Genomic DNA, 144179 nt, shown 5'->3' on the forward strand with positions numbered 1-144179 from the left:
TGGTTGGTTGGCTGGCTGGGGGGAGGGTACCGAACAGCGTGGTCATCGGTCCCATTAGATCAGGAAAGGATGGGAAGGGAAGTAGGCCATGCCCTTTCAAAGGAACCATCCCAGCATTTGCCTGAAGCGATTTAGGGAAATTATGGAAAACCTAAATCAGGATGGCTGGACGTGGGTTTGAATCATCGTCCTCCCCAATGTGAGTCCAGTGTGCTAACCACTGCGTCACCTCACTCTGTCTACATGTTTCTTCTACCTGGGTGACATAGTACATTATGGCTGCTCTGAAGATGTGATCAATTTCATACATCACATCCAATCTTGTGAAAAACACCACACCTGACAGAAGGTTAATGGTGAAAATATTTTGGGCAGTGGCCAGTTTTCCTGTCTCTTGTTCCTTTAGGTCACATACAGAATTACAACTGTTATCAGTATTATTAATTCTGGTCAGATGCGCATGTTTCTGGATTTTTTTCAACATTTCTTAAAAGGTTGCAGTAATGAATCTTTACTTGTTTTGGCAATTATATCAACTTCTTTTTCTGTTCACAAGGGTTTTTAACTGCTTACGTTATCCTTCTTTTTACATATGTATTTGAATCTTGGAAAAATAGCTACTGAAATAAAATTGTAGCAATCAAATAACGCTTAAAGGTCATTTCTTCAGTCAAACTTTTAAACTGTTTAAGTCAATTTTTCTTCAAAAGGCAATCGCAGGAACTTGCTTCCATGTTCTGATGAAGACAAAAACTACTTGGTTCAATATTTTTTTGTTTGACTGTAACATATGAGGCAACTCCTTTTCTTATACTGACTCCACATGAAAACGATGCTAGCCCATAAATACTTATATTTACCTCATTTATCCATCTGATTACACAATGTTCAGGTAAGTTCATAACTCTACAATTCTTCTATGTATACAAGCAGATCATTTACCTTATTTTTCAATCCCCTAATATTCTGTTGTAACAAACCATACTTGCAAAAATATTACAATATCTGCTTACTAGCAACTGAATGCAACTAAGAAATAAAAATAAAATAAAATAAGTACAAAACTTCTTCCATTGTTTTCTAAGTTCCTGTCCAACCTGGCTTCTGAATGACACAATGAAGGATTTCAAACACTTCTTTTTACAAAAGTATCAAGCACCACACATCATATTTCAGCATACCTCAATGTTCAAGCTCGACATGAGGTATCCCACAGTGTACCTTGTCAGGTAGGTCCATCTGGTGTATTTAGAACTTAGAAGTGATGTCCAGACCACAGCAGGAGACTGAAATGACCTCTTTAGCACAATCAAGGACTCCATCAAGGCTCTGATAATCTTCACTTCAGTCTTGTGATGAACACTGTTACATCAGTCCTGCAAAAGCCACTACCATTGGCTCTCCTGTAAGTTGATGGTGTCATGTTGACCATGAGCAGCAATTTGATCTCCAAAAGAAATTCTGAATGTAGTGTGGCTGACTAATTCAATTTGGCCTGTGTTCAAAAAAACATGTAAGTGAATCAATTAGAGCCTGGGATTATCCACACTTACAACACAGATCTACCCAACGTGGCAGAATTCAAATATCTTGGTAACTGATGAGTGCCAACTCACTCATTAGCTCTAGGGACTGATGACTCTGGACTGGACACACATGAAGTGATAAATTATAACTCGCATTAACTGCATATGTTCGATAAACTATCATCTGAAACCCAAAATTGACAATGCTCCCATCCATCTTATCACACTCTATAGACCTAGATGTTGGAATAGCACTGCCAAGGCAAGTGATATGTTATGTTTAAGCCATGTGCAAGATTCCAAGGATACAGCAGTAAACTTTTGGGTGGCATGCCATTCAGACAACAATAACAGCAAAAATTTCATATATTCAATGTATATTTACTATGTGACTTTTTTAAGCAAAAGACTTGTGTGACTGAATCCGTCTCTCAGATCTGCTATAAGAAAGGGGGGGGGGGGGGGGGCGAGGAATCACCCCATTGTTTCATTTTTAAAATGCCTCTATCTTGGTGACTAATGGAGTTTTAAGAATGAGTCAGTTTTTGTTTCATGGGCCACGATCACTGCTTGTCTGTGTGAAAAGAGAATACAAATATCTTTAACACATCAAATTTGTTGAACGAGTTAGGCATCTCATCCTTTTTATCTTTGTTGGTTTTGAATTTATTTTTATGCCATTCAGTTTTCTTCCCACTTAATATAATCAACTACAATTCTCTTCAGAGTTCCTTTGGTGTGAAACAACAACTGCACTTATGGTACAAGTTCCTCCTCAAAATGACTTGTAATTTTTTCCACATTATTCATGTCTTGTGAATCAAGACAACTTGTATAAAATCATGTTGGTATAAAATTCATATATTCCCTCAGTTTTCATTTATTTCTTAGGCACATCTTTCTAGTCTTTTGACTTCCTGCAGCAACACTACCTGTACTGTTTACTATTGCAGACAGAATATACTGACATCACTCTTTTCTTCACTTTTTATGCATGTATAACTTTACATTTCCTATGTAACCATGTTTACTGTTCTTACTTTTGAGTTTTCCAAACATACAGGACTTTACCGCTCAAGTGTTTCATTACTGACATACATCACCTTTCTAAAACACATTCCTTTGGAATTGGATTACATATTTCATATATAATATTTCCAGTCTTCATTCCACAAATTCCTGAGACCTTATTTTTATACAAATATCTAACTGCTATCAACTTGTTATTGAGGTACTTGGACATGTGTTAACTGCTCTTAATAATAAGATTCATTTTCCTTGCTAGGTTTGCTTCAGTTTCTCCCTTCTGTTCCACACTGTTCTTTTGTATTCAGAGTTCAACTCACTAACAATAAAAATAAATATGTCATCACACACTGCATTAAGCATCTCCTCATAAAGGCCCTTGTATCCAAAACAACACACAGATAAATTGGTTAACATGATTCTAAACAAAGTTAAAATCTAATTCCAGTGTTCTTTTGTGCAATTGTTACACAGCCTTTTAATAACAAAAGATCTATTTTCCTATCTTTGATCCCACTGAAAAGTCTATAATCATGCAGAATGTATCATATTAAGAATCTTACTTATCTACAAGAAGAAATATATCTCAACATAATCTACCCTGGATCAACAACAGCTCTGACAGGCCACTTGCGACCAATGTGGTCATATTCAGTAGCATAATTCACAGAACTCATGATGCGTGGTGCAGCAATGTCACACTTGACTGGATACTGACTGCTTCTGCTGCAGACATTTGTTAGCCGACTGTACTGGTAATTCGTCTCAGACTGCACACCTCTGGAAAAAGAGAAAGCTATTATATTTTAACAGAAAGATAGAAATGTCAACAATATAATGCTCTATATTCAACAACAAGAAATCAAGCAAATGATCCAGATATTTGAGAGTAAAATTCTCATTCAGAAGTCTTTTAGATACATTGACAGAAACCACTTAAATGTCTGCTACAGAAGAAAACATCAAATATTTTGGGCATATCTAAATAAACACTATCAAATTGTGTGGGCAAGTATTAAAAAGGAGAATATACAGGCTTTTGTTATGCTGAAGGAAAGTCTTAAATGAAAAACAAACAATGATTACAGGGCTAGGTAACCACTAACACGCAAGAAGAAATGTTGGTTACTGGTCAGGCACGTAAGAAGTAGTGATTACTACTTTTTTAGTCAGTAGAATTTTCTCTGAACTGTTTATGAAGCAGTGACCTGTGTGTGACTGTCTGCTACTTGGCACGACATGATGGTGTGTGTGGTGGGTAGTCTTGATTGCAATTTAAATAATTAGTTACTTTTAAATACCATCAATTAAAAATCAGTTTCTTTAGTACTCTGCTCTTAATTATGTGCCTGTATGCTTAGATATCCTAGATAAATGAAATGCTGCAGGATGTAACATGCAAGATTCAATTGACGTCTATGTTTTTTGGTGCTGTAACTCACACACCTACTCTAGAAAAAGTATATTTACAAAATAGTATTTAATATCCTGCTGACAGCATGGTTAAGTAGCAGACTGACTACATTTTAGTAACTGAAACTATTTCATCATTAATTATCAAAGATTCGAAGACACTGTGACTGAAGAACGATTTAGATTTATTTGTCAAACTGTTCTCACTTTTGGCTGCTGATATACCTCATTATTCCAACTTCTCAGCTCAATGGCCTAGTTGTCCAAACAAGAAATTTACAATTCTTTCACTAAATTTTACCCCACGAGCAATAACCTCAACAGCACAGACAAACCACTTAAGTTATTTTAATGTGTATAAATTTAAGATCACAACTGCATGTAAAGCTACCTGTGTGTAAAGTTTTTGCAGGTATGCTCAGGTATTAGCAGTGTCTAATGTACTTATTTAGGTAATGAAAGTTATTGCTTTGGCAGAAAAATAAAAAGTTGAAAATAAACACAGAAATCAAATCCTGCTTAGAAAATAAGCTGCAATATTTGGCTCTCAGAAGTAGCCACACTTTGTTTCAAACATGTTGCCCTAAGTATGTGTGCAGAGTTTGGTAAAGAGTTGTCTCATCCACACACCTTCTCATAATGGTGCAGTGATGGGGCAAGCTGCAGCTGTGTTCACAGAGTGTGAGCATGTTCTGGGAGCACAAATTCTTGCCAGGCATGTTTTAGACAATGATATGAACATTCTGAATCATCATTTGTATGGAGTACATTTGTTGTGCTGGTTGGAGTGTAGCAAATGGATGATGATGATGATGATGATGATGATGATGATTGTGAATTTCAAGGGCCTTCACTACATGGTTACTAGTTCCTCTTATAGCATTTGAAGATGTAGGTACTAGAATTTTTTTCCCATAGTAATAAAGCTATCATATGTATTGCAGTTTGTACACGGATGGTAAATTAAAGTAATAAAATGTAACTGTCATTAAGGTAAAAGCTAAGATCATTATGTAAAAAAGATAAAACTGCAAAGTATGCCATGTGTATCTATTGTGATTGTAATTGATGCAGTGAAATGTAAAATCTATTAAAAATGTTGTTACACACTGAAGTAGTTAAGTCTTCTGTTTATCATATCCACTGTAACATGATTGCACAAAATATACATACATTTCTGCTGTTATTTAGTTGTATATGGCAAAAGTTGTGCTAAATTTTAGTTCTGTGTGGCAAAATTGATGCTAAATGAATACTTATTTTAACTATGACCACAACTGGTGACCCTAAAACCTAAACCAGAGTATGTAAAAATCAAAAACCTTTTTTTAATTTTACTGTGTTGATTTAAATACACAATTTCATGGCAAACCCACGATTAAACAATGGCGGCATCAAAATATCATGCACGACTGTGAAAATACCACCTCTCTGGTGGAAAAAGGTGAAAATACGGGTTTAAAAAGTGGAATCTCAATTTTTTATCACAAATATTTTTATCACAAATATTTTTATCACAAATATAAGCACTTAAGTGACAAATTGTCATTATATTTGGGATCGGAAAATTGTGGAGCTAATTTCAGATTTCATATGCAAACCATTACCAGCTTCCCCACATGCAGACTTCAAAACACGTCTTATCTCAGATTTTGAACAGTCAGAGTCCAATACAAAAATAAAAACAAAAAAATTACTAAGTGGATTAGAACTAGGAGCAAAAAATTATCTACAGCACTCAAGAAATATGTGTATTCTTGTTGGGACACAATTAACCAACAATTTTTTAAAAACTATAGTTCTACAATGATTACCAACCAATGCATGTTCTATACTAGCAGCTAAGCAATTATGTAAGCCTCAATACAATGGCTTCTGTGGCTGAAAAAAAATCTTAGACATCATGAACCCCAGCCAGTTCGCATACAGTGCTAAAACAGTTTCACCTCCATCTTAAGATGACTGACTTTCCACATCTGGAGAAGATGCTTTCAGAACTAATGAACCAGATTCTTAAGCTACAAACCTAGAAATGACTGAGAACCAGATTGAAATCATCGCAAACAAACAGCCGATAAGTTGGTATCATCATAAATTCAAGCAGAATGTGAAGAAATTTGTACTATCATGTTTATTTGTTTCTCAACAGTCCTCTGACACTCAAGACAGAAAACTAGAATGCTTTCTACTTGGTGCAGTGCAGTGTGAGGAGGCTAAATCATTTGCTGTCTGATCATAACTGATCAAGCACAAATCTTCAGTTTTTGATAGATTCTGCAGCAGATGTTTTTGTACTGCCAGCAACAATGCTACACTGCAAAAACATTCAGAAATGACTCTCTACACTACAAACACACATATACAGGGTGGTCCATTGATCGTGACTGGGCCAAATATCTCACGAAATAAGCGTCAGACGAAAAAACTACAAAGAACGAAACTTGTATAGCTTGAAGGGGGAAACCAGATGGCGCTATGGTTGGTCCACTAGATGGTGCTGCCATAGGTCAAATGGATATCAACTGCATTTTTTAAAATAGGAACCCCCATTTTTTATTACATATTCGTGTAGTACGTAAAGAAATATACAAGTTGTAGTTGGACCACTTTTTTCGCTTTGTGAAAGATGGCGCTGTAATAGTCACAAACATATGGCTCACAATTTTAGATAAACAGTTGGTAACAGGTAGGTTTTATAAATTAAAATACAGAATGTAGGTACATTTGAACATTTTATTTCGGTTGTTCCAATGTAATACATGTACCTTTGTGAACTTATCATTTCTGAGAACGCATGCTGTTACAGCGTGATTACCTGTAAATACCACATTAATGCAATAAATGCTCAAAATGATGTCTGTCAACTTCAGTGCATTTGGCAATATGTGTAATGACATTCCTCTCAACAGTGAGTAGTTCGCCTTCCGTAATGTTCGCACATGCATTGACAATGTGCTGATGCATGTTGTCAGGCGTTGTCGGTGGATCACGATAGCAAATATCCTTCAACTTTCCCCACAGAAAGAAATCCGGGGACATCAGATTTAGTGAACGTGTGGGCCATGGTATGGTGCTTCGATGACCAATCCACCTGTCATGAAATATGCTATTCAATACCGCTTCAACCGCACGCGAGCTATGTGCCAGACATTCATCATGTTGGAAGTACATCGCCATTCTGTCATGCAGTGAAACATCTTGTAGTAACATCGGTAGAACATTACGTAGGGAATCAGCATACATTGCACCATTTATATTGCCACTGATAAAATGGGGGCCAATTATCCTTCCTCCCATAATGCCGCACCATACATTAACCCGCCAAGGTCACTGACGTTCCACTTGTCGCAGCCATCGTGGATTTTCCGTTGCCCAATAGTTGCCAGTTTACATTACCGCTGTTGGTGAATGATGCTTTGTCGCTAAATAGAACGCGTGCAAAAAATCTGTCATCATCCTGTAATTTCTCTTGTGCCCAGTGGTATAACTGTACATGACTTTCCAAGTAGTTGCCATGCAATTCCTAGTGCATAGAAATATGGTACGGGTGCAATCGATGTTGATGTGGCATTCTCAAGACCGATGTTTTTGAGATTCCCGATTCTCACATGTACTTGGGCATCATCATTTGTTGCAGGTCGTGGTTGGCATTTCACATGTGGCTAAACACTTCCTGTTTCCTTAAATAGCGCAACTATCCAGAGAACGGTCCAGACACTTGGATGATGCCATCCAAGATACCGAGTAGCATACATAGCACACGCCCATTGGACATTTTGATCACAATGGCCACACATCAAAACGATATTGATCTTTTCCGCAATTGGTAAACGGTCCATTTTAATGAGGGTAATGTATCACAAAGCAAATACTGTCTGCACTTGCGGAATGTTACATGATACCAAGTACTTATACATTTGTTACTATTACAGTGCCATGTATCACAAAGTGAAAAAAGTGGTCCAACTAAAACATTCATATTTCTTTACGTACTACATGAATATGTAATTAAAAAATGGGGGTTCCTACTTAAAAAAAAAAAAAAAAAAAAAACGCAGTTGATATCCGTTTGGCCTATGGCAGCGCCATCTAGCGGGCCAACCATAGCACCATCTGGTTTTTCCCCTTCAAGCTAGACGAGTTTTGTTCTTTGTAGTTTTTTCATTTGACACTTATTTTGTGAGATATTTGGCCCGGTCACTATCAATGGACCACCCTGTATAGTCAGATGTCTGCCAGTAAATTATTAGTGACAATTTCTTGGGGTACTACGATCTGTTACTTGATGTTGCGTCCAAAATGTTGCTTTACCAACAAACATTAATCACTACTGACAGATTGGTGTTATTTATTGAGGCACAGCATAAATATTGAGACTTTCTAAACAGATAACATTCTCATGCATAAACCTAATTACAGTTTTCTCGAAATTAATGTGAACACATGATCACAACTACAGGACCTGCAGTGCATGCACGACCCAGACACTTGTCACCAGAAAAATTAATTCAAGCGCAACTTGAATTTCAAGAGATGAACAATATTGGCATATGTCATCTTTCTAAAAGTTGCTGATCTAGTCCTCTTCATCATGTTTCAAAGAAATATCGAACTTGGCATCCCTGTGGAGATTAAAGAGCTTTACATGCTCTCACAGTGCCATACCACTTTTCATACTTCATTTGTAATATTTCAACTTCCAACTCTCCAACAGAAAGATATTCTCTAAAACTAATTTTACCAAACCTCATTTCTGTTGCACCAGATGTGCCTAAAACAGCTGCTTTATGCCATTTGAACCTTAGAATTTCATTTCAGCAACTGAACAAAAACATTTCAATGATTTATTCACAGCATTTTGAATGTTGTTCTTTTTGTGTATTCTTCTTCAGATGATATTCTCAGTTTAGAGAGAGATATCACTCTTGGCTTATCGTTTGTCACAGCAAGGAATTTTGTCATTAGAAGAAAAAATGATGACAATCAAAGACTTTCCCCATACTACAAAAATAAGAGAACTACACCATTTTTTAGGTTATGTGAATTTCTAGAGATGATTGTAACCACATGCTGCAGAAATCTGGCAACCTTTGTTTATCTCGTACAAGAATATCAAGAGGAAGGACAATCACCCTATTAAATGGACTGACGGAGCACTCGAGTCACTCGAGAAGATACAAGAGCTACTACCTAATGGAACTCTGCTTGCTCATCTCTCAACAGGTCTTCATTTGGACTACATTATAGGTCCTTCTTTACTCCAACTCTGAGAAGGAACACCTGAACCACTGCCATTTTTCTCCAAGTCTCTCACCAACACACAACATAACTATAGTATCTATGATCGTGAATTGCTGACAGCATTATTCAGCAGTCTAACACTTTTATCGTCTGGAAGGCAGACAGTTCGCAGACCACAAGCCATGAACACTTGCCTTTAAACAGTAATCAGAAAAGCAACACCAAGGCAACTGTGCCATCTGGAATTTCTGTCAGTTCACAATGTGTAATAGAGACTGTCTTAGAAGACTGATACATGTTTCAGAGTTGAAGACATAATGCTGCCAACCAGCATTTTATATGAAGATATTGCTAAGGCACACAGTAATGATCCAGAACTGGCCAGACAGAAGAATTCAGACTCCTGTTCCTTAGCAGTTGTAACAGTATTGCTACAGGATGGATCACACCTTCTTTCTGATACTTCTACAGCTTAACTCTGGCCATATGTACTGCCATCCTAACAGCAAAAAGTATTCCATGCACTACATGACTTGGCTCAACCTGGCATCAAAGGCACAGTAGACTTGATCTGACAGCACTTCATTTGGTCTTTGCTGAAACAAGATGTAAAGCTGTGGGCAAAAACATGTATTCGCTGTTAACGACTGAAGTTGCAAAACATGCAACTAGTGCTTGTGGAACTATCAGTGAAGCTGGCAATCATTTTCCACATACCCCTGTTGATCTACTGAGAGCATTACCTTGATCTCAAGACTTTGCCGATCTCTTGACAATGATTGACAGGTTTACATGTTGGCCAGAGGCAGTTCCACTTTAAGACATCTCTGCTTGTTATGAATTGTATATTTTGCAGTTGCTAAAATCAGCACCACTGACAGAGGACAGTGGTTTGATTGTCACTTGTTCACTCACCTGAGACAGGCAGTAAGAGTACACACCATAACCACCACTTACCATCCAGTACCAAATGGCAAAGTTTAACAGTGGCATTGCAATATTTACATATCTTAAGAGCTAGACTTTCAGATTTCTGGATCAACAACTTACCAACAGTGTCAATATGTCTCCACGCCTATGTAATTCCATAATATAATGCCATCACTGCAGACATGACTTACAGCTTGATGACTAAACTTCCATTTGATTTTTTTTTATCCTATACCAGTGGAATGAAATGTTTTGACTTTCAGTTTCAACTTTAAGCAGCTCAATGCCTCAGTTAAACCAATAAAGTTTGACATTGTGCCACAACATCTGTCTCCATCCATCCTGAACTCACGAAGTCTTCACATCTATTCACAAGATACAATGCACAGAGGAAACCTCTCCAATCTATCTACAGTGGACCACCCCTGGTACATTCACACTCTGAAAAGTGCTTTGCCGTTTAAACACATCATGTTCAGGAGATCATCTCCATCGATAGACTCTAGCCGTCCTTCCCGCTGAAGACTGTTGATCCTGAGTCGCCCACTTCAAGTAAACAATCAGCTCCAGTCATAAAACCTCCAGAGTGTCAGTAAATAATCCAATAAACTATATATTCTCGTCGTATCAATGCACTTTCCAAAGAAACACCTGAACACTATCACTGGGGAGGGTGTAGTACGTGGCTGTAACTGATGCCATGAAATATAAACTCTGTAAAACATGCTGCTAAACATTGGAGTAGTTACTCTTTAGTTGTTCTGTTTATCATATCCACTGCAATGCAGCTGCAAAAAATATATCTGCATTCATTGTAATTCCATGTTGTTATGTAGTTCTGTGTAGCAAAAACTGTATTAAATAAATAGTTATTTTAACTAGAACTACACTACTATGTCAAAGAATAGATAAACAAAAGCATTTTATTTTATTTTTTAAGTCGTATTCAGGAATGAAGATTGGATTGGGTGGCAACTCAGGGTGTCACCATCTGTTTTCACTCTCTAAGTCAAAATCCAATGTTGCTCACTTTGTCATTAAATCTTGTCATAATAGCTACTCCTTCATAAGAAGTGTAGTACATGGCTTATAGCTGTTTCATCATCTGTTAGAATCTGTGATAGGTGCTTTCTAGTTCCAAATGACACTGTGTGTCTTGGGCAGCTGTACAATCTTCAAGAATGCACTGAACTGTTAGGACTGCTCCACAGATGCATTGATTTTTTTGTGCATGTGCATGTGTGTGAGAGGTGGAGGGCGAGGGGACTTGGGGGGGGGGGGGGGGGATGCCACAGTATAAATTCATGAGATACATTTGTACTTTAATTTGCAGATGGCATAAGACAATATGTTCTTTCCTTGATCTTCATAGTGAAGTCTGACAGACCTTGGTGATGGTTCTCATTATTTATAGTTTATTGAATATTGCAGTACTTTGTCATTCATGCTTCCTTGTGGCATTGCATATCCATTCTTACATCAGCAGTTGAAATGCCTACTTCTTGTGTTTCCATACCCACTGATTCTTTGGTTAGTTTTTCAACCACCTCATTACCTGGAATGCTGATGGACTGTGTGTCCCAAGGATGACAGTGGATGTCTCTATACTATGAAGGGAATATAGTCAATCATGGGTGGCAGAGACCAGTGGATGTCTTGTAACACTAATCTGTTGTTTTCAATGTACTCAAGTTGCTACTGCTTACTATGAAATTTTGTTGAGTAGTAATTGTTATGTTTTTAGGGCGCTATATGTAGCTGTCAATTCTGCCGTATAAACACTACATTCTTTTGGTAGAGAATATTGTTCTCAGTTCCATTCATGGACATATTGGATAGCCGACTTGCTCCTTATCTTTAAAATTGCCAGTGTAAAGAAGTCTAAAATGGGGATATTCTTGCAAGACAGAATAAAATGCACAGCAATAAAAATTAGGATCTACGATGTCTTTGTTGCCACAACAGAAGTTCATCCTTGCTGCTGGTCAATGAAGATGCAACGGAGGCAAGATTGTCTTGCAGGCAGTGCTTCCAACATGTCAACAATGGTTCCACAGTCAAAACAGAATAAAACCATGACTTTAAAAAAAATATTAGTAAAATCGTTTTACCTCTTCCCCAGGAAGTGATGCAGAGGAAAAAGCGTATTGTGTTTTTCATGTTTATCAGCTTGAGTTGTTGTACATGTGGTAGCCACTCAAGTTTAATACCTAAAAGGAACAATACTATTCCTGTACTTTCAGCAGTTGAGTTTCCATGCATAGTTCTGGATGAAGATGAGCAAGTTATATTCTACAAAAATGCACATGTGATTTAGTTGGCGGAAAGCTATTTCCACGGTTTTGCCCACATTTTTGTGTCTCTGTTCAGCTGTCTGGAGTTGGCATTCTGCTGTTTATAAACATTAAGGATATGGAAGTACAATATAAATGAAATCATTGATGTAAAATGCTGGTGCAACAAGGTCTTTCTGCATTAACTATGCTTCTCATTACAATCACAAAAAGAGTGTCACTCAAAACTGACCCATGTGGAATTCTGTTTTCTTGCAAGTATTGGTTATTGAGAACTGTTTCTATCTTGACTCAAAACAATGAAAGTGATAAGTTTAATACATGTGAGTGGTTGATAAACTGTTACATTGGCATGTTGTTTCATAAATCTCTTGTAAATAAAAAAAATACTGCTATCAACTCACAGTGGTGCAAAAACATATTTCCAATTGCAAACTCTAATCATATGAGATGATGGCAGTCTGGCCATATGAGATGATGGCAGTTTGGAATCTTCTGAATCCACATTGGAATCGGGGAAGGAGATTTCTATAATCCATACACCAAGCGATCCATTACCCATCCTTTCTAATAGTTTACTCAATCTACCCTTTCCATAATATTGTCAAATTAGTTGCTAGCTTGATTGGTCTGTAGCTGTTTACATGCAATGTGTCTTTGGTATACATATTACGATATTCTCTCTCCGTGAAAAGGGAACTGTGCCATCTTGCCATTAAACATTTTTTAGAGTGGAGTGTTTTACTACTGTCATAAGATGTTGAACCATTGTATTGTGTATGTTGTCTGGTCCAGGGGACGTATCTCCACATTGTTTTAAAGCATTATTTACTTCCCAGATTGAAAAGGGAGCATTATATGTAGTCCTTTTGAATTAAAAAATAGGACATTACATTCCATTAAGATGTGGTAGTGAATGGAATTAGGATGGTGTTTATCAGACACAGAAATTTCTGCATCGTATACTGCTAGCAACTCAGTGATATCTGAGCAATTGGTGTTAATTTCTCCTTATTGAAGATTCCTTGAATTCTATTTGTTTAATGATGGCCAGTAATACACTGTAATTTGGCCCATTCTTCGGAAGTCGGGGTAAGTGCTTTCACAGAAGAAACATACTCTTCCCAACTATCTTCCTTCTGTTTTTTAACTATGCATTGTGCCTTTACCCATGATCCTTTAAATAAAATTAAATTCTTAGTAGATGGGTGACACTCATCTCATCATGTTGCTCTTCGCCATGTTCTGACAGCGTCTGTGATCCCTTTGGACCACCACGTAACAGCCTTTCATGAAGAAAGGGCCTGATGAGAAGGGTATTGTAATGTTCACAGCTTGGATGAATGTTCCCATTGTGTCTTGTACTACTTCGTTGATTCTCTCCTCTGTATTTATTGTGATCTGCACTTTAGCAGTAAAAGTTTCCCAACTGGCCTCCATAGTGAGCAATGTGGTAGAAAAATGTTCTTTTGTGTGTTTGGAACCAATAAAATCCTCAGGCAGTGGTCACTAATAAAAAGATTGCCGTGAAAACTTCTCTCGATCATTAGTGCAAAGTTAGATCTGCAGATTCTCATGTCTGTTGCAGAACAGGAGTCACAGGCAGCCTGAAATATGTTGGGGCTCCTTAATTCATTAACAGAGGTCAAGGCCTGAAATAAATTTCTCTGCTAGTTGCCCTCTACAAATCGTAATCTTGCAGCCTCATATGCGATCATCAGCATTAAAATATTCTAATAAAATTAAAGATGGAGTAATTGCTTCAACAGTTATTCCACCTTTCCCTGTCAGGAAGATTATACATATTACAATTTGTGATCATCATGTTCAATTGGATTCTAATACCTATTGCTTTGAGTATAGTGTTCAGAAGTATTTCTTCACTGTCTGTCTGACTTGGCAAGTATGCAGAGACTTCCAGATGCCCACTCCGTATTTATCCTATTCTTGTATATACCTAATATTCTCTAATTGTAGGAAAATGTCTTCCTAAAACCATGATTCTTTTAGTGTAGGAATAATTTGCCAGTAGTTGTCCAGTTTCTTCCAGGTGGCGATGATGAACATGACAATTCCAACATAATATCACTAAAACAGTGGAGATGCAGTCAGCGCAGTGTAAGCTGATAAATGTTGATCTGCCAATTTCTCCCGGCTTTCCTCTTGAGGTTGAAGTAGTGTGTATATAATTTTCTTTTTCTCTTTTGCTGCTTTTTCTTCATGTAATTTTTCAGGTTGTAGTTCTGGATATGAAGACACTTGGACAGCTCTACAGTCCCACGTCCTAGCCTCTTTTACCAATTAGGTAATATCTGGCTGTGGATCTATTGTATTTCAGGATGATGATGCTATGGATTGGATCTTCTTCCTCTCTTGTGATGCTGGAAAGACATGAAGTGTCTCCTGGTGTATCAGCTCAGAAGTTCCTGCTCTCTAAGATAGAAAGTGAAGGGAGATGGAGATTTCTCTTGAGAATAATTTTTCCATATGGCTGCATGTCTGTGGCTTACATCATGTGGTGGAAACAATTTTGAAAATGTTGGAGTAGGTATGATTGGTAAAATTTCTCACCATTGCTACTGGATACAGGTTTTTATGGTTTTTTTTTTTTCTTGGCTTGGAATACAGCAGATGGGCAACGGCTTTCAATTCTTGTATTTTCTTTGATTTTGTATTTCCTGGGCAAAATGTTGAACACAGAGCATGGTGTTCTAGACAGTTTATACACACAGTTGGTTGTTCACAAAGTTGGTGGGCATGAATTGCTCTGCATTTTGGGTGTGCTGTGCAATGGGATGATGTGGCCAAACCATAAACATTGATAACACCTCATGAGTGGTGGGATGAAAGGTTTACCATCACATCTGTTCACCCTAAGTTCAACTTTTCCTGGGTGGACATTCCTTCAAAAGCTACAAAGAAAGTGCTTCTATCTGTTCATTTATCTTTTGAACCTTTTTGAAAACAATGAATGAAATGGGCTATTCACTGTTCCAGATTAGCTTGCAGCTCTTCATCTTTCTGGAGTGTAAATTCTCTGAGAGAGAATTTCCTATGCAGAGATTTATGTGGAGCAATATCCACTAGTACAGTCCACAGTTCTGAAATGCTCGAGACTGTGCAGTGGTGGATGGTTTCATCAGTGGTGAAGCATTTTGAATTTTTCCAATGCGGAAACTTCTCCAAATTTATCTCATATTTGCTCCACAAAAAATAACCACTTAGCAGCTGTAAAAGAAACTCCACAGTTCTAGTACACATCATGTACTGAATAAATTATTTCATCCCTTGTCTTCTGGCTTGTCCATCTACCCATATGGTAAACATGGTAGGAAAAGCTAATGTTCTGCATTAGAATTGTTCAGCCTGTTGTGACAGTCAGATTAGTACAGTCAATGTTGCTGATTTAATTTAATTGGTTCATCTATGAAATGCCTGCTGATGCCACATACTCAGATTCAATGGTTGTCACCACAGGTCATCCGGCCATTCTGGAAGTCCTAGTGTCCCAATACATGGGCAGCTACTACTTCACATGCAGAGGAAGTTAACAGCTCTGTCATCAGAAGTGCTATCCCTCTGTTTCCAGTGCACTTTAACAAGAGGGTACATGACAACCCCACCATGTCTGATTGTGTACATCAATAGCTTTTAAGTGCATTTTATGTCTATATACACTCCTGGAAATTGAAATAAGAACACCGTGAATTCATTGTCCCAGGAAGGGGAAACTTTATTGACACATTCCTGGGGTCAGATACATCACATGATCACACTGACAGAACCACAGGCACATAGACACAGGCAACAGAGCATGCACAATGTCGGCACTAGTACAGTGTATATCCACCTTTCGCAGCAATGCAGGCTGCTATTCTCCCATGGAGACGATCGTAGAGACGCTGGATGTAGTCCTGTGGAACGGCTTGCCATGCCATTTCCACCTGGCGCCTCAGTTGGACCAGCGTTCGTGCTGGACGTGCAGACTGCGTGAGACGGCGCTTCATCCAGTCCCAAACATGCTCAATGGGGGACAGATCCGGAGATCTTGCTGGCCAGGGTAGTTGACTTACACCTTCTAGAGCACGTTGGGTGGCACGGGATACATGCGGACGTGCATTGTCCTGTTGGAACAGCAAGTTCCCTTGCCGGTCTAGGAATGGTAGAACGATGGGTTCGATGACGGTTTGGATGTACCGTGCACTATTCAGTGTCCCCTCGACGATCACCAGTGGTGTACGGCCAGTGTAGGAGATCGCTCCCCACACCATGATGCCGGGTGTTGGCCCTGTGTGCCTCGGTCGTATGCAGTCCTGATTGTGGCGCTCACCTGCACGGCGCCAAACACGCATACGACCATCATTGGCACCAAGGCAGAAGCGACTCTCATCGCTGAAGACGACACGTCTCCATTCGTCCCTCCATTCACGCCTGTCGCGACACCACTGGAGGCGGGCTGCACGATGTTGGGGCGTGAGCGGTAGACGGCCTAACGGTGTGCGGGACCGTAGCCCAGCTTCATGGAGACGGTTGCGAATGGTCCTCGCAGATACCCCAGGAGCAACAGTGTCCCTAATTTGCTGGGAAGTGGCGGTGCTGTCCCCTACGGCACTGCGTAGGATCCTACGGTCTTGGCGTGCATCCGTGCGTCGCTGCGGTCCGGTCCCAGGTCGACGGGCACGTGCACCTTCCGCCGACCACTGGCGACAACATCGATGTACTGTGGAGATCTCACGCCCCACGTGTTGAGCAATTCGGCGGTACGTCCACCCGGCCTCCCACATGCCCACTATACGCCCTCGCTCAAAGTCCGTCAACTGCACATACGGTTCACAAACACGCTGTCGCGGCATGCTACCAGTGTTAAAGACTGCGATGGAGCTCCGTATGCCACGGCAAACTGGCTGACACTGACGGCGGCGATGCACAAATGCTGCGCAGCTAGCGCCATTCGACGGCCAACACCGCGGTTCCTGGTGTGTCCACTGTGCCGTGCGTGTGATCATTGCTTGTACAGCCCTCTCGCAGTGTCCGGAGCAAGTATGGTGGGTCTGACACACCGGTGTCAATGTGTTCTTTTTTCCATTTCCAGGAGTGTAGTTGTTCTGTGTATAAGATCTTTTACACTGCAAGTGGCACTCCCTAAGGCATCCTTCCCCAACTGGTCCATATTACAGGAAGAAATTTACGGAAAACGGGGGTGAAACTGGACCCAAAGTGAGATGCTTTCATTAGTTTCCACAAGGAAGCTCTGTCTACAAATGCATAGGTGATGCTTGTGACTGAACTGGAGTAGGTGGCGGTGGTAAGATGTATGGGACAGGTTTTGCATCTAGGTCTATTACAGGGATATGAGCCATGAGGCAAGGGGTTGGGAGAAGGAGTTGTGTGGGCAGGTTTAGTGGGCAGCAGAGTACCACTGCGGGAAAGATGAGAAGGATAGTGGGTAGGACATTCCTCATTTCAGGGCACGATGAGAGGTAGTTGAAATCCTGGCAGAGAATGTGATTGAGTTGCTCTAGTCCTAGGTGGTACTGAGTCATGAGGGTAAAACTCCTCTGTGGCCAGACGGTGGGACTTTGGGAGGTGGTAAGTGTCTGAAGAAATAAGGCATGGGAGATCTGTTTTTGTACAATGTTGGGAGGATAATTACAGTCTGTGAAGGACATAATGAGACCCTCATTGTATTTCGAGGGAGACCTGTTGTCACTACAGATGCAACAGCCACAGGTGGCTAGAGATTAGATTAGATTAGATTTACTTTCATTCCAATTGATCCATAGTGAGGAGGTCCTCCAGGATGTGGAACACGTCAGAAAAACAACAATACATACAAATATTTACAACTAAAACAAATAAACTAATGTACCATTCCACAGGTCCCAAGTGGAATGATCGTCATATTTTAATGAACACTATATGAAAGTCATTCTACAAATACTAATGCACTGAATTTAAAATAAAAAAGTTTTTTTTATTTATTTATAAGGTAATAAACATGTAATACAACTACTATAATACTTATTTACAATGAACACATTACTGCACTGAAATTGCGCAGAAGTTATATAGTACTTATATACACAAATCAGTTGGCTTTACTGAGAAATTCATCAATGGAGTAGAAGGAGTTGGCCACCAATAAATCCTTTAGGCTTCTCTTAAACTGAATTTCATTGGTTTTTAAGCTTTTTATGGCTGCTGGCAAGTTATTGAATATGTGTGTTCCTGAATAATGCACACCTTTTTGTACAAGACTAAGTGACTTTAAATCCTTGTGAAGATTATTCTTATTTCTAGTATTGATTCCATGAATTGAGCTGTTGGTTTGAAAAAGTGATATATTTTTAATGACAATTTTCATTAAGGAATAAATATATTGGGAAGCAGTAGTTCCCTAAACAGGCTTCTGCAGGATGTCCTTGAGTTCACACCACATATAACTCTTACTGCACGTTTTTGTGCCTGGAAAACTTTAGCTTGGCTCGATGAATTACCCCAAAAAATAATCCTATATGACATTATGGAATGAAAGTAAGCATAGTATGCCAGCTTTTTCATTTTTATATCCCCTATGTCTGACAAAACTCGCATTGCAAACAGAGATTTGTTAAGACGCTTCAGCAGTTCTGTGATGTGCTTCTCCCAGTTGAATTTCTTATCAAGCTGTAATCCCAAGAATTTAACACTGTCCACTTCTTCTATCTTCTTGTCATCGTATGTTAGACATATACTCATGGGACACCCCTTACAAATTCTGAACTGCATGTAGTGTGTTTTATCAAAGTTTAGTGACAAAGAATTGGCTAGGAACCAGTGATTAATGTCCACAAATATTTTATTAGCTGATCTTTCTAAGACTACGCTTGATTTGCTATTTATTGCAATGTTTGTATCATCGGCAAACAAAACGAACTTGGCATCTGGTAATGTTACTGATGAAAGGTCATTGATATACACAAGAAAAAGTAAAGGCCCCAAATTGGAACCTTGTGGGACCCCACATGTAATTAGTTCCCAGTTGGATGATTCCTGATAGCTTGATACATGTCTCTTTGCTAATAACACCCTTTGTTTTCTGCCAGAGATATAAGATTTGAACCATTTTGCAGCATTTCCTGTCACACTATAATACTCTAATTTACTTAAAAGAATATTGTGATTTACACAGTCAAATGCCTTTGAAAGATCACAAAATATACCAGTTGCCTGCAACTTTTTGTCTAATGAATTAAGCACATTTTCACTGTAAGTTTAGATAGCATTCTCAATATCAGAACCTTTTAGAAATCCAAACTGTGACTTTGACAGTATGTTATTTGAGATAAGATGGTTATAAAGCCGACTGTACATTACTTTTTCGAAAATTTTTGAGAATGCTGGCAACAGTGAAATTGGACAGAAATTTGATGCTATTTCTTTATCTCCCTTCTTAAACAGTGGCTTAACTTCAGCATATTTCAGCCATTCAGGAAATATTCCACTGATAAATGACTGGTTACACAGATAGCTTAATATATTACTTAGCTCAGAATCACATTCGTTAATTAACTTTGTTGATATTTCATCATACCCACTAGATGTTTTTGATTTTAAAGATTTTATGATGGACATTATTTCTGTTGGGGTAGTGAGGGTCAAATTCATATTATGGAAGTTACTTGAAATGTCTGGTCTGAGGTATTCCATAGCAGCATCTACCAAACCTGACAACCCTATCTTTTCAGCAACAGTTATAAAATGCTTGTTAAAAAGTTCTGCAACACTATACACATCTGTCACCAATGTATCATTTACTCTTAATGCTATTTGTTCCTCTTCATGTCTGGTTCTACCAGTCTCCTCCTTCACTATATCCCATATTGTCTTTATTTTGTTATTTGATATGACTAACTTTTCCTTGTAATATATTTGCTTTGACATCCATATTACAGTCTTTAATATTTTGCAGTATTTCTTGTAATGTGCTATAGCATCAACATCGAAACTGTTTCGGATTGACAGATACAGTTTTCTTTTTGTTTTACAAGATACCCCTATTCCTCGAGTAATCCATGGCTTTTTTGTAGACTTTGCTCTAACCTTGGTAAGTTTTGGGGGAAAACAGTGTTCGAATAAGGTAAACACTTTATTAGCAAAAGTGTTATATTTTTCATTCATGCCATGAGCACTGTAAACATCAGTCCAGTGAATGTCTCTGAGGAGTGTCCTAAAATAATCAATTTTTGGCTTATTGATTACCCTCTTGAGCTCAGATTTAACAGATTTTATATCCTGTTCAGTATTAACATTTAACAGAAGGAACTGCATGTCATGGTCTGAGAGGCCATTGACTATTGGTTTTGTAATATAATTTTGTTCATTCGACTTTTCTATAAAGATGTTATCAATGGCTGTTTGTGAGCAAGTGGCTACCCTAGTGGGGAACTTTACAGTGGGAATTAAGTTGAATGATAGTGTTATTAACTCAAATAAGTTCTTATTGGGAGAGTCTTTAAGGAAATCTACATTGAAATCACCAGCAACCACTATTTCTTTGTTTTTGGTTGTTAAATGGGCCAGTACAGCTTCAAGGTGGTTTACAAACAGATTAAAGTTACCTGCAGGTGCTCGATATACACTTAATATCATGAAGGATTTTTTGTGAAATTCTAATTCTGTTGCACATGCTTCCATACGCTGTTCTAGGCAAAATTTATGAATGTCTATGTTCTTAAATTTATGACAGTTCCTAATGAATGTGGCAACTCCTCCTTTCTCCATTTCTGATCTACAAAAGTGAGATGCTAACCTAAACCCTGTAACAGCTAGGTTTGAAGACTCTAATTCATCTATGCAGATAGTTAATTCATTAATTTTATTTCTCAGTCCTCGAATATTTTGATGCAATACAGATAGCTGACATTTCACATTGACTGAGTTAAAATTTGGTAGAGTTATAATATCTGCTGACTGTTGAAAATTCTTAACTAATAGCTGTTTATGCTGATGTAATAACCTGGAATTATGTTTTTTGATTTCTTTCTCAAACTTAAGGTTTGTCTCAGTTCTAACCTCTCTTAAAATTTGCTTTCTTTCTGTCCTCCCTACCCTAAAAAAGGGTCTTTTCTGAACCCTATAACCACTGGTATTTTACCACTCATGACAGTGCCTCCCCCCTTTAACTTTCCTGCTATTTCCCCAGCCAATTTACCCTTCCCCTTCCTGTTGAGTTGAAGGCCATGCCTAGTATAATCCCACCTACTGAGAGAATCAACAGGAACCACACCAATGTGTGACCCTGCACCCGACATAAGCAGCCGTTCCAGCTCCAAATTAACTCTCTTGACAGAAGAGTTCAAATGAGGTCGGTCATGGCGCCCAAGAACAGATACAAACTCAACATTAGTATGCTTCGACGCTGATACAATCTTCACTAGGTCACACTCTATACTGTACCCAGGATCTCTGTCAATACTGTTACCTGCCCCACCCACTATAACCACGGTGTCTTCCTTAGTGAAATCTTTGCAAAGTGATCCTAAATCCTCTGTCACCTGCTCCAGACCAGCACTAGGTTTAAAAAAATTGGTGACCTGGTATTCTGATCCTAGTTCATCCTGCAAAAGTTGGCCAACACCTCTTCCATGAGAACTACCTAACAACAACACTTTCTTTCTCTTTACTGATTTCCTTACATTCTTACTTTTCAATTTGCTGCTGAAAGTTTGTTGTGCCCTGTCTACACCTGAAATTGCTTGAGGCTGTATGGAAGGGGACTCTTGGAGTGGAATGGGTGGCAACTGTTGCAGTGGAGGTATTGCTGGTGGTTTGTATGTTCAATACAGATGGAGGTACTGGTGTAGCCACCTTTGAGGTGGAGGTCAACATGGAGGAAGGTGGCTTGCTGGATTGTGTAGGACCAGGTGAAGTAAATGGGGAAGAAAGTGTTGAGGTTCTGGAGGAATGTGGATAGTGTGTCCTCCCCCTCGATCCAGATCATGAAGATGCCATCAGTGAATCTGAACAAGGGGAAGGGTTTGGGGTTCAGGGTGTTTAGGAAGGATTCCTCTAAGTGGTCCATGAATAGTTGGCATAGAATGGTGAAATGTGAATGCCCACAGCCGTCCACTGGATTTGCTTGTTGGTAATGCTTTCAAAGGGGAAGTAATTGTGGGTGAGGAGAGGATAAAGTTGGTCCTAGTGATTAGGAAGGAGGTTGTAGGTGCATTGGAAAAGGCATTAGGCAGGTGGCATCAATAGTGATGAGCAGGGCATCATATGATAGAGGAACAGGAACTGAAGAGTTGGTAGAGAAAATGGTTGGTATCTTTTATATAGGAGGGATGGTTGTGGGTAATAAACTGAAAGTGTTGGTCTACGAGAGCAGACATTCTCTCAGTGGGAGCACTCTAACTGACCACAATGGGTAGTCCTGGGTGCATGGGTTTATGAACTTTAGGAAGCATGTAGAAGGTAGGAGTGTGGGTGAAACCCTTGCCTCCAGGAACTAGAGCAACATGCACATCAACTCTCCACCTTATTCAGTTCCTATTGCACCTTAGACTACCACTCTCTACAACAACCTCCAAACCTCCCTCATGCCCCCTAATAGCTGACAAACCCTGCCTCACAGACCTACTACATTTATCTCACTCTCAAAAACTCCCTCACACCGCAATACAGAATCCAGGACCTAAACAGACCTCAAACACAGTCAGGGACCTTTCCTCCAAAAGCCTTAGCTCCACTGAAGTAGCAGTCCTTTCCAAAGGCCTCACCTTTTGCTCCACTCACAAATTCAATCACACAGGACTTGTTCAAGATCTTCTCTTTCTCCCGATCCCTACAGTGGACACACTTTTTCACCACCAACCCTACCAATCAGACTCAACCAAAGACCAATGTTGAATCCTGCCTGACTCAATTCACTCCTCCATCCAACGGTGATCCACCCCCACTGCCTGCAAATCACCCCCTGCTAACTTACCAGAATTTCTTAACCTCAAATCTTGCCTCACCATCATTTCACAAATCCCTCAAGATGCAAACTAACCTGAAATCCACAGAAAGAACCACAATCCACCACCTACAAACTGATCCCAACCTTGTAATCCCACCTGTTGACAAAGGTTCCACCACTGTTGTTTTGAACTGCAAGGATTACCTGGTGGAAGGACTCTGCCAGCTGTCAGATTTGTCCACCTACAAACTATGCCCTAGTGACTCCATTCCAGAAATCTAGCAGTATCTCCAGTCTCTCCTCAAATCCTTAGGCCCATCCCAGAACCTCTCCCTGGGGTCGGTCTCTATCTCCTCACTCCTACCATTTTCCGCACTCCTACCTTTTACACGCTTCCTAAAGTCCATAAACCCAGGCACGCTGGACTCCCCATTGTGGCCGTTTACTGTGTCCCCACAGAGACAACCTCTGCTCTCATAGACTAACACTTTCAGCTTATCACCTGCAACCTGCCCTGCTACATAAAAGATACCATCCATTACCTCCAACAACTCTTCACAATTCCTTTTCCTTTACCACATGGTGCCCTGCTTATCACTACTGATACCACCTCCATTTACACTAACATCTCTAATGCCCATGGCCTTATTGCTATTGAACAGTACCTTTCCAAATACCCGGCAAATTCCAAACCTACAACCTCCTTTCAAAGTGCCATGACCAACTATATTCTCACCCACAATAAGTTTTCCTTTGAAGGCATTACCTACAAACAAATCCGGGTTATGGATATGGGAACTCACATGGCACCACCCTATGCCCACCAATTTATGGGACATTTAGACAAATCCTTCCTAAACACCCAGAATCAGAAACCCTCACCATGTTCAGATTCAGTGACGACACCTTCATGATCTGGGTCGAGTGGGAGAATGCCCTATCCACATTCCTCCAGAACCTTGACACCTGCTCTCCCATTTGCTTCACTTCGTCCTATCCAACCCAACAAACCACCTTCCTCAATGTTGACCTCCACTTCAGAGACGGCTACATCAGTACCTTCATGCATATCAAATCTACCAACCACCAGCAATACCTCGACTTCGACAGCTGCCACTCCCTCCATTCCAAGAAGTCCCTTCCATACAACTTAGCCACCTGTGGCTGTCACATCCGTACTGACATGTGGTCTCTCTCAAAATACACTGAGGGTATCACTGAGGTCTGTAATCACAGACCTCTTACACAAAAAGATCTCCCGTGCCTTGTCTCTCCAGTCAACCACCACCTCCCGAAGTCCCACCGTCTGGCCACAGAGGAGATTTCCCCCTCATGACTCAGTACCACCCGGGACTGGAGCATCTGAATCATATTCTCAGCCAGGATGTCGACTATATCTAGTCATGCCCTACCCAGTATCCTTCACCCCCCACCCCAGAGGTATTCCACCGCCAACCGAACCTACACAATATCCTCATCCATATCTACACTAACCCAGCTCCCAACCCTTGCCTCATGGCTCATATCCTTGTAATAGACCTATATGCAAGACCTGTCCCGTACATCCTCCCACCAACACCTACTCCAGTTCGGTCAGAAGCATCACCTATCCCATCAAAGGCAGAGCTGCCTGTGAAACCAGTCATGTGATCTACAAGCTACGATGCAACTGCTGTGCTGTATTCTATGTGGATAACAAGCTGCCTGTCCACATGAATGGCCACCAAGAAACTGTGTCCATGAAACAGTTGAACCACCCCATTGCTGAGCATGCTGCCCTACACAACGTTCTTCATTTTAATGAGTGCTTCACAGCCTATGCCATCTGCACCCTTCCCACACAGGTGGAAAGTCTTCCTGCAGTATATCCTACGAGGTGTGATTGGAAAGTTTTAAGAATGGGCTTGTAATTGTACAATGGTGGTACTTACATGCTACTGTAATGCATCTCCTTCAAAATAGTCGCCTTCTGACTGAACACACCGAATCCAACGGTGTTTCCAAATTTGTAAACATTCCTGGAAATTATTTTGCTGAAGTGTGTTCAGGATGCTCTCCGTATTTGCCTTTAGGACTTCAACCGAGTCGAATCACTTCCCTTTCAGTGAAAATTTCAGTTTGGGAAACAGGTAGAAGTTCGAAAGGGCCAAATACCAGTAGAATCGAAAAAAATCACCAACATTGTCTTCACCTTCGACCGACTTTGCAGAGCTTTCTTCGGTCATGGTGAACCTGGAGTCTTCCACTGCGAAGACTGCACTTTGGTTTCAGGATCATATTCATATACCCATGATTCATTACCTGTAATTACCCTATTTAACAAATTTGGGTCATTTTTAGTCTGATTAATCAGTTCCTGGCATACTTCAAGTCTGTATTGTCTCTGGTCACTTGACAACACTTTTGGAATGAATTTTATGGACACTCGACGCATGTTCAGATCTTCAGTTAAAATTGCCTGAACTGCATAGAAACTTAAATTAAGTCCATCAGCCATCTCGTTAACTGTAAGTCTATGATCATAGCACACTAAGTCGTAAACTTTCACAACATTTTCATTTGTTTTTGAGGTGGAAGGACGGCCGGACTGTGGTTCATCTTCAAATGATTTGCAGCCATTTTTAAATCTCCTGAACCAGACAAAAACATTTGACTGGCTCATACAATTATCTCCAAAAGCTGTTTTTAATAGTTCATAAGTCTCGGAAGCTGATTTCCCGGTTTTAAAACTGAACTCATTGCTCCATTTATACGTCCATTTTCACGCAGACAGAATCTGGCAACATTCACGCAGACAGAATCTGTCAACAAGCCCTAACAGACCTGTACTCAACCAGCTTCCACAATGAACTGAATAAAGGAAACGCAGTTTCCTATCAGAGGGTGTTCAAGGAAAAGGCAATGACTCACTCCCCACCCTCCGTGCACCTGCCTGCCAAACCAGTAAGCAGTAGCGGATCCATTCTTAAGACTTTCCAATCACACCTCATACATTCCCATGACCCTTCTGGCAACATCCTTCATTAGTGTTTGTCCTTACCCTCAAGCCCCTTCCCTGCTCCAATTCTGGTACTACACAGCCCTCTATTTCACCAATGAACCCACAGTCTTTGTACCTTCCACCTTTTCAGCTAACCCTCTGCTTCTATATCATTGCATGGGTAAAATACTGATTTTGTTCATGATCTCCTCATGCGTAATACATGGCTGGAACAGATGTGGTACCTCTACCATTTTGGTAACTGTCAGTGATACTTTGTTTTTACACTTGATGTATGTTTTCATAGTAGTGGAAATTGAAAGTACAGTGAGGTAAATTGTAATAAAACAATTTTTCATTAAACATATGCAACGAAACGTTGACACAAACAATGTACACCATCTTGTCAAACTTCCTGTCAATCGAAGTTTCTCACAAAAACTGTCAAACACGATCTATGGTTGACAAACACGTCAAACTGCACCATTCACAGTCACATATTTGGCAGGCATAGTTAAGTTTGACAAAATGTTCAATTGTTTACGGGGGCCTTTAAGTGATGGGGTGTATTTCGTGTAAGGGGTGTTAAGCAATGTGGCACATTTCACACAAGTGGTATATTTCGCGTGCTTTTTCCTCTATCATTCGTGAAACTCTCCCTAAGTGGTGATACTTATGTTACTGTACTCTTCTGGCGAGACATTTGCAAACTTATTCCAAGGGTGGATAGAATAGCCAATGGCAGAAACTGTTATAACTTCAAGTTGAACAAATATATTTCAAGGACGATGCGATACATGAAAGTCACAGATCAAGTAAACAGAGTAAGACGTGTGTCACTTTAACAGTCAAATCATAACTGAGTCCGAGTCTAGCGGCCGCTGGCTGGCTGGCCGCTTAGGTAGCGCTGGTGCTGCATGGCTGGCAGACAGCACCGCATGTAGAGGACGTGCGTAACTGCGTGGCGGCAATTTGAAAGATCAGTAAGTCACAACACTTTTCCCCCCTTTGAAGTTTTTGCACAGGTCTTGATGGAGGTGGCCTGTAGATTGCTAATGTCCATAGATGTTTGACTGGCTGTAAAGTCTTGAGGAGGAGGCTTCCTGTGTGAACAGAAGTGTCCCCGATGATAACAGGTCGAGATGACAGGAGAGGTGGGGGTCGAATCTGCTGGGGCCCCATGAACCAATCTGTCCGTTGTGGCAAGTCCAGTTGTAATAACAGGAGACATGGGCAATGTGTCCGCATCTGTAGGAGAAGGAGGCGAGAAGAGTAGCTCCGACAGATGGTGGTCATCCGGTTCATGCATGGGCACGTCTCCTGTTGGCGTCAGTTCTTGTGCAGGCATCAATATGATGGTGAGAGGACTGCGTTGTGAGTAATGAGAGATTCCAGGATCCCGAGCGTCAGGTAGAGCCGAAGGTGGTGTAACGGCATCTGGAACAGGCGTTGCCGGCACACGAGACCAAAGCTGGTCTGAATGACGCACCGCAACACCCGTGTCCGTCTGGATTTCATACAGGCATCGGCCACAGTGTCGTAAGATGTGGCCAGGACTCCATTTCGGCCGCCTGCCATATACCCGTACCCATACAAGGTCGCCAGCGGTGAACCGGCCAAGCGAAGGCACCCGCGGCCGTGAGGTGGAAGGCCACAGAAGATGAAGTAGCGTGTGGGGCTGTCGACCATGTAAGAGCTCAGCCGGGCTGTGGTCGCCCAAGGGGGTGAAACGGTAAGAAGCCAGAAATTGGAGAAGCACATCATCAGCAGCAAAAGAATTCAGGAGTTTCCTCATCTGAGCCTTAAATGTGCAGACCAGTCGTTCAGCCTCACCGTTTGACTGTGGATGGAACGGAGGGGCCGTGACATGCATGACGCTGTGACGGGCACAAAAATCCGCAAAATCGGAAGAGGCAAATTGTGGACCATTATCAATAACAAGAGTAGAGGTAAGGCCTTCAAGACCAAGGTGACAAAGATGACTTCGGGGTGGCGGCCTGTGACGCACAAGGGCCGCATGCAGCGACCATGTGCGCAATTTCAGAGTCGATGACGGGCCAGTACACATGACGGCACACCAGAGATTTTGTGCAAGAGACACCCCAGGGCCCTTGGTGAAGGAGGTGCAAGACCGAAGCATGCAAAGACGCAGGTACCACATGCGGCGAAGTATTTTCGGTGGAAAGGAGGATAACACCATCCCTAGCCGTGAGGCGGTAATGCAAAGCGTAGTAGTTCCGCAACGGATCAGAAGTCTTAGCGGACGGACGATCTGGCCAACCCATCTGAATACAGCGTAAAACCCAGGAGAGGGTAGGGTCAGAATCCGTGGCAGCCACCAGCCGGTCCCCGGTGATGGGGAACCCGTCCACAACCCACTGCTCGGCAACATCCAGGTGGAAGCACAAAAGTTCATCCCTATCGAATGCCAGATCAGGACCCATGGGAAGGCGAGACAGAGTATCAGCATTCGCATGTTGAGCCGTCAGCCGGAAATGAATCTCATAATTGAAATGAGACAAGTAAAGAGCCCAATGCTGGAGGTGGTGTGCAGCCTTGTCGGGAAGTGACGTTGATGGATGAAACAAGGAAACAAGTGGTTTGTCATCCATAACAAGATGAAATTTGGATCCATAGAGAAAAACACCAAACTTATGAAGAGCATAAATAATGGCCAAAGCTTCTTTTTCGATTTGAGAATACTTTTGTTGGGCATCCGTGAGCGTTTTGGAGGCATAAGCAATGGGTTGTTTAGAACTGTCAGAAAAACGGTGTGCAAGGACTGCACCAACCCCGTATTGAGAGGCGTCCATGGCAAGAACAAGATGTTGGCCAGGTCAATAAGTAGCCAGGCATGGGGCCTGTTTCAGCATAGTCTTCAATTTCTGGAAAGCCGCATCGCATGATGCGGACCAATGAAAAGGCACGTTTTTATGCAACAGGCGATGCAACGGCTGAGCCACCGAAGCAGCAGACAGTAGAAACATGTGATAGTATGCTATTTTCCCCAAGGAGGCCTGCAGTTCCTTGGCAGATGTAGGGCAAGGAAAGGCATCGATCGCAGTGACAGTTTGCTGAAGCGGATGAATACCATCCCGAGAGAGTTGAAACACCAAGTACGTGATAGATGCCTGAAAAAATTTGGATTTCTGAAGATTACACTTAAGACCGGAAGACTGTAAGACATGAAAAAGTGTGCGGAGATTTTGAAGATGTTCGTCAGTGGTGGAGCCAGTGACAACAATGTCATACTGGTAATTTATACACCCAGGGACAGTGAGCAATAATTGTTCCAAGAATCGCTGAAAGAGAGCAGGGGCGCTTGCAACCCCGAATGGCAATCGTTGGTATTGATTGAGGCCGAAAGGCGTGTTAAGGACCAGAAACTGCCGGGAAGCAGCATCAAGAGGAAGTTGATGATATGCTTCTGACAGGTCAAGTTTAGAAAAATACTGGCCTCCAGCAAGTTTAGTGAAAAATTCTTCAGGTTGAGGCATAGGGTAAGTGTCGATAAGGCACTAAGCATTTACAGTGGCCTTGAAATCACCACAGAGACGAATAGCGCCATTTGGCTTAGCAACGACGACAGGAGAGGACCACTCACTGGAAGTGACAGAAAGCGACCCCTGAAGCAGTGAGATGATCCAGCTCCCATTTGACCTGATCACGAACGGTCACAGGAATGGGTCAAGCCCGAAAAAACTTAGGCCGAGCAGTGGGTTTGAGCGTGATATGAGCTTCAAAGTCATTTGCACAGCCTAACCCAGGAGAAAAAAGGGACGAAAATGTTGTTGACAAAGAATCCAATTCAGCATAAGGAATAGCATCAGAGACGATATTGACAGAGTCATCTATGTAGAATCCAAAAACGTGAAAGGCATCGAAACCAAAAAGATTCCACGCAATACTATGGTCGACCACAAATATGGGAACAGTGCGAATGACAGATTTGTAAGATACCTCAGCATCAAATCGTCACAAGAGAGAAATCTTCTGTTTATTGTAAGTCCGTAATTGCCTAGTGACAGGTGACACACTTGGACAATCCAACTGAAGATACGTCTGAGAATTGATGATAGTGGCAGCAGAACCAGTATCCTCCTGCATGCAAACGTCTCGACCAAGTATTTGGACAGTGAGGAATAGCTTCCCTGAAAGGGAAGAAGTACAATTGACAGACAACACAGAATCAGAATCAGCGCCATGTTCATGAACATCATGTATGCGGTCAGATTTGCAAATGGATGACACATGACCTCTTTTTTTTCTTTGCATTTGTGACACATTGTGGACAATCTTCTCGTGAATATTTCGTAAAACACCGCAGACATAAGGAAGTTGCCGTGGGTTTTGCTGCAGTTTCTTAGAGGTTTGTTTACTGTTAGGCCGAGGCTGCGCTTGGGAGCGTACTGCGGCCAAGTCGGCCGGCGGGGACATGTCACACACTTCGTCAACAGCACACAGAGGTTGTATTTCCGCGACGTTACCCCATGCCTCTATTTGTGCTCCAGCGGCACGCGAAATTTCAAAAGACTGAGAGATGGATAGGACTTCATCTAGTCAGATTTGGCAACTGAAGGGCACGTTGCCTAACTTCTTTGTCGTGCGCCGACCGGATAATAGCATCCCGTACCATGGCTTCTTTGTGAAATTCAGTAACAAATTGACACTTTCTAGTGAGGCCGTGAAGTTCAGCAGCCCAAGCACGATAGGATTGATTCGGTTGTTTTTGACAACAAGAAAAGGCAACACAAGAGGCTACCACATGCGTATGCTTTTGAAAATAAATGGACAGAAGTGAGCACATTTCAGCAAAGGACAAAGACGCGGGATCTTTCAAAGGAGCCAACTGCGACAACAACCAATACATTTGAGGTGAAAACCATGAAAGGAACAGAGACTTACATGTTTGGTCGTCCGCCACATGAAATGCCAAGAAGTGCTGTCAAAGACGTTTTTCGTAACCAGACCAGTCTTCCCCGTCTCGTCATAAGAAGGAAAAGGGAGGTAGAGACAACGACGATGCCGCGACGAAATCGCGAATCGTATTTTGTGAAAAGCGTTTGCTGTTCTATGAGACCTTGCAATAGTTGCTCTAAAGTAGCCATGGAAACATGTGGGTCAACGATGAAAAAGAAAAATTCACTACCTCGTCACCAATTGTTATAACTTCAAGTTGAACAAATAAATTTCAAGGACGAGGCAATACATGAAAGTCACAGATCAAGTAAACAGAGTAAGATGTGTGTCACTTTAACAGTCAAATCATAACTGAGTCCGAGTCTAGCAGCTGCTGACTGGCTGGCCGCTTAGGTGGTGCTGCTGCTGCATGGCTGGCAGACAGCGCCGCATGTAGAGGACACGCGTAACTGCGCGGCGGCACTTTGAAAAATCGGCGAGTCACAACAAAAACAAAAGAACTGTCAAAACAATAATACTAAATGTCGATTAAGGATGCATCAAAGCATAATAGAGAATGCAGCGACATGGATTCGATAGCGAAGTTTCAGCAACTCTGTTCATTTCTTTTTGGGCAGTGGAATGTGAAAATTGGGTGCAGGTTGGTAGGACACACTTGGCTCTAACAGCAGAACCTTCAGGAAGCCCGTAAGAGCTGTACCCCAAGGAAATTACGCCCTCTGCTACACAGAGATAAGCAGGATTTCAAGGCATAGCCTTAAGACTGGCTATTACGTGCTAAAATAAATCGCATGACATCACACATCAACAGTTCCAAAAATGTTAATTGGCATTATTTTAATTTGTGTGGGAAATATGCAACATGTTTTCTGATAATTTAAATGCTGCAATAGGTTACTGAGAAATTTATTTTAATATATACTCTGGGACGGCTCCATCTCAGAGTTTTTAATTACTAGCCACACCTGATCAGGATAAATGCCATGGAATGATGAGCTCTTGAAATTGTACTTTTTACTCAAACTAGTGAGCTCAGCAAACTAATTTTCTTTTCAGACTTTGTTAGCTATTCATTCCTACGTAATTTTATTACTGGATCATGAAATCCTCAGGTTTTCTTTTTGACCCTGAGTACCTAGCACCACACATTCTATATGAAATATTTTTCCTTGAAGTTTTCTTGATATAACATAAAAATATATCTATGTGCAGAAGAGTAAGATCAAGTGATATCTTGTCAAAATGTGGGTCACAAGATAACAGTAACTTCCAATACTGTTTTCCAAAATGCCCACTGATTACAGTAATACCACTTGTCTGTATTTGCTAGGCACAATTTTACCCTACTGTGTATTATTTAGGAATAAAAATCACTTACGTATTCCTGAGACTTCGAGGAGGTGCAACCCAGTTTCTGTAAGTCGGTTTGGAGCTAAGGATCGAACGATCATATACAGGCTGATGAAACTTACTTGAAACTTTAGGGTAACCTTCACGAGTAGGAAGTATGTGATCATCCTGTAGACAATTCATAATATCAAGATTTTATATCATACGACACTTTTAAAAATTTACTAGTGTGTACTATAATTCACATGGTGCGAAAAAACCTTACATCGCAGTGAGAAAATGCAATATCCAAAATCAGGGATCATTTTAACCCTTTGCATGCCAGTAAGCCTAACTTTTGTGTAGATAATTTTTATAAAAACACTCTCATCATCATCATCATCATCTCATCATGCTGCACACAATCTCTCAGAGAATATGTAATAAATTAAGGCTTGTCCATTGTTTAGTTGAATAAGAAAACCAAATACACTGCTCCGGAAAACTTAAGAATGAGATAGATGAAGCAATCTAACAACAACTCGGTGCAAACGAATGAAAGTGTGGGAGCATATCGCCAGAGATCTCCTAGTCATGTACAGAAAGCTGGACATCAAATGGTGTGAGGTCAGTGTGAGCTATAGCACAAAATGAGGCTGACCCCGCAACGTGAGGCAGTCAAAGAAATGGGGAAAGATAGTATGTATCAATCAGCAAGAGTTACAGTGCACTGTGGTAGTGTTCTTCACTACAACATGGCCTGGAGACATTTGGATGACTTCACAAGGGTAAGAACCATCGGGAAACTGAGAGCGAAGTGTCATGAGTGTAACACAGCGGTTTGGTATTGCTTACTGTATGGTTTCACATGCTTGGCAAGTGCTATGAACCACAGGAGCAGCAGTGGTTGACCACAGTCAACTACAGCAACAGGCAAGAAGGGACCCATGTGACAAAGCGGCTGCTTTTGCAACCATACAGGGTGTACATAAAGTCCGGGAAGACTCAATTATTTACTGCACAAGATCCAAACATTGTGCAGATATCATACATACGTCATTTTGAAGAGAAACCCTGAAAGTTTTTTTTTCCATGTATACTGCCACAGCATAGTTTGGTAATTTGTCAATAGTCAGTGCTAGTTGCAAACATGGCGAGTTCAGGTGTGGAGTGAGTTTTGTATGTGTTCCAGTTCGACAAAAAGTGTGCTACAGCTGTTCAACAGATGTTTAGAACCAAGTACGGTAAGAAGCCACCAACAAGGGAGGCCATTTACCACTGTCACAACAAATTCGTTACGACGGATTGCTTGAGCCTGGCAAAGAGAAGTGGACAGCCCAGTGTGAGTGAAGTGAATGTAGGGCGCATACGAGAGACATTCATAAGGAGTTCAAAGAAATCAGTGCATCGTGCATCCCGTGAACTCGAAATGGCTACAATGACAGTGTGGAAAGTCCTGCGACAGAAGCTGTCTATAAAACCATTCAAATTGGAGCTAGTGCAGAAGCTCAGTGATGACAACAAAGACAAACAATTTGAGTTTTATTCGCAGTAGCAACAACTGAATGAGGCTGGTATTGCTGATCGCTTAATTTTTAGCGACAAAGCCACTTTTCACACTAGTGAGAAAGTGAACAGGCACAATTGTTGAATCTGGGGTACAAAGCATCCACACGATCGCATTGAATTTGAGCGTGATTCCCCAGAGGTAAATGTTTTTTGTGCCTTGTCACATCGAAAACCGTACGGGCCATTCTTCTTCACTGAGAGCACTGTCACTGGATATTCCTACTTTGACATGTTGCAGCAGTGGCTGACACCTCAAATTTAATCAGACTCTCCATTCATCTTTCAGCAGGATGGGGCTCCACCCCATTTTCATCGTGAAGTTTGTGGGCACCTGAACACGGAGCTGCCGCATCAATGGATTGGCCGTGCTACAGAAGGGGACAGCTGTTTCATGAAATGGCCTCCCCAATCACCAGATTTCACTCCGTGTGACTTTTTTCTGTGGGGACACATTAAAGATCTGGTGTGTACATACACACTCTACCACGTGATGTAGCAGAGCTCTGGGAGAAAATACGTGAATCGACTGCCACAGTCGACGATGCCATGCTGGGACGGGTATGGCATGAATTTGATTACCGTATTGACATCCGCTGGGTCATTCATGGTTTGCATATTGAATGTTAGTAAAGAAACCATTTGGAGTTTCTCTTCAAAATGCAATATGTATGACATATGTACAATGATTAGTTCTTGTGCAACAAATAACTGAAAGTGTTCCTGGACTTTATGTTCATCCTGTATTTAATAGGACTGCAAGACATGCAACCTCATGGTTCCACAGTTGCACAGAGACTGCGTGGGGGTCATCACCTTGGCAGAAGACCAGTACGTTGTGTTCCATTGACACATGCACGTCAGGGGCACCTGCATGTCAGTGGCACTGTTTGCAATGGTGCCAAGAGCATAGGGAGTGGACAAATGATGAGAGGGGTCATGCGCTCTTCTAGGATGAGAGCAGATTCAGTCTGAGTAGTGATTCTGGATATACCCTCATATGCTTAGAGGTAGGAACATATAAAGCACTCACAAACATTGTCAAACATGATCATTTTGATGGTCCAGGTGTTATGATGTGGAAATGCATAATGTTGCATGGGAGTAATAACCTCCAAATCTTTGAACATCATACACTCACCAGTCAACATTATTGTGACACTGTACTCTTTCCCCACATACTTCTTTTCAGGGGGGCATTTGGCCCCGACCATTTTTATGGATGACATTGTGTGACTGCAGCGAACAGCACAGGTGAAAGAGCTTTCGGAATGAGAAGATATTCAGCAAATAAACTGGCCTGTCTGTTGTTCTGACTTAAATTCTATCAAGCATGAGTGGGATGCATTGGGGAGATGCACTGCAGCATGTTCACATGCACTAAAGACTGTCCAGCACTTGTCACCCACACTGGCAGAGGAATGTAGCGCCCTACCACAAGAACTCTTTGCTAATATTGTAACATGCAGCAAGCACTGCTGTTCACAGCAATCGTTCTTTCTATGTAGGGTCCAAATTTTATTGAGCAATGTTACGTGGTAGTGACACATTATGCAAAAGTTACATTCATCCATTAATTTTGTACACCAGTCTACATTTTTGGGACATCCACTTGGTACAGTTCTTTTTTTCTTTTTCTTGCAATGACATCTAGTACACACTTTTTACGTAAATCCTCCGTAGGAGTACATGCTGACTGATTTAGCTGTTTCTCTTCTGGAACCTATGTTTTTAATACTGACATAGCTTTCGTTGCTGAAGGTTTAAGGCAATATATCTATGTGCCAAAAAGTCATTCTTCAAATCCATACTATCCTCAGGATTCATCCAACAGAAAATTATCCTGCTACTGTTTACACATATGCACATAAAAAGGCACAAATTTAGTATTTTGTGCTCTTATGGTCACAATTTCAAATTGGACTTGAACATATCATTTTGTCCATGCAGCCCATAGGGTTACTATTATATGTTACTGTTGTGTACATAGCTCCGCGTAATCAGTGCGTACACAACATTCCCACTAGAGCGCGCCCCGCTAAGCACAACAGCGCAGGCGCAGTGCTCGTCCGTCTCCGCACTACGAGATGGTGCTGTCTTAGAGACGGATCAAATTCTGCTCCCGCCGATCCGCGTATTAATATGTAACGCAGCCAATGAGATTGCTGCTAACGTAGAACCTTTTCTACTCGTGGATCACACTCGCGCAGTGATACCTGAACGTGCGAGGTATTATAACGAGTGTACAGACCACCGATTAGTCAGTCTGCATTAGTCTGTACGAGTTTGCATTTGTCTGTACCAGTCTGCATTAGTCTGTACCAGTATATAGTCAAGTTTCAGCCTGCGCCTAATAAGATTACCATATTCCTGTACATAGCCATGAAGATAAATGAATAGACACTTTGTCAAGTATCAGAGATATGTGAGAATAAGATTAACGTACCAAGACCAAAGGAACTTCAGATTGTCAATTGTAAATAGCATCCAGAACCAAGTTAAGTAGTTTTTAGGCTTGTTATTATTTTAATAAAGGCGTGTGAACATTAACCAAGTTCTGTTTAAAGTTGGTCACCGTCAATCTGCTACTCTAAGTGTGCAAGTAGCCACGATAAGACCACGAGACATATTGCTGACACTCGCCTACTTCGTTAAAGCGACAAGTCAAATAATCTGATGGTGTGTGTACCGAAGGTCTTACAGTACGCACACCACAGTTACTTTTGATAGACATGAGATGCTTAGTTGAAGGCAAACTTCGGTCCTTTTTATAAACGATGATGTTTCATTACCGCCATAAAATTTTTGAAGGAAAACAGTATATTTTCTCTGTTCCAAAGCAGTGCTACTACATCACCTTGTGATAATATATCCTGAACTATTGTTCTTTCCAAAAGCTTCCCATGTGCAAAAATCAGTTCTACCTTTTCTCACAATTCGATGAACAAGACATCATGCAGGGAATTGTAAATCCCCAGATAGTTAATAGCAAACTAATAGTGTGTCCTATAATTTATCAAAATATTTGGACTCTAAGAAATATATTCTGGTTAACACTAACGTTTATATAAGACAGATTTTAATGTGAGTAGTAGTGTTCATCACAGATTTGTTTTCCAGTACAGTGAAATGGGAGTGCAAACAAACAAAGAAAAGATGCCCGTCCGATATGTGGATTATCATATTATAATAATGGCAGAGATTTCCAGAATCAGATGATTCCCGACAGTAGGAAATATGAAGCAACTAATCATCTTAGGGAGCATGGAACGTTTCATCCTGTTACTTGTGACTGTGGGAGGTCTAGATGAAAGATGACACAACAGGACATACACTTGATGATGACTTTTGTGTCAGTGTAAGTTATGTAGCCACAACAGCTTGGGAAGTGTTATATAACATTCTAGCTGTATCCATAACATTAACAGCATGTACAGACAGTGTCAGCAGCTGATTTTCCAGCACAGGTGCACTTCTCTTAATCAAGTACTAAAGTATGTGTCAAACCCTTATTTTAGTTCAACAGTGCTACTTGCAGATGAAGTATTGCTTCAACATGATAAGATTGTGAAATTTCACAATCGGCACATGCTGGCAGATGTTAATCCTCTTGTAACTGCTGAAGCACATCATCAATAAATATCTTTGGCCAATGTTGGTGACAGTACTGTTGATAACTGATTAAGACTTCATGTTCTTCCATCCTGACCAAACAGACAAAGTTATAATGCCTTCTTAGATAAGATGTTGATCACACAATGGAAAGAGTAAGTGATATATGCAATGTCACAAATGTGGCTGACAGAACACCTGAAATTGGCCAGCTGGAGCATAGAAACTAACAAATACATTTGCAGGATCACACGAATGAGTAAACAGCGCTGTAAATCGCCACTGAAGATGCTTCCCAAATAAAAGAAGCAAAACACATACGGCAATAAACAAACTGCCTTTAATGGAGGGTATTTCAAACATTTTTCAAATAAGAAAGTGTTACTTGTGAGATGCTGGTAAGTTCTGTTTCTGTGTGTTTCCCATGATGTTATACGGAGAGTTGTGGCAAATTGGTTGAAACACACAAACATAGCATTTTTGGACCAAAGACTATAACATTTTTCTTCAATTATGTGTGAGGGACATGTCCTTGAAAGTTTGCTCACACTTTCTCATAACAGCCAGTATATATGGAAAGTAATCTACAAGTAATTCCATTAATGACTAATGTGAGCAGATTAGCACTAGTCATAATTTGTTGTTTGCATACTTTACAGGAGTAGCCTGCAGTGGTTCCTCCTACCTGTCCACATCTATGAAGGCACATGTGTGAATCAATTAATGGATGAATGAATGAATGGATGGATGGAGGGATGGGTGGAAGGATGACAACCTTGTTCTTTCACGTAATGTTTGATTGGTACAGAAGGGAAAAAAACCTGTTGAACACTTCTTGGTACTACAAGTTTAAAGTCAGAGTTTTGACTACCACTTCACAAACGCATTCTCAGTACTAGGACTAATCTCACCTATATATATATCTCAAATTAAGAAACAACCATTTTCATTAGCTGTAGTCCACATTAGTAGCCAATTTTTATTAGTCTTAAGTTATGAAATATTTGAAATTTAAACATCCAAGAGTCTTTCCATAGCTCATCTACGGTTTGTTGTATCAAATATTGGAGAATTCTGTGAATGTAATTTCTACCTTTCAGGTCAGGTATTGGATTACTAAAGGCTAAAGAAAGTAATATATTTTAAGAAGGGGGTGCCCCATAACTCATAAATATTTAAAGAATGTCATAATTTGCTGTCAAGAGCTCCTGATAAAAATTTCTTTATTATATAGCCAATTTCAATCAACAGACTATCATCAAGTATCATAAAACATTTACAACACCTTACAAAGCAATATAAAATCAATGGCGTAAAATAATACAAAATCCTTGATTTGTCACTTTTGTCAGATAGTAATATAAATTACACCCTCGATAGTAAATAATATACCACACACTGCTCACCTCCATGTTATGTTAACAGTCAATTTACAATGTTATGAGTGGAGGCCCTGTGGAATGCAGTTTTACATTCTCTTCCTTTCTGAGGATTTAAGATACTTTTCTTGTTTTTTCCTATAATATATGCCTGATAGTCTGCTCAGAGGAGCATGTGCTTCCCTGTCATGTATAGTGTGATACAGACTGCAACCTCAAACTATCACAGCTGTGATCCACTGATTGAGGCACTATCACTACATGTTATAAGATGTCCCAGCTTCTCCACAAATGCATCTGCCATTGGTTCTTATATTGAACCTGTAAAGATAATTAGGATGAGGTCTGTGTACTGTCAGCATGTGGATCATCCCCTTCAAAGGAATTAGGTGACTCATTTTTTCCTGTTCATACATTCTCTTACATCTGGTAATATACACTCTTCTTCCTATACTGGTACTGTCCCAGATGGATTGCTATTCATCTGTCATCCATTTTTTTACCTCTTTCTTCACAATTCTTAATTTACCAGTTCTCTCTCTCTCTCTCTCTCTCTCTCTCTCTCTCTCTCTCTCTCTCTCTCTCCCCCCCTCTCCCCCTTCCTGTAGGTCAATGAGATACATTTCAAGTATCACACTGACAAGTAAGCATCATATATCCTTGTAAGGACATTGTGCTGCCATCTTTAGAGAATTTTAACACATCTCACTTGTTGAACTTTGAATGCCCACACGCTAGCACTGAAACTGACTACAGAGGGAAGTAATGGCCTCATGATAAAGTTTAATGAGTTGCAGTGATAACTCCTTTTTTAAATTTTTTACAGTAGCAGCTATTTTGTGCATGACCTTAGACACTTTTTCTGACCTCATAACTGTGGGCATTGTATGTCTCACCACGAACCACATACATTCTCTAACATTAGTTTACCACTTTCCTACTTATCAGAACACCAGCAATTCTAATATAAGGATTTCTAGTTGTTGACAGCTTTCCCTGCAGTAGCAGTCTTGTTCTCAGCAGTCTTCAATTTGTTTTGTTCATATTGCTGAATCATGGATAGAGTTGTGTCACACTTTTGCTCTGTCTGAGCTCTAGGCCTCCCATTAACCACTATGAGGATATCATTCACGCATGCAGCAGTGGCAGCAACTATTGCTAACTCCTCTACTATTCCCAACACAGATTCAATCATTAAATCCCAAATGACAGTGTTCCATATAGGCACCTGACAGCATACATTTGCTATTTCTCATTTGATTGTCCCATCAAGAGATGCCCATGCCACTACTCTATCACGACAGTAGTCTCTGAAAGAGTTACATCAAACATGTGGGTAATTTCAGCTGTCTAAACCTTGAAAACAATGACAGCCACCAAAGTACTGAACACTCCAATAATGTCTAACGTGATGGCTACAGCATATTTGTCACAACTACTGTCAACAACTGCAATCAGTGTCATCAGTTGACTTTCCCTTCCTGAAACCATATTTTGTTTGATTAAGACCTATCAGCTCTCTGTGTGTCCTTAGCATATCTTGTAATAGTCATTTCTCTATTTTGCTCATAGCACTCAGCAGACGAATAGTTACATATGATTTAGCACCTGTTGGGATCTCTATTGTCACCTTCCTTAATGAAAACTGCTCCAAGTTCGTATCTTGCCCTGAATCAAACACATTATTTAAAGGTAGGGCACCATTTGGTCTTTAACTTCATAACGCACTTCAAACTATAAATCATCAGGACTGGGAGCTTTTCCTTGCTTTTGTTACACTGTTGCCACACAAACTTCCTATTGATGAAATGGGAAAAACTACTCCATTGTTACTGTAGAGCACATTTACCTCTCTTCTTAATTGTCCCTTTAAAGAGTTACCTTCCTCCTGTTCATCTTCCGGCAGTAAAGAACCCAGCAGGTGGTTGGTCAAGTCATCCCATCCTGTTGTGTCATCTTATCTTAGTATACTTGACAGTGCAGAAGGTGAAGTGAGCGTTTCATCACACCCTTACATGGTATTCCCCATTCATTTCCATGTAGTAGCCGATTCATGTACCTGATTGAATCTAGACTACATTTTTCAAATCCTAGTAGGTCTGAAGGTATATTTTTTACTCTAAGACTCCAAGTGCTCTCTGATATGACCTTTCTGTTGCACAAATCTTCTGTCTTAATGTAGTGAACATCCTTTTTCAGTGAATCTTTCAAACTGCAAACTCTAATGGGAATAGACTTTTCCTGGGTGTCCTGAATAGCTTTCTGTACACCAAATGCTTTTTTGTATACATTGTAACTTGTACCTTCTAGCATTTGATTGTTGAAATTCACCCTGAATACACCTAACTCATTTTCCTGATGTCATGAATTGGTTTCTGTGGGAAGGTCTAACTCACTTCTGAACTGTCAACTTTCAGGAGAAATAGTAACAGGTCGTGGTCATTTGTTGACACAATATTAGTGATAGTCCACAAAGCCACATCACCACCACCACAACAGTTACATCAATGTTTATTTCTGTTTCTGTTCTGTTGTGGTATGTCAGCGTCTAACCTGGCTTGTTTAGCACTTGGAGTTTCAATTTGGCAATAATGACAATCAGTTAAATGCATATATCACTCGTTGCATGGCTCTGTCAGAGTACCGATTTGGCATTAGCATCTAACATAAAAATATTCCTTATGTTTCTTCCTGCACCAACAGCAACTTTCAGCCACTCCAGGTAGGAATGAATCTTGTGCCTATATTGAAAATAAATGTTTATTCGCACATATTTCCTTGGCATCACTGTGTTCATTACAGTTACTGAAAGCTTACTGCACAGTTGGATAACTTTTGTCCTGATGTCCTTGTGCAGGTCTACTGTGGCTGCCATTATGTTTTTTCCTGTTAATACCACCTGAGCCGTGGATGGACACTGTATGCTGCCTCCCTTTCTTGAGTATGGTTCCAGTATGGACAACATACCAATCACATAGAACACTATTCCAAATTTCTCTCATCACAAGAAAGCATCTCACGGCATTAATCTGTCTGTTTTTATACCGGGAGTTTTGTATAGAAACATTCAACGCAAAATAGAGATCAGCACACAACAGGCAAAAATCGAGAAAAAGCTGGGGAAGAAAGAACTGAACTTCGGAACAGCACTGTCAAAAAATATAATCTTTACATGGAGGGAAAGTACAGGAAACAATAAGTAATTAAAAAAATGGATTCCAAGAGATAAACCGCACTAAGTATGTAAGTATATTACCCATAACTCTTGAAAAACAATTTAATACTTACAACACAAAATTTGAGAAACTTTCTGATAATTTACTGGACCAATAAGTTATCAAATGCGTAAGCTCAACAATTTGTACATAGGATAACAAAACAGGCAGTAAAATCTTTAAAAAATAGATGGGCTTCAAACATTCCCACAGAATTATTAAAATTTTGTAATGATAAATTATATCAACTACTAACAAATATTTCTGAGAAATATTTAAAATGGAGATTGCACTACGTAAATGGAAAATAGCACAAATTTCAATAACCTGTACAAAAAGATGAAAATATGACTGTAAAAATTATAGGGATATAATAGTTACCAACATTGTAAGTAACTTTGTGGAAACATTATTTAACATTTTCTAGAACAAGAATACAAAGAAATGGAGGGTCTAACACAAATAATTGAGGAGAAAACAATATGAGAACAATCTCTTCATTTGGTGTTTGCAGATACAGGGAAAAGACCATTATAGTGTACTTTCAGCCAATCTGTGGAAATCTTTACAATTAAAGGACATAAATAGAAAATCATAAAGAGAATTCAAACATTATACAAAAATTCTATATAAAAAGACTGAAACTGACAAATACTAATTACCTAGGTTTCAAGTTATAAAATGATTACAGCAGTAATTTTACATGTTGCATTGCACCCACACTATATGATATACACCGATAAAATTCTACAGCATAAAATGAAATATATGATAACTGGTGGAATAAATTAACATTTGGTTTCGAAAGAAGTGATGGAAACACCACGACTTACTGATGAAAATAAATGCATACTGGTGAAAATTACAAATGATGGAAAACAAGACAAAGTAATCGGATCAAGTTAAATGTGACAAAGATGACTATTTATCTATGAAACGGGAATCTCTGTCATTTGCACATAAGAACTTATACTGAAACAAGAGTGTGGAAAACAATATTTAGGAGCATTATTACATACAATTCAGAAGTTTCCCCAGCAAAATGGCAATTAAATTCAAATTACTAGCTGCAGAGATGAATTTCTGGATACATTTGGCAATGATATGAAGAAAAGAAAAACTCAGAAATTAAGTAATCAGAGGCAGCGTGAATGTTTAAAATTCAGTTACTGATTTTATTCAACATATATGATTACAATAGCATGAAAATGTCAAAGGAATGCAAAAATAAATAAATAGGTAAATAAAAGAAAAATAAAAAAGGATCCCAAAGTGTATGATACACTGGGAGGAAAAACGATGACCATCTAATACTAAGAAAGTATACAACAAGCTCAGTGAAGTGTGACAGGACTGCTCTTTTTCTCTACACACTTGAATGATCTGTTGGACAGGGTGAACACTAATCTGCAGTTATCTGCTGATGGTGCTGTGGTATAGGGGACAGTATCATCATTGACTGACTGTAGGAGGATACAAGATACTTACACAAAAATTCTGGTTGGTATGATGATTGGCAGTTCACTCTAAATACAGAAAAAATGTAACTTAATGAAGATGAGTAGGAAAACCGATCCCATAATGTTCGAGTACAGCATTAATGATGGGTTGCTTTACACAATCACATCAATTAAATATCTAGGTATAATGCTGGAGAACGGTATGAAATGGAATGGGCACATAACAACCGTAGTAGGGAGGTAAATGGTTGACTTCAGTTTATTGGGAGAATTTTCGAAAAGCACAGCTCATCTATAAAGGAGACAGTATATAGAACATTGGTGTAGCCCATTCTTGAGTACTGTTTGAGTGTGTGGAATCCCCACCAGGCCAGATTAAAGGACGACATCAAAGCAATTCAAAGGTGTGCTGCTAGATTTAACCAACAATCAAATATTACGGATACATTTTGTGAACTCAAATGGGTCTCCATGGAGGGAAGACAATGTGCTTTTAATGAGGCAGTATTGAGAAAATTTAGAGAACTAGCATTTGAGGCTGACTGCAGAACACTTCTACTGCAGCCAATGTACATTTCTCTTAAGGATCATAGTGACATGAGAAACAGCACTTATATTGAGGCAAATAAACTTTCATTTTTCTCTCACTCCATTTGTGTGTGGAATAGGAAAGGAAATGGCTAGTAGTGGTACAAGGTACCCTCTGCCATGCAGAGAAACAGAGACAAATGTGAAGCAATATTACAGGCCGCAAATGGGGAAATCCACTGACATAAGCGACTTTGATGTAGGGCAGTGTGTTAGGGCCTGGCACTTGGGAATAAGCATTTCAAAAGCAGTGAAGCTGGTTGGCTATTTGTAAGCTACTGTCATGAGCACCAATGGAAAGTAGTTGGAGGATAGTGACAACACCAGTAGGCAAAAAGGTGTTGGATGTCCAAGCTTCATCCCAGAATGAATAGATCAGGGGTTTCTCCACTCTGGAAAATAGGATAGGCAGCAATCTGTGGCAGATCTGATGACTGAGTGCAAAGCCAGTACAAGCACAGGAGTTTTGGTTCAAATGGCTCTGAGCACTATGGGACTTAACATCTGTGGTCATCAGTCCCCTAGAACTTAGAACTACTTAAACCTGACTAACCTAAGGACATCACACACATCCATGCCCGAGGCAGGATTTGAACCTGCAACCGTAGCAGTCGCACGGTTCTGGACTGAGTGCCTAGAACCGCTAGACCACCTCGGCCGGCAGAGTTTTGGAGCACACAGTCCAGTGCATATTGTTGAATATGGGGCTCTGCAGCTGAGTAACGGCATGCATTTGCATGCTGACACTAACTATGACACTGTCAGTTATGACTGCATTGGGCATGGGGTCATTGGAGCTGGACCATGGATCAATGGAATCGGTTGGATGAATTACAAATCATGTCAACACCAGGTTGATGGTTGTTTCTGGCTACATTGTCATCCAGGTGAACAGCCGCTTGAAACATGCACCATACCATGGACGCAGGCCAGTGGAGGCAATATTATTCTATGGTGAGTATTCACCAGGGCTTCCCTGGGCTCTGTGGTAGTAATCAAAGGCACTGTGACAGTTGTGGACTATGTGAACATTATTGTGGAGTACCTGTATCCCTGTTACAAGGTCAGAATCATGCCAATAGGGTTTGAAGAACTTGATAGTAAACTTGTGTTGCTGTCTTGACCATCAAATCTGCCCGATATAAACCTGATGGAACAAATATGGAATACTACTGGACACCTGCTTCACACTCACAAACTCCCACCCACAATTTATGGAAATTGCATGATCCATGCGTGACGTCTTGTACCACGTACCTCCGGAAACCTACTGAGGAGTTGCTGAATCCACACCATGCAGAATCGTTGCTGTATTGGGTTCCAAATGTGCACCAAAATACTATTAAGCAGGTTATCATAATGTTTTGGGTATCTCGTGTATGTAAACATGGTTAATCCAGAAATATTCGCAAATTATAATGCTGTTAAGTCTCAAATGAAACTGGTCACTCTGGAACATCAAGTGGCACAATCAGTAACTGGACAATTTAGTGCCACTGAAGTTTTAAAACGTTATAATATTGTTGTATAGCCCATGATAAAAATCAACATCTTGCAGTTAATATTGTCAAATGTATTAATCTCTTCTTTATGACTTTCAGCTTACTGTCGTTTCATTTTAAACATTAAGTGCTGAAGTCATGTCTGACAATATAAGGCAGAGGAGCTTTGCCAAATGACTTCCACTTTCACTGGCACAGATTTCTTACTCCTGAGCACTTGGTAAGTCATTTAGTAACTAGCATAGTTTCTAACAGACAAAAGTCACTAAAAATCTTATTTACAGCTTCATAAAAGGAAAGGTAATTTTAAGCACATAACCAGGAAACTATTTTCCAACCAAGTAATCACAAGTAAGCAACAATTTCTTACCACCAAAACACTAAAAGATTCAAGTGGCAAGGCAATTCTTAGATTATACATGATACTGAGCACACACTTCATGGACAGTCACTAGTTACTATCACAAGTAGACCACCAGTATGCTACGTAGTGACAGCTGCTAAACAAAGTTTTAAAGAACACAAGGATTGTATTTTTTTAAATCATTAATGCCAAAAACTATTACATAATTTTGAGAAATACCTTCCACACTGGTGTAGAGTTTTCAATCATGAGACGGGACACACTTATGTATGGATCCATGTGCTTTACAATGCTACAGTGAAATGGATTTAATTCACTTCGTTGAATCGTATTGCCCTTAAAAACAGAAACTGAGATTTAAAACACACACAAGATGAAACAAACACAAATGATTATTTTTTTAACTACTAAAAATGATTATCTAAAATCTTGGGAAATTATTCATAATATTCCTTTGACATGAGTAACTTAGCTCTAAATGCTAAATGTCAGTTAAAAAAAATGTTTATTATGAGAAAGGCAAGCTGGTTACTTTACATGACAAAACAAGAGAAACGTAAGAACTCACTTTTTTTTATGTTCCATCTCTCTACAGGAAATAGTACTAGTCAAAACTAGGAAAACAGGTTCTATAAACTTATGTCTGGAAACCAATTCTCATTGAGATATGGGCCATCCTATCTTATGATAGCTATCTGTCTACTGACACAAGAGGAGGTGTTCAATGTGGTTAGCACTAACTCTTACGTGTCCTTCAGCCATTTTCAAAGCAACATGAACTTGTGGAAACACATCTGGCTACCCCTGGTTTTGGTCAAATGCATGGGACACACGTGTGCATGTTGTCGATGGGTGTGGAATACACCAATGGCTTTACATATCACCATTGCCAGAAACCTATTAGATTAAAGTTAAGTGAATGGGGAACCCAGGCTACAGAACCTCCTCAACAAAATATTCATTAAATGTTTAGGTTTGATACTGTTATACAAGGTGCTGCATCATACATAAAGCACATCTGTTATCTTTCTGCCAGGGTGACATCTTCTGACAGTGTGGATAATCTGTCATGCTGAAACTGGAGATAGACAACACCAGTTAATTTTTTTGGTAAAGTGTATGACCCTACAAATCTGTCATCCACAATTCCTACTTGTATATTGACACTAAGATGAATCTGATGTCCTGCTGCCATGATTGTTCAAGAATTTCAATCTGTCCATATGTGGTTGTTATGGTAACTTATTACCCCACTCTGAATTGTGCCTCATCCACAAACAAAACAAACAGTGAATCTGGTATCTTCAGAGCTCTGTCTTACAAAACACTTGCAGAATTGTTACCTGATATAGGGATCTTGTGGCCTCAGAGCTTCAACATAGTGTAAGTAATATGGAGAAAGTAATCGATCAAGCATAACTGAACACATGAGAGTGTAGTCTATGCCTTCAGCACGTCCAGTTCTTCATAAACTTGTTCCAAGATCATCTTTTACTCATTACAATAATCAGTCCTCCATACACATGTGGCATACATCTACATCTACATCTATACTCCGCGAGCCACCTTACGGTGTGTGGCGGAGGGTACTTATTGTACCACTATCTGATCCCCCCTTCCCTGTTCCATTCACGAATTGTGCGTGGGAAGAACGACTGCTTGTAAGTCTCCGTATTTGCTCTAATTTCTCGGATCTTTTCGTTGTGATCATTACGCGAGATATATGTGGGCGGTAGTAATATGTTGCCCATCTCTTCCCGGAATGTGCTCTCTCGTAATTTCGATAATAAACCTCTCCGTATTGTGTAACGCCTTTCTTGAAGTGTCCGCCACTGGAGCTTGTTCAGCATCTCCGTAACGCTCTCGCGCTGACTAAATGTCCCCATGACGAATCGCGCTGCTTTTCGCTGGATCATGTCTATCTCTTCTATTAATCCAACCTGGTAAGGGTCCCATACTGATGAGCAATACTCAAGAATCGGACGAACAAGCGTTTTGTAAGCTACTTCTTTCGTCGATGAGTCACATTTTCTTAGAATTCTTCCTATGAATCTCAACCTGGCGCCTGCTTTTCCCACTATTTGTTTTATGTGATCATTCCACTTCAGATCGCTCCGGATAGTAACTCCTAAGTATTTTACGGTCGTTACCGCTTCCAATGATTTACCACCTATGGCATAATCGTACTGGAATGGATTTCTGCCCCTATGTATGCGCATTATATTACATTTATCTACGTTTAGGGAAAGCTGCCAGCTGTCGCACAATGCATTAATCCTCTGCAGGTCCTCCTGGAGCACGTACGAGTCTTCTGATGTTGCTACTTTCTTGTAGACAACCGTGTCATCTGCAAATAGCCTCACGGAGCTACCGATGTTGTCAACTAAGTCATTTATGTATATTGTAAACAATAAAGGTCCTATCACGCTTCCCTGCGGTACTCCCGAAATTACCTCTACATCTGCAGATTTTGAACCGTTAAGAATGACATGTTGTGTTCTTTCTTCTAGGAAATCCTGAATCCAATCACAAACCTGGTCCGATATTCCGTAAGCTCGTATTTTTTTCACTAAACGTAAGTGCGGAACCGTATCAAATGCCTTCCTGAAGTCCAGGAATACGGCATCAATCTGCTTGCCAGTGTCTACGGCACTGTGAATTTCTTGGGCAAATAGGGCGAGCTGAGTTTCACATGATCTCTGTTTGCGGAATCCATGTTGGTTATGATGAAGGAGATTTGTATTATCTAAGAACGTCATAATACGAGAACACAAAACATGTTCCATTATTCTACAACAGATTGACGTAAGCGAAATAGGCCTATAATTATTCGCATCTGATTTATGACCCTTCTTGAAAATGGGAATGACCTGCGCTTTCTTCCAGTCGCTAGGTACTTTACGTTCTTCCAGCGATCTACGATAAATTGCTGATAGAAAGGGGGCAAGTTCTTTAGCATAATCACTGTAGAATCTTAAGGGTATCTCGTCTGGTCCGGATGCTTTTCCGCTACTAAGTGATAGCAGTTGTTTTTCAATTCCGATATCGTTTATTTCAATATTTTCCATTTTGGCGTCCGTGCGACGGCTGAAGTCAGGGACCGTGTTACGATTTTCCGCAGTGAAACAGTTTCGGAACACTGAATTCAGTATTTCTGCCTTTCTTCGGTCGTCCTCTGTTTCGGTGCCATCGTGGTCAACGAGTGACTGAATAGGGGATTTAGATCCGCTTACCGATTTTACATATGACCAAAACTTTTTAGGGTTCTTGTTTAGATTGTTTGCCAATGTTTTATGTTCGAATTCGTTGAATGCTTCTCTCATTGCTCTCTTTACGCTCTTTTTCGCTTCGTTCAGCTTTTCCTTATCAGCTATGATTCGACTACTCTTAAACCTATGATGAAGCTTTCTTTGTTTCCGTAGTACCTTTCGTACATGATTGTTATACCACGGTGGATCTTTCCCCTCGCTTTGGACCTTAGTCGGTACGAACTTATCTAAGGCGTACTGGACGATGTTTCTGAATTTTTTCCATTTTTGTTCCACATCCTCTTCCTCAGAAATGAACGTTTGATGGTGGTCACTCAGATATTCTGCGATTTGTGCCCTATCACTCTTGTTAAGCAAATATATTTTCCTTCCTTTCTTGGCATTTCTTATTACACTTGTAGTCATTGATGCAACCACTGACTTATGATCACTGATACCCTCTTCTACATTCACGGAGTCGAAAAGTTCCGGTCTATTTGTTGCTATGAGGTCTAAAACGTTAGCTTCACGAGTTGGTTCTCTAACTATCTGCTCGAAGTAATTCTCGGACAAGGCAGTCAGGATAATGTCACAAGAGTCTCTGTCCCTGGCTCCAGTTCTGATTGTGTGACTATCCCATTCTATACCTGGTAGATTGAAGTCTCCCCCTATTACAATAGTATGATCACGAAACTTCTTCACGACGTTCTGCAGGTTCTCTCTGAGGCGCTCAACTACTACGGTTGCTGATGCAGGTGGTCTATAGAAGCATCCGACTATCATATCTGACCCACCTTTGATACTTAACTTAACCCAGATTATTTCACATTCGCATTCGCTAATAACTTCACTGGATATTATTGAATTCTTTACTGCTATAAATACTCCTCCACCATTGGCATTTATCCTATCCTTGCGGTATATATTCCATTCTGTGTCTAGGATTTCGTTACTGTTCACTTCCGGTTTTAACCAACTTTCCGTTCCTAATACTATCTGCGCACTATTTCCTTCAATAAGAGATACTAATTCAGGAACCTTGCCCTGGATACTCCTGCAGTTTACCAATATTACGTTAACTTTTCCTGTTTTTGGTCTCTGAGGACGGACGTTCTTTATCAACGATGATAATGTCCTCTCTGGTAAGCCGTCAGGTATTTTATCGTTTCGCCCAAGGGGGGGTCCCTCTAACCTAAAAAACCCCCGTGTGCACGCCACACGTACTCTGCTACCCTAGTAGCTGCTTCCGGTGTGTAGTGCACGCCTGACCTGTCTAGGGGGGCCCTACAGTTCTCCACCCAACAACGGAGGTCGATGAATTTGCAACCATTATAGTCGCAGAGTCGTCTGAGCCTCTGGTTTAGACCCTCCACACGGCTCCAAACCAGAGGACCGCGATCGACTCTGGGCACTATGCTGCAGATATTAAGCTCAGCTTGCACTCCGCGTGCGATGCTGGTTGTCTTCACCAAATCAGCCAGCCGCCGGAAGGAACCAAGGATGGCCTCAGAACCCAAGCGGCAGGCGTCATTCGTTCCGACATGTGCTACTATCTGCAGCCGGTCACACCCAGTGCATTCAATAGCTGCCGGAAGGGCCTCCTCCACATTACGGACGAGACCCCCCGGCAAGCACACCGAGTGCACACTGGCATTCTTCCCCGACCTACCCGCTATTTTCCTGAGGGGCTCCATAACCCGCCTAACGTTGGAGCTCCCTATAACTAATAGGCCCGCCCTCTGTGACTGTCGGGACCTTGCCGGAGAATCGGCCACTGGCCCAACAGGCGAGGCATCCTGTGGTGGCTCGGAAACGATGTCATCACCACTAGGAAGCACCCCATACCTGTTGGAAAGGGGTAAGGCAGCTGCCACGCGGCCAGATCCCACCTTCGCCTTTCGGCCAGGCACGCGCGAGCCCACCACTGTCCGCCATTCACCCTGGAGTGATGGCTGACCGGTAAGATGCTCACTGCCGGAAGACGCAGCGACATCAGGGGTTCCATGTGATTCCAAGGCCACCGAAGTAGGCATAGGTCTCACCACAGTTGCCCCAACGCCACTACGAGCCGATGCCTGCACCTCGAGCTCGATGAGCCTAACAGACAAAGCCTCCACCTGCCCCCGAAGAGTGGCCAATTCTCCTTGCGTCCGCTCACAACAACCACAGTCCCTACACATGACTATGTTTACCCTACTCTATACGGTGACAAATTCCCAAGATAATCTTCTGATGAGCTACTCTGATAATCAAGAAACACTCACTGAAATACGAGACGCGAAAACTACGCTAGGTTTTCCCAGAAAAACTATTTAAAAGCTAAGCGCAGCAAATAAGTACAAAAACGCTTTATACAAACAGTACTCGCTGCTGCTGGTGCTCTCGCTCTGGCTGTCACAAGACAACTGCTGATTCAAGTGACTAGTGGCTAACGGCCGCGAAACAAACAAAAGACGGTTTTAGGGCGCTTTCTGTTCTAAACGATCAAGAAAACACTAAGAAATCTAACACGAAAACTACGTAAAGTTTTATCAAGAACATACTGCAAGGCACCACAATCCCTTATTATTGCTGCATATGATCCTGTGCTTATAAGTCACTGAAACAATCCACTGAACATATTTTTCAGCTGGAATGCAGCTCATAGGAAGTAATTCTGCTTACGTGACACACATCCTTTTTGTTAATGCTTTTGGTTATGACAAGCAGAATACCTAGTCTGTCAGTTCATGGTGGAATAAAGGGGCTCCATTTCACTGTTTACATTGTTCACGTGCCATGGTAACACTAACCTTGTTCAGGTGCCAGCACAACCTCACAGTGTACAGGGGTTGGACAAAAATATGGACACATTACAAAATTTGTGCTTGAACGTAAATGCAGTTGCTAGCCAAGCCCGCAGGTGACACTAGTATCTTTGAGAATAAATGGCACCTGTGGAATGCCCTCAATACATTGCAAGTATCAGTCACGGTCAGAACAGCGTTCTGTGTAGTTGGGAGTGCATTTCGTCAGAGTTAAAAGAATTTGAACATGGGAAAATTGTTGATGCTTTTGTGGTGGGTGCTTCCATAATCAAAGTAGCCAAAGTGTTTGGTGTTTCAAGAGGCACTGTATTGAAGTTTTATACAACATACAGGCAAAGCGGAGAAACATAATTTGCTAAGTCACAATGCAGACAGAAGTGTGTGTTGACCGACTGTATCAGATGGTAACTGAATAGAGCCAGAATGAGATTTTCACTCTGCAGCGGAGTGTGTGCTGGTACGGTAGCTGAATAGAATTCTGACAGAAAATAAGAGGATGGCAGTTGCAAAAGTCATTCAGAACTGAGTGTTGCACTCGTGAACCCTATCAGCACTGAAACAACACTAACTGAGCACTATGGGACTCAACTGCTGTGGTCATTAGTCCCCTAGAACTTAGAACTACTTAAACCTAACTAACCTAAGGACATCACACACATCCATGCCCGAGGCAGGATTCGAACCTGCGACCGTAGCAGTCGCACGGTTCCGGACTGCACACCTAGAACTGCGAGACCACCGCGGCCGGCGAAACAACACAAAGAAAGCTCCATAAGCTGGGAACTGCATAGTGAGCTACAATTACAAAACCATACTTTAGTAATGCAAATGTTTATAACAGAATAACCTGGTGTTGAAGCCATAAAACAAGGACTATGGAGCAATGGAAGAAAGTCATTTGGTTGGACGAGTCTTCTTTCACACTGTTTCCAACTTCCGGCTGAGTTAAGGTTTGGTGCATGCCATCCCAAGCCTACACTGCTGATGGCTTGTTGCCAAGACTGACACTTGGCGGGGGCTCAGTGATGAATTGTGTGGTCGTATCGTGCTATATCACAGACTCTATGGTTACTCCACAAGATCACATTACTGGCAAGGATTTGGTGCGATTTTGGCTGATCAAGTCCATCCTGTGGAACAATATTTGTTTCCCAATGATGGTGCTGTGTTCCAAGATGCGTCATACAGGACTGGTTTTGTGACACATGTCAATGAATTTTCCAATCTCCCTTGAACACTACTGTCACCAGATCCTCTGTGGTTTACTTTGGAAAGAAGGATCTGTGACTGCCATCCACCTCCATTATCGTTACCTGAACTTGCTCCTATTTTTCATGAAGAATGGTATAAGATTCCATTAAAAACCATACAGGACCTGTGTTCATCTCTTCTGAGCTGACTGGAAGCTGTTTTGAATGCCAACGGTTTTCCTAGACCATATTAGGTATGGTAACGTGTGGTGTTTTCAGTATTTTCATATTTTTGTCCATCCCTGCAAGAGACGGTTATAATTGCTATGTCTTACAGCAGCACCACAGTCAGAGGACTAAGTACAGAGCAACAACCTATAAGAAATGAGCAATGAATCTCAAAAAGGAGACAGCCCATACCACTGAGTACTGACCGTTAAACAGAAGTAAAATGAGCCACATCTCAAGTATTTCTTTCTGGGCAGATGTCTGGAGGACCCTTTTTCTCTAATTTTGACTATTATTATCTCCTATAAGAATACACGACACTTTTTTTTAAACAGCCCATATAAGGGAACATATAAAATAAATAATATTTTAAAAGCTAGCCAATGGACTGCAGCACCTGTAAAATAATTAGCTAACATCAGCTTGAGTTTCCAATTAGGTAGTGGTGCTGGACAAATATCATGATTTCTGCAAATTTTAGGAATATAGTGAGAAGTACCCATATAGCATGTTAGTGTGTACCATGACAAACCAAGCACTGGATAAATATATAATATAATACATAACACTATTCAACTGAGCTTGAAGTCGCATCTACACTCTTCCAAATTTAATAACAAGTGTTCAGAGTTAGAATGGCTTTGTTTCATCTCTGTGGCTGGAAGCAGCTATGCCATAGCTAAGTGGTTTGTGTAATTGCCCATAGCTTGTTGCCCCTCTCTGCTACCCAATCTTCCTTCTATCGATGAACTGTCCTCTGCTTCAGCAGCAACCATTCTGCATATACGGGCACTTTTAAACTATGTCACTGTAGGTCCTTTTTTAAATATGCCACTGTAGGCCTCAAGTAGCCTCCTTATCATTTCTTCGTCCCAAATTCCTACAAGACTTGGTATCCAGTAGACCATCACCTCTTTCCCCAAATGTGGCAGATGAATGAGGGACGAATCAGACTAATTTCTATGCTGAGTACATCCACTGGGTGGATTTTAGTGCACTCGTGGAATCTGAGTTCTTTAATTTCGCAGCTTGACTGCAACTAATCTGCACCACTGCCTTCAGATCACACTGATCATGTGAGGTTGTATAGTGGCTAAAGCATGGACTTCCATTTGGAAAGAGAGGGTTTCACGTTACCATTTGGCGATCCTAACTTAGGTTTCCTGTGACTTCCCTAGATCAGTATAGGCAAAATCTAGAATGGTTTCCTTGAAAATGACAAACTTAATTTTCTTCTCCACCTTTATTGACAGTTGATATCATTTTATTGTAGGCTGCAAATGCAGCTCCTGAATTCTAGGACTGACTTTGCTCATTGCTAAGGAAGAGCCTTTGAGCATTTCCAATACTCATAACTTACTGAGGCAGTCTTTTTTCTGGAATTGGTGTCACTAGGCATTGATATTCACCAAGTATTTCACAAGTTGTTTCATTTCCCTGGTCATGACTGACCTTACATTCCACATTTGAATTCTAAGTCCAGAGAATCTATGCACATATCCAGTTTCATCAATATTCTGATCTGTCGGGTTGTTCCTTTTGCTGTCCACAATAAAATGATATTGGCTGTCAATAAATGGTCTCCAGTAAATGACTGTATCTGCTGGATGATTTAAAATGTTAACCCGTAGACGATCTTCTTAGTCAACTGTTATGTTTCATCAGAGGATGCTGATGAAGAAACAACGAACAATTTCTAACTTGTGCTACAGGATGTAGTAGGCTGACTACCAAGACATTCAATATAGTTGGTAATAGGAGACTTCAATGCCCAAGTGGGAAGAGAAGATGAGTGTTGTCTAACAACTGGTTCTTTTAGTAGCCATGCAACAAGCAATGACAATTGTATCAGAGTTATTAAATTTGGTGAAACAAGGATAATGACTCTCCCTGCAGAGTAGTAAATAAATTTATCTGGATCTCCTCTGATGGGAGTACAATAAGCCAGATCAACCACGTTCTAGTTGATCGAGGATGTCATAGAAGTGTCGAACATGTACAAACCATCAGTGGGGCACATATGAATATCAAGTAGCAAAGTAATGCTGAAAGGATGGCCTGCTTTGACAAGGATAAATTGGAAGGTGCAGAAGTAAGAGCGCACTCTCAAGATAAACCTCAATATCAGAGGATCCTAACAATGTGGAATGTACGATGTTGGTTTTATGGAATGCAGTGTCAATGAGAGCAAATGACAAGCTTGTTTGCCATCCAAAATGAAGAAGTAAGCTGTGGTTCAATGAAGATTGTTGGGAATTTGTGAAGACCACATCAACGAAGAGGTTAAAATAGCTAGAACAACTTTTGGAAGATGCAAATACAGCTTATTTTACACATCAGCTCACAAGGTTGGTTGGTTTGTGGGATTGAAGGGACCAGATTACAAGGGCCATCGGTCCCTTTTTCCACGAACTTTAAACACCCACAAAGAATAAAAACAAACAACGGAGATTACAAGGGATGACACAGCACAAGAAAGACACAGACAGAGACCAGCCAAAAGGAATTAAAATCACACAGAGTGTGACAGTGGTTGGCCGACCATGAAAACAAAAAGGAAAAGCCAACCACCAAGTGACACACTAAAAACCACAATCTAAAACCGTCAGTCAAAGGCCAGACTCAACACAAAAAAAGGACAAACACTTAGATCAAACGATAAAAATCGCCTGCACGAATAAAACTCAAAACTAAGTCTGCCATTGCAATGTCATCTGATAAAAGTGCAGGAAGCATATTAGGCAGCATGTCTGCCGGAGCGGAGTTAAAAGCGGGCAGTCCAACAAAATGTGGACCACCGTCAAAGCCGAACCACAACAACAGAGAGGTGGGTCCTAGCGGCGCAATAAAAACCCATGTGTCATCCAGGTGTGGCCAATGTGCACCCGGCAGAGTACAACAGAGTCCTTGCGAGAGACCCACAAGGAGGAGTGCCACACAGCGGTAGTCTCCTTGATGGCCCGAAGTTTGTTGGGTGAAGGCAGGGTGCGCCATTCATCACCCCAGGTACCAAGGACCTTCTACCGCAAAACTGACTGAAAATTGCACTCCAATAGGCCGATCTCCAGGACTGGGGCACTGACAGCCTGTTGGGCCAGCATGTCAACACATTCATTTCCCAGGATGCCGACATGACCCGGGGTCCACACAAAGACCACGGAGCAGCCGCAATGGGCAAGAGTGTGGAGGGACTCCTGGATAGCCATCACCAGAAGAGGGCGAGGGAAACACTGGTCCACAGCTCGTAAACCACTCAGGGAGTCACTACAGATAACGAAGGACTCACCTGGGCAGGAGTGTATATACTCTAGGGCGCGAGAGATGACGACCAGCTGGGCAGTGAAAACACTGGAGCCAGCCAGCAATGAGCATCATTCAGAATGATCTCTTAGAGTAGGAGCATAACCAACACGACCAGCAACCATCGAACTGTCAGTATAGACCACATCAGAGCCTTGAAATGCAACAAGGAGTGAAAGAAAGCGATGCTAGAGGGCCTCAGGAGGGACTGAGTCCTTCGGGCCCTGTGCCAAATCGAGCCGAAGGTATGGGTGGAGCACACACCACGGGGGTAGACGTATATGGCCCTGGAAAACAGGTGGGAGAGGGCAAATCTCAAGCCCAGAGAGAAGAGCCCAGATGCGAACCGCGATCGTACTCCCCGAATGGGACCATCAATCTGGAAGATGGACAACTGAGTTGGGGAACAGCAGATGGTAACTGAGATGCTCGGGCAAGCTACAAACGCGTGTAGCATAAGCGGCCAGTAATTGTTGGCACCGGAACTGCAATGGAGGGATACCAGCCTCCACAAGTATGCTGGTGACAGGGCTTGTGTGGAAAGCTCCAGTGGTGAGTCGGATCCCACTGTGAAGGATGGGGTCCAGCAACCGCAATGCGGAAGGAGATGCTGAACCATACGCCAGGCTACCATAATCTACACGGGACTGGATTAACGCATGGTGCGGCCGTAGAACGGTACACCGATCAGCACCCCAGTTGGTGTGACTCAAGCAACAAAGAACGTTAAGATGCCGCCGGCACATTTGTTTAATCTGTCGAATATGAGGGAGCCAAGACAACTGGGTATCAAACACCAATCCCAAAAACCGATGCATCTCCACCACAGCAAGAGGTACGCCGTCAAGATAAAGCCATGGCTCAGGGTGAACAGTGTGAAGCCGGCAGAAATGCATAATGCAGGTCTTGGCAGCTGAAAACTGGAAGCAATGCACTACAGCCCAAGACTGCACCTTGCAGATAGCGCTTTGCAGCTGCCTTTCAGCAGAACCCACCATGAGACGGAGTCAGAAGGCCCCGAGACTCAAGTATCCAACTCAACCTCTGGGTCACCATGTGTTTGAGCGACTTGCAAAGAACATTGGTGAGGTTAATGGGGCAGTAGCTGTCCACCTCCAGTGGGTTCTTGCCAGATTTCAACACAAGGATTACGATGCTTTCCCGTCATTGCGACAGGAACTCACCCTCAACCCAGATACGGTTGGAAAGGTCTAGGAGGTGTCACTGGCTGTACTCCAAGAGATGATTGAGCATCTGGCAGTGGACGCAATCTGGCCCGGTAGCTGTATCAGGGCAAGCCGCCAGGGCACTTTGGAATTCCCACTCACTGAACAGAGTGTTGTACGATTCAGGATGGCGAGTGTGGAGTGAAAGACTCCGACGTTCCAACCACTCTTTCACTGAGCGGAAGGCCAGCGGGTAATTCGCAGAAGCGGAACTCTGAGCAAAATGCTCTGCTAAGCAGTTTGCAATCGTGTCGGAGTCAGTACAGACTGCTCCATTCAGTGAAAGCGCAGGCACGCTGATGGAGGTGTGATAGCCATAGAGGCACCGAATCTTGGCCCAAACCTGTGATGGAGAGGTACAGAGGCCAATGGTGGAGACATACCTTTTCCAGCACTCCTGCTCGCATCGGCGAATGAGGCAGCGGGCTCGAGCACAGAGCGATGAGTTGTTCCAATGATTGACGCCGCTTATGACATTGGAGGGCCCACCTGCGATCTCTAATCACCTCAGCGATCTCGAGTGACCACCAAGGCACAGTCCTCTACCAAGGGGACCCGTAAGAACAGGGAATTGCAGATCCTGCAGCAGTAACGATGCTGGTGGTGATCAAGTGAACCACCACATCAATGGCGTCATGGGAAAGAGGCTCAATGGTTGCAGTGGAGGCAAACGAGTCCCAGTCAGCCCTATTCGAAGTCCATATGCGGAGGTGCTCAGAAGAGTGATGCTGGGGCAGTGACAGAAAGATCAGGAAGTGGTCACTACCACACAAGTCATCATGCACACTCCATTGGACTGATGGTAAAAGGCTAGGGCTGCAGATCGAAAGGTCGCTGGCTGAGTACGTGCCACGCACCACATTGAAATGTGTGAAGGCACCATTATTTAAGAGGGAAAGGTCGAGCTGTGCCAACACTTGCTCAATGACAGTGCCTCTGCCTGTTGCCACTGATCCACCCCACAGAGGGTTATGGGTGTTGAAGTCACACAGTAACAGAAAAGGTGGCAGCAATTGGGCTATAAGTGCAGCCAGGACATGCTGCGGGACATCACCATCCGGTGGAAGATAGAGACTGCAGACAGTAACAGCCTGAGGCGTCCACACCTGAACAGGGACAACCTATAAAGGTGTGTAAAGAGGGACACACTCGATGTAAAGAGAGTTAAGGACTTCGATACAGATGCCACCAGATACCCTCTCATAAGCTTCCCAGTTCTTATAATAACCTCAATAGCCACGAAGGGCAGGGGTTCACATCGCCAGTAACCAAGTTTCCTGAAGAGCAATGCAGAAGAAAGGGTGAAGGCTGAGAAGTTGTCAGAGCTCAGCAAGGTGGTGGAAAAAACTGCTGCAATTCCACTGGAGAATGGCATTGTCCATGGCCAAAAAAGGTGTGAAGGGACCGAGGAAGCAGATTACACCGCTGGGTCACCAGCTGCCACTGACTGAGTACATATGGGAGCGACATCCATCATGTCTGAGGGACCGGTGAGATCAAGGTCCACAGCGGACACCAGGTTCTCCACCTCATCCTCAGACGCAGAGCTGGTAGGTAACGACAGTGGTGGGGATGCCTCCACAATTTCCTTTGTCTTAGGGGCCTTTGGTTTTGATTTCTCGCGCTGTTCCTTGTGGTGCTCTAGCTGGAAGGGTTTCTTTGATTCAGTCTCTGGGACTGAAGAGAACCGTGAAGCCCTACGACCAGCTACCTGGGGCTTCTTCAGCCACTGCCAGGTGTCTAGTTTGCCACTAGTAGGAACCTGGGAAGGCAGAGACCCAAGAGACCCCATCCTAGTGAGAGAAGCAGAAGAAGTGGAGATGGAGGTCCCTGATGGTTAGGGGAGGGGGGGGGGGTGCTGTTCCTCCTGAGGAAGATGATGCCCCCCCCCCCCACCATCAAGGGGGCAGGTGTGGTCTTTCGGCTCTGAGAGCTGACTGCACTTGGTGCAACGGATGGAGCTGTAACAGGAGTGACAGTGGTGGCATAAGTGGTTGTCATGCGCATGGGATGGAGCCGTTCAAATTTCCGTTTAGCCTCAGTGTAGGTCAGTCGGTCCAGGGTCTTGTATTCCATTATTTTCTGTTCCTTCTGTAGAATCCTACAGTCCGGCAAGCAAGGGGGATGGTGCTCTCCGCAGTTAACACAGATGGGAGGCAGGGCACTTGGAGTATTGGGATTGGATGGATGAGCACAATCTCGACATATGAGGCTGGAAGCACAGCACGAAGACAAATGGCCGAACTCCCAACACTTAAAGCACCGCATCGGGCGAGGGATATATGGCTTAACATCACAGCGGTAGACCACCACCTTCACCTTCTTGGGTAATATGTCACCCTCAAAGGCTAAGATGAAGGCACTGGTGGAAACCTGATTATCCCTCGGACCTCAGTGGACGTGCTGGACGAAATGGACACCTCGTCGCTCTAAGTTGGCGCCGCGCAGCTCGTCATTGGACTGTAAAAGAAGGTCCCTGTGGAAGATAATGCCCTCGACCATATTTAAGCTTTTTTGGGGGATCATAGTAACAGAAACATCCCCCAGCTTCTTACAAGCGAGTAATGCCCATGACTGGGCAGAGGACGCTGTTTTTATCAATACTGACCCGGACTGCATTTTTGACAAGCCCTCCACCTCACCAAACTTGTCCTCTAAATGCTCTACAAAGAACTGAGGCTTCATGGTCACAAAGGATTCCCCGTCAGCTCTTATACATACTAGATACCGGGGCAAATACGTCTCACTATCATTCATAGCCTTTCATTCCTCCCATGGTGTGGCCAGGGAGGGGAAGGATTTGGGGTCATACATGTTTGCATTGAAGTGACCCCTCGAACGCTTAGAGACTGCTGGTGGTTGCCCACCAACAAGAGAAGATGTGCCATGCTTCATTGTGTGTCATCCACCCTGATGCCACCCACTTCGACCAAGGGCCCTCCCCACAGGCGCCACCCAGCCACAGCAAGGGCCACCTGGCAGGATGGTCATTGCCGGGAGTCCCGATGCCCCAGGGAGATAGGCATCTACTCCTTGGCATACATGGGGAGTTAACAGTGCAGGTATCAGCAGAGCGATCCCTGTGTTGTCAGGGGGCTACAACCAATAGGGTGCATGGTGGCCCCACCATAACAGACTGTCTACCATGCTGGACATCAGGTGACAAGTAGTCCATGGTTGTCGTCGGTGCAGAAAGCGACACATCATAGTGGATAGCAGAGACTGCACCCACGAATGTATCCATGCCCAAGAGCTGGAGAGTGAGCGGGACAGCAATGTGACGATGAGAAAGTGGGCTAAAGATCGAATGCACAATGGACACAATGAACCTTGTACGGCGCCTTTCCCCAATTGCCTCGCTCTTCGGAATAATTTTGAAAGATGGTGGTCAAACCCGAGAGAGGACCATCACATAAGGACTGAAACGTTTGAGATTCCTTTTAGTCGCCTCTTATGACAGGCAGGAATACCGCAGGCCTATTCTTACCCCCGACCCACAGGGGGGGAGCTCACAAGGAAAAAGAAATGGGAATCAAAGTCACCACACTCCTTTTTCCAGGCATAAAAAATTGCCAGAGGTGTCTCTCATCAACATACATTAGTTCTAATGAATGAGACTGGTGTAGTTGCATCAACATCAGAGCAGGCAAACCTATTAAAATTTCTTTTTTTAGAACTTTGTGAATCATGACATTCCAATAGTGGTGACAACACAGATGTGATCCCAGTTTTAGAGTGGAAGACTCTGAACTATCAAAGGAAAAATCAGTGTTGTGCTGAAGGCCTTTAAGTACTGCAAGAGGTCAGCAGGTACTGTATCACAGCCAAGATGGTCTGCTTGGGAAATCAAACTCCGCATGATGCATTGAAACTAATATCTACCATTTCGAAAGCAGAAATAATTCCTGAAGAATATGTCACATCTTCAAGAAGGGTGGTGCTACACAAGTATCAAACTAACGAGGGATTTCATTACTTGAAACTGGTTATGCACAGTTCGACAATCAACTATCACCATCATTCAGTATTTGAAATCGATTAAGACAAGGAGATCCATTGGTGCCAATACTATTCAACTTGGTCTTGGGAAAAGTAAGCCTTGACACCGGTCAAGTCAGAGAACTGGAGACACTGGGAGCAGATACATGCTCATATACCATTGCTTGATGTTGTGATTCTTGGTGACACCCTGGAACAAGTATGCACTTATACTTCTCAGTTTCTCCACATGTGAAGAAAACAGGTCTGGTGGTGAATGCTGATAAAACAAAATATCTCATTATATCATGCCATCAAGCTCTTCTTCCCTCCACTGTTGCTGAGCAGCATACCATTACTTGGGTGGGATCTATACTAATAAAAGTGAAATGATGAAAGAAGTGCATCAATGAATAATAAATGCTTACTGTATGTTCTTTAGTCTGAACAATTTATTCAAGTTGTGTCTAATATCACAGAAGAATAAGATTCTGCTCTACGTGACACTAGTACGGCCAATACTTTCATATGGTTGTGAAACCTCGGCGACATCAGCAACAACTGAAGAAGCAATCTGTGCCTTCGAGAGGAAGGTACTTTGAAAGATCTATGGACCTGTCTACAATGCTGTGGAAGATAATGGGAACAAAGAATGTAAGAAGACCTGTAACAGTGGTTGGGAAAGCCACACACTAGCTGAGTATTAGTGCAGAAGAGGCTACAGTGGTTTAGCCACATCTTTCAAGCTGATGTATCCCTCTCTAAGCAAGTCCTCCATTCTCAACATGGAAAAGTTCAAGGACATGATGGAAGGATTGAATACTAACAATGCTTAAACAAAGAGAGCTGACAGCAGTGCTAGATGAAGTTAGAATCTGGTAACGATGGACTACCATCTGCAGTAGATATCTTCCCTGTTGTGACTGCCCTTTTTTTATTATGCTTTTTGTAATGTATTCCTTTATAAATTTTTTATAGTGTGCAGTTTTGGTGTTTTCCTTCTGTAGCGTGGTTTTTATTTTGTTTTCTGCTGTAGGCTTTAAAGGCCCATTAACACACTAAATTATGATGAGGACAATGACACTGATGACAGTGACAGCAACGGCGAGGACCCTCATCCGCACCAAGTACAACCTCAGTCTCTAAGGACTGCATCATTGATGAGACAATGATTTCTACTCTTCCTTCCTTTCCAAAGGTTATTAATAAGCGAGTCAGTCTTGAGGACGCAATTAGATGAAACCAACAGAGTATACAAGGTGATTCCTCTTCTGAGCCACATCCGCATACACTGACTTACAGCTGTGATACTGATGTACACTGGACCGATATTTGGTCCATACCAGCTGCAATTATATTTGCTTTTTTACAGATCCCAAATCACTTTGTTGCTCATAGGCAATTTGTGAATGGTGTCTTCATGGGTACTCACAAGATTTTGTGGTATAGGCCAGTGATTGTGCTTCACACTGGATATTAAGAGATCAAACTAAGAGGTCCTCAGTCCCTCATTCGTAAAACAAGCCCATGTAGAATCGGAAGTAAAAGCTGGTACAAGTGACCATGGGGTATGGAAAATAGAAGACAGAGACATCCAGAGCATTGATAACATTAAGAGTTAAAAGTAATTTCAGGGAATGTGTAGCTAGGTGCAAAATAAGGCCAGTACATAGGTCATTAGCAGACGGAGGACCCTCAGGGCTCATCTGTAAAAAAGGCCACCCCCACCCCTTCCCACTCCCAAACACCAGTCGACAAGAGGTATGCATAAAACGGTGATATAATAATTGACACTCTTAAAAACAGATGGGAAAATAAAGATGAAACATTAACATCCCTCCCACAACTGCCCCATCCCCAACCTTAGCATGTTCAAACAAGTAAAACAGACAAAAATATGCACTCTCTTCGAAATCATAAAACCCATCCAGTTAGCCTTTCATCTATCAGCCAATATTAAGGACAAGTCATTCTTAACACACTATATTCCCCAAGTATTGTAAGTAAGGGTCACTCCAAGAGGATGTCAGTCACTGTAAGAGAAGCACTGCAAACACACTGCAGAGGTATCCTTTCCCATATGATGTAACTAGGAGGAAGTTATGTTGGAAAACAAAAAAATTGGTGTAAGAGATTTTTAGGCCCTTGGAATAGGTCTAACTGGATCTGTGGTTTGGGCACACACAAGAGGGGAGTACATGGGGTCACCCCCCGGATACATTTGAAACGAGGAAGATGAAGATTCCTACACAGAATTTCCAGATGCAGAGCTCTTTGGATACCTGCAGTGGATCGATTCTCTGGGGTCCAATGCTCCTTATATGGAAAATGGATCTGATTAGTCATATAGCTAGGGAACTGGTGACTGGTAACTGCATAACTGAGTAGCAGTTGGTAGCATAAAAACTACAGAGATAGGATCCTAGTTCCCACTGGATGTCTGCTAAAAACAGGATTGTGTGACTACCTCAAGGTGTTGGTTCCCCAGGAAGAGCACTTTGTCTGCACGGACTGTGGCGTGATGAGGAAAATGCATGATCTTTGTTTTAGCAAGGGAAAATTGGAAGGCATGGTAGAAAGCCCAAGTAGAGCCCTCTGTGTAACTCCTTAGAATTGACATCTTGTTAAGGACATGGAATGGGAACTGTACCAAATGCAAAAGTCATCAATATAAAGAGCAGGAGTAGCTACCAAACCCAATAGAGTCCACAAGCCCACTGATGACTGTAATGAAAACAAACACTCAACATTGAGCTATGAGGGATACCAGTCTCCTGGACCTACATGGTGCTGAGAGATGTACTGATTCTTAAGTGAAAGCAATGGAGGTGACAAAAAGTTGCAAATAAAAAACAGTGAATCACTTAAGAAATCCCAGTCTTGGAGTTTGGTTAAGATATGGTGACGCTAACCTGTATCATATGCTTTAAACAAGTTAACACAGTGATAAGGTTTTGGTGCCAGGCGGCTGTTGCCAATCATAACAGGCAGTTAGTTGTGGAAACTCCTCCTGGAATCCACAATGGTAGGTCGATAAAATGCCTTGTGATTCAGGAGTGCAATCAACAAGCCACCATCCTCATAAATAATTTACATAGCACACTGCAAGACTGACTGGTCCATAACTGTTGATGGAAGTGGGGTTTTTGCTTGGATTCACAATTGGAATGATGGTACACTCCCAGAAGGGTACAGAGAATTCACTTCTAAGCAAGATACAATTTGAAAACTATGATGAGGTAGCATTTATGATCCATACATAGGCGTTAACCTTCTTTTGTTGATGAGGATGTTAATGCATGTCTGTGCAGTGGCGCACAACTCGGAGGTAAAGTGGTTCAAATCCTGGTGGTGGATGAAATTTCACACCAGAATTTGGTTAGCAAGGGAAAGAAAGGTGCACCTGTGACATTTTTAATGGTTGTTAGTCCTTTGGTAGCCTCATTAGTGTTATTTTAGAGGAGTAGGCTATGTGCTGGCACTGGGTTTCATCCTCTTCTCCTCCTCCTCACCACCACCACACAAGAGAAACATTATGCTACATTATACACACATTTCTAACCCTCATGTGCACTCTACAGTATGACAACTGTCTCATATCCACAAGAAAAAGTGCCAATGCGCATGGACAACAGCATTTCTGACAGGCAGCTGAACCCACCCTGTTGGTTCTCCCAACCAACAATGCCACATGGCATTTACATTTTTTTCCCACGTGTTGAATCATTTGATAATGAATTGAGTCAGGGCTTCAGGCCATGCCACAGAACAATTAAAGGCTTCTAAAAATTCCCAATCATTAAAATGCTGTTATATGATTAGAAGCAGTTAACAGTAAAAGACAGGTAGGCATCTCCCACTGGCCATTCACTTGTTTGGAAGGTGGTAGGACAAGAAGTAGACAATTATGCCACTGTAAAGTGGGTTACAAATGTTTTTTGATTGCAGACAGGTCGGTAGAATCAGTACCATTAAATAAGACACCAGGAATGGTTGTCAGCTACTGGTTGCCTATTAGACCATGTAGATTGGCCTCGTCTGGGAGGAAGAGGCATGCATTCCCAAAGAGGAGTAATAGTGTCCCCCTGCATTTTTTTCTTCCTGTGCTAAATTAAAATGAGCCCTTGCACACATCTGCTTAAAGTTTATGAAAGTGGTCATCAAGGAGCATCACTCGTACTGTTTAAGAACATGAAAACATCACAGGCACAATGCAGAAATGACGTTTAAAATTTTATGGACACCTAGCACGCATCTTTTTTTTTTTAAAAAAAAAAAAAACACCACTTCAATTACATCACATCATTAACGCCCACCTCTAAGTGGATAGAAATGGTCAAATCAAATGCACAAGAAACTGCCAAAACAGAGAATAATTAAGAAACGAAGTCACCAGCATAAAATCATTCGAAGAGAAACCACTAAAAAGGAGGTCCATAAATTACATTTCTCAGGAGGTGATAAAGAAAAGATATGAAAGAATGAAGAGGTTCTGGGAAAAGAGGCAAAGGAAAGTCAAGGAGCCTTGAGTTATATGTGGTCTATTGTTGGCCAAAAGTCTGAAGAAAGAACTGTCACTACAATTCCTTCAGATCATCATGGGACAGGCCAGTGGCAACTAGGGGCTGTGGAATGGGGAACAGCTGTTTCCGCAGCACAGACAATCGCAACACTGACATCCCTGAGGACATTGTGGATAATTTCTAATGAGGAGGCAGCAAAGATGACATTGGAGATACAGATCTTCTAGTTCACATTCTGAAGTGTCCAGTGGGGTTGCCAGTGTCATGAACGGTGCCTGAAGCAACAGGACCAGTCAAAAGTTGTTGCTGTTGCAGCAATTGCTGTTCATGGATCATTATATCATGGAAACAAGGTTGGAAGAGCAAACTGTGATGTCAATGGTAGAGAACATGCCGTGAGCTGTACAAAAATGAGTACAGATTCTATCATTGAAATAACACAGGTCACAATCAGTAAGCAGTTGCTCTATCGGGATACCTCTTTCAGGTGGTGTGATACTCCCTCCCTCCCTCCCCCCCCCCTCCCCCTCCCTAGGGATTCTGCATGTTGAGATCCCCAAACAGGACAAAGGGTGTGGGGAGTTGCTGCATCAAGTTGATCTCCCCAGCATACATTTTTACCTTTCAGGAGGTATGTAAATATTACAGAAGATGACATCAGTGGTCATCCAAATATGCTCAGCTATCACTTCTAAAGCTGTATGAAGAGGTTCTTCTTCATTACAAACTTAACTGCAGATGAGCATACAGACATCAACTGGTGCCTTCTTGGAGTTGGCACCATTTCTGCAATAGGTGTTCTAGTGATTGAGGGTAGGGTAATGATGGCTACTAACTGTGTTTCTAGAAGGATTACACAGACTGCCAAGTAGGATTACAATAACTGTTGCAGTACAAAGAGGTGGTTCTAATATCCATTACAATTCCATGGGTATCGTGGAGAGAGATGAGGAGGTATACAGGTACAGGAATGGTACGTCATATCCCGAATCCACATTTCTTCACGAGTTGCAATAGTACAGCACCTACAAACATAAGTCTTGAATCGGGTGAACTGAGTGGTGGTGGTGGTGGTGGTGGTGGTGGTGGTGGTGGTGGTTGTTGTGGTGTGATGGTTGTTGTGGTGGTGGTCAGTGCCACGGGAATAACCTTCCCCTTGGCCCTTTTCTTCTAATTTCAATTCAAGCTGACAAGAGTCATAGCAGCAATCTGGAACCAACAATGATTGTTCCACTCTGTGGCCTGCTGGTTCTTGGAAGACAATTTCATACTCCATTTCATTATTTGATGAATTCTCTTGTGAATTGTCAGGGCCTACAAGAGAAACACAGTCAGATGGCTTAACCCTAGGACGCCTAAGGGGGGTTCGTTGAACCCACAATTTTTTATGTCCCCTGCTTTTGCCCAAGTAACTTTCATACTACATATTCCCTTTGAGTTATTGTCTGTTGGCTATTTTATGAAACATTAGTGTCAATATATTTTATAGAAAATTCCTGCTTTGAAAGGAAAATAAACAAACTTATTGTGGGTCCAACAAACCCCCCCTTAGGCTTCCATGCTATAGAAAATTTCCCTTAGTAGTAATTCATATTTCTCATCTCTACAACAATGCATGTTAGTTTCTTGTTGGTTGGTATTCTTGATATTCACAACAATCAGTTTACTTTGAGAAGAAGTGATTGTTGATGTCAGTCAGCTGTTATTTATCTTCTAAACTTGCAGTGAGTTAGTGCAGTTCCCTTCTGTTCACACCCAGACTTAGAAATGACTAAAAGAATACGTGACTCGCCTTTAGAAAGAGTTCTGAATGAAATTTTAGATGAAGATTCTGACTCGGTGAGTGAAAGTGAATATGAGGATGGTGTTATGGAGTATGATTCAGATTGGGAAAGTGATGTGGATGTTAGAGAAGATGAAGATAGTGCAGCTTCAGGCAGTGACCATCAGGATGTCATTGTGGCCAAGTCTGGAAGAAGGTACGTAACCACAAAGCCTAGAATTCCTTGGAGGTCTGTTGCTAAAATAGTAAGAGAGCAGGCAGGAGTAACTCCACCTGGTGTTTGCCATTCGCCTGGAGAAGCCTTGAAGTTATTTCTTACACCTGACATCATGGATGTTATAGTAAAACATTCAAATGAAGAGGCAGTTAGGAGAAATGTTACTTTGACTAATGAGAAAGAATTGTATGCCTTTATAGGATTCCTGATACTTATGGGGGCAAATAAGGACAATTCTGTCAGTGTACACAATCTTTTGTCAGACCTAATGGGTCAGCCAGTTTATGGCAAGAGAACGTTTCAAGGAACTTATTGCAATCGTAAGGTTTGATGACAAAAGTACCCGCCAGCTAAGAAGGGAGGCAAAGTTCACAGCAATCTGTGATGTTTTCAACAAAGTGAATGATAGGTTTCCACTACTGTATAAACCAGGGGTCCACCTCACCATTGATGAGATGCTCAGCTTGTTTAGAGGGCACCGGAACTAGTGAAATTGCAGGTAGAAGAAAGAAGTGCCAATGCAAGAGGGTTATCTAACCAAATTGTTCAAGCAATGGGGAGTATTCTACAAAAAAATCAAAGAAGTGACAACAGAAGCACATCAGCCTCCTGTAGGGAAAGGTCAGTGCCATATTTGTGTAAGAGAAGCTAAAACAAAGAAGCAGAAGTACAACAATCTAAGTAAATGAAAACAATATTGTGGACAGTGTCATAAACATGTGTGTAACACACATTCAGAAAAAATTGTGAAGTGTGTCTCTTGCCTTGCAGTTGAGGACTCAGAGCAGTCATTTGTATATGAACACATCTGTATTTTGTATTGTAATATGTCAATTTTTTATTCACTCAATCCAATATTTATAACAATTAACAACATTTATAAACTGATGCCTTAGTTAAAATACATAAACCATTTTGAAAGTTGTAATTTTTCGTCAGTAAACTTATTTAATACCTGTGGGTTCGCCAAACCCCCCCTTAGGCACCCAAGTTAGAAAAAAAGGCTTGGGCGTTCTAGGGTTAAGAGCTGTTCTTTTAGGCTTGTTGCTGTTTTTTTTCAGTTGTTTACCTTTTGATGACAGTTTGCAGCTGTATTCTGCATCACAGTGTTTTCCTTCCCTTTGGCTTCCAGTCATGCATAAACAACAGCCAAATCTTCTGACCATTAAGTGTTACTTGTTTATGTTTGTCTGTCCTTTGGTGTGGTCTGGTAACTGAACTTACAGTTGCAAGTGCTTGTGCCACCAGTACTTGTTATAGTCTGTTTACCAATGGAGGTCTTCAGAATTGACTGTTTTGCTACTGAGGTGAAAGTTTTACATAGGTAAGATGCTGTACTGCCTTAAATGCCTTTTTCAACTTAGTATGGCATGTTTTCTCTCTTATCAATAAATACTGAGCACTCTTGATTCCATGCAGGGTGGCTATTATAGCTATTGACACGTGTAGATGGAGCTGTACATTTATTAGCTGGTTAAAGTGGAGGAAAATCTCATCTGACACAAAGCCAAATCCTTGACACTTAAAACAGTATGGGGGGGTGGGGGTGTAAGGTCAGAAATTCAGGAGAATGAAGCCAGTATACATGTACTCTGAAAGTTGGGGTAAAGTAGTAAAGATTATTTTGAAATCTGTTATCTTTTTGAGTCCTCCATTACTTTATTCATGATATTAATAACTGCAAAAGCTCATTTGTAGACAAGTATATAGTGTCACTGCAGCTGAAAACACTCTCTCTGTAATTCAATGCTGGTGTCTGCCTCCTTAGTTGAGTGATCAGCATGGCTGGTTGCAATATGGGAGGCCTGGTTTTGATTTCCAGCTGCATCGGAGAATTGGGTATTGTGTTGCGTTGTAATCATCATCATCATCATCATCATCATCATCATCATCATCATCATCATCAACATCAACAACAACAACAACAACATGCAAGTCACCAAAGTGGGGTCATATAAAAAGATTTGCATTAGGTGGACAATCAACACTAGATGGGGTCTCCTAGCCAACAATGTCATACAATAATTTCATTTCAATGCTGATGATCAGGTACTCACCAAGCGCATTACCACTTAGCCTGTCTACTTGAGCAACTTAATGGCTCTAGTTGGTCAGATGACCTTGCAAAGCTTTACTGATGTAGAATGGATATAATTTTTCAAAGTTTCTTCTTTTTCCTCAATAGCTATAAATAAATAAATTAACACATGATGTGGTTTTGTTACTGTTAACTGTCAAGTATTTCTCAAACGGGCTGGCCACCCTGGCTCTCTTGACAGCTTGGGTGTCATCATAATCCATCAGTCCACCTGTGGGGAATATTGCCCTTATTTTCTCTACCACTATGGATACCTTAAAACAAACCATAAGGCATGATGATGATGATGATGATGATGATGATGATGATGATGATGGCATGTGACGAGGGCCTCCCATCGGGTAGACCGCTCGTCTGGTGCAAGTCTTTCGATTTGACACCACTTCGGCGACTTGCGCATCGATGGGGATGAAATGATGATGATTAGGACAACACAACTGAGTGGAGAAAATCTCCGACCCAGCCGGGAATCGAACCCGGGCCCTTAGGATTGACAGGCTGTCGCACTGACCACTCAGCTACCAGGGACGGACACCATAAGGCATAAAACATTTAGAAGATCACTTGAAGAAAGAAAAATTTTTATTGACCATTGTACAAACCTTACAAACAGATGTCACTGGTTTCTCCATATACACAGCTGCTTCAGCAGGAACAGGATATCTGTATTTTTCCATATACTCTGTGTTGCCCATCTTCAAAGGTAAAACAGCCTTTTTGTGCACCTAGAACAACAAACATATGCAATTACAAGAATAATAATCAAAACAGATTGAGGCTTATGTAAGCTGAGAAACTACTCAGTATCAACTTTAGAAAGGACTATGGTTTTATCTTCTGGTAAACCTTGCGGGATGTAAGGTCGTGGTCCACGAAACTCTTCAGCTCCTAACGTTTCGTCCAGTGCTTCGCTGGACATCTTCAGAGGGGTGTTTCTCCTCCGGTGAGTCTTGCCGACTGACGGGTCGGACGTCTGAGAGCGACTTATGTATCGTAGAAAGTGGGCGTGACCAGAGTTACACGTGATATGCAGAGATAACCTTTGTCAGAGATAAAACTTAACTATCGATCGTAATCTTGTCACGGATAAAACTGTCTAGCAATTCTGTAGTGCTACTGTCCAAATATCACTAAGTTTCATGGTCTCTTCTTTCCGATTAAAATTATCCCTATGTTTATATATTTCAATTGCTTCTCTGCAAAGCCGTGGGTAATAGTTCGTCGTCGTAGATAAAATTTTTGTTTCTGAAAACTTCACTTGATGATTTCCTGGCTGAAAAGCGTGTTCTGCTACAGCCGATTTATCTGTTTTTCCTAATTGGCAAAGACTTCTGTGTTCTTTTAACCGTGTATTTACGCTTCTTTTTGTTGTTCCAACATAAACTTTACCACATGTACACGGAATTTTATATACGCCACTGGCTGATAGAGGAGCGCGTTTATCTTTTACAGACCGAAGAACATGACAAATTTTCTTCGTTGGTCTAAAAACAGGTCTAATATCATGTTTACTTAAAATCTTTCCAATCTGATCCGTTACTTTCTTTATAAAAGGGAGAGAGACTGTATTCTTCCATCGTTTTTCGGACTTGTCCTTAACCTTTTTGTTGTTTGGGTGCAGAATTCTGCTTACTTCTTTCTTTGAGTAGCCATTTTTCTCAAAAGCGTGCTTCAGATGTTTTAATTCGTCGTCTAGATACTCTGGCGTGCAAATCCGTCTGGCTCTGTCAACGAGACTTGTAATCACACCTCTTTTTTGTTTTGGATGGTGGTTAGAGTTTTTATGTAAGTATCTGTCTGTGTGCGTTATTTTTCTAAAAATCTGTTGTTTCAAGCTTCCATCCGTCTGTCTCATAACTAAAACATCCAAAAACGGTATTTTGTTATCATTTTCTCTCTCCATGGTAAACTGGATTCTTGGATTTATATTATTAAGGTAATCAAAAAATTCGTCTAAGGCTTCTCTACCATGTGGCCAGACCACAAATGTATCGTCTACATACCGATACCAGCGAGATGGTTTCTTATCTGCTTTCTCCAAGGCTGACTGTTCGAATTTCTCCATGTAGAAATTAGCTACTGCAGGACCCAATGGGTTACCCATTGCTACGCCATTAAGTTGTTCGTAAAACTCATTATTCCACTGGAAATGACTGGAAATAAGACAGTGTCTGAAAAGAGCAGTCAGATCTTCTGGAAAAATATCCGTTATAAAATCCATAACTTCATTAACTGGAATCATAGTAAATAAAGATACTACATCGAAACTTACTAAAATATCTTCAGGAGTCAGAATTAAACCTTCAATTTTCTCTATAAAATGACGTGAGTCCTTTATATATGAATCCGTTTTTCCTAAATATGGTTGTAAGCGAGTTGTTAGATATCTTGCTATTTCGTACGTAGGAGAATTGATAGCACTAACAATCGGTCTCAGAGGAAGGTCCTTCTTATGTACCTTGGGTAGGCCATAGAGTCTAGGACACATAGCTTCAGTCTTCAATAAAGCTCTTTTTTTCTTCTTTTTGAATAGAAATGGCCGATTTTATCAAATTATTGGTTTTCCGTAGTACGTTGGCTGTAGGATCTTTCTTAAGTTTTTTGTATTGCCCTGCCGTTAAAAGATTCAAAATTTTGCTTTGATAATCTTCTGTATTTAAAACGACCGTAGCATTCCCTTTATCAGCAGGAACAATCACTATGTCTTCATCTGCATTTAAATCTCTCAGAGCCTTTCTTTCGCCATTGGTTAAATTACTTTCCAGAGGTTTACTGCGGCATAATACTCTAGTGGTTTCGATCCGGATTGCATTTGCAGTTTCTTTGGGGAGAGTACGTATACCTGCTTCTACATTTGCAATAATATCCTCAACAGGAACTTTCGGAGGTGTTATAGAGTAGTTTCCTCCTTTTGCAAGAACTGAAATTTCGTCTTGAGATAAAACTCTGTCTGACTTATTAATAACAGTTTCGGACATCACTATATTATTTGTAGATTCTGCATGAGTTTGTAACTTTTCGAACTTCTTCTTATGCCTTCTAGTAGTCGTTTCCATCATGGTTTCCATAGATCGAAATGTAAGGCAATCTATTTTATTCCATAGGGCTCTCTGTATCTTACTAGCAAGGAATAAATGTAACTGCAGTAACTTACGGTCAACAGAATCCATCTCTCGCCTTGTATAATGTATTCTCTCTCGAAGTAGTGCTGCTTCCGTATAATCAAATATCCGATGAACGCGGGCTGTCTGGAACATCCTCTTCAACTTTAGAAAATTCGGTATGGTAGACGAATCCCTACAACGCAACAAGAATGTTAAAGTACAAATTAAATGCGCTCTCTTCTTACGTAAAATTTCCAGGCGTCTAACTGATTTTGAGAATTGCTCCCCGTAGAGTCTTCTGATCATAGTATGAAGGCTTTCACGACCGGATGACATATCTTCTGGTAAACCTTGCGGGATGTAAGGTCGTGGTCCACGAAACTCTTCAGCTCCTAACGTTTCGTCCAGTGCTTCGCTGGACATCTTCAGAGGGGTGTTTCTCCTCCGGTGAGTCTTGCCGACTGACGGGTCGGACGTCTGAGAGCGACTTATGTATCGTAGAAAGTGGGCGTGACCAGAGTTACACGTGATATGCAGAGATAACCTTTGTCAGAGATAAAACTTAACTATCGATCGTAATCTTGTCACGGATAAAACTGTCTAGCAATTCTGTAGTGCTACTGTCCAAATATCACTAAGTTTCATGGTCTCTTCTTTCCGATTAAAATTATCCCTATGTTTATATATTTCAATTGCTTCTCTGCAAAGCCGTGGGTAATAGTTCGTCGTCGTAGATAAAATTTTTGTTTCTGAAAACTTCACTTGATGATTTCCTGGCTGAAAAGCGTGTTCTGCTACAGCCGATTTATCTGTTTTTCCTAATCGGCAAAGACTTCTGTGTTCTTTTAACCGTGTATTTACGCTTCTTTTTGTTGTTCCAACATAAACTTTACCACATGTACACGGAATTTTATATACGCCACTGGCTGATAGAGGAGCGCGTTTATCTTTTACAGACCGAAGAACATGACAAATTTTCTTCGTTGGTCTAAAAACAGGTCTAATATCATGTTTACTTAAAATCTTTCCAATCTGATCCGTTACTTTCTTTATAAAAGGGAGAGAGACTGTATTCTTCCATCGTTTTTCGGACTTGTCCTTAACCTTTTTGTTGTTTGGGTGCAGAATTCTGCTTACTTCTTTCTTTGAGTAGCCATTTTTCTCAAAAGCGTGCTTCAGATGTTTTAATTCGTCGTCTAGATACTCTGGCGTGCAAATCCGTCTGGCTCTGTCAACGAGACTTGTAATCACACCTCTTTTTTGTTTTGGATGGTGGTTAGAGTTTTTATGTAAGTATCTGTCTGTGTGCGTCAGTCGGCAAGACTCACCGGAGGAGAAACACCCCTCTGAAGATGTCCAGCGAAGCACTGGACGAAACGTTAGGAGCTGAAGAGTTTCGTGGACCACGACCTTACATCCCGCAAGGTTTACCAGAAGATATGTCATCCGGTCGTGAAAGCCTTCATACTATGATCAGAAGACTCTACGGGGAGCAATTCTCAAAATCAGTTAGACGCCTGGAAATTTTACGTAAGAAGAGAGCGCATTTAATTTGTACTTTAACATTCTTGTTGCGTTGTAGGGATTCGTCTACCATACCGAATTTTCTAAAGTTGAAGAGGATGTTCCAGACAGCCCGCGTTCATCGGATATTTGATTATACGGAAGCAGCACTACTTCGAGAGAGAATACATTATACAAGGCGAGAGATGGATTCTGTTGACCGTAAGTTACTGCAGTTACATTTATTCCTTGCTAGTAAGATACAGAGAGCCCTATGGAATAAAATAGATTGCCTTACATTTCGATCTATGGAAACCATGATGGAAACGACTACTAGAAGGCATAAGAAGAAGTTCGAAAAGTTACAAACTCATGCAGAATCTACAAATAATATAGTGATGTCCGAAACTGTTATTAATAAGTCAGACAGAGTTTTATCTCAAGACGAAATTTCAGTTCTTGCAAAAGGAGGAAACTACTCTATAACACCTCCGAAAGTTCCTGTTGAGGATATTATTGCAAATGTAGAAGCAGGTATACGTACTCTCCCCAAAGAAACTGCAAATGCAATCCGGATCGAAACCACTAGAGTATTATGCCGCAGTAAACCTCTGGAAAGTAATTTAACCAATGGCGAAAGAAAGGCTCTGAGAGATTTAAATGCAGATGAAGACATAGTGATTGTTCCTGCTGATAAAGGGAATGCTACGGTCGTTTTAAATACAGAAGATTATCAAAGCAAAATTTTGAATCTTTTAACGGCAGGGCAATACAAAAAACTTAAGAAAGATCCTACAGCCAACGTACTACGGAAAACCAATAATTTGATAAAATCGGCCATTTCTATTCAAAAAGAAGAAAAAAGAGCTTTATTGAAGACTGAAGCTATGTGTCCTAGACTCTATGGCCTACCCAAGGTACATAAGAAGGACCTTCCTCTGAGACCGATTGTTAGTGCTATCAATTCTCCTACGTACGAAATAGCAAGATATCTAACAACTCGCTTACAACCATATTTAGGAAAAACGGATTCATATATAAAGGACTCACGTCATTTTATAGAGAAAATTGAAGGTTTAATTCTGACTCCTGAAGATATTTTAGTAAGTTTCGATGTAGTATCTTTATTTACTATGATTCCAGTTAATGAAGTTATGGATTTTATAACGGATATTTTTCCAGAAGATCTGACTGCTCTTTTCAGACACTGTCTTATTTCCAGTCATTTCCAGTGGAATAATGAGTTTTACGAACAACTTAATGGCGTAGCAATGGGTAACCCATTGGGTCCTGCAGTAGCTAATTTCTACATGGAGAAATTCGAACAGTCAGCCTTGGAGAAAGCAGATAAGAAACCATCTCGCTGGTATCGGTATGTAGACGATACATTTGTGGTCTGGCCACATGGTAGAGAAGCCTTAGACGAATTTTTTGATTACCTTAATAATATAAATCCAAGAATCCAGTTTACCATGGAGAGAGAAAATGATAACAAAATACCGTTTTTGGATGTTTTAGTTATGAGACAGACGGATGGAAGCTTGAAACAACAGATTTTTAGAAAAATAACGCACACAGACAGATACTTACATAAAAACTCTAACCACCATCCAAAACAAAAAAGAGGTGTGATTACAAGTCTCGTTGACAGAGCCAGACGGATTTGCACGCCAGAGTATCTAGACGACGAATTAAAACATCTGAAGCACGCTTTTGAGAAAAATGGCTACTCAAAGAAAGAAGTAAGCAGAATTCTGCACCCAAACAACAAAAAGGTTAAGGACAAGTCCGAAAAACGATGGAAGAATACAGTCTCTCTCCCTTTTATAAAGAAAGTAACGGATCAGATTGGAAAGATTTTAAGTAAACATGATATTAGACCTGTTTTTAGACCAACGAAGAAAATTTGTCATGTTCTTCGGTCTGTAAAAGATAAACGCGCTCCTCTATCAGCCAGTGGCGTATATAAAATTCCGTGTACATGTGGTAAAGTTTATGTTGGAACAACAAAAAGAAGCGTAAATACACGGTTAAAAGAACACAGAAGTCTTTGCCGATTAGGAAAAACAGATAAATCGGCTGTAGCAGAACACGCTTTTCAGCCAGGAAATCATCAAGTGAAGTTTTCAGAAACAAAAATTTTATCTACGACGACGAACTATTACCCACGGCTTTGCAGAGAAGCAATTGAAATATATAAACATAGGGATAATTTTAATCGGAAAGAAGAGACCATGAAACTTAGTGATATTTGGACAGTAGCACTACAGAATTGCTAGACAGTTTTATCCGTGACAAGATTACGATCGATAGTTAAGTTTTATCTCTGACAAAGGTTATCTCTGCATATCACGTGTAACTCTGGTCACGCCCACTTTCTACGATACATAAGTCGCTCTCAGACGTCCGACCCGTCAGTCGGCAAGACTCACCGGAGGAGAAACACCCCTCTGAAGATGTCCAGCGAAGCACTGGACGAAACGTTAGGAGCTGAAGAGTTTCGTGGACCACGACCTTACATCCCGCAAGGTTTACCAGAAGATATGTCATCCGGTCGTGAAAGCCTTCATACTATGACTATGGTTTTAATGATGTAGGTAGGATTAGATTACATACATAATTAATTCCATAGATCCAAACTAAGTAACAGAAAATTAATTTATTAAGTGTTAACCACTGCTATTAGCAAGTCAACCTATCAAAATTCAACCACATAACTGGCTGGCATATCAGTGTTTCTCGGACCAAGCAAGATGACAAGAATGCAAAACGGGCATCGGACCAAATGGATCTTGCACAGAATGGATTTTAGTCTTGAAACTAACTCTCAGACATAAAAAATTTACAATAAGAAAGTAGTTTGCACCTTCATAGATTTTAAAAATGTGTATAACTCAGTAGCCCTTTAGTCTCTACCAAATTTTGAATGAACATGGTTTGGACTCCATAACTACTTCAATTACTAGTGAAACACTGCTTTTGTTGTGGTAGTTTTCAGTCTGAAGACTGGTTTGATGCACTACCCTATCCTGTGCAAGCCTTTTCATCTCTGCAAGTTACATCCTTCTGAATCTGCTTATTGTATTCACCCCCCACCCCCGCAATTTTCAATACTAAATTAAGCTGAAGATCAACAGCAGAATAGACAGCGAAAGAAATAAACAAAAGAATAAAAACTGCCTGAAATGCTTTTGATAAATTGCATAGCATTTTCAAAGCAAAACTTTCCCCTTGTCTGAAAAGTAACATTAACAATCAGTAAATGTTACCAGTTTTGACTTATAGCAGTGACACGACAAACTTTTCATGCACAAAAGTCGAAATGGAGGAATGTTTGGTGAAAATGGAGAAATGCAAGATGAGAACTATTAGCAGAAACAGGTAAACAATCACAAACAATTTAGGAATTAGACTGAAACGGAAAACAATAATTGTGATCGTAATGAAAATGAGAGAGTCACATAAAACATGTAGGGAGGCAAATTCATAGTAGATGGATGAAGAAAGTTATTTGCTAGATTCGAAGAGATGCAAAATTTGAAATAACTTAGTGGTAGGTGGATAGATGACTTTATAAGTCTACAAATGCAATATGGACACCTATGGCTGTTAACCATAATGCAAGGTGAAGTACGGAGGTGATTTTTACCCAGCAGTGCATGTCAAACTTTTCCTGGTGAATCTTACAACAGAAACTTGTTACCACTGCATTTTTCCTAATACACAGCAGCTGATATGGTATGACAAGTCAACTAGACAATCAACTACAGAGAATAGGCAGCTCCTTGAGAACAGACATAACCAGAAATGAATACAGGAGGACGAACATGTCAGGAAATACAGTTTGAGAGGACAAAAGGATCCTCTGCAAAAATGAAGAGGTTATGAATGGTGGAAACAATCTGATGATCAACTTATGGAGTACCTCTGGATGAACACATCGCAGGAGCAACAAGAAGCATGAATGATGGAATACTTTCAAGGACCTCTTTTACGGTAATTCGATGCAAACCATTCACTCATATATCTTAAATGGCTTGTACTATTGGCAAAACGTACCATTAACATACAACCAATGACTGATAAAGAAAGTGGAATAAGATAGTGAAATTTATTTAATTAATTATTTATTTGCTCTCTGACCATTTGGCACAACCATACAAGACATGTCAGATACAATATGGAAAACACACACACACACACACACACACACACACACACACACACACAGTAGGACACAATCACGAGAGAACAGGGCAGGAAGCTGACCATGGGCAGCGTAAGTCAGGATCGCCAGATGAGGTACAAAATCCTCTCATCATAAATGAGGGGTCCAGGGGTTTAAAACTACATGAGCCACCTTCTCAGTATATGATTTGGAAAGAAAACCACAATACCTAGTCTACATGGATCTTAAAAGTACATGAAAGTGAACTACATTAGTTTAAAATGAAGAGGACTTTAAATTTAAATTACTCTGAACCTGTATGGCAACAAACATGCTGGCAAAGTTTCAAAAAACTTAAGACCTTTTATCTATTTCTTGTGGGATCAATATAATATTCTGAAAGAAAATGTATCTTACGAATTTCATGTCTACCTTTTCTACGTTCATGAGGCAGGTAATGATGCACTTCTTTTGTATATAAAAGTACAAATATTTATTTAATTTCAGATAATTAGTTGTGTGATGCACCAGCTTATCATCCATTATGTTAGTTTCTTTGCAGCAAGTGACAGCAGAACTATGTTGTTATTTTAATCTAGGTAAAAAAAATTTTTTTTTTTCAAAATTTTCTGCTCACAAAACATAATTTTACCTGCATGGGCAATGTCAACAAAGTACAAATTACAACATTCCTTTTTACAATATTCTATTATTAAATAATTCAAACAACAGAGGACAATAATAATAGAATTAAGGCTTTCATGACCAGATGACACTGCTGTTGGTGAACTTCATGGGGTATAAGGTTGTAATCCACGAAACTCTTCTGTGCCTAATATTCTGTCCATAACTGCACTGGACATCTCAATAGGTGTTGCTCCTCCATTGAGTCTTGTCAACTGATGGGTCGGACGTCTGAGAGCAACATATACACAGTAGAAAATGGGATGTGGCCAGTTACATGTGACAAGTAGAGATGATCCTTGTCAAAGATAAAAAACCACTTAGTGATTCTGCTAAACTGCAGTCCATTTGCTGCTTAATTTCATGGTCTGTTCTTTCCTATTAAAATTATCCCTATATTTATATACTTCAATGGCTTCTTTACATAGATATGGATAACAGTTCGCCATCATAGATAAAATTTTTGTTTCAGAAAACTTCACTTTGTCACTTCATGACTGAGGAGCATGCTATGCTACGGCCGATTTGTCTATTTTCTCCAGTTGGCAAAGACTTTATTTATTTATTTTTGTTCCTTTAGCTGTGCACTCATGCTTCTCTTGGTTGTTCCAATATAAACTTCACCACATGTATACAGAATTTTATATACATCACATGCTGATAGAGGAGAACATTCACAATTTATAGATCATAGTGCTTGACCTATTTTCTTTGTTGGTCTAAAAACCACTCTAATGTCATGTTTCTGTAAAATCTTTCCAATCTGATCCATTACTTTTTTAATGTGTTTCACACTTGTCCTTTAGCCTTCCATTATTTGTTCGTAAAATTCTGTTTACTTCTTTCCCTGAGTAGCCATTATTCTTGAAGGCTTGCTTCACATATATTAATTTGGCGTCTAGGTATTCCAGCATCCAAATCCTTTTGACTCTATCAACAACACTTTTATTGGCACTTCCCTTTTGTTGTGGATGGTGATATGAGTTCTATCCATGTGTGTTAATTTTTCGAAAACTTTATGTTCCAAACTTCCATCAGTCTGTCTCACAACTAAAAGACCGAAGAAAGATATTTTGTAGTCATTTTCTATTTCCATGGTGAACTGGGTTTTTGGAGTTATATTATTTAGAAAACCAAAGAACTCATCCAAACCTTTTTTACCATGTGACCAGACCACAAATGTGTTACCCATAAACTGATACCATCGAGATTGTTTCTTATTGACTTTTTCTAAAGCTGATTTCAGATTTCTCCATACAGAAATTAGCTATTGCAAGACCCAATGGTTTACCCATTACTACACCATCAAGTTGCTCATAAAACTCATCATCACATTGGAACTGACTGGAAGCAAGACAATGTCTGAGAAGAGTAGACAAATCTCTTGGAAAAATATCCATTACAAAAATTTTAACTGCATTAACTGGACTCATAGTTAATAAGGACACTATGCAAAACCTATAAGAATATCTATTAGCCTTTCAATTTTCTCTATAAAATGATGCAAGTCTTTTATATATCAGTCAGTTTTCCCAATATATGGCTGTATATGAGTAGCCAGATATTTGCTACTTCATACATAGGAGATATGATAGCACTAAAAATGGGTCTCGCAGGAAGATTTTGGCAGGCTGATGGCCTACCCAAAATTCATTCTATGACAGAAAGCTCCAATCTTCAATAAAGCTCATTTTTCTTCTTTATGAATGGAAACAAGATTGTTTGTGTGGCCATCCTCCGTAGCAAGCACAGAAACACTTGTCTTGTAAATAAAATCACCTTTTCTTGTTGCAACTTATTTTTCCCAGATGTATTTCACCTTTTACTTACTCTAAGGCATCTTCAGTCGGATCTAGAACGATACAGTTTTGTTCTCTTTAGATTATCAAACAGTTCACATCACATTTTTATGTAAATAAGTAATTATTTACAGTTTGTTGGCATCTGCATTTCCTCTCATCTGATCTGGAGGTCGCACTATCCATTTCCAAAACAGAAGCCCAACTTTGTATTCTGAACTTTTTCTTTCACACTGTTCACCATGTTTCTCTTTCTTCTTTGTGGTGCACCATTATTTTTTTGCCACTAGTTATAACTATTTGTTCGAACACTGTGCTTTACACAACATAGATATTGTGGGTTCATTATGTGGTGGTTTGAGTTTTAGAGTGTTAAATAGGAATGTAATAGCTGTTAGAGAGTGACTGAAAGCTTTGGTGGTCAGCTGATCTGAGTTTTGGTTTAAATGTTATGTGGAGGGGTTCATGAACATGTGAGTGAATGGATGTTGGTTGTTGTTGTTGTTGTTGTTGTTGTTGTAGTTGTTGTTATGATAATAAACCTCTTTTGGAGTGTTATTCTATTATTTTATCTATTACTGTAAACAATAAATTGTCTGGCATGTGTACTTTATTATTCAACAGGTTTTTCTTTTCTGCTTGGTTTTCTGCATGCGGTAATTTTCTTGTGGAGTTAGGTGGTGTTTCTTATTGTTGATTCTAATTATTTTCATGTCTTCTTCTCTAGTGGTTGGTTTGTGGTTAGGTTCTCTTAGGTGTTCTGCAAATGTGGAGTGGTTTGTGCCATACTTCAAGGTTCTCATTTGTTCTTTGTATCTGACATCAAATGTTCTACCTGTTTTATGCTATGCATCTGCTATCACAAGTGTTACACTGTAGTTGATTACACCTGCTTTCTGGTACATGTCTCTGTTTTTTGTCAGTTTTTGGGTGTATTTTTATGTTGGTGATTTTATGTGAGAGTTTGTGTTTATATGTCATTGTGCACCATCTTGTGTTTTCTTTCATATTCTTCTGATTATTCTGTTTATTTGTGATGGTTCTGAGTACGTGTGGTTTGGTGTTTTCTGCTTTTATTTTGCTTTAAATTTTGTTATTTAGCTTTGTGACTATGTTACTATTATAATCATTGTTTTGTGCTATCTGCATTATTAGGTCCAGTTATTTTTGGTAGTTTTCTTAGGTGAGTGGCACTGTGTAAGTCTATGTAGCATGTATTGAAGTACTGCTTGCTTTTGTGAGAGTGGGTGGTTCGAGGATTGGGAATGATTATGTCTGTTGCTGCAGTTTTATGGTAAATTTCAAACATATGCTTATTTTTTGTTTTTTGAGTGTTATATCCAGAAAGTTAATTTTGTTATTCTGTTCTTTTTCAATTGTGAATTTTGTTATGTACATTGTTGATGTCAGTATTTAGTATTTCAATTTTTGTTTGTGGTTTATCTATTAAGCAAAGGCTGTCATCCATATACCTGAATGAATATAATATGTTGTATTCTTTTGTTACTATTTTTGTGAAAATGATCTGTTCATTATAGTTTACAAAAATACTTGCTAACGCTCCTGAAATTTGGGATCCCATTGGTAGTCCATCTTCTTGTACATAAAATTCGTTATTGAATTTGAAGTAATTTTTGTTCTGTTATGAGTTTGATTAATGTGCATATTTCATTAATCTGTTCATTAAGGAGTTAACTATAAGTTCTCAGGTTCTTACCTGTGATTTCTATTGTTTCTGGTACTGATTTGTTGGAATACATGCTTTCTATACCAAATGAGAGGAAGATTGCTATGTCTGTGATTTTTATATCTTTTATTTGTTGTATTAGCTTTGTAGTATTTTTAATGCTTCTGTCTTCATGTACTTTGAAATTTTCAGACAGTAGTTTTAACATGCATCCTGCAAGCTTGTAAGTGGGGGATTTTCTGAAATCCAGTATTGGTCTCACAGGTAGATTCAGTTTTTGCGTCTTTGGTTGGCTTCAGAGGACAGGTGCAGTGTGATTAATCTGTGTCAGCTTTCTTTTCTCTGTGTTATCCGGTATGATGTCTATATTTTTCAGAGTGTTTCTTACTTTTGTCTGGAATCTGTTTGTTGGGTCTGATTTTAATTATTAATGTTATTTTGTAAGATAAATAATTGTATTTTTTTCAATGTATGGTTTTTTGTCCATAAGTACTACTATGTTCCCTTGTCTTGTTTTTAAATGATAACATTTTCATTTTCATGTTTTCTCCTAAGTTTTCTGAGTTTTGTAGATTCTGTGTTTTTGTTGTTTTTGTGTTGTGTTTTCATACTTGTTATTCTATTATGTTTTTTTTTTTTTTTTTTTACTATTTCTCTAGTTAATCCAATGTTGACACTGCTGCTTTCATTCCTAACCAGAGAACTAGTAAAATAAAAGAAACTCATAATATAATAACCAGTATGAAAACACAACAACACAAAACAACAAAAACTCAATCTGCAAAACTCAGAAAACTTCAAAATAAAAATATTATCATTTAAAAAGCAGACAAGAGGAACACAGTTGTACTTATAAACAAAGAACAATACACTGAAAAATTACATGAATTCATCTTACAAAATAACACTAAAAATTAAATTCAGACCCAACAAACAGATTCCAGACATAAATAAGAAACACTCTGAAAAATATAAATGTCGTACCGCATAACACAGAGAAAAGAAAGCTGACACAGATTAATCACACTGCACCTGTCCTTTGAAGCCAACCAAAGATACATACAAATCGAATCTTCCTGTAAGGCTAATACTGGATTTCACAAAATCCCCCAACTTACAAGCTTGCAGAATGAATGTTAAAATTATTGTCTGATAATTTCAAAGTACGTGAAGACAGAACCATTAAAAACACTACATAGCTAAATAACAAATAATAGATATAAAAATCCCAGACATAGCAACACTCCTCTCATTTGATACAGAAACCATGTATTCCAACATACCAGTATCCAGAAACAATAGAAACCACAGATAAGAAGCTGAAAACTTATAGTCAACTCCCTGACGAACAGATTAATGAAATATGCACATTAATAAAACTCATAATAGAACAAAAATACTTCTAGTTCAATAATGAATTTGATTTACAAGAAGATTGATTACCAATGGGGTCCCCAGTTCCAGGAGCCTTAGCAAATATTTTTGTAAACCACATTGAATGGATCATTTTCACAAAAATGGTAGCAAAAGAATACAACATATACTGGTTCAGGTATATGGATGACAGCCTTTGCTTAACAGACGAACCACAAACAAAATTTGAAAAACTACATACCGATATCAACAAGGTACATAAAAACATAAAATTCACAATTGAAAAAGAACAGAGTAATGAAATTAACTTTCTGGATACAACAATCAAAAAACAAAAAATATGCACATGATTGAAATATACCATAAACCCACAGCAATGGACATTATCATTCTCCAATCCTCAAACCACCCACTCTCACACAAGCAAGCAACACTTCTACACATGCACCATAGACTCAACACAGTGCCACTCAGCAAAGAAAACTATCACAACTAACTGGACACAATAATGCAGACAGCACAAAACAATGGTTACAATAGTAACATAGTCACACAGATAAACAACAAAATTAAAAGTAAAATAAAAGCAGAAAGCACCAAACCACAAACAATACAACAGAATCAAACACAAATACTCAGTACCATAACAATTAAACAGAATAATCAGAAGAATATGAAAGAAAACAGATGCTACACAATGTAGATAGAGTCGGAAGTTCCATGCAGCTTTTTGTGGATGATGCTGTAGTATACAGAGCAGTTGCAGCAATAGAAAATTGCAGCGAAATGCAGGAAGATCTGCAGCGGATAGGCACTTGGTGCAGGGCGTGGCAACTGATCCTTAAAATACACAAATGTAATGTATTGCGAATATATAGAAAGAATGATCCTTTATTGTATGATTATATGATAGCGGAACAAACACTGGTAGCAGTTACTATTGTAAAATATCTGGGAGTATTCGTACGGAACGATTTGAAGTGGAATGATTATATAAAATTAACTGTTGGTAAGGCAGGTGCCAGGTTGAGATTCATTGGGAGAGTCCTTAGAAAACGTAGTCCATCAACAAAGGATGTGGCTTACAAAACACTCGTTTGACCTATACTTGAGTATTGCTCATCAGTGTGGGACCCGTACCAGGTCGGGTTGACAGAGGAGAAAGAGAAGATCCAAAGAAGAGTGGTGTGTTTCGTCACAGGGTTATTTGGTAAGCGTGATAGCGTTATGGAGATATTTAGCAAACGCAAGTGGCAGACTCTGCAAGAGAGGCGCTCTGCATCACGGTGTAGCTTGCTGTCCAGGTTTCGAGAGGGTGCGTTTCTGGATGAGGTATCGAATATATTGCTTCCCCCTACTTTTATCTCCTGAGGAGATCATGAATGTAAAATTAGAGAGATTCGAGTGTGCACGGAGGCTTTCTGGCAGTCGTTCTTCCCGCGAACCATATGCGACTGGCACAGGAAAGGGAGGTAATGACAGTGTCACATAAAGTGCCCTCCGCCACACACCGTTGGGTGGCTTGCGGAGTATAAATATAGATGTAGATGTAGAATGGCATACAGAAACTAACTCAGAAATAAACAGCCAACATTAAAAAAAAAAAAAAACCACAACAACAACAGGGAACAAGCACATCATACACAACAGACAATTCTATACAAAAATACACCCAAAAACTGACAAAAAACAGAGACATATACAAGAAAGCAGGTATAATCAACAATGGTGTAACACTTGTGATGGCAGTTACTTAGGAAAAACAGGAAGAACATTTGATGTCAGTTACAAAGAACACACTTGTGATGGCAGTTACTTAGGAAAAACAGGTAGAACATTTGATGTCAGTTACAAAGAACATATGAGAACCTTGAAGTATGGGACAAACCACTCCACATTTGCAAAACACCTAAGAGAACATAACCACACACCAGTCGCTAGAGAAGAAGACATGAAAATAATTATAATCGACAAAAAACTACACCTCCTAACCCCAAAAGAAAATTACCACTTACCAAAAACCAAAGCAAAAAGTAAAACCCTGTTGAATGACAATCACTCACTCGTCCACGGTCGCCTCCACAGGACATTTAAACCAAAACTCAAATCAGCTGATCACCAAAGCTTTCGATCACTCTCTAACAGCTATTACATTCATACTACAACACAAACTACCACCAACCAACCCCCCCTCCTCCCCCCCCCCCCACCACCCCACCCCCAAACACACACAGATATAAACATATAACACCATTAATAGATGATAGTTTTCAACTGCACTTCGTTAGGTTGGCAACATGCAAGTAAATAAACCAAACAGGCGGGAATACATGATGAACTCACAATACTGATGTCATTAAAAGCACAGTGTTCGAACAAATAGGTATAACTAGTGGCGGAAGAATAATACTGCACCACAAAGGACGAGGAGAAATGTGGTAAACAGTGTAAAAGAAAAACTTTGGAATACAAAATCGTGCTTATGTTTCAGAAATGAAGTGGTAGTGCAATCTCCAGACCAGATGACAGGAAATGCAGATACCAACAAATGGTAGGTAATTACTTATTTACATAAAAAAGGTTATGTGAATTGTTTGATAATCTAAAGATAACAAAACTGTATCATTCTAGATTCCAATGGAGATGCCTTAGAGTAAGAAAAAGATGAAATGCTTCTGAGAAAAATAAATTAAGTTGCAGCAAAAAAGGCGATTTTATTTAAAAAGGTAGGTAAAGCCTGATAAAGTAATCTACTTCCCAAAATTCATAAAACTGATCTTCCTCTGAGACCCATCGTTAGTGCTATCAATTCTTGATGTATGAAATAGCAAGATATCTGGCTACTCATTTACAGCCATACATTGAGAAAACTGACTGATATATGTAAGACTTGCATCATTTTATAGAGAAAATTGAAAGGCTAATAGTGGCAGATAGTCTTGTAAGTTTTGACATAGAGGCTTTATTCACTATGATCCCAATTAATGCAATTATGATTCTTATAATGGATATTTTTCCAGTAGATTTGTCTGCTCTTTTCAGACATTGTCTTACTTATAGTTAGTTCCAATGCAATGGTGAGTTTTATGAGCAACTTGATGGTGTAGCAATTGGTAACAGATTAGGTCACGCGATAGTTAATTTCTATATGGAGAAATTTGAAGCCAGCTTTATAAAATGCAAATAAAAAACAATCTCGACGGTATCGGTTTGTGGATAATACATTCGTGGTCTGGTCACATGGTAAAAAAGGTTTGGATGAATTCTTCGGTTTTCTAAATAAAATCCAGTTCACCATGGAAATAGAAAATGACAACAAAATACCTTTCTTGGACCTTTTAGTTATGAGACAGACTGATGGAAGAGATTTACAGGAGAACTCATATCACCATCTACAACAAAAGAAGAATGTCATTAAAAGTGTTGTTGATAGAGCCAAAAGGATTTGCATGCTGGAATACCTAGACACCAAATTAACATATATGAAGCAGGCTTTCAAGAATAATGGCTACTCGGGGAAAGAAGAAAACAGAATTCTATGACAAAATAATGGAAAGCTAAAGGACAAGCATGAAACACATTAAAAATGTAGCAGATCAGATTGGAAATTTTACAGAAACATGACATTAGACTGGTTTTTAGACCAACAAAGAAAATAGGTCAAGCCCTCTGATCTGTAAAGGGTAAATGTTCTCCTCTGTCAGCATGTGACGTATATAGAATTCTGTATACATGTGTTAAAGTTTATATTGGAACAACCGAGAGTAGAATGAAGACATGGCAAAAGGAACACAAAAGTATTTGCCGACTAGGGAAAACAGACAAATCGGCTGTAGCAGAGCATGCTATTCAAGAACACATGGCTGAAGGAACACAAAAGTATTTGCCAACTAGGGAAAATACACCAGTTAGATGTAGCACAGCACTCTCTTCTGTCATGAAATGACAAACTGAAGTTTTCTGAAACAAAAATTGTATCTACAATGACTAACTATTACGTCGAGAAGCTATTGAACTATATAAATATACGGTTAATTTTAATAGGAAAGAAGAGCCGTGAAACTAAGTGACATATGGACTTTGTCTTTGGCAAGACAACAACTGATAGTTATGTTTTACCTTTGACAAGGATCATCCCTGCCTATAACATGTAACTCCAGTCATGCCTCCTTTTCTACAGTATATATGTTGCTCTCAGCTATCTGATCCATCAGTTGGCAAGACTCAGTGAAGGAGCAACACCTCTGAAGGTGTCCAGTAGAGTTCTGAACAAAACATTAGGGACAGAAGAGTTTTGTGGATGACAACCTTGTTCACTGAAAGGTTTACCAGCAGCAGTAGGGCAATAATTAATTCTATAGTGCAGAGTTGGTTTAATATTGAATTTAGTACTATGCTTATTTCCAGAACAGGAGTGTTGTCTACTTATAATTCACTTTAAATTCACATTAAACAGGCATTTATGGATAATCCACTACATAAGTCACTTTTGAAAAGTACTTCTTGTCAACCTCTTAAGATCATTTGGTAGCCAATTATGAACAACAGCTCCTTTGATAAATGAGCTTTTTGCTGTTGAAGTTAATGTTCCGATAACCATATGAATGTCTTATGTCAGGGTTGTGAACTTCATTAGCAACTTCATTATTCCTGGTTTTGACATTTGTGTCTTCTTGTATAAAGGTTTCTAGCATATACACTGCATAATCGGTGACTGGTAACGAGGCATTTACAAGATGTTCCTTGGTTCACTCTTGTTATGATCCTTGAGGCTCTCTTCTGCAGTATGAAAGCCCTTTTCACATTACTATGGTAGATACTGCCCCCACAGTACTATGCCACAAGGCAAGGAAAAATATACTAATCCAAAATATACCGTCCTTAGGGTTTAAGGTGCGGTGATTATCTCCTCATACACAGACTGGACATTATTTTTTGCAAACACGGTCAACTTACTCCTTCCATAAGAGTCTGTCATCTGTACAAAAACCCAAGAATTTACATTCCAAACAGGTTTGTGTTTTTTTTTTTTTTTTTTTTTTTTTTTTTTTACAGGATCTGATCATTCATAATCCCTCATCTGTTTTTACTATGCAGTTTGAAGTGGATAGCAAATGTTTTTTTTTTATGCTAACTTTTCAATTGTTCCTTTCAATGTGGGGTCCTGCCTTTTCAATAACATTTTGAATCTCATCAGTAAGACTGGACTCACTTTCTGCACGATGGATAACAGGTGTATCATTGGCACGTATAGCGATCACATGTCTATTATCTAGAGAACATTAGAAGTAATTTGCAGGATATATGAATAGCAATGGACCTAAAATGGAGCCCTGAAGATCACCACAACGTATATTTCTTATTACTGACCAACTCTCTTCAAATTACACACATACACCACTCATCGACATTTTTGGTAAGTGTGTGTCAAAATGTATTCTTTATATAAGTGTGGTGTCTGTCCTTTCTTTGGACATGTCTGTTCTTTCGGGCATATCTGGAAAAAAAAAAAAAAAAAAGACGGACACCATTCTTGATTCCGCAGCCATGCATATACAAGATGAAATGAAAAAATTTCTGACATCAACTGCAGCTGGGTGATGATTAGTGTGGGACAAGTTGGGAACTTGGGTTGGATGGAAAGCATCCTCAAATAGCTGAAGCGGTTAAGGCGACTGCTCACGTAAAGTGCGAAATCCAGGTTCGAGTCTCGATCCAGCACAATTTTTTTTTCCATCAAAAGCTTTTAAGAGGCCCAGGAATTCCCCTGCTGTTTGGGACTTTTCATTTATTTTTTGAAGTACACAAAGGACAAATTGTACTGCTGCTGATACAGCACTAAAAATTCTTCTGAAAAAATGCTGGAAATCTGCTAATATGTCAGCATTGTTATAATGTTCCAAGATTCCTTTTAACATTATTTTCTTTCTGTTGAATGCTGAGAGTAGGGCAATAGGTCTGTAATTCTTAACATACTTTATTTCCCCTTTTGTGTAATGGTTTGACTATAGTCAGTTTCACCTTGTCAGAGAATACAGTTTAATAGATGAACTAATGGTTTCACTTGCTTATGTTTACATTTCTTTAACAGTAGTGAAGAAATTTTGCCTAATCCTATTGAATTGTCATTTAAGAGGCTATCAATAAGCTGCAGAATGTCGTCAATGTATACCATAGGCACTGCACAGCATTTATGTTTGTTAGTGGAATAAAATGCAAGCTGTGCATCCAGGTTCATGCAGACATCATTTTTGACAGTCTCTTTAAAGTAAACTCTATAAAGTAATTACTAAAAATATTACCAACTAGGAGATTAGAAAAGTCATTATTCATGGTTAATTCTACACTATTAATTCTAGTTTCTGTTGCAGTGTTTCTGATTTCATTTATAGCTGAACAGCAAGACTTTGAAACATTATTTGAGCTTCAGATCTGTTGGCTCATACTTCTGCTTTTAACCCCCTGCCTTCCTTACACAACTGATATTTGCACTGCTTGTAGAGTTCTTTATCTAACAAAGAGTCAGACAGTCTGTGCAGGCTATACATGTTTTTCATTTTTTCTTTCAGATCTTTTGTTTTAACATCTAACCACACAGGTTTAGATTTTAGATTTTCATGAATACTCACTTGTTTTTAATGTGCACATTCAGAACTTCTAAAAACACGTTCCATTAAGTGTTACCCCAAGGGAAGTAATTACTGATTCATAAGATTCCTGATGTAAACAGTATCTTAGCACAGCCATGTTGTTTGCACAGATAGTATTCTCTTGTGCTCTCACATTTCTCTTCTTTTGACTATAGTATTGCATTTGAGCACCAGTGTCTGATCTAATGGCCTGAGAAGTGATTATTTATTATGTCTTCTGAGGTGATGTGGTCATAATTTGTTATAACATGATCTACTGAACTATTGTGTGTGTTAACTATTCTAGTGGATATTAGTCTAGTAGATCTTTAGCCTCATAAGGTAGGAAACAATCTGTAAAACATTTGCTTTCCTGACAGTCAAAGAAAGTTTTGATGCTTAGATCTCCAAAAGGACAAATTCAGTTTTCTGACTTTACTTTTTCTCAAGTAAATGGCAACACCATCACTTTTATTATATGCTCTACAGTTGTTGCTAGGTTATAGAATTCTAATTTCAAAGTACAAAATTTATCTATTGATTTCTGGTGTTCTGTAACAACTATTAAATGTGGAGCCACTCCTGTGATAAATGATTCCAAAGCATCCATTTTATTTCCTATGCCTTCTACATTATAAGGCAAAAAAGATAGATTACTCTATTTGAAGAATTTTGCTTAACTTACATTTAATGATGGATTTAGCCTTGTATTTGATATGCTGTACATACTGTAAGAACACTTAAACTCTGGTTCTTTCCTTGAGAATGTGGAATATGTTGTTTTATACATGGCATTTCTCACCCTGAACTTGATATCAGTTATAGAACTCTTCATATGCACCTAAAATAGCATATTTAAAAACTTAGTTTTTAAATACAAAAAAAGCAGAATTACGTATCATCATATTTAGTAACACTGATACAAAAAGACACCGCTTCATGCTACATTAATAACTATCACGAATATTGCTTTCAATACATTAACAAAGGGTGTTGGGTGTAAGTAGTATTAAGAACAAAACACAGCTTATTTTAAGAAGTCTACAGTACAATGAGTGCTTTCATAGGTACAAAATGAAACGCAAGTGAGAATTCAAACTGGAAAAAAAACATATTTTGGAACACAAAACAACTTAGTTCAGCCACATTTGCACTTAAGAGTCACTGCAAATCTCGGAGAGACACAAATCAATAAGTTGACATATATTCATACAATAATATCATATGGAATAATGTTCTGGGAGTAGCTCATCTTTAAGAAACTCACTATAAAGACCAAAATGCCAAAACTGCCGGAGTTGGTGGTCATATGTGCGTGAAGTGTGCTTGCTTGTGTGACAGAACGGTGTGTGTTTCTCCTTCTTTTCCTGATGAAGGTTGTGGCTGAAAGCTTATGTGTAAGTGTCTTTTTACTATTCTACCTGTCTGCAACTTAACGTGTCATCTTTATGGTAAGTAACAATCTATCTTTTCCGAGATTATTGATATTCCAACCTGAAGTTGCCATTGTTTAATCTTTCGGAAAGAGTCTTCACTGCTCAAGAACGTGCTGTAAGAATAATATGTGATGCTCATCAACATTCATCTGCTAGACATCTGGTTAAGAAGGTGGGTATTCTGACTACTGCTTCACAATATATTCATTCTTTCATGTAGTCTGTAGTAAAGAATCCTCTGCAGTTCAAGAAGAACAATGATCTACATAAGTAATGACATTCAATAATCCACTTTAAGGTTCTCTTTAGCAAAAAGAAGGGGTGCACAATGCTGCAACTAAATTTTTTGCTCTCTTACCCTGTGAAAGTCTGACAGGCAGCAAAGTAAAATTTGAAAACTGAAGAAGTTTCTCCTTGACAACTCCTATTCCATAGGACTGCTATTATTGAATTGTGTAAGAGGTGGTGGGTAGGAATTACTAACATCTGTAAAAATAAATAAATAAATCTTATAAATGTTCAGCACATAGCCATATTTACAAATTAATTTGTGCTGTGAATGTAAAATGACTCATTACACATCACTAGGATTTATCGTGCAAGATCCAAGTAACTAATAACTAACTAGAGACCTTATGATTATATTAGAAAAAGCATACAGGAGACTTCCAGTGACATATACCCAAAATGATACTCTTATTCACTCCATTCTCTTCACAGAACCGATAAAAACTAAGCTTCTACTACAGAGTCTGTACACAACTAGTCTTTTTCATAATTCATATCTGTGTTTTACATTCAGTTCGGTTGCTGAATTATGGGTTCAATTAGATCTGACTTACCTTCCTGTCTCACAAGTTAGTACTTTATGTATTTCAGTAAGAGAGAATAGTTAATTCACATATTTATTTTTGTGTATGGAGGTTGCGGAGGTTTACTTGCAAAACAAAGTCGGGCAAGTCAGGAGGCATAGTCGATGATTCTTGGAATACAGTCAGCGGGCAGGGAGAGTACTTTGCTGTTCAAAATTTCAGCAACTGATGGCCCAGCATTGCATCTGTAGGCCATATACACTCTCAGGAGTACCCATGCCAGTGCCTCTGTCCAGCTTCCGCTGTGGCACATGAGACTTTTTAAGGTGTGACACCACTGCACAGTGAGCCCATTGCTCTGTGGATGATATTCTGCTCGAAATGGATGAGTGTCACCCACGTTGCGCAGCTCAGGAAAAAGACCCAATTCAAACTGCCGACCTTGGTTGGTTGTTACATACATGTGGTAACTGATGCTTTGTCTGTGGATTCTACTGTAATGTCCTAAAGCGATACCGCTTCTACCCATCAAGTATGCAGTTGGTCACTGACAGAATCTACCAATAGCCATTGGAGATAACTAGTGGACGCATTCTGAAAATGTCCTTTTCGGACTTTGAAGTGACCTAGGGGTGGCTGAGTGTGGCATAATACCTTGCTATTGTGTCACAGAAAGTACACACAATTCCAGAGCTTACAATTCTTCTTCACACTAAGCCATAAAAAGTGATTTTTCGTTGTTGGGTACTTGGTTAAGTGGCAGAAGCTGTTTCGTAAAGTGGACAGCTCCATTGTTATGGCCCGCAGAGGGGGCATGGCTTGTGACATCTGTGACAGAGTGCCCATTAGAAGTATGAATCAAAACACCATAATACAGATTAGGAACCAGTCAGAAGTTTCTAAGGAAGTCTCTGCTAAGTACTGGCTGACTAAAATTTGCAACAATGGATGTCTTCAACACCCAGGTCCAGCGTGCAGGTCTGAGATCCATAGAGTCAGATTATTGAGTCATTTGCCCTGCAAAGTTAGGTGGCTGAACAGGAAGGCTTTTGGGATGGAGAAGAGGGCAGCGAAGTAAATGCTTCTAATCCAGAATCGACAAGAAAGCATTGGCCACTGATGCGATTGAGAATGAAGAGTCTTTTTTTCCTTGATTAGTGTGAGGCAGGAGGGAGCCAACATCATCATTCCAAGGGTTTAGGCAGCATAGATATCCGCCACAATTCAGTGCACCTCCTGTGAACAGTGCCTCAAGTTTCACTAGTTGCATGGTGGACAACAGTTGCGAGCAGTGTCACCAAATCGTGTATGGTACCAGTAGAAGTGCTTCTATGAAGATGTGGCACAGTTGGTGGGTGGGGTGGTGTTTGTTGGGACGGTGCGTACGTCATCAGTCTGGCCAATCATGGTGACATCAGGGTTGGCAGAGGGAGGGTGAGATTGGCTCGGCTTGTGGTAGGTGAGATGTTGGCGAGATTGGCTTGAATCACAGTAGGCTAGAGGTTAGGAGAGATTGGCTTGTCTGGTGGTAGGCAAGAGGTTGGTTGTGCTCCCATTGTGGTTCCAAATCACACTCAATGCCAGTGTTGTCTGCACTATTAACACATTGTGTATGTTGAATGATGGAAAATAATCTCTACACAAGTTTGATGTCTGTGTTGAGCAACCTTTGCTCACTGGCAGCCGTAACCAGTTGAACTGGCAGGGGAGGCTCAACAACCCCTAATGTCCATAATATGTGGGTGGGCATGAAGTGCAAATCTATTTTAGTGTGTAACCAACGCCATAGCTTTGACAGAGTCATGTGCTTTAAATCTTCATTGGAAATTATGTGGTGTAACTGTTCTTTCAGAGTGTGGGTGAGGTGGTGGAGAAGTGCAACTTTAGCAGCCTTTGGATGACATCACATGCAGAAAATATGTTCTCATTATCACTTTTGATAAGTTGAGGTGTATGGAGGATGTTATGTATAACACCAGATATGGATCACCTCAATTACTTGTGATTTCTTCTTTCTGTTGATATTTATTTGTTCATTCTTTCATTCTGCTGACACCTCTGGTTTCACTGAAAGTTCCTCTGTACTTGCCCTTTCCTTTCTCTTGAAAACCCCCCAAAGATCTTAATTCTGGTTGTGACATTTTCCACATTTTGGAGATACAGGTATAAGAATCACTGAACATACACATCTGGTTTGTTGATCCCATCATGAAGAAGTAGTTCCTATGACTGTCCCAAGTGACAAAATTTGCATCACCCACATAAACAGTATGGCTTATGGCTTTATCAGATTCCTCTTTCTCAATACTCCCTTGACAACAGGAAGTAACTAGGTACAGCCAGCTGCTTAATGGAGATAAAAGTAAACCTGCATTCTAACTTCAGTAGAGACCAGTGTCTGTAAAACATGAACAGAACATTGTGGTTTGTATACAGTATTAAATCTGAAGAATTGATTTACACTACCATAATATCATTTGAATGTTCAGCCACCATAATGAGAGACAAAACATTGAAAATCTGCATTACAGTGGTACTCTACAGTCATCAACAGCAGCTGGTCACTGCTACCTACAAATTAAGACTTGTAGATACCCTGGGAAGGTTCAAATGGTTCTGAGCACTATGGGACTTAACATCTGAGCTCATCAGTCCCCTAGAACTTAGAACTACTTAAACCTAACTAACCTAAGGACATCACACACATCCATGCCCGAGGCAGGATTCGAACCTGCGACCGTAGCAGTCCCGCAGTTCCGGACTGAGCGCGTGAACCGCTAGACCACCGCGGATACCCTGGGAAGGATACAACAGAACTGCACATAGTATTTTTGGAGGCAAACGGAAGGACTGTATCGACTGACACAATATAAAATGTGTCCACATGTGCAATTTAGCCTCTAAGCATTATGAACAACAGTGGAAACCTCCCAGCACTGTGCTACATCAAGAAAGTAGGCAAGGGAACCTCTGGAATGGAACCTAAACCAATGGCAGTGGGTTCACTTCACTGATGGTTGCAGGATTTGTCAGACGCCAGATGATGGTCACTGAAGAGTGTGGAGGTGGCAAAATATTAATGCATGTCTCAGCGACCCAGTCTGAGCTCAGCAGGGAAATGGGTCAGTCACATTTTTGGCCAATATCATGTACAGATGTTGGCTGACTCACATCAGTACTGAGAATGATTTTTATTCCAGTCTTTGATCACAATATCAATTCTTTTGACGATGACCAGTTTCAGTCAGTAATGACCATCCTTAGATCTACAATATAAATATATATACACCTAGTGAGCAGTGTGTTTTTCAGCACAATACAGCATTACATAGAAACCAATAATGATACAGTAAAAAACCAATACATTTACCCGTATAAAATTATTAAAAGGAAATATATAAAGATAATAGGTCTGACACTTTTATGGTGAATTTACAGTCAAAAATTAACATACATATACATTGCCTGTAGCAACCTATAAATTACCTGCGAAAGGTAAAATGTCTATGTGACAGCTGAAGAAAAGAAAGATCCATGATCAGCGCCCTCTGTTGGGTCGGCCTCCAGGATGTTATGTAAGCGTACACCGATCGTAAGAATTTAACTACTAGAGGGCTTTACATTCACTGTGATATGTCTCCCACAGAAAATGTTTAAACAACATATTAACAGTCAATAAATAAAATTATCTAGTCTGGCCATACAATCCACGAATAGGTAGGACATAATTAGTTACAGGATTAGGGTGATGAATGTATGGAAGTAAGGCGAATGCCTATTCTTCTCAACATAAATCATCAAGGAAAGCTAGGTATAAATACGCGAGGCATTATTTGGTTATCGTAGTACATTATCAAACAAGGCAATATAGGCGTTGGGCCCAAAATCGCTTTGTCCATATTTTTATACTGTAGATCTGAGGATGGTCATTACTGACTGAAACCGGTCATCATCAAAAGAACTGATATTGTGATCAAAGACTGGAATAAAAAACATTTGACATTATTGGATCACTGTTTATACAGGGTTATTACAAATGATTGAAGCGATTTCACAGCTCTACAATAAATTTATTATTTGAGATATTTTCACAATGCTTTGCACACACATACAAAAACTCAAAAAGTTCTTTTAGGCATTCACAAATGTTCGATATGTGCCCCTTTAGTGATTCGGCAGACATCAACCCGATAATCAAGTTCCTCCCACACTCGGCGCAGCATGTCCCCATCAATGAGTTCGAAAGCATTGCTGATGCGAGCTCGCAGTTCTGGCACGTTTCTTGGTAGAGGAGGTTTAAAAACTGAATCCTTCACATAACCCCACAGAAAGAAATCGCATGGGGTTAAGTCGGGAGAGCGTGGAGGCCATGACATGAATTGCTGATCATGATCTCCACCGGGCCGAAAATTCAAAGCGTTTGACTTTGTCATCGGGTGTCAGGGCTTGTAGCAATTGTAAACGGTAAGGCTTCTACTTTAGCCTTTTCCGTAAGATTTTCCAAACCGTCGGCTGTGGTACGTTTAGCTCCCTGCTTGCTTTATTCGTCGACTTCCGCGGGCTACGCGTGAAACTTGCCCGCACGCGTTCAACCGTTTCTTCGCTCACTGCAGGTCGACCCGTTGATTTCCCCTTACAGAGGCATCCAGAAGCTTTAAACTGCGGATACCATCGCCGAATGGAGTTAGCAGTTGGTGGATCTTTGCTGAACTTCGTCCTGAAGTGTCGTTGCACTGTTATGACTGACTGATGGAAGTGCATTTCAAGCACGACATACGCTTTCTCGGCTCCTGTCGCCATTTTGTCTCACTGCGCTCTAGAGTGCTCTGGCGGCAGAAACCTGAAGTGCGGCTTCAGCCGAACAAAACTTTATGAGTTTTTCTACGTATCTGTAGTGTGTCGTGACCATATGTCAATGAATGGAGCTACAGTGAATTTATGAAATCACTTCAATCATTTGTAATAGCCCTGTATACGCGACAATGTCACAGCTGGTAAATACTGAGAATAATTTGAGGGCTGTAGAGTAAAGCTCTATAGTAAACATTTCGGCAATTAATTTTTCCATCAAAGAAAATGATGCACAACCACTCTGCACCTACCTCATGAACACCTTTTGTTAAGAGGCAGTAGTTAATGGAACACATGGCTTGCAGTATCTGCTGACATGAACTCATGGTTTAGCTCAGGACAGCCATTGTCCAACAGTGGAACAGGCTTTAATGTCTCAACCACATTGTGGACAGCAAACCAAGGAGGATCCAAGTTTGCTACAGTGCATACAGTGGAGATACATGGTACTGAATGTTACTCAATGGCAAATTTTGTTTTGCACTTTCAAACAGACAGCATTTATTTTTATTATTGTTTTGCTTTCATTTTACAGTTGTTTTTTTTTCCCTTCACAATGGTTAGTCTTTCATTCCTCACTTTTCTTGAATATAAACGCACATACAGTTGAAGATATGTAATACCTATTTTGAGTAGTTTACATTGATATGATGGTGTAAAAATTCTTAGTCTGCAGAATTTATTTCTAAATGAGAACCATATATTAAAGTCTCATAAGGCTCTGATGCTTTTCCATCTCCTTTATATTAATGTTACTGTTGTTGTTGTTGTGGTTTTCAGTCCTGAGACTGGTTTGATGCAGCTCTCCATGCTACTCTATCCTGTGCAAGCTTCTTCATCTCCCAGTTCTTACTGCAACCTACATCCTTCTGAATCTGCTTAGTGTCTTCATCTCTTGGTCTCCCTCTACGGTTTTTACCCTCCACGCTGCCCTCCAATGCTAAATTTGTGATCCCTTGATGCCTCAGTACATGTCCTATCAACCAGTCCTTCTTCTTGTCAAGTTGTGCCACAAACTCCTCTTCTCCCCAATTCTTTTTTAATGTTACTACATGGGGGCGGAGATGGACAGTAGGGAGGGGGTAGGGATGGAAAGAGGGGAGCAGAGGGAAGCAGGGGGTGGGGGAGAGGGGGGAAGGGGGGGAGGGAGGAAACGATAGGTTGTTACTCATCATGAAGATGGAACTTTAACACAGTTGCAGACAGGCACAATGAAAAGACTGTTACATACTAAGCTTTTAGCCAAAGCCTTCTTCGGAAAAGAAAGGAAAACACACACAACATCTACGCAAGTGGGTACACACAACTGCTATCTCCAGCCACTCTGGCCAAACTGCAAGTCCGCAACTGGTACACTGAACACAACAGTTGCAGACTTGCAGTGTTGCCTGAGCAGCTGTAGGTAGTGTGTGTGTGTGTGTGTGTGTGTGTGTGTGTGTGTGTTTTGTGTGTGTGTGTGTGTTTTCTGAAGAAGACTTTCGCCAAAAGTTTAGTGTATAACAGTCCTTTTATTGTCCCTGTCTGCAACTCAGCATGACATCTTTACAGTGAGTAGCAATAACTCACTTCCAATTACAGGGGAATGAACCTACAGTTTAATATAGACTCTGATCCACAGTGAGATTCAGCATTTTTCACACTGAAAACATTGCCATACTTGAAACAAGTGATAAATGACAGAAAAAGGCCACTGACTGACAAAGTAGAACCCCAACCTTCGGATTTATAGTCTGACACCCACTTAGCCACATCTGATCATAGAAATAATGTTAATTTTAATTCTAGTTTCACTAATGGAATACAAGGAGAATTCCTTTCTATTTATTGTCCTTTTTCCCTTTTGTTAAATATTAATTTACCTTCAAACTTGATTTAATGCCAGTTCTCCCCCTTTTCCTGTTATTATTAAATTATTATATCTGCATACATACTGGACCAAATGTCGGTATACTACTCCAGGACTATTTCATCCCCTATTCTTTTTAACATCTCACAATTTTGCACCATACTTGTCCACTTAATTTTTTACATCCTTCTGGACCACCACAGTACAAATGTTTATAGTTTTCCTAGTGTCCATACCTTATTTATAAACAACATTATGTCCAGGATATACAGTTTCAGAAATTACTTCCACAATTTCAGGCCAATGTTTGATGAAAAAGGCTTACATTATTGGAAAACTCATTTTTTTCTCTTTCATCCGGAGCAATATGTTTCTAAAGATTTTAATTCTTTGACTGTCATATATACTCTTGTTGCCTACATGGTACAGTTCTGCCTGTTATTTTACCATATCATCCTCAATTCTGACATCCAGCATGTCACTGTTGTCCTTTCAGCTATTACTTTTTGCTTTATGTAATTTATCCTTAACTTATTCTGCACTAAGAACATTATCAATTCTGTTTTAACACTTCTAAATCCATCTTAGCTGCAGCAATATGTATGGTATGTATATTTATGTTTATAGTTGTTTATGTATACTGAAATTGGCAATGATTCCAAGTTTTCATGGATTTCAGAATTTTTCTTGTAAGTGATTGTTAACTGTGTTGGACTGTAGTTGGTACATATTGTGGGTATTGGTTTATTATCATTGGTTATGTTACATTTTTGACATTAATTACGTGAGTGAGTTTTGGTTTGTTATACTGTGTATTTTGTTTTACATTGTTAGGATAAGTGAAGGTTTGGATACTGGATTTGACAATATTGATATAATATTTGTTTTGGAAAGGCGTCATTATTCTTGTTGTTGCATATTTAGTTTGTTCCCACTCTACACTCCCCACTTGCCATGGTTGTCCTGTTGGTTTCATTTTACTGCTGGAGTTAAATACTTCATATGTTATTTACCTTCCCCATGAACCAATGACCTTGCCATTGGTGGGGAGGCTTGCGTGCCTCAATGATACAGATAGCCATACTGTAGGTGTAACCACAACGGAGGGGTATCTGTTGAGAGGCCAGACAAATGTGTGGTTCCTGAAGAGGGGCAGCAGCCTTTTCAGTAGTTGCAGGGGCAACAGTCTGGATGATTGACTGATCTGGTCTGGTAACACTAACCAAAACGACCTTGCTGTTGTGGTACTGCGAACGGCTGAAAGCAAGGGGAAACTACAGCCGTCATTTTTCCCGAGGGCATGCAGCTTTACTGTATGATTAAATGATGATGGGGTCCTCTTGGATAAAATATTCTGGAGGTAAAATAGTCCCACATTCGGATCTCCAGTCGCGGACTACACAAGAGGACGTCGTTATCAGGAGAAAGAAAACTGGCGTTCTCGGATCGGAGCGTGGAATGTCAGATCCCTTAATTGGGCAGATAGGTTAGAAAATTTAAAAAGGGAAACGGATAGGTTAAAGTTAGATATAGTGGGAATTAGTGAAGTTCGGTGGCAGGAGGAACAAGACTTTTGGTCAGGTGAATACAGGGTTATAAATACAAAATCAAATAGGGGTAATGCAGGAGTAGCTTTAATAATGAATAGGAAAATAGGAGTGTGGGTAAGCAACTACAAACAGCATAGTGAATGCATTATTGTGGCCAAGATAGACACGAAGCCCACGCCTACTACAGTAGTACAAGTTTATATGCCAACAAGCTCTGCAGATGATGAGGAAATTGATGAAATATATGATGAGATAAAAGAAATTATTCAGGTAGTGAAGGGAGACAAAAATTTAATAGTCATGGGTGACTGGAATCGATAGTAGGAAAAGGAAGAGAAGGAAACATAGTAGGTGAATATGGTCTGGGGCTAAGAAATGAAAGAGGAAGCCGCATGGTAGAATTTTGCACAGAGCACAACTTAATCATAGCTAACACTTGGTTCAAGAAACATGAAAGAAGGTTGTATACATGGAAGAACCCTGGGGATACTAGAAGGTTTCAGATAGATTATATAATGGTAAGACAGAGATTTAGGAACCAGGTTTTAAATTGTAAGACATTTCCAGGGGCAGATGTGGGCTCTGACCACAATCTATTGGTTATGAACTGTAGATTAAAACTGAAGAAACTGGAAAAAGGTGGGAATTTAAAGAGATGGGACCTGGATAAACTGAAAGAACCAGAGGTTGTACAGAGTTTCAGGGAGAGCATAAGACAACAATTGACAGGAATGGGGGAAAGAAATACAGTAGAAGAAGAATGGGTAGCTTTGAGGGATGAAGTAGTGAAGGCAGCAGAGGATCATGTAGGTAAAAAGACGAGGGCTAGTAGAAATCCTTGGGTAACAGAAGAGATACTGAATTTAATTGATGAAAGGAGAAAATACAAAAATGCAGTAAATGAAGCAGGCAAAAAGGAATACAAAGTCTCAAAAATGAGATCGACAGGAAGTGCAAAATGGCTAAGCAGGGACGGCTAGAGGGCAAATGTAAAGATGTAGAGGCTTATCTCACAAGGGGTAAGATAGATACTGCCTACAGGAAAATTAAAGAGACCTTTGAAAAAAAGAGAACCACTTGCATGAATATCAAGAGCTGTGATGGAAACCCAGTTCCAAGCAAAGAAGGGAAAGCAGAAAGGTGGAAGGAGTATGGGTCTATACAGGGGCGATGTTCTTGAGGACAATATTATGGAAATGAAGAGGATGTATATCAAGATGAAATGGGAGATACGATAATGCGCAAAGAGTTTTACAGAGCACTGAAAGACCTGAGTCGAAACAAGGCCCCAGGAGAAGACAACATTCCATTAGAACTACTGATAGCCTTGGGAGAGCCAGTCCTGACAAAACTCTACCATGTATGAGACAGGTGAAATAACCTCAGACTTCAAGAAGAATATAATAATTCCAATCCCAAAGAAAGCAGGTGTTGACAGATGTGAAAATTACTGAACTATCAGTTTAATAAGTCTCAGCTGCAAAATACTAATGCGAATTCTTTACAGACGAATGGAAAAACTGGTAGAAGCTGACCTCGGGGAAGATCAGTTTGGATTCCGTAGAAATGTTGGAACACGTGAGGCAATACTGACCCTACAGCATATCTTAGAAGAAAGATTAAGGAAAGGCAAACCTATGTTTCTAGCATTTGTAGACTTAGAGAAAGCTTTTGACAGTGTTGACTGGAATACTCTCTTTCAAATTCTGAAGGTGGCAGAGGTAAAATACAGTGAGCGAAGGGCTATTTATAATTTGTACAGAAACCAGATGGCAGTTATAAGAGTCGAGGGGCATGAAAGGGAAGCAGTGGTTGGGAAGGGAGTGAGACAGGGTTGTAGCCTCTCCCCGATGCTATTCAATCTGTATATTGAGCAAGCAGTAAAGGAAACAAAAGAAAAATTCGGAGTAGGTATTAAAATCCATGGAGAAGAAATAAAAACTTTGAGGTTCGTCGATGACATTGTAATTCTGTCAGACAGCAAAGGACTTTGAAGAGCAGCTGAATGGAATGGACAATGGCTTGAAAGGAGGACATAAGATGAACATCAACAAAAGCAAAATGAGGATAATGGAATGTAGTCGAATTAAGTCAGGTGATGCGGAGGGAATTAGATTAGGAAATGAGACACTTAAAGTAGTAAAGGAGTTTTGCTATTTGGGGAGCAAAATAACTGATGATGGTTGAAACAGAGAGGATATAAAATGTAGACTGGCAATGGCAAGGAAAGCATTTCTGAAGAAGAGAAATTTGTTAACATCAAGTATAGATTTAAGTGCCAGGAAGTCGTTTCTGAAAGTATTTGTATGGAGTGTAGCCATGTATGGAAGTGAAACATGGACGATAAATAGTTTAGACAAGAAGAGAATAGAAGCTTTCGAAATGTGGTGCTACAGAAGAATGCTGAAGATTAGATGGGTGGATCACATAACTAATGAGGAATTATTGAATAGAATTGGAGAGAAGAGAAATTTGTGGCACAACTTGACTAGAAGAAGGGATTGGTTGGTAGCGCATATTCTGAGGCATCAAGGGATCACCAATTTAGTGTTGGAGGGCAACATGGAGGGTAAAAACCGTAGAGGGAGACCAAGAGATGAACACACTAAGCAGATTCAAAAGGATGTAGGCTGCAGTAGGTACTGGAAGATGAAGAAGCTTGCACAGGATAGAGCAGCATGGAGAGCTGCATCAAACCAGTCTCAGGACTGAAGACCACAACAACAACAACATGTTATTTACATCTGTTTGTGAGTGTAATGAATGGTGTCACGGTCACCATATTGTATATGCGTGAAATATAGGTGTTGACCACCTTTATGAGGAAACAGGTCAAAGCACACTCGTGGAATAGCAACTTTCAGCAGTCCCAGCATTTCCATTAGTAGTAGTTGTTCATATATCACTGGTAACTATAAAACACAAATAAAATCCATCCTTGAGTGTTTTTACTCATGCCAACAACATTATGAAGCACATAAAAAAGAAAAACAAACAGGATTTTCAAAAAAATCTTCATGTGGAAAAATGCTATTAATGCAACAATACTGTTGAAGAAGGGGGAGAGAGAAAATTTTGAGATTTACCATCCCGTGAGTCTTTTCGCACATCTTTATAAGCAACTGATGAAGTTTGTAGTCAATCAACTCATAAGAACAACAACTGGACCTCTATTTCTACTACAACAACACATATCTTGCATTAGTTTACTATTATAAGGCATTTGATTCAGTGAAGAAGTGGGCAGTAATGAAAGCCCTTAGAAATGACAGTGTAAATTAATAAGTATCTCTTAAAACATATTTGTGAACACACAATGTCCATGGTAGTAGTGGATGGTGATTTTTTTTAACTGGCAAAATCCCGGTAGCTTAAGGTGTTTGCCTATGGGGTAAGATACCAACTAAACTGCTTACTCTAGCCAAGGAAGATCTAAGTATTCAAAAATTTTGACTGGGCCTGTCGAGGGATCAAAATCGATCGTCAGCCACTGAATCATTTCTAATTTGCTATTGACATCATGGTCATAAGTGAAGACTTAACAGAATGAACAACTGTGATTCAACAACTGAAGGTTGCCTCTGCAGCAGGTGGTTTGGAGATGGGTATAGGGACAACAGAAGAACCTTATCTGGGCATCCAACCAGTTAAAATTGACCATGAAGCTATTGAAGTCTTCCTGAAGAAATCTGCCTTCATCATAAACTTTAGCTATGGAATGTCAACAAAAATCCAGAAATTCCACAAATAATATATCTAAGTTGGCAACATTCACAAAGCTTCACTCCACCCAGACCAAAAAGGACATTCCACTGAACCTAAGCACTAAAGTGTAGAATACCTGTGTCCTACCAGTAATAGCTTATGATGTAGAAACATCTGCTCTGTAAAAGGAGTGCTAAAAATTTATAGTGTGTGCAAAGGTCAATGGAGAGACAGGTACTGGGCATCTGCCCCAGAAACCAGATTATGAATGAGGTCATCAGAAGAAGAATTTGGATAAAAAAACATCCCTGAGAGAGTTACCAGCTAGAATGGAAATAGACTAACCAGCTAGAATGGAAATAGACTACCCACATGGCAAGGCAAAACTCAAACATAGAGACCAATAACTTGGTTCACTGGAGATCTTGGCAACACAAAAGCTGCACTGGAAGAATCCAGGAGAGGGCTCAATGATATCAAGTGGATGCATGGAACACAGTAAAAACAGCTAAGTGATGTCTGAAATCATGGAGAGATCTCCTTTGAGTTATGGGAGAGGAAGAGGTGGAGGCTTCCGTCTGTCTGGAACCACACACATCCAAACACCACTCAACAATAAGCCATATGTATATCATATTCTGAAACCTGCAGTCATGATACTGTCTTCAATATCACATGTAAGTCTATGGCATAGATCTTGTCTTACCCACTGCTGAGTATTGCATGACTGTTTTCCCATACACAAGTACATCTAGAGTTAACTGTGAATCCTTTATCCTATATATAGTTGTTCATTTAAGGTATTCTATGATTGTACAGTTAAGGAAGTGAACTGTATACTTTTGAATCCAATGGTTGCATCAAAGTACAACATTTTTATAGTTTGGTAAGATATTATCGAAAATATTTTTTTTAAGATTTTGCTCTGGGCCTATATTATAATGAGTAAATTTTAGTTGTGTCTAATGTTACCCCATAGGTTTACCAAATTATTTTCGATAAATGAAAACAACTGGCCTCTCACAGTTATCTAGGTGTTCGACAATGTACAGCTCACGATAATATATTCCACTCTACATTATAAGTAATCATTAATTTAGTAAAAAAATTCATTAAATGTGTCGATCCAGTCTGAAGACCAATAAAATATAGCGCGCACATTGTGTTTAGATGTCTGGATCCTATACCTCACGTCTCATAAAAATATGTATCACATAATAAGTTGTCGTATGAGTTTCACTGGAAAGTGTGAGAAGGTTCACACTTAAAAAAAAGAGAAGGAAAATAGTATTAAATATTTCTACATGTAAATCTGCTCGTGTACGAAGCTTTTATAATGCCATGATGATCGGTATTATTATGGAAACAAATTTATATTAACATTAATGTGTGCAAGACTCTGCATCCTTTTACGGGTGCAACAAGGCACACGACATTAACGGTATTCGGCGGCACATTTTGTATGCGAGACAATCGTATGTATATGAAAATGTTTTTTTAGGTGTGAATCGCTGTTCTTACTCTTGGATAAAAATAATACCTGTTGCGCTACAGGTTTATGCAGAACTGGAAAACAATATCAAAAAAGGACAAAGACTCATTCAAAGTGAACACACTCAATTTATCATTGAAACAGTAAAAGTACAGTACCTATGCAGATTTTCTTGAATATTTCTCTCCTACATGCTAAACACTACTAAATACGTAAAAATGTAAAGCGGCAAATGTTCGGCAAAGTCTTATACATCAGTCATTGCGACATACGTAAACAAAAACACTCTACACTAAATGTCAAAGACAATAAACACATGACCATGTCCACCAAATACAGAGACTGTGCGCTTGCTGTCAAACCAAAGAGAGAGCGCAAGTGCCTTACGCAATTATCTCTATACATTTTTAAGTACAGGTTTGCAGACCGGAAACTGACACCACCTGACCTTCCATTCTAGTTCTAGTCCCTAGTCTCTCTGCTAAGTTACCTTTCTATCGAAATCTTTCTTCTTTGCTCTGTTATTTAATTATTGCTGTTGTAATTCTTTCGTTGTTCTTTACTGCTGTTACTACGCTGTTGCTGTTTTGTATTTATTGTTTTTTTGAAAATAATAGTGCATCTATCGAAGACACTGCTTTTGATTTTCAACTTTGTCTGAAGTGCTCTTTAATTGTACGATCAGGAATTAGATGTCAGCGATAGCAGAACATTTCACTTTCGGAGTCACAAGATGGATCGCTCTATGTAATGTAATGGAAAATTCGATGTGGAATGCCAGTGTGAAAGCCTCAACATTTAAGCTCATGCTTGTACTAAAGAATTAGCAAATCTCCCCACATGATCAAATATAGAACAGTCTGTGTCTCATGTACAAGGCAATAAAATGAAAAACATGCGAGGCAAAAAGACAATGAAAATGATCAAAACGACCCTGTACTTGTCAGCAATCATGCTAAGGCATGTTATAGTTGTTACACAATTCCCTGGGTGACGATTATGAAGTCACTAGTATTTTTAAGTCAGGTGCTGGACTGACTGATGTTATGTGTGATCTGAATTCACTGGAGAAAGACTTTGATGAACAGAATCATGTAATAATAGTAAGAGGTGCCAGGAATAGTTTAGCTTCCAATTTCGTTACTAAGTTGATGATGATATCCAAAAAATTGATTTCAAAACCTCAACCACCAATATCATAAGCGTATCGTCTTTTCAGCATTTTGATCAGATCTGGATGAAATTTTCTATGGAACATGTCAATGCAGAACTGCAAAGATTGCTGTGATGGGTAGGTAACTCACACAGGGATGTGATGTCATAAAGTCGCAAGCATCATACACGCCATTTTCGAATACTAATTCTGCAAGGAAAATAATACTTTCGCAGACAGAATTATAAGCAAGCATAAAGGCTTCCTGTCCCAGCAGTCAGCAGCATTCGTAACAAACCTTATACTAAGTTGGAAAATGGAGGAATTTACTGAGGAAATGCAGTGCCAGTTGAGGATCATGTCTCAGATATCAAGTGTAAATGTAAAGGGGGTGGACGAAAACATGGAAACACCAAAAACATAACATATTATCATACCTAATACGGTGTAGGAAACCTGTTGGCATTCAAAACAGCTTCCAGTTGTCTCGGAATAGATACATACACGTCCTGCATGGTTCTCAAGGGAATCTTATACCATTCTTCCTGCAAAATAGTGGGAACTTCAAATAGCGATGGTGGAGGTGGATAGCAACCACACAATTCACTCCAAAATAAACTACAAATTCTTCATAATACTGAGATGGGGTGACTGTGGTGGCTAGTAGAGATGTGACTATTCATCCTCACACTCACAAAACCAGTGCTGGACAATGCGAGGTTTGTGAACAGGTACCCTTTCCTCTTGGCATACAGCATCATCATATGGGAACAAACATTGTATCATTGGATGGAATTCATCGGATAAAATGATGGCTGCTCAAATAATCACTGACCCCCCCCCCCCTCCATGTTTCACTCTTTGAACGTAAACTCGGCCATACGTTGGAAACAGTGTGAAACAAGACTCATCTGATCAGATGTCATTCTCCCATTGCTCCGTAGTCCAGATTTTATGGATTCGACACCACGTTTTCCTGTTACCCTGTGGAACTCCCCAGCTTATGGAGCTCTCTCTGTGTCGTTTTGGTGCTGACAGAGTTTGCAAGTGAGACTTTCAGTTCTGCACCGACTGTTGCAGCTGCCATACACTTATTTTTCGTCACAATCCTCTTCAATGACTGTCCATTTAGATCTCTCTCTCTCTCTCTCTCTCTCTCTCTCTCTCTCTCTCTCTGTCTCCCCCCCTCTCTCTCTCTCTCTTTCAAAAACACTTACACACACTTACATACACTCACACTTCTGTCCGCCTTATGACTTAGCACATCACGTTTTTCCTCTTTCCCTGTAGGTACTATAAACCTTCGATATGATGCGTCTTGAAACACCAAACCATTGGGCTACCTTTGTTACTGAAGCAGCCAAATAACGGGACAACTTTCGTGTCAACCCACTCTCCATTGTTGAAAAATTTATTCAAGTTGTCGGCGGTGACGTCATTAAGATGGCGGTCTGTAGACTTGACAACAGTGCATAACATAATCCAAGATGGCGGTTGTGACGTCAGCAAATGACGTGTGTACCGTTATCCAAGATGGCGGCATTTGGTGGGAAAGTTCCACACCCCCTGTAGGGAAGCAGCCTACTCACGCCATATAGAATTCATATGTTTTCCATTGTGTGCCATCCTAGTCCGCTGTAACTAGCTATGACGTCACAAATGTTGCGCAATACCTTAAAAGTTAAGTAATTAATCTGAAAAGTTAATAGCATGTCAGGAATGATGCTAAAATAATAATGTGTTAAGTTTCAATTTAGTAACTTTAACAGTTTTCGAAATTTGGACATTTTACATAAAAATCATTGGCGCAACAGGAAGGAGCTAGAAACTTCAAAATTTATATTCGGATTCCTTTTTCATCGTTATTTAATGGAAACAGCATGCTGGATCTCACAAAGTAATATTTTGGTTTGAATTCAGGATTTTCTGTTTTTGTGTCCTATGAGTATGGAAGCAAGATAAATTAAATAAGTGATAAGATAAAGCTAGGATGCTTAGATTTAGGTACAGTGGAGATACATTATAGTAACAAAGATGTGAGAAGTTTCCAAAAGGTAGCTATGAAACTATAGCTGTAGCGTCTCTCCAAAGGGCAAGTTCAGAGCTCATCTATTGCATGAAGTGCAATTAAAATAATTCTCTCGCCAAAAGTATTTAACCTAGCCACATTAGAATTTTATTATAGACACTTACCTGTGCGCTGATTGCACAATTAAACTGAGAGTTTCATTGGCCTTCAGCGAATGAAGCAATTAATTATTTAGTAACTTGAAGTGGTGCTTTACTAGTCCGAGTGGCTAGTTAGGAAATCAAATTTTGTCGGCTGCGCCTTTGGCGGTCCGCATCGCGGCTATATAAATAAGAGCACTGCGAGCTAGTAAGGCCCCAGTTCTCTTCTAGATTCGTATCAGTGCGCACTCCGTGTCGGAAGCCGCGTCACGTTTGTGCAGTTGCAAGTAACAGCCTTGGATGCCGTATTACGTAACTCGGTATGCACATAACAATGAGTTCACGTTGGGGTAAAGTGTTAATTGAGGAACGACCTCAGGGATTTATTCTCAGTTTGCATATGTCGTATTTTCACGTGTCGCCGCAGAACAGATCTTCTATCATTACTAGCGTGGCGTTTGATGAATATTAACATCAAATTTTGGCGAGCATTCACTTTGAACATTTCCATCGATAACAGTTATTGAACAGTTTCGTTATCTGGGGATAATAGGATCAGCAATAGACTCTGATAGTGCAATAACTGATAGTAGAATTGATAGGGTACACATGTGTCTGGAACTTTATGCTTTATCGTTCACAGAACCTATTGAAAAATGTTATAGTAAACTGTATTTTCTATGAATCCCAGACATCATACTAAATCCTCAGAGTAATGAACTTCAATAATCAATAACTTTATTTCTCCATCAGAGTAAGCACAGTGAACTTTAATTACAGGCATAATGTTTTTTCTAATCACTTTCTGGTTGCCAACATTGTAGTTAGAGAGCCTGTGTTGAGAACGACGACAGTACAATAGAAATAAAATTTACCACCCACTGCCCCACACCCTCCTGCCATGCCCCCCTGGCAGGAAGTTTGAATTTTGGCGGGAAATTGAATTATGTGCTTCTACGGGTCACCCAGCAGTCCCCTGCCCCCCCCCCCCCCCCTCCTTTCCGACTTTTCTGCATAATGGTGCATCATCCTCTTGGAAAATGAGCGGGAATTTCGAATTTTGGAGGGACGTTTGCTCTAAGAGCTTATTTCTGCAGCTGAGGGGAGTTAGCATGGCGTTGCCCCCACTAGAGACTGCTCATGATATCATTCAGTTCGAATATAATATGTTTAAATTTGTATAAATCTGTTTAAATTTATTATCTACCTACAGCAGTAGCGGCTTAATGTGGTGTTACCGCCAAAAGAGGCTGAGATATCAGTGCTTGTTGAGCTGTCAGTGTGGAAGGAGCATATGTTGAATTAGTGAGATATTGGTGCCAGACAGTTGGAGTTTTAATAACTGTATTACACGCATTCATTCAGCCGTGGAGTGCATCCACAGCTCACTGCATGAAGAATGGAAGTGAGCTTTAATGCTTGAACATATGAAGAGGAAGAATACGGTCCTGCAAATAAAGGCTTTGCAATAAAGATGTATTACACAATGCATGGAAACATCTGTCTCAGCTTCCACCCCACAAGAGACAACTGCCTCCAATCCAGCAGACCAATGAACTAAGCTAGTTCGCGAGTTCACCACAATAGGTCACGTGATCGTGCAGTTCAATCAATAGGAGCGCAGCATCATGATGACGTCATGTGTTTTCGCAGCTACACGTGTGCCCCAGCCTACTGGCGGGAATTTCAAATTTTTGCAGAATTTCGAATTTTGGCGCGAATTTCTTTGTTCCAGGGTTGTGCTGATGTGCTCTCCCCACCTGGGAATTGGTGGGAAAAGGAATCAGCCTGTTCTGGGCTGCTGGATAGAGGAAGGAGTGTACTTTATTTATTTTTGGAACAATTTATTTAGGGGCGGATTTCATGTAGTTTATTTATTACACTGATACAAAACACTCACGCTGACGTGCTTGAGATCACAATATACAGGTTACAGACCTGGAAACTTCTCGTAAAAATGTAGTACACTGTTGTGCAGAGACGCAAACAGCTTGTAAATTACCGAAATAATCCAGCACACAGCATACAGACGTGCAAACTACTCGTAGATCACCGAAATATTGCATGTGTAACACTATGCAAACACGCTCACAATGCTTAAACATCTGAAAATAATGCAGTGAACAAACACTTAGTGCACGTAAAAAACGCAACGTATCGACCACTTGAACTCTGATTCTACTGGATGGAAAGCTCAAGTGCACCCCCTAACACATCGAAACTGTCCAGATGCGAGAGAGGAAGATTGCGTTAGCGTACATTATTTATTTTGGTCGGGAAACTGATGCAAATATCGATACTAATTACGTAATTAATCACGATGATTGGTCATAATTACACAACTATATACATGGCGTTGCACAAGGATGGCATAAAATCACAACACAGTTCAAAAAACTCCAAACTGACGCTAATATCGATCCTAATTACGTAATTAATCACTAAGATCAGTCCTAATTACACAACTATATGCATAGCGCTGCACAAGGACGGCCTGAAATCGCAATATAGCGCAGAAACTGATGATACCATACAACTGGTGTTATCTTGCATGGAAAAAATTTCGCAGTATCACTCGAAACCAGCGACAGGAACACTCAGATTGTACCCTACACGTAGATTCTAAGGGGAGAAAGGTTGGGGTTTAAGGTACTATCTTTATTCTTTTTGCTGGGTAATATGTTCAACTTACTACAGTTCAATTCTTTTATCTTGGCGGTTCGCGCATGCCCGCCCAGAGGTGGGAGATTGCTGCGTAGCCAGTCGTACGCGCCAAGAGAAGCAGCGCCATAACATAGTTCGCACACTTACGTTTAGGGGGGAGCGCACAGTTTATGAAGTAAAGCCACCATGGCCGCATTAACCGTTTCGCTACTACAGAGACGTGCTCCCCTCATTCCGCGCTGTGCGCGATTTTGTCATCACTGCTCTGCTCGTCTGTGCAGACAAATGGTGTTTCGACTGCTTTGACACACTTTATCATTCGATTTCACAAAAACTATTTGGCCCAAAAATTTGATTTTTACACATCTTCTTGACTGATACCTTCCCCCCCATATATGACTTAATTTTGTTTCGATGTTCAACGCAGTTATTGTGCAGCATTAGATGTAGTAAACCATTGCACGAAATTTTGAAGAGTTTGCAGAGGTAAAAGTCCATAGCGTATACTTTCTGTATGGTCGAGTTTAGATGCCACTACAAATTTCAAAAAATTACATTCAAACGAATAAAATTCATGAAGTAAGACACTTCGATATTGTTTTTAAATATAGAAAGTATAAAGCATCAAACAAGGTTTGAACTCAGAACCTTTCACTTAGCAGCCATACACTTTAACCATTGCGCTAACACAACTCATCATTCGATAGTTCTTCTGGCGGAGGACTTTAAAACGTCACGCAAAATGTCGACAAACACTGTTGGTATGAGTATGAATTACTCACGTTTCGTCGAAGTACAATAGGAAATAAACAATTACCGCTGTTCTTTATTGCGAAGAAGCGGTTAGTGAGAATGATACAGACACCTTTCCTTGCTATCGCCTGAATTAGAAGGTTTATTGCTTGTTTGGTTTAATTAATTAATAGAATATGAAGCGATTGGTATAAAGAATGCTTTTTCCAAACTTTCTATAAAAGAAAGTCTGCTATCAATTCATTGCTTTTGTTCAATTATTTTATTTATGACTGAACATTTCTAAAACTGAAGACACTCGTCCGTGCTCTGCACTGCAGTCGAGCTCTGGCAACGTCGTTCTCTGTTCATTGGTTGACTGTGTTTTGTGACGTCATATGCGCAGAACGAACCTAAACTCGGCCGTCGTCGTAAATGACGCGTACTTTAGATGCTGGTGTTGGATGGAGAGGAGTTTGAAAAGTATGTTACTTGCAAGCATACAACATCTATTGCTGTTTGACGTCGTGGTTCACTACATACGCCTACTAAAAATCACCCTGCAGCCCAGCTAACCAAAACCAATACACACTAACACAGCTGATGGAAAAAATGCGTCACAGTTCTAATTACACTTCAAAATTGTCATGAAAAAACCAGGTTGAACGTGCGTTCTCCTCCATGTACAATCACAAACTGCCGAAAATCGAGGGCCTCTCACCACCTACAGGGTGGATGGACCGAGGGAGGGAACCTCCTCCACCGACAGCCTCGCGGCTCGTGATGGCCCCTGTCCGCCTTGAAGCAATGGTCCTTCGCCAACACAAAAGCAGGTATACTTAACTAAACAATAGGAGATAAAAGGGCGGCTTTCCCAAATGCATCTTGGTCGTCTGAAGTATAACGAAACAGCCGCCGCTAATGGTTAGGGGACGCAGCTGTGTCGACGAGCTGTCACAGACTAGACACGTCCCCCAACGCCTGCAATAGGCCTCTTGTTCTGGGATGGAAAATACTTTTGTTTAACGACACGTAGGACGCTCCAGCTGGGACCGGGCGAGAGCCACGGTTTCGTAAAGAACTCACCCGCCATTCTGTGCTCGTTTATTTAACATCAACTCGATTCCTATAATAAAGCAACTATTTAAAAAAAGGAAAAAAAGCATTTGCCACGATAATAAATGTCCTCTTTTCACGAAAATAGACAAAGTCCATTTTCATTTAGTTTTATGAGTAAAGTCGGCTTAGTTTTTTACGTTCGACTGAGAAACTTATCCCGTCTGCGAAGACCTTTACGTGAAAACTAGAAAAAAATAGAGGAAACTGATATTTCCACTCACTAATACCGATGTCACTGATGTAACAGACTCCAAATCATTCTTATAATTTACAAAGTCAACTACTGTGTTTCTCATGTCCAGAGAACCAGCAAACGTGTTTTCCACCCGTCTTTCATCTGCTAGATGCACACACCATAATCGATGTCCCCTCAACTAAATAAAGGCGCGAAATGTGCAGAAGCAGTCAACCGGCCAATTTACATTGGAGGGAACCATGTCCAGCGTAAACACACGTCCATATTGAATCTTCTCAAATATCCACCGGATCACGAAAGCTATCCAACACATGCTAAGTATTAGTCCGCTATTCGGCCGTCTAGAGGACGCGATGGTTAAGTCAGCTACATTCCTCCATCCCAACAGGCCTCTCCATTTGGACAGCTCCTACTGTTAGCCGGAAACGTGAATCATTCCCACCACAGGCCACCGGCGTAGACAGAATCATCCTAGGAAACCGACCACATATATATTTTATCATTGTACTTACAATTAAATATTACAATGGCAGTCTCAATTGGACGACATTCGACAATGAGCAAAGTATCGGAAATACTCCCTGCTGATGCCTGTGGCTCTGGAAATAGAAATATCTGTACCATTCTTATGACCTGACATACTCTTCCCTTGCTGTCACAATATTCCACGTCAAATCCATACCTTCCTTACGACTGGACATAGTCATTTCCTTTGTTCATGTCGGAGCACAAACACATACTTTATAATTGTGATGCACAAGGCGAACCTATCGCACATACCCTACTACTAAGTATAATACTTCGTCAATAACTGATTGCTGGCAATACGAAATAATACTGATCGAAAATCAGCAATGAGTGGACATGTCTCATAAGTTTTCTTGCGAGTGGTACCACTGTGTCCTAGAAAGAGATGCGTAATCGTCTTACAAACAGCCAGATGTTAAAAAACAACCCCATATTAACATCAAAAGCAGTCTTTGTTCTACCGGTACATACAAGCATCCATGTTAAAAGCTATAGTCGCTTTATAAATTACCTCTGAAGTGGTTTTTTCAGGACAAATACCGTGACACTGAATATAGAGGGTGATCGCCGGAGTGTATAGTATCAGACCAACAGTGCGGTTACACGTCACTGATGGTGCAACCTCAGAATAAAATTGCCGAATTTTGAAAGTGATTTGGATAAGGAGCGTGATATGAAGCAGGTATTTACAACTCCCTCACGCCACTGCCTCTAGATATTTCACGAGTATTTATAACGCATTCTGTCTCGATACCATGTCAGAGGTTCGGTGATATATCGCCTGGGTTATGGGTGATTGTTAATTGCAACGGTTGACTAGAACATAGGAGGGTTGGGTTGGGTTGTTTGGGGGGAAGAGACCAAACAGCGAGGTCATCGGTCTCATCGGATTAGGGAAGGATGGGGAAGGAAGTCGGCCGTGCCCTTTGAAAGGGACCATCCCGGAATTTGCCTGGAGCGATTTAGGGAAATCACGGAAAACCTAAATCAGAATGGCCGGACGCGGGACTGAACCGTCGTCCTCCCGAATGCGAGTCCAGTGTGCTAACTACTGCGCCACCTCGCTCGGTTGATTGTTAATTGAGAAGGATCACAAACAGTAGTAAATGATGTGCCGACTGAGGTCGTGAGAAATGTACACTAGCGTTTCAGATCTCTAGTGCTACGCTTTTGGTAGAAATGCAGTCTGGGATTTGGAAACAAGTCTTTCCATTCAACCTCATACTTGCATTGGAGAAATCCTTTAATGATTACAGCCACTAGTGAATCATATTTCTGGCACTCTCATATCTCGAAACAAGTCACCTTTCTCGAACCTATCTGCTACAGTAAAATTCGAACGTGGTTTTAGGTAGTCCCTATGCACCTTACAACTGCCCCTCACACTCTGCACTACCATCCCCGCAGCTCTGCGTATGTGACCGTTCCAATTTATGTCAGAATTGAGTGGAAGTAGGAGAAAGCTATATCTACCACCTTCTGCAACCGTGTAGAAACAGGCTAAGCTAAGTTACTGCGCCAGGACAGTGTTTTGGCCTTTCGGTGGAAACGGGAGCTGGAAGAAGGACGATGATTTTGCTACTGCGCTGTAATGCATTCCCAAACTACATACAAGTACTACAGATCCGCCTCCCTCAGTTCCCATTCACGTCTATCACCTCAACATGCTATCTTCGTTATTCTGTACCATTCAACAGAGAAAAATTACGAACTATAAAAGCTCCACTAACTTTATCCGATAGAGAACTCGATAAGATTTTTACCGCATCTCTCTCTTCCCATACATCGAAAACAAATACCGCATGCATGCCAGCATCGAGCACATGTGATGATCCTATTAAATATACAGGTTTTGATCCACTGCACAGACCAGTTTAAAGTTTCATCACCTGTACTGTAGGAGGATGATAATATCCCACAGACTATACTGTAAGTCGCAAGAGATGCTCCCTGTGATCCTGTGTCATTGTTTGAAACATTGTTTTTTTCTGCTGCAACATGCTTTGTACACTGCCATACATTTTGTTTTCCCGCCACGACTTCGAGGCCTGTGTGAGGATCTAAACTGATATTAACACCTTCTGATCCAATGCTTCTCGCAAAAAACTAGACGTCGCATGGTGTAAATCATGCTGCCGCTACCGTAACACACCACACACTCTGGATGATTTTAAATAAAAGACAGTTACAACATTAGGAAACTGGAAGAGTTTGGCAGCTTTGTGCGGAGTTCCCAAACTGCTGCCCGAAGGTGATTGATGACCTCTATATTTAAACTCATCGGTCCATTTCGACTGATTCCTCATACTGCAGTCATGTACGTGATGACTGTTTTGGTGTTAGCCACCCCCAGAAGGTGTTGCCTCTCCACCAAAACTCTTTCTCCAACTCAAACAAGCGATGTCAGTCAATCATTGTGTGGTAACCAACAGCATGCCAGTGGGCGGATGTGATGGAATGCGAACAATTTTAGCAATTTTACAGTAATTTCAACACCAACCAATGATGTGACAGCATGTTTTCCAATTTCAGTGTCATAACTAAACCACCCCTTCTCTACTTTGTGAATATCGTTGCCAAAGTAGATAGATGACTGTGCATTATGTCCAGTCAATGTTAATTCTCGAGCACATACATTATCAAAGTATACCAGACAGCGCTCTACACATTTCTAACACCCCAAGCATAGTTCTTAATTTATGATCTATCTCTATGCGAATGGGAGTCACAGAGCATTCTTGCAGTCTTAGGATAAAATTAGAGACTGAAAGACCCCCTCGCACTGTCTTTGACCAACCCATCCTGCAGTACCGTTACCGATTTAATCTGCAGCTGACCAGAAGTAGACCACTATGTTCCGTGTCTCGTGAATGAATGGAACTTGCCGAGTCCTTGCCCGTCCAAGTGCACTAAGTTTCTCCAGACGCACCCATGTCGAGGAGGTTAGCACCCCTTATCGGTGTATAGTAACAGATTTGAAAGTGTTGTGAGATAATAGCAGACGGTTAGGAAGAACAAGAAACGGGTGATTTTACGCATGATGGAGCTCCGATGGATGGAGTTCAATGCATTTTACATAAACCAACTATGCTATGAATTTTAAAGTATTTTTCTAGTGTCTGGGATCAGTACCAGTTGGGTATTGGTAAGAGAAAACATAAACACATGCAGTTCTAAGGCTACACAGTTCTGCACTTAAAACAGGCTATAATGTTAGATCGCTTGAGTTTCCGACCTATCTGTCATGTGGAATGCAACACTCTTAATATTCCAGGTTAAGAAATATATCTCCAGCGCATGACATACATCCTTCTTGCAGGTTTCTCTACAATAAACTGTTGTAACAAGCTGTAAAACGAAAAAACTACTTCCTTAAAACAGCGGCTCAGTGGATACGTGCACAATGTAGGTCTCCAGAGATGTGTAGCGTCCACTGTTCACATCGGATCACGGTTCCGAAATTATGCTATGATCGCATCAGTCCTATATAAAATGATCGTTAGTAATGGAGACTGTCTCTTACAAGGAAACAGATAAACGCATAGCAGCGGTGACTAACATGTGAAATTACACGTCACGCTACCACTAACTCTGTAAACAGGACATGTGTCAAGCAGATGTATACATGGAGAGTGCAGTGTCTCAGAAACACCTATCGCTAACTTAGAATCATCTTAGATATGAAACTGAAGTCTAGATTTTATACACAAGATGCAACAAGGGAATGGAGTACATCGCATAAATCTTCGTTCGTTTAGATGAATGTGTCGAAACAGGATGGTCACGTTTCATCACACATGAGATGAAAGTCCTCTGATGAACAAGAGGTTTGCTGTTAATAATTGCAAGAAATAGACAGTGCTCTGAGCCTAATACAGAACACGTGGTTGTATACGAGTCGAACGCAAGTCATGTCACGAGACTGATGCATCCTGACAGAACAGCGGAAAAAATGGTCAAATGACCTGCGTCAACAACCCTCCCTCTGTAGAATGCATCATCAGTCTGCCATTAAATCGTACCTTGTTACAGCTCCATCTCAATCGATCACCCCGTCCACTCTCTGTTATCCTTTAACGCAGATGCATGTAAGTTTAGAGACAAATGGTTACCTGTTTTCCTGAAAAGCGTCAAATACAGTAGTCAACTCACGTGTATCACTTTTACCCCAATAGATGTACAATAGAATCCTGCTTCAACGGAAAAAAAGTAATTGTTTCTCTGGTTCCCTTCGCTTCCATGTCGACGTTTTCTCTGATTCCTCTTGCTGTCGTATACTTGTCCCCATGTGCAAGAATTGTTCTGTGCCAACCGGAAGACACGCAATTACTTCCTCAATTTCCCCGCATTTCACCGTGTTTTCCCTCAATTTATAGGTATTTTCCATAATTTTTCGCAATTCCATCGATGTTTTATGTCACTTATGCTCAGGCGATGATGACATAACCTCTCGTTCCGTGTTCTAAAGCTGCTTGTAAATATAGTACAGCAGCCAATACCTAGCGCAAATTCACTATTTTTCTGATCGGGAGTTGTAGTATAGCACTGTACTCGATCGTATTGTGGTGTTTCAAAAGTCTAATCAGTTAACATCGCGTTTCTTTACCGCTTGAGCGACGCCAGGTAAGAAATGTTAATATATATATTTATTTATTTGTAGTATGTTAAGTGGAGACTTGTTATTTAAAAATATTTTGTTTCTATTCTTTCATGTCGAGTGTGGCAGCAAGATGATCCAGTGGGGACTCCAGACGCGGCGGACGACGAGAGCTAACCACTATTGCATCGTGGTCGACGGCCGGCGGCTGGAAGAACCGTTGAAGCATCATGCTGACCATTATTAAAATATGTTTTAGGTTTTTTTTAAAAAAAGGAAAGGAAGTTCAATGTTGAATGTGGAATGATAAAGTTGGTAACTGGATGTCAATTGGTTATCAACTGTTAAATAAACTTCGAGTTGGAAGTTAAAACAGTCAGTTGACTCTGTTGTTACGACATACATTGTAAATATTACTTATGTGTGAATTTTGCAAATTTTATTAAAATTCAGACTTCTTGAAGAGATTCTGGCAGAATTTTATCAGGAGTGCGGACGATCTTCAATAATTAACTAGTTTAAAGTTTTATTAATGAGAAGTCGACACGTATTGACATTTTGAAAATAATCGATACTGTGAAGTGTATTAAAATTCTATTTTGAAACTTTATCGGCGATTGTGGTCAAGAAGACCGGTTTTAAAGTGGAATATTTCGTTAAATGAGAACAAGATTGATTCTTTAGTGGCATTAATTAATTATTTAAGGAAAAAGTAGGAGAATTCCAATTTATTCTGGCAAAGATATCAAGGAGTGTCAGACCGCACAACGAACATATAATAACTCTGTGACTTTGTTGAACTGTCAAAAATTTTTTTACGATAAAACTTTTCTACAACAGGGACTGGTGAATTCTGCTGCGTCTATCCTTATCTTCTAGGTTGAATCTGCTACAGCTTAATGTTTTTCTTTATGGATTTTTCAAGTGGCTTTGAAAAGATCTGCGGCGGACCGTCGATATTGGGTACACGGTTAGGCTGTTGTGAAGTCTGTTGGTTTGCAGATTGCCTTTCTTTCCCCTGATGCAGACATCGCTGCTGAGTTGCTGCGACAGGATCGGTGTTTCAGCCCAGCATCCAGTCGCCTCTACCTGTATTTCCCACCAAAAAGAATAAATATAGTACCTTAAACCCGAGCCTTTTCCCCCAGATTGTAGGCGTAGGGTACAGTTTGAGTGTTTCTGTCGCTGACTTCGAGTGGTATTACGAAATTTTTTCGCATTAGGATAACACCAGTTGTATGGTATCGTCAGTTTTTGCGGTGTATTGCGCTTTTTTGCCATCCTTGTGTAGCGCTTTGCATACAGTTGTGTAATTAGGACCGATCTTTGTGATTAATTACGTAATTATGGTCGATATTTGCGTCAGTTTGGAATGACATTGCGAAATTTTTCCCTGCAGGATAACATCAGTTGTATGGTATCCTTAGTTTTTTGAGCTGTATTGTGATTTTATGCCGTCCTTGTGCAGCGCTATGCATATAGTTGTGTAATTATGACCGATCTTCGTGATTAATTACGTAATTAGGATCGATATTTACATCAATTTCCCGACCAAAATAAATAATGTAAGCTAACGTATTCTTCCTCTCTCTCATCTGGACAGTTTCCATGTGTTAGGGGGTGCACTTGAGCTTTCCATCAAGTAGAATCAGGGTTCGAGTGGTTGATACGTTGCGTTTCTTACGTACACTAAGTGTTTGTCCACTGCATTATTTTCAGATGTTTAAGCGTTGTGAGCGTGTTTTCATAGGGTAGACATAGAAAACATTGGCATCATAGATGCAAACTGTTGTACGTGGTGGCCATAAAGTCCATTTACACATACAATTATTTCATTGTAACTTTAATAGCACAGTTGTCTGTCCAAAACCTCCAGACGTGTACCACCATTATCCCTACACAGCTTGATACCTCTTCATGTCCTCCTACTCATTCGCTTTAGCAGCCAAGTCCATTTTCACGCGGAACTGCATTGCGCTCCTTTGAAATCCAAGTTCTGCAGCAAGCTTTCTGGTCGACTAGCAGGGTGAATGCATCACTGATGTAATAACTTCAGCATGTTTCCCTTCGGGTTGACGGACTACCAGAGTGGAGAACATCCAAACTTGTTGTCAAGCGAAAAACTTTCTTCTCCCACTTCATCAAAGTCTGACGAATTTCTGGCTTCTTAACGAACCGTTCATGAAACCGTCCCATAACCTGTATCATATTTTCGTTGTTGCGGTTCCATTATGAACTCACACATTTTCTCTGGTATTTTCCATTGTTATTCAACTTACACGGAAAGGCGGACAATGAAATGGTCAACGAACAGACTTCATTCTCCTCTACAGGAAATCACGGGGCACTCACGCAACAGGCACCTAACAACCACACTGCAATTCACGTGGGAAGCATTGTTGCAATGTCAATGATGAGGATGGGACGTTCAAATCTTAAAGACCTTAACATCTGACACTTTAAAGTCCAGGCTGCAACATAAACAATATTATGAAGACGATAGATTGTTACTCACCTTAGACTTGACACGTTGAGTTGCAGACACGCACAACGCAAAGAATTACACAGAGAAATGATACAGGAAACTCAATCAGTGGTGGTATGTTTGCTGATGTTATAAGTAGCTTGTCTTTTAGAGAAACTAAAGTAGACAGTTCATGTGAATTAGCGTGGGTAGAAATTATACTTGATAACAAGCATAAATTAATAACTGGTTCCTTTCATTGAACCTCAGTTCACATGGTATAGTTGCTTTAAGATTCAAGGAAAATCTGAGTCTCATTCTGTGTGGGTACCTGACTTAGACAATTATATAATTGCTGTAGACTTCAATCTACTCTTAACATGTCGTCGAAAACATGTTTAAAGTCTGTGGTAGGTGAAATAAAATTAAATGGTTTCTCTGAAAATTATGTCGAGCAATTAGTTCAGGAGACCCATGAAGTGTAAGAGGTTGCAATAACGTACTAAACATCTTAGCAACAAATAACCCTGAGCAAATACTGAGTGTCTTGACGGATACATGAATTAGTGACCATTAGGTCGGTGGAGCGAGATTGAATACCATAACATACAAATTCACGAAAAATGAACCTAAATATATCTATTAAAAAGGGCAGATAAAAATTCGCTTCACGCTCTATCCATTCCTTCCATACCAACTATTTAAAAGTCAACAAAATGTGAGTAAAATCAAGGAAACAATGTTAAAAAAAATTTAGAGTTTTATAACTAGTAAATTCGTAATAAACGGAAAAGATTCTCCATGGTATACAATAAAGGTCAGTAGACTGTTGTAGAAATAAAGCAAAAAGTGTGAGAGACTTAGAGGAACACGAACAAGCATGAGGCTACGGAGTGTGGATGAACTGCTTAGTCGGAGAGTAACTCACAACAGTGCTACAGGACTACTGGTGTTGATACAAAGCAGAGCAATGGCAACGATAAACAACGCAAACATTGCATTATATCTATAACAACAGTTGCCGAAGTTGACATTGCGTCAGAAAGGAACCCAACGAATTTCGCAGACTGAGAAAGAACTACCAAATGAAATATTAGCTTTTCTGCCAGACGAGGAAGTGAAATATGTGGTGTCATATACGCTTGACTGTGCGGACTATGTATATGAGGAGTACAATGACGATGATGCGTGCTTAACAAGTGAAAATTATATTGAAACAGGTATCGGTCCGCGGAGTTCATCATCCTTGTGGGACAGGGAGGCACGGATTCCATCTCCGGTGAAACGCACTACAGGACATTCCTTGTTCAAGGAGCGGGTACTAAACACATCATGTAGAGTCATTCTCAAAAGTATCCGAACGACCTGTATTGCATTTCGCCTTATTCGCATGCAACCTGTATAACGCAGCTGTCTAGCAGGTCCTCTAATCGCTCTTCGGTACAGTCGTTTGACTATTGAAAATGGTTCCAACAAGTCATCACTAGTAAACACTGCTCTCTATCGCAATAACTCCAGATGTAAAGTATAAATATAATGTCGTGTGACTAGGACCTCCTGTCGGGCAGACCTTTCGCCAGGTGCAAGTCTTTCGATTTGACGCCACTTCGGCGACTTGCGCGTCGATGGGGATGAAACTATGATGATTAGGACACCAAAACACCCAAGCCCTGAGGGGAGAAAATCCTCGGACCCAGCCGGGAATCGAACCCAAGCCCTTAGGATTTACATTCTGTCGCGCAGACCACTCAGCTACTGGGGGCGGACGAGATGTAAAGTAATACCACGATACTACAAATATCAGGGAACACCTTATCACAGATAAGACTGTCCTTAAGGCTTGTAGGCTCACATTTATTACAATAAATGACATACCTGAAATGTTACCCTCTCATTATTACGTCAGATAGGTAATGCACGTAGTAAGTTCGTCGTATTCATGATTTCCTCTTCAAAGTAACATAACGTACTTATTATTTAACACAAAATGACATTAAAAATTTAAGTTATGCACGAGCAGCTAGTTGAGAATATGTATGAACTTCAAATGACACGACGAACCGTCTCGTTCTGCAGATGGATTCAAACCCAGGTCATGCAGACTAAGAAAAGATTTCGTGACTGGCGGAAAATAACAGTCATTCCTGACTAAGCACACAGAGTTATATATCTCGATTTTAGACAGTATCAGTTAGCAAATATTAACTTTAAATTACATAACGTAAACATTTTTAACGGACGCGAATTCCTACCCAGCATCTACTGTCCCTGTTAACGAACTAGGAGTAGGGTTGCCATAATCTCGGAATCCAAAACCAGGACAAAACCTACGGTCACCGTAGCCGATCGAAGGAAATAAGAGGAATAAGGAGTCCTCATGCCCATAAGCTAAGGGAAATGTGCATTTAATTAATGATCCAGAGTTTAGGAAGGACTGCTTCATTAAGAAAGCATTTATTACAAAAAATAAGAATATGCATTACATTATTCAGTACACGAAGTTCTATTGTCATCATTTGAGCTTTTCTTATACCAATCGTATTTCTCAGAACCGCCCACTGTATCGACAACTCGCAATCTCGCAAATCGAAGAGGATGTACCGTACGCCTGAGCCTGACTGCCCATTGTTTCCATATCTCGAAAGCTGTTCTGTTCTGTTTGGATTTTATGTAATGTGAAGGCAAAGAGATAACATATTGATGCTTCTTTGACAGCAATTTTTGAAATTACCGGAAGTTGACTTCAAATCCAGCAAATATCGCGGACATTTGCCTTTTTGGCCCGGACGTTTTCATTTACCCTAAAATCGCGGACTGTCCGTGAAATCCGTGGCGTCTGGCAACCATAACTAGGAGAGATTTTAAATATTGCTCCTTCACAAGTAACTGACTTGAAATGTCGTGAGGTAAATCTTTGTGTTGGACAGGGATTCGAACCCTGAACCTCATCGGATTGTTATCGAAGCACAATCAACTGTGACATATCGGATTTTCTCGGCAGTAGCTAGACGTTTTAACTGAAATGACGAGACGAAACATTAATTTTTTCCTTCCCAGGACTCCAATCCGGCACGTATCCCTGTTATACTCTATAGAGAAAACGAACGTTAAATATGGGTTTGTTAGACCAGCAGCGTCATGTGACCATGTTTGAACAACAAATAATATGACGATGAGTTCAGTGGTGACTGATAATCGAACCCCAAACATATCGTTGTTGACTGCACACGAGGTGATGTCAGCTACTGAATTTTTCTCCATCAGCAGCTCGGAATAACATCCTTGAACAGTGATCTCGCAAATAGTTCTGTGTCTCACTGGGAGTAAAAAATGTCAGATATCGTTAGTGTTGACAACGAATGAGAATACATTAAAAATCAAAATTACTATCCACCAGCAGATAGGTGTTCTCATGCTAGAGCTTGATAAAACATAATGAAAACTTTAGTGCCGGGCCAGGATTCGAATCCATGCAATCGCAATATGTGGAGATGTTGAGGAATCTGCAGTTTTGAACAAACAACGAATTGTAGTCGAGCTGTATTGTCACGAATGGATCAAATTCCGCGTTAAGGGCGGTCTGAGTTGCATTCCCAGTTCAGAACCAATTTTATCGACATACAGAAGCTCAAATAAAAGATGGAATAAGTGTCCTGTGAGCCAACATAGCGTTTGTTTCGTCACTAGAAATAAATAACTAGTATAAGAAAGGTTACTGGTGATAGAGTTTCTACATGTCGCCACTCTTGCCTTTATTGTGGTTCAACCTAACGTCTACTTGGAATATCATGTTTAATGTGAATTTCAGAACACAATGCCATTATACCTTGTTCATTTGGCGTCGCCAGAAGAGAATAGAATCTGTCCATCCCTATCAAAAAAGAAAATCGTCAGCAGAATTTGGGATCGAACCCAGACCATAAGTACATGAACCTACCATCAATCCAACAAACCACCATTTCCTCAGCTCTGTGACTCATTTTACTATTGTAACTCCGTTGCGCCACACTGGATGAGAATTCTGACACACAAGCTCCCTGTAGTGGTTTGCAGCATGTTCAGTACATTCATTTACTTGGTTGACCGAATCGCCATGAACTAGCTGCCTCGGCTACCCAGTGCATACATTCGACTCTATTTTGTAATCACCACAATAAAATCACGTAACTGCCACCTAAACAGAACTGCCAACAGTGTAGGATGCAGAAATTTAAATAGGAAGTGTTCCTTTCCACTTGAGCTACTCTATTGCGCTATCTGTTTGTTGAAAACGTCTTGCAGTGCAAAAGAAAACTCGTAACTGTCTGTCTCTCTGAAGTCTACATCCGGCCATATGCATTATCTCACAACACTGTGGAATGCGAATTTTGATGCGCTTCAAACATGTTATAGAGCCTCTTAGCCTGAGTACCTGGCTATGCTGTTTTTTAGCGACGGGCCTTGGTTTTTGAGAAAATCGATTTTGAAGTTCATTGCGCCGTGTCTTTACCCGAAACATGAGGTGTGTTTCGGGAAAGTTAGCGGAGGCACCATGTTCGGAATCTTCTCGTGTACTTCATTTTTTTTTTCAAAATAGACAGAATTTTTCAATTTTATTTGGAAGAATATCAACAAACGGTGTCAGGTGTGCGAAATTATAAACATATATTCAGTTATTAATTTTTTCAAATATTCATTCCGTTTGTGGTTCCCAGTTGGATTTCCAAATGTTCGTACAATGGTCGTTTCTTGTATTATCTGAAACTCGATCTCCACTCATTATCGTCCCCTCTCCCACGAATACCGTTAGGTGTAACGGGAACCCCAGCTCCTACTTGCAGCCAATAAGGATGCGAGTTGCATTCCTTTACTTTCGCATCTAACTACAGCGTCAGTTACTCACAAAACGTCTCTAGTGCCGTGTGTTAGAAAAATTCTGTGAAATGGTGTTTCTGCAGTAGTACAGCTAGAAGAAGATCCACAAGTAGAGAAGTTGAACGAATAATCAAAAAACGAAATCACAAATGCTATTAAATACGCCGAAAATCTACTCCGCGAGCAGGATTCGAACACAGTACCTCCAGTGCAGTACCCGTGAACCTTTACCGCTGCACTACGCTGACTTGCTCGGAATATACGTAATGTTACGGATGTACAAAGGGCGCAATGAACGTCAAAATCGGTTTTCTCAAAAACCATGGCCCATCGCTAAAAAACCAGATAGCCAGGTGCTCAGGGTAAGCTGCTCTGCAACATATTTGAAGCGCATCAAAATCCGTTATTTACAGTATGGAGGGTCCCCTTGTGAGTTCTCTGGGGCCCGTTTGCTGCGTACCAGCGGAGGTTGAGACACCGCGCTGCCTCGCCTTCTGCCGACCACGTCTGCTCCACTACTCACTCTCGACGGTATAAAAATTCTTTAATGTTGTTGCGTGATGACCCTTAAAATCTGTCTACGATTTGTGTTTCACACTCGACAGCAACGGAGGCACAAAACCGTTTTTATTTTATGAATATTTTATTACGCTAGTATGCAATACATCAATGTGGCACAGAAATGTGGCCACAATTGTCTTGTGGAACTTACTATCACAGGTACAATGCATGGGTTCAGGCATTTACTTTTAAGAGGCACAAACAGATTTACTTTGCCTCTTTCAAGAGAAAGACGTTATAATCAAGAATCCACATTAAAAATCACGTTCCTTCATTACCAACTGGGCAGAGCCGGTCTACATTGGGAAATGACATAGGCGGATGTCATGGTAAACAGAAATACTGTCGCCAGTAAACTTACATACATTAGAAAATTTTATTTTATTTGATGAACCGATAACCATATAAAAAGGAACAGGGCTCTCATTTTACTTGTACTTGATTAAACTTGAGACGTTGAAAAATTTGGTGCTGGACTGTGATTCGAATTAGTATGACCTCTTTCGAGGATCTGAATTTTTCGGAACAGTATAGTTCAATCATTTCGTTCCTTTTCCCAAGACTGCAATCTTCTCTAGGTCTCCTCCAAAGGTAAGTATGTGGATCCGAATCTTGATACAGTACAAAATTATTCATAACTTCATTTCAAGCCCTATCACGTGCACACTGGCCTGCTAGTGAAAATTAATGTGCATTTTTAATGTCTGTTCATGTGTTGCCAACAATCGCAATTGGTGTCGTTATTTCTGGTCAAACATGCACACATCTTACTGTTGGTGAGTAAGCAATTGATACTTAAGCTATATTAGTGGATGATATAGAAGGACGGTAGGTGTGCGGCTCGATTGTCGCTCAAGCACAAAAATTTGAGTTCTTATTTTAGATTCAAACACCTAGCAGCTGGTAAGAAAAACCGATACGTTAAATTTGATATTACTTAGTTAACAATCAGATTACGTGTTGGGTTCGTATCTTCGTCACAGAACTTCACATGATGTGCTTCATCTTTAAATGCATGCACACTTTGTTACTTCTGAATGGACGTATATCAGACATCTTTCGTGGTTAGTTAACAGGGACGAAAGGGTCTTGATAGGAGTCCTGGTTTATTACAAAAACTGTCATCTTTTATTTTCAAGTTTAGATTTGGTTACTGACATTGGCGAAAATTTCGGCAATTTATGACTTTTCATGGTTTGTCAGCGATATGATTAGATTAGATTAGATTAATACTTGTACCATAGATCATGAATACGACATTTCGTAATGATGTGGAACGTGTCATTTTAATGAAAAATTTCTTTACATACCATGACTCAATTTCTTTACAATAATTTTTTACTCTCTCTCTCTCATTTTTTTTATATTTATCTCTCTCTCTCTCTCTCTCTCTCTCTCTCTCTCTCTCTCACACACACACACACACACACACACACACACACACACACACACATTCTTTTTTTAAATTCTTATTTGTTTGTTGTGCTCGACTATCGGCCAGGCACGAAAACGTCCGTGAATGAATTTCTTAGTTTTGAGTACACTTACGAAAGAAATATAAAAACAACTATGAGAGTTATTGATTTATAATGCTTAGTTTGCAGTCAGTTCTGAGTATTGTTAGTAACTATGCTCCAGTCTCTAAACCTAGTTACAGAAATGCGAATCAGACGCATTACGTATTCCAGACTGTGGCAGCCGCGTCTTTGACACGCCAGCTGTAGTCACTTCCCAGACCGCTGTAGGAACACATCGGTTAGTCTTCGTCCTGCTGGTACTGTAACTGAGATTTGGCTACAAGGAAACGTTTATTTGGCAACTCTGTGATCGACGAGCTACTTCCTACTATGCACGGAATTAAGCTTCAAAGCTCATTCGATTTTGCCTGTCATTTCCATTGAATGATCTGAGTTGTTATAGCTTGAGGTGTAACAAAAGGTTGTAAATTTACGGTTTTCAGCCGAGGAAAGTCGTTGCATGTGGAAATTGCAACTAATCTCGTTCTTTAAATAGCGGTTTACGAGTTCTAGTTACTATTGGCCTGGTAAGAGGAAGCTCAGACACATACTTATTCGGCTCTGTGGTAACGTGCTGACCTGCAAAAAAAAAAAAAAAAAAAAAAAAAAAAAAAAAAAAAAAAAAAAAAAAAAAAAAGCATCTGTTATGTTTCGCGGTTCTAGTCTCGCCGACTGTCACTTTTTTAACCCTTCTGTGAAAGAGCTACAAGCACTCAGATCAAATATCTATATGGAAATTGCAAGAAAATACTTTCAGCTCATAGTGCAATGGTGAAAAACTTACAATGCTGCACAACAGGTAATGCCTCTTTCCGCTACTGACAAGCAAATTTTGGGTTTCTAGGAATACATAACTTTATTTATGGAATGCCACGTTTTGCATACCTCTTGAGTATAACACAGCATACCAATTAAACACAGATCCAATCGAAACCTAAGTGAGTAGTATTTTACTAATTAGTACCGATAGAGGCCCGCTTGTGTAGAGATACTCAGTTTTAAGAAAATTGTTGTGGGTAGTTTTATTTCATTTCTTATAATACAGTGCACAATTTTCGTAATGTTTCTTTTAGTGTTGTTACAACAATATTAAACACGAGGGAGAAAATAATCATCAACGATATATGCGAATTCTCTGATGTTATCTTTAACAGTCTGACAATGCACATGCTGTGTATTGATTAAATGCCTGTAGAAAACTTGTTCTGAGTTACAGCTGTCAAACAAGGTTTGAAGAAGAATAAATGCCACTACCACACGACAGATAACGTAGAAAATACTTTTCTGACGTATTTTGGTACGATACGCTCTCCCCATACATAATACAAAAGTTTCGAGATGCACCTGCTGCCTGGCCGACTATTAAACCTGAAAAGAACAAAACGTCACAGAAGTTAGCCCTTTTTCCACATGCGACTATTTTGGGTTGAGAAGTGAAGGGAATTGTGTTAAAAGTTCTATTAGATTGCTAACTTTAGGAGACAGCAGAATTGCGTTTTAAAAATTGTGACAGTGAATGTACTCGAAGTCGCGACGTCTTATCTACAGTGCGCGACGCTTGTTGTTACACTACTACCCGACATAGAGCTAGAGCGGCTACTGAAATCAACAACAATTCCTCCAGAACTTCCACATTCCACAGTGCTGTGGAATAATGCATATGGCCTGATCTAGACTTCAGAGAGACAGACAGTTACAGGTTTTCTTTTGCACTGCCAGGCTGGAGTCCTGGGAAGGAAAAAATTAATGTTTCGTATCGTCATTTCAGTTAAAACATCTAGCTACTGCTGAGAAAATCCGATATGTCACAGTTGATTGTGCTTCGATAACAATCCGATGAGGTTCTGGGTTCGAATCCCTATCCAACACAAAGATTTACCTCACGGCATATCAAGTAAGATTACTTGTGAAGGAGCAATATTTAACATCTCTCGTAATTCGTTAACAGGGACTGTAGATGCTGGGTAGGAATTTGCGTCCGTTAAAAATGTTCATGTTATGTAATTTAAAGTTGATATTTGCTAACTGATACTGTCTAAAATCGAGGTATATAACTCTGTGTGCTTAGTCAGGAATGACTGGTTTTTTTTCGCCAGTCACGAAATCTTTGCTTAGTCTGCATGACCTGGGTTTGAATCCATCTGCAGAACGAGACGGTTAGTCTTGTCATTTGAAGTTCATACATATTCTCAACTAGCTGCTCGTGAATAACTAAAATTTTTAATGTCATTTTGTGTTAAATAATAAGTACGTTATGTTACTTTGAAGAGGAAATCATGAATACGACGAACTTACTACGTGCATTACCTATCTGACGTAATAATGAGAGGGTAACATTTCTAGTATGTCATTTATTGTAATAAATGTGAGCCTACAAGCCTTACGGACAGTCTTATCTGTGATAAGGTGTTCCCTGATATTTGTAGTATCGTGGTATTATTTTACATCTTGAGTTATTGCGATACAGAGCAGTGTTTTCTAGTGGTGACTTGTTGGAACTATTTTCAATAGTCAAACGACTGTGCCGAGGAGCGATTAGAGGATCTGCTAGACAGCTGCGTTAAACGGGTTGCATGCGAATCTGCCGAAATACAATTTAGGTCGTTCGGATACTTTTGAACAAGACTGTACATGGAATATTATTCGCAGCACTGCAGAAAACAGTTATGAACAGATTTCGAATAAGTTCGCAGCAATGTGACTGTGTAGTGCATAAGAAAAACTACGAATATTCGATGGAGGAGAAGGCGCACTTGGTTACAGAAGCTTTTGTTTGCGTGTTTCATAAATGCTCAACACAATTTATAGAATGTGCATGATAGTGACCTACTACGTTATGCATATCAAACTGCACGTGACATGGATTACAGTGATTTCAGCCGAGCGGTTCTAGGCGCTTCAGTCCGGAACCGCACTGCTGCTACGGTCGCAGGTTCGAATCCTGCCTCGGGGATGGATGTGTGTGATGTCCTTAGGGTAGTTAGGTTTAAGTGGTTTCTAAGTCTAGGGGACTGATGACCTCAGATGTTAAGTCCCATAGTGCGTAAGAGCCACTTGAACCACTTGAGCCACAGTGATTTCAAGGGAAGCAATGGATGGTTGGACAAGTTCAAACAGTGCTACAGAATCGGAAGACGTAAGATAATGAAATTTCGAAGAAAGTGTCAACTTAACGATGCTCAGCAAACCTGCGGAATCGAAAATTTGATAAACAAACATATCCCATCGTTCAGTTAGGAATTTGTTTTCGACTCCGACAAATCAGTATTTAAAGAGGAAATGCATATGAAAGGAACCCCGGAAATTAGAGGTTCCAAGAAAGTTCTATCAAGATCAATTAACATCAGTGCGTTAACGCATTCGAACCCAATTATGACGACTGTTAATCTGGATCGTAAATTGAGTGGAAAGTTATTTATTGTACTGCGAGAAGTTAGAGGTGCTCTGCCCCCTACAATCTTTCTCGTGTGCGTGATCTTTGGAAAGCAGTAGGGAATATTTATGTCACACAAGCAAGAGTGGGAAAAGGGGCATAAGAGAACTGCAGATATGGCATGAGCACTGCTTTGGGTCCATAGCTGATCAAAATAACTTGTTTTTGCTTGATTGGTTTGCGTATAAGAATCAAACTCCTTTAGAGCAAACTATCCCTCCTGAGTGGTGTGAGACATTGCAGTTCATACCACCTGGACAAATTCAGTTTCTGGGTGTTTGTTTTTCTTCGTGCCTATAAAACACATTATCGCACTATCTCCAGATGCGCCTTAATGGATGGTCCTTGACAGACTGTTTTACATTCGCTTGCATGCCATCACATTCCACAAGTTCTCATTACCCCGTTGCACGAATATGATTCTATATGCATTCTTTAAGAGTGGATACGTAGCTGAACGTCCTGCACGGTTAGTAACTCCTAAAGAGTTCGGCTTTGATCTTGATGGTGAGAACCTTCGTGATCACTATTGAGTGCGATCTTTCATTTGGTGTTCATGGTGCAAGTTAATGATTTGTCATGAAAACTTCTTGAATATGGACGATGTTCATTTTGCGAAAGTTTATCTCTGCCCTTCCCGGACACTCATTTTCTGTCGCCCTCCTGATGCACACGGTCAGTCGTTAGCAGCCAATATTTTTCCTTGTCAGAACTGTTAACACAGCATTTTCAAACGAGACTTACTAAAGACTGAACGTGCGACCTCACACTCGAGGGGTTCCTTGTCAGTTGTCCAACTAGGTTCGTGATTTATGTCAGTTCGTCATCTAGTGAAGCTCAAGTTATACGTGGCGTTATAGCCCTTCCGCTGTTCTTAATCTGTATAAACAATTTAGGAGATAATCTGAGCAGCCTGCTGTAACATCATAGATTAAGGGTCGACCTGCGACAGCAATCGCTCAACTTGCGTACGGGCCGCTAGACGCCACCGCGAGCGCTAAGAGTGCATTGCGGTCGCAGGCGCGCGTGTTGCGTACGGACCGCGAGGTGCCGCCACGAGCGCAACCGTATATAAGTGCCGACGGAGTTCGGCCAGATCTTATTTTATTGGCATCTCATTTTTGCCTATTCTCTTATTTGCTTAGTTGCTTAGCTCTTATTCGTTTATGGCTCATGTTACTGTGCTCTCTTTCAGCCATTCTGATTGTTTTGATTTACTCCCATTGAGAAGTACTCATTTTGGCATTTCACTTTTGCTTATTTCTCATTTTGCTAATAATATGCTCCTTAGCTCTTTACAGTTGAATTCATTAACATATTCTCATGTACTGTTTGTTCATTTCACCCTGTTCATATTTCGATGTTCTTTAAATACTGTAATAATTATCGGAAGCATTTCTTCCCTTAAACTTGTGTAAAGTATTATTGATGTAGGATTTGTTCTGTGACACAGGTGTAAGATTTTGAATATAAATTATATACGAAACTGTGCTTTAAAAGGAATTTATTTTTTCAGTTTGTACTACATCAGACGACAATATGCTCCGTCTCTAATGACCCCGCTGTCTTCCTTCCGCAGTGAATATTGCTGCACAATGTCAGATCTTTACTTGATATGACTGATGGAGGACATCGAAAAATTTCAAAGAAGGGCTGCTTGTTTTGTATTATCACTGACAGGAAAGAGAGTTTCCCGGATATAATATGCGAGTTTGGGTGGAAATCGTTGAAACAAAGGCGTTTTTGGTAGTGGCGAGACTTTAAGAAATTTCAATCATCAGCTTTTTCCTCTGAACGCAAAAATATTTCTCATCTACATGTGAAGAATTGATCGTAGTGATAAAATAAGAGAAAGCTGAGCACACACGAAAAGATGTAGGTGCTCATTTGTTCCATGAGCTCTTCGGGAGGGGAAAGGTAGATGAAAAGTCTGAAAGTGGTTCTATGCACATTCCGTCAAACACGTAATCATGTAGATGTAGGGCAATTCGGTGTTAACAGGACAGTTCAAAATAATATGAAGGGTGCAGCCTCAGAATTTAACGATTTTTTCCTTATTGTAACTAAAAATACAGGAGCTCAGAGAAAGCAGTCTTGACGGAAGCCGTAAGTCTTCTTTGTGATACCCAACATATACCATTTCTGGATCTTCACTACTAGTCCTGTCACCGAAGGAGAATTAGGGTAAAAAATTGTGTGGTTATACAATGGTAGGGGCGAGTGTAATGAATAACATACATGTCCACTATACGATGATTCCTGATCCTGATAGCCGGCCGATGTGGCCAAGCGGTTCTAGGCGCTTCAGTCTGGAACCGCGCGACCGCTATGGTCGCAGGTTCGAATCCTGCTTCGGGCATGGATGTGTGTCATGTCCTTAGGTTAGTTAGGTTTAAGTAGTTCTAAGTTCTTGGGGACTGATGACCTCAGATGTTAAGTCCAATAGTGCTCAGAGCCAGCCTGATCCTGATAACCAATGGCATAGAGGACATATAATACGATTTTCCCATGTCTCTGTTGTAGACTTCACAAATCTGAAATGTGCGATAGGCGATGACGTCACTACTGTTAAATGATTCGAGTCCTGGTACTTTTTCTACTTTAGGCCCACGTACTAGAGCAACGGTCACCCCCGTTCGGTGGGGTGTGAGGGTGGGGGAGTTTAAAGGTAACTTTTTTTATGTTTTTCTTGATTATCTCGAAAACCGAGCCTCTAGAGGAAATGCTTTCTGGTACAAAAATAGACTACATTAAATTTCGTGCCAAAGGTCCTACTCATTTTTTTCTGTAGGACTAATAGTTTCCGCGTTGCAAGGAATGGAAAAATAGCAGATTATTAAAATTAGTGTTTAAAAGGTGCAAATTTATTGTTAAATGAAGTGAGTTAAGAACAAGTATTAAACGTGTGTAGCATATCTACGTACGGCGGAACCGTTTTAAGGGATAATCGGTGGTCTGGGGATGTAACAGGGTGGAAAGGCGGGGATGGCGTTCAGAAGCATGAAGGAAGACAAAAAAAAAATGGTCAACTGTGTGTGAATTCCTAAGGGACCACACTGTTGAGGTCATCCATCCCTATACCTACACGCTACTTAAACTAACTTATGCTAAGAACAACACACACACACACACACACACACACACACACACACACACACGCCTGAGGGCGAACTCGAACATCCGGCGGGAGGGGCCGGGCAATTCGTGACATGGCGCCTCTAACCGCGCGGCCACTCCGGGCGGCGAACGAAGACAGATCGCTGGATTGTGGTCGTGCACTACCCTCCTTCATCGGTCTGCAAAATGAAGAGAGAGCAGGCAATTCCACACTCTGTCTACCGCAATACGTCACAGAAAGCAGCTACAGGATATTTGACAAAGTTACCACAAACTGTGTTAACACTGGACTGAATACAGATATGAGTTACTAATAATACAAACGCTCGAAAAAGTATATGAACAGATTTTGCACACTTTTCTACACTACTACAGTGGAAAGTGATTCTTAGTCATTCTGTATGGCAGTTGTAGCTTTCTTCCGGGAAAGGCGAATTCCTCCACCCTGAGCGCTGCTCACTTTTCAGCTTAAAGACAGACTGTATCTTTCCAGAGTTTTCTGTCCTGTTCTCTTATGTAAGTAGACAAAATAACTTCACTTATCTCATGCTTATATAGTGGAGATATTTTAAGTTTGTTAAGTGAGTACTTACACTGAAGTGACAGGAGTCATGGGATAGCGATATGCACATATACAGATGGCGACAGTATCGCCTACACAAAGTATAAAAGGGCAGTGCATTGGCGGAGCTGTCATTTGCACTTAAGTGATTCGTGTGAGAAGGTTTCCGACATGATTATGGCCGCACGTCGGGAATTAACTGACTTTGAACGTGGAATGGTAGTTGGATCTAGACGCATGGGACATTCCATTTCATAAATCGTTATAGAATTCAATATTCCGAGATCGACAGTGTCAAGAGTGCGCTGAGGAAACCAAATTTCAAGTATTACTTCTCACCAGGGACAACGCAGTGGCCGACAGCCTTCACTTTAACGACCGAGAGCAGAGGCGTTTGCATAGAGTTTTCAGTGCTAACAGATAAGCAACACTGTGTGAAATAACCACGGAAATCAATGTGGGACATAGATTAGACTCAGTTTTCGTTCCACAGACCCAAAAATGAGATGATTCTCGTGGGTGTGGAACATAACAGAAAATATAAAACGAAAAACATAAAACATTTGAATATAATACTCACTACCCTGATCATTTGCCACGAGATCGTCAAAACAGGTGAATATATCACAGTAAACTGGAACTGCTAATATTTATAGAATTAATACACTGTCAGAATGAAGCATACTTATGCCTTTTTAATAAATTTATCATACACAAGATACCCAATCCTAACTGTTATGACCAAGTGCTGTTAGAAACTGAAATCTAACAGACATTTCTTTTTAAGCTGCTCTAACAGTCTCTGTTAAGATATTTTAAGATATTCATCTATAGAGTAGGAGGAGGTGCCTGTCGAAAAGTCTTTCAAAATCTGTTTAAACTGTACTTTATATGAAACCAAGTTTTTAATGGTTGCTGGCAATTTATTGAAAATGTGTGTTCCTGTATATTGGGCCTCCTTTTGGACCAATGTAAGTGATTTTAGGTCTTTATGTAGATCGTTCTCACTCCTAGTATTGATGTTGTGTATTGCACTATTGGTTGGAAATAGAGATGTATTACTGGCAACAAATTTCATTAAGGAATAAATATATTGAGAATCAGTGATTAGAACAAAGAGTTCCTTGAACACATGTCTACATGATGTTCTTGAATTTACACCACAAATTATTCTTATTACAAGCTTTTGCACACTAAAAACTTTTGCTCCGTTTGATGATTTATCCCAGAATATGATCCCATACGACAGAATAGAATGAAAGTAAGCAAAGTATGCAAGTTCTTTTTATATTTATATCTCCTACATCTGATACCATTCTCACTGAAGATACAGACTTGTTTAGGCGCTTCAGCAATTCTGTAGTAATGAATTTATTATCAAGTTGTAATCCCAAAAATTTAACGCTGTTAGTCTCTTCAATCTGTGTGTCTTCATATGTTATATACATGCTGGAAGAAAATGTCCTACAGATTTTAAATTGCATATAGTGGACCTTTTGAAAGTTTAATGACAGTGAATTAGCTTTAAACCATTTATTAATGTCAGTGAGAATTTGATTAGCAGTCATTTCTAAACCTGTACTTGAGTTGCTACTTATTACAATGTTTGTATCATCTGCAAACAAAAAAACCTTAGCGTCTGGTAATGTGACAGACCAGAGGTAGTTAATATACATAAGAAAAAGCAATGGACCCAAGATGGAAGCTTGTGGGACACCACATGTAATTAATTCCCAGTCAGATGAAGACTGAGTGCTTGCTGCACAGGTATTTCGCAATGACAGCCTTTGTTTCCTGTTAGTTACATAAGACTCAAACCATTTTGGAGCACTGTCAGTGACACCATTGTATTCTAATATACTTAAGAGAATGCTGTGATCACTCAGTCAAAAGCTTTTGACATGTCACAAAAAACGCCAGTAGTCTCTAATTTTTAATCCAATACATTAAGTACATTCTCAGTGTACATGTAAATAGCTTTCTCTATGTCAGAAACCTTAAGAAACCCAAACTGTGACTTTGGCAATATATTATTCTCAGTCTGATGCTTAAGGAGGCACTTGTACACATCCTTTACAAAAATTTCAGAAAAAGCCGGCGAAAGTGAAATTGGTCGATAGTTTGATGGCATCTCTCTATTACCCTTCTTGTAAAGAGGCTTAACTGTATAGACGCCTAACAATGATGAACTTATCTATTAGGGCAGTGCGGCGAAATTTGATTTTAATGGGCTATGGCAGCAGACGACCGATTTGATTGCTAACAGCATGTCATCGCTCGTAGGGTGTGTCCTGGGTTCATGACCACGTCGGTTGGACCCTAGACAACCAGAAAATTGTGGCCTGGTCACATATCATTGGTAAGAGTTGATAGTAAGGTTCGAGTGTTGCGCAGACCCCGCGAAGTTATGGGCCCAAGTTGCCAACATGGCACTGTGGAAGCCTGTGGTGGATCCATAATGGTGTAGACCGTGCTTACATGGATTGTACTGGGTCCTCTGGTTCAACTGAACCGACCAATGAGTGGAATTGATTGTGTTTGGCTACTTGGAGACCATTTGCAGCTATTCGTGTACTTCAAGTTCCCAAACAACGATGGAATTTTCATGGATGACAATGCACCATCTCACTGGGCCACAATGGATGACAATGCACCATGTCACTGGGCCACAACTGTTCGCAATTAGTTTGAAGAACAATTCAAGTGAATGATTTGGCCACCCATCTCTCCCGACATGAATCCCATTGAACATTTATGGGACGCAATCGAGAAGTCAGTTCATGCACAAAGTCTTGCGCCGGCAACACTCTCATAATTATGGATGGCAATAGAAACAGCATGGCACAATATCTCTGCAGGGGACTTTCAACATCTTGCCAAGTCTACGCCGCGTCGAGTTGATGCATTGAGCCGGGGAAAAGAAGGTCAAACACGATATTAGGAGGTATCCCATGACTTTTATCACCTCCGTGTATTTGTAGTTGTTAAGTGAGCTTTATGTAAAATACGTGACTATAACAGTGGCTAACAATTGGTTAATTTGTAAGTGTGATCTCAGTGGCCTTTATAGTGTTGGTGGTAAAGGGATTGGTTTAGTAAATGCGGCATTTTGCTACCGTCTATGGTTGACAGCATGTTGCAAACCAACCACGTGGTGAATTAATAAATGACAGGAAAGTTATTGCTTACTTCTCTCATCTTTGCTTGTGTTACTAATAGGCTGTATAAATCTTTGCCATTAAGGAATTGCTGGCACTTGTGGTGTGGGCTGCACTGAGTCGAGCCACTTACTACACAGCGACATCATATCAAGCAAGATGAATGTCAGTATGTCTGATGTATTGACCATGTTTAAATCTGGCACAATAATCTGTTGTATTGCATTGCTTGACTTTTGTTGAAATATTTGAAGTTCCATAACACATAGGAGACCTATTGCAGAGGGAGACAATTTAAGCCTCTGGGCCTGTTCAGATTTTGGGAGAGCTGAGGTTGGTTGATGCGACTGATTTCTCAAGGTGTGAAAAGCACTCCAGTTAGTGGTAGTGGCGACAATGAAATCGACTTTGTCGAATACATATGTACAGCATTTTACATTTGAGGCAGGCTCTTCAGTGTGTAGACAGCTGACAGCTCCAGCTGTTGAGCGCTTTTGCATAATAGTTCATTTAACAGTTGCAAATAAGTACTCACTTAATAAAAGGAAAATAGCCTAACTTCACTATATAAACACGAGTTCAGTGAAGTTATTTTGTCTACTTACATGAGAGAACTGTACAGGAAATTCCGGGGATGTATAGCCCGTCCGTAAATTTAAAAGCGAGCAGCACTCGTGCAGTGGAAGTTGTCTTTCCTGGAAGAATGCTACAAGTGCCATACAGGACTACTAAGAATCAGTTTTCCCTGTAGCGTTGTAGGGCAGTGACCATATACTTTTCTTGCGTTTGTATTGTTAGCAACTCATTTCTGTATTCACTGCAGTGTTAACACCCTTTGTGTAAAAGAAAAACATCGTCCTGAGTCTTTAAAAATGGATTAAAAAGCAGTTGACTTTCGTGGATTTAAAACACGTTCTCTGTTCACTGCCGCCGCCTACCATCACGGTATAAATGGTCTGAAGATGTGTCACATTCCGTCTGAAACCGATAACCATTGCAAATAAACATTTTATTGCGGTCAAGACTGTTTTTAATCCATTTTTAAAGTATTTTGGCCAGACCGCTGTTTTTGTCCACGGTTCAAAAATGGTTCAAATGGCTCTGAGCACTATGGGACTTAACATCTGAGGTCATCAGTCCCCTAGAACGTAGAACTACTTAAACCTAACTAACCTAAGGACATCATACACATCCATGCCCGTGGCAGGATTCGAACCTGCGACCGTAGCAGTCGTGCGGTTCCGGACTGAAGTGCCTAGAACCGCTCGGCCACAGCGACCGGCTTTCTCCACGGGAAATGTTCTCAAAAATTTTTTCCTGAGACTGTCGGCGAACTGAGTCGCAAGTGACTCATAAAGCGAGTTGCGGTAGGGTCGGTATAACTCTGTGGAATACCCTGTAGCTGCTTTCTGGGAAATGCATCGTTGCCACGGTAGGTGTCGCCGATGATTGAAGTTCCTCTGACCAACTAGCGTGTGCTCCTTGTGTGTTGTAGGCTGTGTGGTTGACGCAGCGTATACGTAAGCAGCAGAATGGTCCGCTGTTCAAGTCGTGAACAAGCCGAGATGGTGTTTGTGTGGGGCAAAGTAGATGGAGAGGATCGGGAGGCATCACAGCTATAGCAAAATAAGCACCCTCACAGACACCAACCATATAACACAACATTTCGAGCTCTTTTCGGGCGTTTATGTAGTCACGGGTCCTTTCAGACAGACGAACGTGCAGGGATGTGGCAGACTGTGCGTACACCAGATTTGGAGGATCAGGTTCTACAGGATACTGAGACGAACCCTAGTACAGGCTCCAGCCAAGTGGCCCGCCAACATGGTTGAAGCCGCACCACGATTATACAGGGTGTCCGAAAAGACTTTCCCTGATTACATAAATTGATAACTCAGGCTAGAAGTAAGATACAAATATGAAACTTGTGTCGAATTGTTTACAACTATCAAAGTTTTTTTTCTGTTTTAGGTTCGCAATACGTAAGTAGTGGATGAGGTGCAGTGCCCAAGAAGCCATGTTAACCAATCAGGAGAAGGCACAGTGTGTCCTGTGGTACCATGAGACACGATCACCAACCACAGTGCAGAGACACTTCCAGACAACATTTGGAAGGAATCCACCTGATGTTAACAGCATTAAAGCCTGGTATGAGAAGTTCAAGAACACAGGATCGGTTGCTGACCTTCCGAGGCTGGTCGACCAAGAACCTCAGCAGACAGGGCGGAGGCTGTAAGGCAGTCTTTTCTGCGAAGTCCGAAGAAATCGGTGCGCAGGGCCTCACGTGAATTACAGATGCCAAAAAGCTCTCTCCATGACATTTTACACAAACGTTTATTGTTTCGTGCATACAAAGTGCAAATCGTTCAGGCCTTGTTGCCCAGTGACAGTACACGTCGATATGACTTTGCGGTCGAAATGCTGTCACGTACTGAGGACGATGATGGTTATCTCAGACGAATTGCCTTTTCCGAGGAAGCGACCTTTTGTGTCAGTGGAGTAGTGAATCGCCATAATTTGCGCATTTGGGGTTCACAACCCCCTGGCGAGGTCATGGAGTGCACCAGAGGCAGTCCAAAGGTGAATGTTTGGTGCGCGCTGTTGCACGATCGAATTATCGGGCCACTCTTCTTCGCTGAGGCTACCATCACATCTGCAGTGTATCTGGACATGTTGCAACTGTATGCTGTTCCTCAGCTGCTTCAGTATCACCCCGATGTCTTGTTTCAGCAATACGGTGCACCGCATCATTGGGGTTTGGACGTCCGTGCCTATCTCGATATGACCTTTCCTGGGCGATGGATTGATCGTGATGGGCCAGCGGTTTGGCCTCCAAGCTCTCCTGGCATAACCCCATTAGACTTATTTTTATGGGGTTATGTCAGGGACGAGGTCTACCGAACACGTGTACCAGATCTTGAAACCCTGCGGCAACGGATAACCACAGTCGTTGAATCGATCCCTCCACTGATGTTGGCTAATGTGTGGACGGAAAATGAATATCGCCTAGATGTGCTACGTGCTACCAAGGGTGCTCATGTGGAAGTTTACTGATGTGTGAAAAAAACTTTGATAGTTTGTTAACAATTAGACACTAGTTTCATATTTGTATCTTACTTCTTGCCTGAGTTATCAATTTATGTAATCAGGGAAAGACTTTTCGGACACTCTGTATGTTTCCTCTATGACATCCACGTGCACTGCAACCCATCGGGGCCACTTTGGACATCTGTTGTGACCTTGATGCGATGCAGCTCTGTACTGTGTTCCGAGACGATTTTTTTGTTACTGCACACACAAGTTCCACTTCCGGACACATATTCATACGACCCCTTTTCCTCCATTTCCAGTCACGAAACCGTCCGTGCAGTTTGTCGGTTTTATTAATTTTCACTCTGTGTATACATTAACGACAAAAATGGCAACACCAATGAGGAGTTGTATGACATAAACGAAAGTTGGTAGGCGTGTTTCTATATCTGAAAGGTGAAGTGTATTCAAATTTCACGCTAGTCGTATAAGAGTAGCGCAACCAGCACTACTATCAGGTTAGCTTTAAATGGACGCTGTAAGCGATCGTGAGCGTTAGTTACCTTGGAGATTGGACGTGGTGTGTTGATGTTAGTCAAGAATGCCTTTAAGCCGACAAAGGCGCCATTATCAACACCTAAGTGAGTTTGGACGAGGCCGTGTAATAGGGCTACGAGAAGCTGAATGCTCCTTCTGCGATACTGCAGAAAAACTTGGCAGGAGTGTGGCCACTGTACATGATTGCTGGCAATGGCGGTTACGGGGATGTACGGTCGCGTGAAGATCAGACTCTGGATGAC

General features: G+C 40.5%; 1 protein-coding gene across 3 annotated transcripts; it reads right to left on the bottom strand.

Moving 5' to 3' along the window:
* Positions 1 to 2958: 2958 nt before the first annotated feature.
* LOC126470073 (uncharacterized) lies at positions 2959 to 107811 on the bottom strand. 3 transcript variants are annotated; one of them, XM_050097589.1, is made up of 7 exons: positions 107684 to 107799; positions 93628 to 93755; positions 92519 to 92674; positions 71488 to 71610; positions 46507 to 46623; positions 32651 to 32790; positions 2959 to 3332 (listed from the first exon to the last, which is right to left on the bottom strand). In XM_050097589.1, the coding sequence occupies exons 3-7, from the start codon at positions 92666 to 92668 to the stop codon at positions 3149 to 3151; spliced, it is 714 nt and encodes a 237-aa protein (XP_049953546.1). In that variant the 5' UTR covers positions 92669 to 92674; positions 93628 to 93755; positions 107684 to 107799; the 3' UTR covers positions 2959 to 3148. The 3 variants fall into 3 exon arrangements, with proteins under 3 accessions (XP_049953546.1, XP_049953547.1, XP_049953544.1); XM_050097590.1 differs by lacking the exon at positions 93628 to 93755 and having other exon boundaries at positions 92563 to 92674; positions 107684 to 107811; XM_050097587.1 differs by lacking the exon at positions 93628 to 93755 and having other exon boundaries at positions 107684 to 107811.
* Positions 107812 to 144179: the final 36368 nt, after the last annotated feature.

Source organism: Schistocerca serialis, chromosome 3 (assembly GCF_023864345.2).
Source record: "Schistocerca serialis cubense isolate TAMUIC-IGC-003099 chromosome 3, iqSchSeri2.2, whole genome shotgun sequence".
In the NCBI taxonomy this organism is placed as follows: Eukaryota; Metazoa; Arthropoda; class Insecta; order Orthoptera; family Acrididae; genus Schistocerca; species Schistocerca serialis.

Bases quoted from the DNA above. Each gene is read 5' to 3' on its own strand.
- LOC126470073 (XM_050097587.1), bottom strand. From the start codon at position 92,668: ATGAAGAGTTCTATAACTGATATCAAGTTCAGGGTGAGAAATGCCATG. The intron at 71,611-92,518 runs GTAAGTTAAGCA...TTGTTGTTCTAG, and splicing joins GGCTAAATCCATCATTAAAT to GTGCACAAAAAGGCTGTTTT. The intron at 32,791-46,506 runs GTATTTCTCAAA...AATTGTCTACAG, and splicing joins ACTCTACACCAGTGTGGAAG to GATGATCACATACTTCCTAC.